Source organism: Bos grunniens, chromosome 7 (assembly GCF_055505025.1).
Source record: "Bos grunniens cultivar Pamir isolate PY7600 chromosome 7, Bosgru_T2T1.0, whole genome shotgun sequence".
NCBI lineage: Eukaryota > Metazoa > Chordata > Mammalia > Artiodactyla > Bovidae > Bos > Bos grunniens.
In genome coordinates this window covers 98,050,899-98,195,077 of record NC_141171.1, presented here as the reverse complement: position 1 = coordinate 98,195,077, position 144,179 = coordinate 98,050,899, and the positions used below count along the sequence as shown (strand labels likewise).

The following is a 144,179-nucleotide window of genomic DNA, read 5'->3' as shown; positions in this document are numbered from 1 at the left end:
CTGGAGCCGATCCACTCCCCAGGAGTCACTGTTCACCTTGGAGTGGATCCACCATCAGGAAGCCGCTGTCCACCAGAAATCCTGGAATGTCAAGTCAAGTGGGCCTTAGGAAGCATGACTACCAACAAACCTAGTGGAGGTGATAGAATTCCAGATCAGCTATTTCAAATTTTAAAAGATGATGCTGTTAAACGCTGCATTCATTGTGCTAGCAAATTTGGAAAACAGCAGTGGCCACAGGACTGGAAAAGGTCAATTTTCATTCCAATCCCAAAGAATGTTCAAATTACCATACAACTGCACTCATTTCACATGCCAGCAAGATTATGCTTAAAATCCTTCAAGCTAGGCTTCAGCAGTACATGAACTGAGAACTTCCAGATGTGTAAGCTGGATTTAGAAAAAGCAGAGGAACCAGAGATCAAATTGCCAACATACACTGGATCATAGAAAAAGCAAAGGAACTCCAGAAAAACATCTAGTTCTGCTTCATTGACTATGCTAAAGCTTTTGACTGTGTGGATCACAACAAACTGTGGAATATTCTTAAAGAGATGGGAATACCAGACTACCTTACCTGCTTTCTGAGAAACCTGTACACAGGACAAGAAGCAACAGTTAGAACCAGACATGGAACAACTGACTGGTTCAAATTGGCACAGGAGTCATCAAGGCTGTATTTTCCCACCCAGCTTACTTAACTTATATACAGAGTACATCATGCAAAATGCTGGTCTGGATGAATCACAAGCTGGAATCAAGATTGCCAGGAGAAATATCAACAACCTCATATATGCAGATGATACCACTTTAATGGCAGAAAGTGAAGAGGAACTAAATAGCCTGTTGATGAAGGTGAAAGGGGAGAGTGAAAAAGCTGGCTTAAAACTCAACATTCAGAAAACTAAAATCATGGCATCTGGTCCTATCACTTCATGGCAAATAGATGGGGAAAAAGCAGAAACAGTATCAGATTTCATTTTCCTGGGCTCCAAAATCAATGTAGACAGTGACTGCAGCCATGAAATGAAAAGATGCTTGCTCCTTAGAAGAATAGTTATGACAAACCTAGACAGTGTATTAAAAAGCAGAGACATCACTTTGCCAAAAAAGGTCTGTATAGTCAAAGCTATGGTTTTTCCAGTAGTCATGGATGGATGTGAGAGTTGGACCATAATTTAAAAATAAAATAAAATTAAAAAAAAAAAAAGAATTGACACTTTTGAACTGTGGTGTTGGAGAAGACTCTTGAGTCCCCTGGACAGCAAGGAGACCAAACCAGTCAATCCTAAAGGAAATCAACCCTGAATATTCATTGGAACGACTGATGCTGAAGCTGAAACTCCAATACGTTGGCCACCTGATGTGAAGAGCTGACTGATTGGAAAAGACCATGATGCTGGGAAAGATTGAAGGCAGGAAGAGAAGGGGATGACAGAGCATGAGGTGGTTGGATGGCATCACTGACTCAATGGACCTGACTTTGAGCAAACTCAGAGAGATAGTGACAGACAGAGAAGCCTGGTGTGCTGCAGTTCATGGGGTTGCAAAGAATCGGACACGACTTAGCAACTGAACAACAACAAAGATAAAGAAAAGCTGATATTCCTACTGATTAGAAATAGACTATGATAACCATATATATAAAATATTCATTTCATTGTAAGAAATCTATCATAACAAACAACCATTCAGTCCTTGTTCGGTTATTCAACACTTTCGCAGCACTGTATATATATTTAAAGTTATTAGCCATTAGTCACTTAAACAAAGATATCTTCAAACTTATTCTTTTTACATTTAGAATGTCAAATATTCTAATCTTTAAATTGCCTATATTAAAATAACAATTAAAGGGAATTCTCTGGCAGTCCAGTGGTTAGGACTCTGTGCTTCCAAGGTCAAGGGCCCAGGTTCAATCCTTGGTCAGGGAACTAAAATCCCGAAAGATACATGGCATATCCCCAAAAAAAGTAATTTAAAGAAATAATTTTTTAAATGAATTCAATTAAAAATTCTAAACTTCATTAGGTTCTTTCTAAAAAAAAATCTAAATAATCAAAATACGTGTTTAAGAAATCAAATAGTTTTGAAAGGCTAAAAATAGAAAATAATACCCTGGGCCTCATCTCCCTTCTCTCCATCTCTCATCACTGTTTCCAAGAAGCAAACACTTCAACTATGTAAAGCTATTTCTTCCATTAGCAATCTCCATTTTTCTAAATAATACATATTAATGTGTATATATATTATTTACATATTTTAAATATCTCTTGATTTGTTGTTAAGAGAGAGTTCGATTTCATCAGTTAGGATGCCTCAACTTCTAGTAATGCCAATCCCACTTGGTTTAAGAATTAAGAAGTACACAGATTCCCACAGTTAGAAGCCCAGAGTTTGTAGTCAACCTGAGTCAGCTTTCATTCAGTGGCTCCAGCTCCAGTGCTATGTGATTCCCTTGGTTCCATTCTCCTCTGGGTGGTGTCTCCATCCTTAGGATGTCTCCATCCTTAGACTGCTTCTCTGGTGGTGGCAAAAACCCTGTTAACAGTTTCTGGTTTCACACTGACACACCCAAATCCAGAGAAAGAAAGAGGTTCATTCTCTGATCTTTCACATTGGAACAAAGAAATCTTTTTTCTGAATTCCTAGATAGTTCTGGGCTTCCTTTGGTGGCTCAGACGGTAAAGAATCCACCCACAATGTGGGAGATCTGGGTTCAATCCCTGGGTTGGGAAGATCCCCTGAAGAAGGGCATGGCAACCTATTCCAGTATTCTTGTCTGGAGAACCCCATGGACAGAGGAGCATGGCAGACTACAGTCCATGGAGTTGCAAAGAGTGGGACATGACTGAGCGACTAAGCACAGATAAGACAGTTTTACACTAGTACTACAAACTGGGTCACAGCTCATCCCCTGAACCATCCCGTATGGCCTAGGGAATGTCATGAATGTATTGGCTAACACCTGCCTATCTATAAATTTATTAGAGTGGCAAGGGGAATTAGGTTACATGAGTCAATTAGGATTAACCAGATCCACTTTTAAAGTTGAATTACATGACCATTAGGCAATAGGGGAAAGGTGGAATGGATGTTGAAGGACAACGCTGACTTTTGCTGTAGGCATTTAGTATTCACGTGTCACTTCTACCCTAAACACACTGAATTACAGCATCATATTTATTTAAAATAGTAACAGTGTTAACTTTATGATGATTCTGGAAAAGATGGCGATGAGTCCTAGGATTTTACTTCCTTTCTGTAGAACTTTTAGACTTTAACTTTTTAGTTGCTTTAAAAAATTGTACAAAACTTACTGTTCACATAGCCTTTACTTTTCCAAATGTTTCACTGTTGCAGAGTATTAGGGAACTTTACCTTTTAGTAGGGGAGAAAGGAAAAGGCAAGTAAGACAAGCAAAATGAAGAAATTGTAAATCATGATCATTGCTATGAAGAAAACAAGGTAACTAGAAAAGTCACTGAGGAAGTCTCCTTTAGAGTATGTTGTTTAGAAAACCGCTCTTAAGGATTTGAGAGACCTGAAGGATAACGCATAGCCTGCGTGAGAATAGCTGAAAGAAGGAGAACAGGCCTAGAAACAACCAGAGCAAAAGCCTGTGAGTGGAAAAGAATTTGGCAGGCGTTGAGGACAGAAAGGAGGCCAAGTGACTGGAACGTAATGAGTACAGGGGAGAAAAATGGGGGGTCTGGAGGCTCTGGAGAGCTAGACTGAAGTGAGATCATGCAAGCTCTTGGAAGACCACGGAAAGGAGGCTGGCCTTTTCTGAAAGGGTGTTAAACAGAAGAGTGATATGGTTTATGTCCTTAAAGAACCCTCTGGTTGCTATACTGAGAGTGGCTGGAAGGATGGTGGCAGGGTAAGGCAGCAGTGAAACTAGGGAAAACAGGGAAAGCAGGATACTGTGGCCACTCTCTTTCTAATAGTGATTCTACTGGAGTGTACTTTGTGTTCTATAAAGACAGTTTTTTGTGTTTTTTTTTTAATTTTATTTTTAATCTTTACATAATTGTATTAGTTTTGCCAAATATCAAAATGAATCCACCACAGGTATACCTGTGTTCCCCATCCTGAACCCTCCTCCCTCCTCTCTCCCCATACCCTCCCTCTGGGTCGTCCCAGTGCACCAGCCCCAAGCATCCAGTATCCTGCATCGAACCTGGACTGGTGACTCATTTCATACATGATATTATACATGTTTCAATGCTATTCTCCCAAATCTCCCCACCCTCTCCCTCTCCCACAGAGTCCATAAGACTGATCTATACATCGGTGTCTCTTTTGCTGTCTCGTACACAGGGTTATTGTTACCATCTTTCTAAATTCCATATATATGCGTTAGTATACTGTATTGGTGTTTTTCTTTCTGGCTTACTTCACTCTGTATACTAGGTTCCAGTTTCATCCATCTCATTAGAACTGATTCAAATGTATTCTTTTTAATGGCTGAGTAATACTCCATTGTGTATATGTACCACAGCTTTCTTATCCATTCACCTGCTGATGGGCATCTAGGTTGCTTCCATGTCCTGGCTATTATAAACAGTGCTGCGATGAACATTGGGGTACACGTGTCTCTTTCCCTTCTGGTTTCCTCAGTGTGTATGCCCAGCAGTGGGATTGCTGGATCATAAGGCAGTTCTATTTCCAGTTTTTTAAGGAATCTCCACACTGTTCTCCATAGTGGCTGTACTAGTTTGCATTCCCACCAACACTGTAAGAGAGTTCCCTTTTCTCCACACCCTCTGCAGCATTTATTGCTTGTAGACTTATGGATTGCAGCCATTCTGATTGGCGTGAAATATGTGACTACTTAAAGTTTGATGTCCTACAGGTCTTCATAGTTCAATAAACATTTAATTTTAGATGACAGTACATTAATACTTAAAGCTGAATAGAAATTTTCAAAACTGTTCAAAATTCTTACAGTTTTGAAAATTTCTATTCAGCTTTAAGTATTAATGTACTGTCATCTAAAATTAAATGTTTATTGAACTATGAAGACCTGTAGGACATCAAACTTTAAGTATTCACACTTATTTTTCCTTCCATTCAAATATATCTATTAATCTTTGCTAATTATTTCAGACAAATCATGTATGCTCACTTTTTCTGAAAGTTTTGCTAGTGATACATATGAATTGATAGTTTCACGCAATTTTTACCTACATTTGTCTAATTAAAGGGATATTAACTGCTCAGAGGAAAAAAATAGGTGAACCACAGTAACAAGTAATACCAGAAACCACAGAAGCAAATTGATTTCTAATTTTTTTTGAAAAAAAAAAAAAACCTTTATTAAACTGTTACACCAAGTCTCCAAACACTTCAAATTTCAGGTTGAAAAATTAAAATCTATGGAGAATTTAAAATATGAAAAGAGAGAAGCTTCTAGCTAAATAAAACACTTTCTCAAATTTATAACTTATTACAAAAATTAGTATAAATGAAAATAAACACTTTTTAAAAGTTAGTGAGTGCTCACTCATACTCCTGAAATCACATCAGATTCCTTGCTGCTCAACAAACAGAATAAGTATACTCTAGCCTTATGATTTTTTTCCTCACTCTTCTACATGATGGAATACCTCTGCCCCTGAAACCTATCTGCAAGTCTCTCTTCTTTACTTCAGATGGTGGCTCACGTCTATTACTGTATCAGAGAAGCGCTCTGTGACTCTGTTTAAAGTACCATCTCCATCACCCTCTATCCGCCTGCCCCCATATATATTATATATTTTCTTCATAGCATGTACCACTATTAGGTATACCATATGTTTATTTTCTGGCTCCCCTCACAGGAATATAAGCTCCAAACAATGTGGGGGCTATTTTGGTTGTTGTTGATTGCCATATCTCAAAACACTTAAAACAGAAAGCAAAAAACACAGATGTTCAACACATAGTTGTTGAATAATAGTGTGTCCTTTTCAAACTAAGCCCTGCATTCTTAACATTAATTGAATCTAGGTTGTCTTAAACTCATAATGATTCAGCTGTATAATTTTTAAAGTGAAGACTTTCTTTGCTCCTGTATGATGAATTTCAGGGTTGGGACACCAGGTCCCAACCCTGTCCTCCTTGTCTCCAAAATATATGCTCCTTTGAAGCCAATGTTATCAGCTCTACCACAGGTCAGTCCTCTCTAGCTCTTCATTTCAGTTGCTCTCTTATGGTCAACTTTAGTTCCTGTTTACTATCATGTTTTCCCTTTTCAAGACAATATACGGTCATTTTCATTGACTTAAAAAAAATACATGTAGATGATCCATCCAAAAGCATACTCAATTTTGTGTCAGTGGGTTTTTTTGTTTGTTTGTTTTTGGTTTATCTCTAGCACTTCTTTTTGGTTCTTTCTTAGGATTTCCACTCTCTGCTTCCATTACCCATGTGTTCTTCCATGATGTCTACTTTACTAGTCAGAGACCTTAGTATACTAAACATAGTTGTTTTAAATTCCCATTCCGATAATTCCAACATCTTTGCCATGTCTGGGTTTGATGTTCTTTCTCTTCAAATTTTGTTTTTTGCCTCTTGACATAACTGGTAATTTTTTATTGATAGCTGGATATGTTGTATTAGGTAAAAGAAACTGCAGTAAATAGATCTTTAGCAATGTGGCAGCGATGTGGGGGAGGGGAGGTCCTATGGTTAGGTATCAGTCTTTCAGTGAGTCTATGCCTCCAGACTGTGTACTTCATAGTGTTTCTCAGGTTTTTCTTTTTCTGCCTTCTTAGGTGGGACAGGATGGCTAGAGTGCGCTGGAATTGGGTATTTTCCTCACCCTAGGTCAGTTAGGCTCTGATAATATCCTAGGCGACTGGGCTCTGGTTAACTAGTTTCCCCAAGGGCAGGCATTCTTTAGACCAGAGTGCTCTGAGATATTCCAGAATGGGTCCTTTTCCTCCTGCTGGAAGCTCAGGAAGATTTTTTGTCAGATATTTACTACAGGAACTCCTGGAGGTAAATTTTACCATTTTGCCCTCCCTACCCTCCATGACTGAGTTCCCTGAAGTTTTTTAACTCTTTAAGAGTTGTCTGCACTGAGCTTCCAGCAATTCACAATTATAGTTCAGATTTTCTTCTCCTGGATGGTTCCCACAGTGGTTTATGCTCATCTCTACTTAGGTAAACTGTAACTACCAAAATTCTCCTGTCTTTCCAATCTGGGGACAGAGATCTGTCCTGAGTCCTCCCCACACTTATGGATCCAAGAAAAGTTGTTGATTTTTTACTCCATTAAGACAAAGTGAAAACTTGTAAGCTCTTTACACACAGAACCAGAAAAAAACGAAATTCTTTAACTTCCTCACCTCCAAAGACTATTACATAGCTTCAATTCATATCTTAGACTAACCCTAGACCATGTAATGGAGAAGGCAATGGCAACCCACTCCAGTACTCTTTCTTGCCTGGAAAATCCCATGGACAGAGGAGCCTGGTAGGCTGCAGTCCATAAGGTCACTAAGAGTTGGACATGACTGAGCGACTTCACTTTCACTTTTCACCTTCATGCATTGGAGAAGGAAATGGCAACCCACTCGTGTTCTTGCCTGGAGAATCCCAGGGACCAGGGAGCCTAGTGGGCTGCTGTCTATGGGGTCACACAGAGTCGGACATGACTGAAGCGACTTAGCAGCAGCAGCAGACCATGTAAGCCCTGATAACTGCACTACCCATGAAATGTCAGTTTGGGGCATCTTATTGTCCACTGCCTCACTTTATACTGGCAATAAGCCTTTGGCCTCTGAGAGACATCCAGTCCACTGATGCCCCACCTCCCACCCCACTACTTTTTAATTATCTGTGTTTACTCCCATGTTTACCCAGGTTGGATTTCACGGTTCATCACTATATTCATTCTTTTTCAAGCACAGTAACTGCCTTGGCTCCCGTGTCTCTGTCTGTTGAATTCACTTAACAAAACCCTAAACCTGCTTGAACTCAATTTGGTTCTTTGTGCAGAAAACCAAGCAACTTAAAGAAACAATACAATGAGCTGAATGACTTCTCTTTAAATTCATAAGCACAGACTGCAAATTAGCACTCAAGACAACCTGGCAATCCAATTGTGCTTTCCTAGGGAATTCATGCTCACATTTTCTAAGGTAAAAATGTCATTTTCCCCCCTGTTATGTCAAACTCCTTTACTCTGCCTATTTGCAGTTGATGATCCTACTTCATAATTCATTATGAATACAGAAACCGTGAGAGGATTTACTTCATATTCACTCCAACAAATACTCACACCTCTGTATCTGTACTCAGCTTCTTAGCATTTTTTTCCGTTCAAAATTGAAAGAGTGTCATTTTTCCTATTATGGGCAATTCTACCTCTTAATACCTATAGTTTCTTTTCTTCTCAATATTTTGCTTCTTCAGTTATTCCATTTCACTACTGCTACTGCTGCTGCTGCTAAGTCGCTTCAGTTGTGTCCGACTCTGTGCGACCCCATGGATGGCAGCCCACCAGGCTCCTCCATCCATGGGATTCTCCAGGTAAGAGTACTGGAGTGGCTTGCCATTGCCTTCTCCAAAAGAACTGAGGAGCTTTTACTTAAAACCAACACACTGTATGGTACATTTTTGAAAAAAAATGTTCAATGATGAAAAGATCCATTAAATCAAATTTTCCTTCTCTGCTTATTATTCATGCCAGTCTGCCAATGTACATTAGTATGTCCTACTTTAAAAAAAAATCCTTCTGATTTCCTCCATCGATAACACCTCTCTGACCTTTTCACAACAAAGGTTACACATACACTGCTACTGCTGCTAAGTCGTTTCAGTCGTGTCCAACTCTGTGCAACCCCATAGACGGCAGCCCACCAGGCTCCTCCATCCCTGGGATTCTCCAGGCAAGAACACTGGAGTGGGTTGCCGTTTCCTTCTTCAATGCATGAAAGTGAAAAGTGAAAGTGAAGTCGCTCAGTCGTGTCTGACTCTTAGCAACCCTATGGACTGCAGCCTACCAGGCTCCTCCGTCCATGGGATTTTCCAGGCAAGAGTACTGGGGTGGGGTGCCATTGCCTTCTCTGACACATACACACATTTACACAATTTTTATAACAAAGAATAGCATTCCTCTCTCCCACTTCTCTATGCCCAACTATATTCAATATTTCTAGCAGTTTTATATGTCTCATTTCCAAATAACATGCTTGTATTGCTATTTATCAATGAATGGTAAATGAGGATCTCAAATGTTTTAACACTCCCAGTTTATCTTGTTTCCATCATGTCTACATCTCCAAAGCTAGTCCTCTGATTTTAACAGCCATTATACTTAGAGTAGGCTTCTAAGTGGACAGCTAGAGTGTGGAGAGTCACTCCTGCTACTACTACTGTCCATTTTCTACACAGCAACTAGAACAATCTTGTTGAAAGCAAATCAGATTATGCTATTCTCTGGCGTGAAAAACTTTCAATGGCATTCTGTCATGTTTGGGATTAAAACTCAAGTGCTTTCCATGCCTACAAAGCTCTAGATCAATGGAGGTTCCTTGACTGTCTCTTCAATCTCAGGGTCAACCCAGCTTCAACTATGTTTTAGTTATATTTACCTCCTTCAGTCCTTCACATGGTAACAAACTCTTCCTTACCTTAGGGTCTTCGCACTTGTTCTCCTTCCTACTCTTCTCATAGTTCTTGCCACAGTACACTCCATCTTACTCTTTCAATTATAGCTTGAAGAGCCTTCTCTGACCACCCATTGCTCTTTCCATCTAAGCACGTCATTCTTTACTCTGATACTACACTATTTCTCCTTTATAAAATCCATCCCAATTTGTGAGCTTATTTCCTCACTCATCTCTCTCTCTTCTCCCCCTTTCCCAAACTGGAATGTCAATTCCAAGTAAGAAACCCTTGTTCACCTTGACACTATTTTCCATATAACTAACCCTAGGATAGGTATATAAAGATCATACAAGAAATACTTCAATTAATTCTGGAGTCTGTAGAATAAATTTAACTAGCTTGCTAAAGCATATACTGTACCCAGTAGGAGTGAGACAGAAAACTGTTGTTTAGTCACTAAGCTGTGTTTGCCTCTTTGTGACCCCATGGACTGTAGTCCTCCAGGTTCCCCTGCCCATGGGGTTTCACAAGCAAGGATACTGGAGTGGGTTGCCATTTCCTTCTCCAGAGGATCTTCCTGACCCAGGGATCTAATCCACGTCTCCTGCGTTAACAGATGGGTTCTTTTCTGCTGAGTCATGTAAAGATGTGAGAGTTGGAACATACAAAGAAGGCTGAGTGCTGAAGAACTGATGCTTTTGAACTGCGGAGCTGCAGAAGACTTTGAGGGGTCCCTTGGACAGCAAGAATATCAAACCAGTCAACCCTAAAGGAAATCAACCCTGCATGCTCATTGGAAGGACTAATGCTAAAGCTGAAGCTCCTTACTCTGGCCCCCTGATGTGAAGAGCTGACTCATAGGAAAAGATCCTGATGCTAGGCAAGATTGAAGGCAGGAGGAAAAGGGGATGACTGAGGAGATGGTTGGATGGCATCACTCACTCAATGGGCCTGAGTTTGAGCAAAGTCCAGGAGATGGTGAAGGACAGGGAAGACTAGTGTGCTGCAGTCCATGGGGTTGCAAAGAGCTGAACACAATTCAGTGGCTGAACACCATCACCAGAGAAGTCCTTGTAAACAAGAGGCCCTTGAAATCTTATAAGGCATGAGCTAATTGACCCACTGCCAAGTCAGTTATTTGAAAATCTGTCTTTACCCAATTTGAATTCTCTTGTACTGAGTCCTCCAGGGCCACTCTTGAGAAGGGACACTATGATTCTTCATCTGGTGTAAGGATACCCATTTCTAGCTGGTGCAGAATCTTTTGTACTGGAAAACAGGTGTTTGAGGGATTGAGGTAGTCTTGTGGTCCCCTGGTGGCTCACATAGTAAAGAATACGCCTGCAATGTGGGAGACCTGGGTTCAATTCCTGAATTGGGAAGATCTTCTGGAGGAGGGCATGGCAACCCACTCCAGTATTCTTGCCTGGAGAATCTCCATGGACAGAGGAGCCTCGTGGGCTTCAGTCCCTGGGGTTGCAAAGAGTGGGACACAACTGAGCGACTAAGCACTACAGTCTGTGGTCTGAGTCTCCTTTGGGATTTTATGGCATGCAACTGCTCTGCTGTGGAGGAGTGCCTAATTTTCTTTTATGAAGATTCCTTTCGTGTAGCTAGTGTGGAAGACTTTAGCGGGTCTGGTTTCTCCTTGTCAGTTCTTCTGGACTTGTTTCTTAGCAACAGTTGAGACTGTCCACCCCACTGTTCTCTGCTTTAGCCTCAAAGCAAACAAGAGAAGAAAATAGGCAAGGCAGTTTGCAGTCTGCCATTTAGTAATATACCCAGACACATACTGCAATCCAATCCTAGCAGCTAATGATAGGCAATGCAAAGGGTCACCACACTTTTGTGAGGCCTAACAGGGGATGGGAACTGGAAAATGTTTTGGAGGAAGCTGAGGAACTGGAGTCCTTAATATCACTTATTCTTCCATGAGAGTCCTATTCCTAAAGTTTCATTTTCTGGTATTCTAGCGTTAGAAACAGGTGGGAAAAAATTATGTTGTAATTCAATGAGCCCCTTCAGTCATTTCTTGATCTGGTTGTATATTCTCAGACCAAAGGCAAATTGACTTCTAATAATTTGCTAAATTTGGCACACGTCAACTCCAATCTACTTTCATCTAGGAACTTTTTTTGGAATTCTTTTCAAATATACTTTTCAAAACTCTACACATAGAAAGCAATGCACCAGTGTGTTTTATATTTGGCTACCAAGATCTCCATGCCATACAACAGTGACTGTATTAGTCAGAGTTCTAAGACAATACCGGAGAAAGCCTGGCTAAAAGATTCACTGCTGTGTAACAGAAGCTAACAGTTTACAATCTTAAGGCAGGAAAGTCTCTATTGCCTGCAGCCCTACCTTGATTCACTCAGTTTTGGTTTCTCTGAACTTTGTTATTTGCATTCCCATTCAAAGTCAAATTAGAGCAGGATTCTTTCAGTTACAACTGGCTGATCCACTTGGGCAAACATGAAATTTTATTATAAGAATAAATTATGACAAATAATTCAAAGATAAGGAGCAGATTCCGCTTCACAAGGGACTACGATCAGGAACTGGAAAATTATCAGGAATCAAAGCAGCTATTAGGTCTGACATGTCAGCACTGCTTCGTGAAAACACAGACTGGAATCAAACTGCCTGGGTTTTATTTTAGCTTCAAAAAAAAAAAAAAAGAGAGAGAGAGAAAAGGAAATAAAAATATTTCATTTACTTCTCAGTTTCCTTACCTGTAGAGAACATAACTCTGATTCTCCACGTGCTGCTCCCAAAGTAGCCTTGGCCTAATTTTATGTTTCTCAGGAAAAGACCAGCTGTCTAATACTTTCTCGATCCCAATTTTAAATTCTCAGAACAACCTGATTGGTTCAGATAGGGTTCAGCTGTTCACCCTAGCTAAAGCTAGGATAGTGTTACTATGAAACATTTTGAAACCTAAATGATATAAAGGTAAGAAGCAATTACCTTAGGACACAACTTGCTAAGGGATGTACAAAATTAGTGGAGATAAAGCACGGATGCTCAGAGACACAGTTCGAAGTATGATGACTTGATGCCGAGAGGCTGAGTGTCTTCTCAAGGAAGGAGTTTAGAAGTGCCACTCTCGCTGCTCAGGGTACATGCCACCTGCTGTAATAGCTCACTACAAAACAAATGCTGAATGCTATTTTCACTTTTTGTGTTATTTTGTAAAAACAAAAATCCTCCTTGGATTTCTTTTGCTTAATGAAAACAAGCACCAAGGTACATTTTTCATAAAAGTGAAATGGCGTCAAGTGAGCTTTCGGAAAGCAGGGGATTCCTGTACATGTATATATAGCTGCCGAGGCCCACCCTGAACGTTTGTGGCTATTTCTCAGTAGTGGGGGATCATGAACCAAGCCTAAACTTTTTAAGAATTTTTTTTTTATATTTCTCCCAACTCATCCTCTGTTCTTCCAGTCACAAAAATTTCCAATGTAAGGGACTTGCCTTACGTCATATAGTAATAATGAAGCTGTGCTGCAAAATTAGGTCTGATTTCAAATCCAAAACTTATTTTCACTAACAGTGCACTAGAGTTGTTTTTACCTATTGAGAACTTGTTAGGGAGCCGACCCTGTGTTTAACCAAGTGTTTTAAGATATAACACTTCAAGTAGTTCAAAATTAGGTTTCCTTATTTTTTTCCATAATTAACTAATTTTTTAAAATTGGGGTACATCACATGTAAAGTTCACAAAATTTAAATATTCAGCTTGATGAACTTCATATGTATGCTATCATTTAACAACCAGTAAGATCAATATCCAGAACATTTCCATCATTTTACAAGGCTCTCTTGTGCCCCTTCTAAGTCAATACCCATGCCTAGAGAAGTAACTACTATCTTGACTTCTATCATCATGAATTAGTTTTGTTTGTCCTTGAGTTTCATATAAATGGAATTATATAATATGAATGGTTTTTGTCTATTTCATTTAGCAAAATACCTATGAGATCCATTCATGTTATGGTGTGTAGCAGTTTATTCTTTTTTATTGCTGAGTAGTATTCCATTGTACAAATACACTTCACTTTGTTCCTGTTTGAGGCCATAATGAATCAAACTACTATGAACATCCCTATATAAGTAGAAATCTGCACTCATTTTCTGAGAAATTGATAAATTAATGGCACCCTACTCCAAGTACTCTTGCCTGGAAAATCCCATGGACGGAGGAGCCTGGTAAGCTGCAGTCCATGGAGTCGCTAAGAGTCGGACACGACTGAGCGACTTCACCTTGACTTTTCACTTTCAGGCATTGGAGGAGGAAATGGCAACCCACTCCAGTGTTCTTGCCTGGAGAATCCCAGGGATGGAGGAGCCTGGTGGGCTGCCGTCTATGGGGTCGCACAGAGTCGGACACGACTGAAGCGACTTAGCAGCAGCAGTCCTAAATTCAACTGTAACGAATACTGTTACAGTATTCGTAAAATATATCAATTTTCCAAAGTGACTACAACCAATTTATACACCCAACAGCAGTAAGAGTTTCAGCTGGACTTTTTTTTTTAAAACAAAATAATGCTATCAGTCTATTGTGCTAGTCACACTGCTTAGTTCTACAAATGTATTTTATTTGAGGCTTTTTTGTTGCTGTGTGTAAGCAAGGCTAAGCTGTTAGGTACAGCTAAGTTGTCAGGTAGATCCTTCTTCATTACCATTCTTACTAAACCACAGGCCACACCTGTTAAGATTTTACAGTAAGTCTTCTATATAGGAACAAGTTTTGAGAGTGTATATTTTAAGTCCAATCTGTTTGTTAAATTCAACAAAGTTAGCCTAGGTACCCAACTAACACTACTGGCTATAGAGTACTGTACTCATAGGTTTATAATAGTTTTCACACACACACACATTAAAAAAACAAGCAAAAAATAAAACATTCTGAACCTTACAGCACAGTACCTTGAAAAGTAGTACAGAACACCAGCTGGCATGCAGGGACAGGTGTCAAGTGAACAGGCAAGAAGAGTCACTGCAGGAGGGAGAAAGGAGGTGGGAGACAGTAAAGCTGAAGGATCGTCAGCACCAACAGACGGAGGGCGAGCTGCGACTTCACCCACGCCCGATGTTGATGGAGCACACGTTCGCATCTTTGAAGGTTCACAACTTGGAAGGTTCATATGTAGGGGACTTAATGGCACTAAAAAAATAACTACGTGGTTTGCTATCCTATTTTATAGCAGGGTTTCTCAACAATAACCTATAGTCCTTTTGGGCCAGTTAATTTTTGATGTGGGGGGTTGTCCAGTGCATTGCAGTATCTTCAGCAGTATTGCTGGCCTCTACCCACTGTATAGCAGCACCACCAAATCCCTTCCCGATTCTGTGACTACCAAAAATGTTTCCATATTTTGCCAGATGCCCCCAGAGATGCAAAATCTCTCTCCCTATTAATGATCACTGTTTTGAAAATAAGCAACAGGCCTCTCTGCACTTCATCTAAAATAAATGTTGAGTCAATGCAATATCAACAAGATGATGTGTTTTTAAATGCCAGTGATGCACTAGATTAACATTTTTTTTAATTTTATTTTTTTTAAACTTTACATAATTGTATTAGTTTTGCTAAATATCAAAATGAATCCGCCACAGGCATACATGTGTTCCCCATCCTGAACCCTCCTCCCTCCTCCCTCCCCACACCATCCCTCTGGGTCGTCCCAGTGCACCAGCCCCAAGCATCCAGTATCGCGCATCGAACCTGGACTGGCAACTCGTTTCTTACATGATATTCTACATGTTTCAATGTCACTCTCCCAAATCTTCCCACCCTCTCCCTCTCCCACAGAGTCCATAAGACTGTTCTATACATCAGTGTCTCTTTTGCTGTCTCGTACACCAGGTTATTGTTACCATCTTTCTAAATTCCATATATATCCGTTAGTATACTGTATTTATGTTTTTCCTTCTGGCTTACTTCACTCTGTATAATAGGCTCCAGTTTCATCCATCTCATTAGAACTGATTCAAATGTATTCTTTTTAATGGCTGAGTAATACTCCATTGTGTATATGTACCACAGCTTTCTTATCCATTCAGAATGCATATGCCTAGCCCCCTCCTCAGAACAATGGAATGGAATCCCTTGAAGTAGGACTTGAGTAATTTTGTCATGAATCTCCTAAGGTGATTGTAAATTTTAGCACAGTTGAGAACCACTTTCTTAAAGGATTACTTTCCCCATGAATATATGCTTTAAAATAGATTTCCATCAACTTTTCAAACACTAGTAGAGCATAAGGCATGTATTTGAGGAGTAGAAGGCTCACAGAAACTCTTAAATCCTAGCAATTAGGGACCACCGATAGCCCATAACCATAAACAGTGCTATCTAATGTTGTTTCTGATTGAAAAAAATTTCCTTTTCCTGAATCACTTTTAAAATAATGTAATTTATTTCTGAGTGATTATGTGGTAATCCCTCCAGCTAATTCTTGTAGCTAACTCATATATTCAATCTTTCTCTCATGAGGACATTTTCCGTTGTGTCTGAAACACTCTAAATCCCTCACCTAAAAAAAAAAAAAAAAAAATCATATTCCCTTGCAAGCCAAAGTCAAATAATCTGAAAGAGAAATTGAGGCTCACTTTTGCATTTATCACATTCTACTCCAATCTGGCTTATTATTCCAATAAAATGTTAATAGTTCTTGCTAAGGTAACTGATGACTGCCATGGTAATAAATCCAGTGGATATTGTTCTGGCCTTATTTCACATCATGTCTCAACAGCACTGGACACTATTCACCACTCCTTCCTGAAGCACTTAGGCCTTTGTCCTCCACTGCACACCCTTCTGACATCTGCAACCCCTCATCCAGCTAATATTCCTCTACCTAGCGAAAAATTAACTGAAGTTCTTCATTATACACTCCAAGGCTGTCTTCCAAGCCGAGTTCACGTACACTAAAGATTTATCTACCCCCTACACACTTAACAGTTTCTATTTTCAGTCCAGATCTCCTCAGGTCCAGACTTCTATTGAAAAGCTTCTCGGATGACTTAAAAAGACAGGAGAAACTCAATTATAAACTAAATCATCTCCACACATACACATTTCTAAACATACTGCTATTCAACTTCATTCCACTGTATGTACAGCTTCTCTCCTTCCCCAACACAGAATCCTAAATGCATCAACAAATCCTATGGACACTTTCTCCCAAATCTACTCTACTTCCACAATATTACTCTGGTTCATTAAAGTTATTTCTAACCTTTTAGACTCCTAATTCAAGAATATTGTGACTGCTTTGATCTGCCTTTAAAATTTTTTTTTAATTTACAGTTAAAATTTTCAATTTCCAAATCCTATCATTACCACCCAGTTTACAATCCTTCAAATGTTTATTCCAGGGAAATAATTGACTTCTTTCCCCAGCCTTTGAGCACTTAAATGCCCTGGCCCCCATGAGCTTCATCTTCCTCAGTTATTGCTCCAGCCATACCATATTTCTTGTAGACCCCTAGAGCAACAATGTTTCATCCAAATCAGGATACTTCTGAAAGTAAGAAAAGGTCTATCCTTGGCAAGAAGGCATCAGAACAAGACCCAGTTTCCCCCTCAAATCAGTCTCTCCCATCAAGAAGCTTCCATAAGCCTCTTATCCTTATCCATCAGAGGACAGACAGAATGAAAACCACAATCACAGAAAACTAATCAAACTGATCACATGGACCACAGCCTTGTCTAACTCAACGAAACTATGTGCAATGCCATGTGTGGCCACCCAAGACGGATGGGTCATGGTGGAGAGTTCTGACAAAACGTGGTTAACTGGAAAAGGGAATGGCAAACCACTTCAGTATTCTTGCCTTGAGAACTCTATGAACAGTATGAAAAGGCAAAAAGATAGGACACTGAAAGATGAACCTACCAGCTTGGTAGGTGCCTAATATACTGGAGATCAGTGGAGAAATAGCTCTAGAAAGAATGTAGTGACAGAGCCAAAGCAAAAACACCCAGTTGTGGATGTGACTGGAGATGGAAGTAAAGCCCAATGCTGTAAACAGCAACGTTGCATAGGAAACTGGAATGTTAGGTCCATGAATCAAGGTAAATTGGAAGTGGTCGAACAGGAGAGGGCAAGAGTGAACATTGACATTTTAGGAAGCAATGAACTAAAATGGACTGGAATGTGTGAATTTAACTCAGATGGCTACTACTGTGGGCAAGAATCCCTTAAAAGAAATGGAGTAGCCATCATAGTCAACAAGAGAGTCCAAAACGCAGTAGTTGGATGCAATCTCAAAAATGACAGAGAGGTCTCTGTTTGTTTCCAAGGCAAACCATTCAACAACACAGTAATCCATCTATGCCCCAACTAGAAATGCTGAAGAAGCTAAAAGTTGAACGGGGGGACAGTCCTAAGATGGCTGAGGAATAGGACGGGGAGACCACTTTCTCCCCCACAAATTCATCAAAAGAACGTTTAAACGCTGAGTAAATTCCACAAAACAACTTCTGAATGCTGGCAGAGGACATCAGGCACCCAGAAAAGCAGCCCATTGTCTTCGAAGAGGTAGGAAAAAATATAAAAGACAAAAAAAGAGACAAAAAAGGTAGGGATGGAGCTCCATCCCAGGAAGGGAGTCTTAAAAAGAGAGAAGTTTCCAAACACCAGGAAACACTCTCACTGCTGAGTCTATGGCGAGCCTTGGAAGCAGAGGGCAACATAACAGGGAGGAAAAATAAATAATTAAAACCCACAGATTACGAGCCCAACAGTAACTCCCCCAGTGGAGAAGCAGCGCAGACACCTGCATCCGCCACTAGCAGGCAGGGGCTGGGCAGGGAGGTGAGGGCTGCATTGCTTAGAGTAAGGATCGGTACTGAATGCCCCGAGGGTAATCAGAGCGAACTAACTTGGGCTAGCAAACCAGACTGTGGGATAGATACCACATGAAAAGCTCTAACCTAAGACACCGCCAGGACCGCGCACAGAACAAAGGACTGAACAAAATTAGCCGGCTGCAGACCATCCCCCTCCGGTGACAGGCAGCCAGAGCCGGAAGGGGGCAATCGCAGCCCGAGACATTATCTACCAAACTGCAAGCAGGCTTCTTTGCTAACTAAGACTTCTTGGGGTTCTGGACAGTCATCATCCGCCTGAGAAGGTGCGCTGGTTGTACACCGAGAAAACCGAGCAGCAGGGACGGGAGAGGTGATGTCGCAGCGACCGCGCTTGCCAAACACCTCATCACCTGAGCTGTTCGGACCTGGGAAAGGCACAAAATGCAGGCCCAACCGAGTCTGCGCCTCTGAGGACTACCCGAGTGCCTGAACCTGAGCAGCTTAGACCTGGGAGGCGCATGCAGCCCAGGGCTGGCCTCAGAAGGTTCCCAGTGGAGCAACCTAGAACCTGAGCTGTGTGAGCAGGGAGGGCACATGCACCATGAGCGTGAGCAGGCCCAGTGTGGCTGAAACACTGCAAGCACACACCAGTGTTATTTGTTTGCAGCATCCCTCCCTCCCCACAGTGTGACTGAACAAGTGAGCCTTAAAAAAGTGTCTACCACCGCCCCCTTTGTGTCAGGGCGGAAATCAGACACTGAAGAGACCAGCAAACAGAAGAAGCTAAAACAGAGGGAACTGCCTTGGAAGTGACAGGTGCTGTAGATTAAAACCCTGTAGTTAGCACCGACTACATAGGAAGGGGCCTATAGATCTTGAGAAATATAGGCCAGACCAAGGAACTATCTGAAAATGAACTGACCCCACACTGCTCACAACACCACCAGAAAAAGTCCTAGATATATTTTTACTATTTTTATGATCACTTTTAACTTCAAAAAATTTTAAGTCCTCTATTACTCCTTTAATTTTCATTTTTATAACCTACTATTACTTTTCAAAAAAAAAGACCCTATTTTTTAAAGCAAACTTCGTATATGTATATATATTTTAATAATTTTTGTGACTTTTTTTTTTCTTCTTTTAATATTGTATTTTTAAAAATCCAACCTCTACTCTAGATTTTTAATCTTTGCTTTTTGGTATTTGTTATCAATTTTGTACCTTTAAGAACCCAATCTTCAGTACTCATTTTTACTTGGGAGAGAGATTACTGGCTTGACTTCTCTTCCTTTGGACTCTCCTTTTTCTCCACCAGGTCGCTTCTGTCTCCTCCCTCCCTCTTCTCTTCTCTACCCAACTCTGTTAATCTGTGTTCCTGACGGTGGAGAACACTTAGGGAACTGATTACTGACTAGATCTGTCTCTCTCCTTTTCATTCCCCTCTTTTATCCTCCTGGCCACCTCTGTCTGCTTCCTCCCTCTTCTCTTCTCTATATAACTCCGTGAACATCTCTGAGCAGTCCAGACTGTGGAGCGCACATAAGGAAGTGATTACTGGCTAGCTTGCTCTCTCCTCTTTTGATTCCACCTCATCTCATTCAGATCACCTCTAACTTCCTCCTCCCTCTTCTCCATGTAACTCTGTGAAGCTCTCTGGGTGTCCCTCGCTGTGGAGAAACTTTTCATCTTTAACCTAGTTGTTTTATCAATGGTGCTGTATAGAAGGAGAAGTCTGGAGACTATTGTAAAAATAAGACTGAAAACCAGAAACAGGAGGCTTAAGTCCAATTCCTGAGAACATCAGAGAACTCCTGACTCCAGAGAATATTAATTGATAGGACCTCATCAAATGCCTCTATACCTACACTGAAAACAAGCATCACCCAAGGGCCAACAAGTTCCAGAGCAAGACTTACCACACAAATTCTCCAGCAACACAGGAACACAGCACTGAGCTTCAATATACAGGCTGCCCAAAGTTACTCCAAACCCACTGACATCTCATAACTCATTACTGGACCCTTTATTGCACTCCAGAGAGAAGAAATCCAGCTCTACCCACCAGAACACCGACACAAGCTTCCCTAACCAAGAAACCTTGACAAGCCATCGATACAACCCCACCCACAGTGAGGAAACTCCACAATAAAGAGAACTCTACAAACTGTCAGAATATAGAAAGGCCACCTCAAACGCAGTAATATAAACAAGATGAAAAGACAGAGGAATACCCAGCAGGTAAAGGAACAGGATAAATGCCCACCAAACCAAACAAAAGAGGAAGAGATATGGAATCTACCTGATAAAGAATTCCAAATAATGATAGTGAAAATGGCCCAAAATCTTGAAATAAAAATGGAATCGCAGATAAATAGCCTGGAGACAAGGATTGAGAAGATGCAAGAAAGGTTTAACAAGGACCTAGAAGAAATAAAAAAGAGTCAATATAAAATTAATAATGCAATAAATGAGATAAAAAACACTCTGGAGAAAACAAATAGTAGAATAAGGGAGGCAGAAGATAGGATTAGTGAAGTAAAAGATAGAATGGTAGAAATAAATGAATCAGAGAGGAAAAAGGAAAAACAAATTAAAAGAAATGAGGACAATCTCAGAGACCTCCAGGACAATGTTAAATGCTCCAACATTCGAATCATAGGAGTCCCAGAAGAAGAAGACAAAAAGAAAGACCCTGAGAAAATACTTGAGGAGATAATAGTTGAAAACTTCCCTAAAATGGGGAAGGAAATAATCACCCAAGTCCAAGAAACCCAGAGAGTCCCAAACAGGATAAACCCAAGGCAAAATACCCCAAGACACATATTAATCAAATTAACAAAGATCAAACACAAAGAACAAATATTAAAACCAGCAAGGGAAAAACAACAAATAACACACAAGGGGATTCCCATAAGGATAACAGCTGATCTTTCAATAGAAACTCTTCAAGCCAGGAGGGAATGGCAAGACATACTTAAAGTGATGAAAGAAAATAACCTACAGCCCAGATTACTGTACCCAGCAAGGATCTCATTCAAATATGAAGGAGAAATCAAAAGCTTTACAGACAAGCAAAAGCTGAGAGAATTCTGCACCACCAAACCAGCTCTCCAACAAATACTAAAGGATATTCTCTAGACAGGAAACACAAAAACGGTGTATAAATTCAAATCCAAAACAAAAAAGTAAATGGCAATGGGATCATATTTATCAGTAATTACCTTAAACATAAATAGGTTGAATGCCCCAACCAAAAGACAAAGACTGGCTGAATGGATACAAAAACAAGACCCCTACATATGCTGTCTAGAAGAGACCCACCTCAAAACAGGGGACACATACAGACTGAAAGTGAAGGGCTGGAAAAAGATTTTCCATGCAAATAGGGACCAAAAGAAAGCAGGAGTACCAATACTCATATCAGATAAAATAGACTTTAAAACAAAGGCTGTGGAAAGAGACAAAGAAGGTCACTACATAATGATCAAAGGATCAATCCAAGAAGAAGATATAACAATTATAAATATATATGCACCCAACACGGGAGCACCGCAATATGTAAGACAAATGCTAACAAGTATGAAAGGAGAAATTAACAATAACACAATAATAGTGGGAGACGTTAATACCCCACTCACACCTATGGATAGATCCACTAAACAGAAAATTAACAAAGAAACACAAACTTTAAATGATACAATAGACCCGTTTGACCTAATTGATATCTATAGGACATTTTACCCCAAAACAATGAATTTCACCTTTTTCTCAAGCACACAGGAAAGCTTCTCCAGGATAGATCACATCCTGGGCCATAAATCTAGCCTTGGTAAATTCAAAAAAATTGAAATCATTGCAAGCATCTTTTCTGACCACAATGCAGTAAGATTAGATCTCAATTACAGGAGAAAACCTATTAAAAATTCCAAGATATGGAGGCTGAACAACACGCTGCTGAATAACCAACAAATCACAGAAGAAATAAAGAAATCAAAATATGCATAGAAACGAATGAAAAAGAAAACACAACAACCCAAAACCTGTGGGACACGGTAAAAGCAGTGCTAAGGGGAAAGTTCATAGCAATACAGGCACAGCTCAAGAAACAAGAAAGAAGTCAAATAAATAACCTAACTCTACACCTAAAGCAACTAGAAAAGGAAGAAATGAAGAACGCCAGGGTTAGTAGAAGGAAAGAAATCTTAAAAATTAGGGCAGAAATAAATTCAAAAGAAACAAAAGAGACCATAGCAAAAATCAACAAAGCCAAAAGCTGGTTCTTTGAGAGGATAAAAAAAATTGACAAACCATTAGCCAGACTCATCAAGAAACAAAGGGAGAAAAATCAAATCAATAAAATTAGAAATGAAAATGGAGAGACCACAACAGACAACACAGAAATACAAAGGATCATAAGAGACCACTATCAGCAATTATATGCCAATAAAATGGACAACGTGGAAGAAATGGCCAAATTCTTAGAAAAGTACAACCTTCCAAAACTGAACCAGGAAGAAATAGAAAGTCTTAACAGACCCATCACAAGCAAGGAAATTGAAACTGTAATCAGAAATCTTTCAGCAAACAAAAGCTCAGGTCCAGACGTCTTCACAGCTGAATTCTACCAAAAATTTAGAGAAGAGCTAACATCCATCCGACTCAAACTCTTCCAGAAAATTGCAGAGGAAGGTAAACTTCCAAACTCAATCTATGAGGCCACCATCACCCTAATACCAAAACCTGACAAAGATGCCACAAAAAAAGAAAACTACAGGCCAATATCACTGATGAACATAGATGCAAAAATCCTTAACAAAATTCTAGCAATCAGAATCCAACAACACATTAAAAAGCTCAAACACCATGACCAAGTGGGCTTTATCCCAAGGATGCAAGGATTCTTCAATATCCGCAAATCAATGTAATTCACCACATTAACAAATTGAAAAATAAAAGCCATGATTATCTCAATAGATGCAGAGAAAGCCTTTGACAAAATTCAACATCCATTTATGATAAAAATTCTCCAGAAAGCAGGAATAGAAGGAACATACCTCAACATAATAAAAGCTATATATGACAAACCCACAGCAAACATTATCCTCAATGGTGAAAAGTTGAAAGCATTTCGCCTAAAGTCAGGAGCAAGACAAGGGTGCCCACTTTCACCATTACTATTCAACATAGTTTTGGAAGTTCTGGCCACAGCAATCAGAGCAGAAAAAGAAATAAAAGGAATCCAAATTGGAAAAGAAGAAAACTCTATTTACAGATGACATGATCCTCTACATAGAAAACCCTAAAGACTCCACCAGAAAATCACTAGAGCTTATCAATGAATATAGTAAAGTTGCAGGATATAAAATCAACACACAGAAATCCCTTGCATACCTATACACTAATAATGAGAAAATAGAAAGAGAAATTAAGGAAACAATTCCATTCACCATTCCAACGAAAAAAATAAATTACTTGGGAATATATCTACCTAAACAAACTAAAGACCTATATATAGAAAACTATGAAACACTGGTGAAAGAAATCAAAGAGGACACTAATAGATGGAGAAATATACGATGTTCATGGATCGGAAGAATCAATATAGTGAAAATGAGTATAGTACCCAAAGCAATCTGTGGATTCAATGCAATCCTTATCAAGCTACCAACGGTATTCACAGAGCTAGAACAAATAATTTCACAATTTGTATGGAAATACAAAAAACCTCGAATAGCCAAAGCAATCTTGAGAAAGAAGAATGGAACTGGAGGAATCAACCTGCCTGACTTCAGGCTCTACTACAAAGCCAGTCATCAAGAAAGTATGGTACTGGCACAAAGACAGAAATATAGATCAATGCAACAAAATAGAAAGCCCAGCGATAAACCCACACACCTATGGACACCTTATCTTTGGCAAAGGAGGCAAGAATATACAATGGAGAAAAGATCATCTCTTTAACAAGTGGTGCTGGGAAAACTGGTCAACCACTTGCAAAAGAATGAAACTAGAACACTTTCTAACACAATACACAAAAATAAACTCAAAATGGATTAAAGATCTAAATGTAAGACCAGAAACTATAAAACTCCTAGAGAACACAGGCAGAACACTCTTCTGACATAAATCACAGCAGGATCCTCTATGATCCACCTCCCAGCATATGGGAAATAAAAGCAAAAATAAACAAATGGGACCTAATTAAAATTAAAAACTTCTGCACAACAAAAGAAACTATAAACAAGGTGAAAAGACAGCCTTCAGAATGGGAGAAAATAATAGCAAATGAAGCAACTGACAAACAACTAATCTCAAAAATATACAAGCAACTCCTACAGCTCAATTCCAGAAAAATAAACGACTCAATCAAAAAATGGGCCAAAGAACTAAATAGACATTTCTCCAAAGAAGACATACAGATGGCTAACAAACACATGAAAAGATGCTCAACATCACTCATTATCAGAGAAATGCAAATCAAAACCACTATGAGGTACCATTTCACGCCAGTCAGAATGGCTGTGATCCAAAAGTCTACAAGAAATAAATGCTGGAGAGGGTGTGGAGAAAAGGGAACCCTCTTACAGTGTTGGTGGGAATGCAAACTAGTACAGCCATTATGGAGAACAGTGTGGAGATTCCTTAAAACAATGGAAATAGAACTGCCTTATGACCCAGCAATCCCACTGCTGGGCATACACACTGAGGAAACCAGAATTGAAAGAGACACGTGTACCCCAATGTTCATCACAGCACTGTTTATAATAGCCAGGACATGGAAGCAACCTAGATGCCCATCAGCAGATGCATGGATAAGAAAGCTGTGGTATATATACACAATGGAGTATTACTCAGCCATTAAAAAGAATACATTTGAATCAGTTCTAATGAGGTGGATGAAACTGGAGCCAATTATACAGAGTGAAATAAGCCAGAAAGAAAAACACCAATACAGTATACTAATGCACATATATGGAATTTAGAAAGATGGTAACAATAACCCTGTATGCGAGACAGCAAGAGACACAGATGTATAGAACAGTCTTTTGGACTCTGTGGGAGAGGGAGAGGGTGGGATGATTTGGGAGAATGGCATTGAAACATGTATAACATCATATAAGAAACGAATCGCCAGTCCAGGTTCGATGCAGGATACAGGATGCTTGGGGCTGGTGCACTGGGATGACCCAGAGGGATGGTATGGGGAGGGAGGTGGGAGGGGGGTTCAGGATTGGGAACACGTGTACACCCGTGGCGGATTCATGTTGATGTATGGCAAAACCAATACAATATTGTAAAGTAATTAGCCTCTAATTAAAATAAATAAATTTAAATTAAAAAAAAAAAAAAAGGACGCACTGGTCATAGTAAGCACCCTCTTCCGACAACACAAGAGAAGACTCTACACATGGACATCACCAGATGGTCAGTACCAAAATCAGAGTGATTGTATCCTTTGCAGCCAAAGATGGAGCTCTGTACAGTCAGCAAAACAAGACTGTGAGTTGACTGTGGCTCAGATCATGAACTCCTTATTGCCCAATTCAGACTTAAATTGAAGAAAGTAGGGAAAACCACTAGACCATTCAGGTATGACCTAAATCAAATCCCTTACAATTATACAGTGGAAATGACAAACAGATTTAAAGGATTAGATCTGATAAGAGTACCTGAAGAACTACAGACGGAGGTTTATGACATTGTACAGGAGGCAGTGATCAAGATCATCCCCAAAGAAACGCAAAAAGGCAAAATGGTTATGTGAGTAGGCCTTACAAATAGCTGAGAAAAGAGAGCAAAAGGCAAAGGAGAAATGGAAAGATATATCCATCTGAATGCAGAGTTCCAAAGAATAGCAGGAGAGATAAGAAAGCCTTCCTCGGTAATCAGTGCAAAGAAATAGAGGAAAACAATAGAACAGGAAAGACTAGAGATTGCTTCAAAAAAATTAGAGATACCAAGGGAACATTTCATGTAAAGATGGGCACAATAAAGGACAGAAATGGTGTGGACCTAACAGAAGCAAAAGATACTAAGAGGTGGCAAGAATACACAGAAGAATTGCACGAAAAAGATCTTCATGACCCAGATAACCATGATGGTGTGAGCACTCTCACATACAGCTGGAAATCCTGGAATGAAAAGTCAAATGGGCCTTAGGAAGCATCATTACGAACAAAGCTAGTGGAACTGATGGAATTCCAGTTGAGCTATTTCAAATCCTAAAAGATGATGCTGTGAAAGTGCTGCATTCTCCAGGAAATTTGGAAAACTCAGCAGTGGCCACAGGACTGGAAAAGGTCAGTTTTCACTGACACAATTGCACTCATCTCACATGCAGGTAATGCTCAAAATTCTCCAATCTAGGCTTCAACAGTATGTGAACAGTGAAGGAAGTTCAAGCTGGATTTAGAAAAGGAAGAGGAACCAGAGATCAAATTGCCAACATCCGTTGGATCATTGAAAAAGCAAGAGTTCCAGAAAAACACCTATTTCTGCTTTATTGACTATGCCAAAGCCTTTGACTGTGTGGAGCACAACAAACTGTGGAAAATTCTGAAAGAGATAGGAATACCAGACCACCTTACCTGCCTCCTGAGAAATCTGTATGCAGGTCAAGAAGCAACAGAACTGGATATGGAACAACAGATTGGTTCCACATTGGTAAAGGAGTACGTCAACGCTGTATATTGTCACTCTCCTTATTTAACCTAAATGCAGAGTACATCACATGAAATGCCGACCTGGATGAAGCACAAGCTGGAATCAGGATTGCCAGGAGAAATATCAATAACCTCAGACATGCAGATGACACCACCCTTATGGTAGAAAGTGAAGAACTAAAGTCTCTTGAAGAAAGAGTGAAAAAGTTGTCTTAAAACTCAACATTCAGAAAACTAAGACCATGGCATCTGGTCCCATCACTTCATGGCAAATAGATGGGCAAACAACGGAAACTGAGAGATTTGGGCGGGGGTGGGGGCGGGGGCTCCAAAATCACTGCAGATGGTGGCTGCAGCCATGAAATTAGATACTTGCTCCTTGGAAGAAAATCTATGACCAACCTAGACAGCATACTAAAAAGCAGAGACATTACTTTGCCAACAAAGGCCTGTCTCATCAAAGCTATGTTTTTTTCCAGGAGTCATGGATGTGAGTGTTGGACTATAAGGAAAGCTGAGTGCCAAAGAATTGATGCTTTTGAACTGTGCTCCTTGGACTGCACGGATATCCAGCTAGTCGATCCTAGGGGAAATTAGTCCTAAATATTCATTGGAAGGATTGATGCTGAAGCTCAAACTCCAGTACTTTCACTACCTGATGCAAAGAACTAATTGGAAAAGACCCTGATGCTGGCAAAGGTTGAAGGCAGAAGGGGACGACAGAGGATGTGCTGGTTGGATGGTATCACCAACTCGATGGACATGAGTTTTGAGTAAGCTTCAGGAGTTGGTTATGGACAGGGAAGCCTGGTGTGCTGCAGTCCATGGGGTCACAAAAAGTTGGACCTGACTGAGTGGCTGAACTGATCCTTGGCAGACTGGGATATTAAGTAGAAACCATCCCTCTGGCCCCAGAATTTTTTGCCATATTACCTTTACCTGTTATGAAGCTCTTCACTTCCCTTTTATCTAATTCACATTAAATACTTAAGTTCTCAAACCATGTCACTTCCTTTTCAGACTAGGGTTCTGCATTACGAATTCTCACGGCCCTAAATGTTTCTTCATACCATTTTTCTGAGTTATGATCTCCAAGCCTGATTGTTTCTTGCACTAGACTTTAACTCTTGTCTGTTTTTGTTCTATTATAACCCTCCTTCCCTGTTCCTGCAGAATGCCTGGTATGCAACACAGTGAATGAATGTCAATATAATGCGATGGGGACAGGAGCTCACACTGTAGTATGGAAGTAACTGTTTATTTCAATATAATGATACGGTGTACCTACAGAATACAAAATTTTAATGTCCTAAAAGGGAGGTGAGAGAGCTGCATTACATTTCTCATAGGGTATGAGAAATGTAATGCAGGGTACTGGCACAATTGTGACAGGGTACTCAACAGCTGTTTTATTTATACCTAAAATAAACTGATTCATAAGATAGAGGGACTACATCCACTTATGAGACTAATACCTTCCCAATAACCTGAAGAAATGTGTGGCTAGAATATTGTCTCCCAGGTATAATGGGATGCAATGCTGGAATCAGACTGTGAAGGAAGTAATTAAAATATTATGTATGGAAATACATGTGGTATTAAGTAGTGGGGATTAAGCAGAAAAGCTGAACAACAACATATATGAGGTAAAATGGACAATATACAAAGGATTTGGCAGAAAGGAATGATACCTTATCAAGGCACTAATCTGATATTCTGAAGCTAGCTACTTAAACAACTCCTTCCCACCACCACCTCTGCACACTTAAATTTTTAAGTAGAATCATTGAATCCACTTCAATACCTGTTTTATACACAGTTGCTTCTTAGTGTCATCTCCAAGAATTTCACATCTGAAATTTAACTATGATTTTAAAAATTAGTAAAATCTCCAAATACTGTGGCCATCAACAAGGTGGGTGAGCTGTTGGTGGTTATCAGAACAATCTAGTTTTTCCAAATACTACTTAGAACCTCGAAATTGTGCATTTCAGAAAGGGACAGTTTGGCACGTGTAATTAAGAAAAACTTCCCAAGGTGACTGACTCCTGTCCCTGCCCAACACTGGGAACCACGGCTCCTCTCCTCTGATTTTTATGATCAAGCAAACAGAAAATGTCCAGTAAATTTTCATTATGAGGTGGTTTGGGATTTCATGGGTTCTGTTTATGAAGGACTTTGTAAATTTAAGTATCATATTTGGAGGGCTCTTTCTGTTTGGCAAGAACATGGGGAACAATGTCATAGATTGAGATTCTAGGGTATTTTAATACTGTCCTGATTGTTTTAGCAGCTTCTTGTACACAAATCTTCTAAGCAACGAGAACAAATCTGGCATGCAAAACATCAACTGAAAAGCAAGAGTGCTCATTGTCTTTATGCTGTGCATCTCATAATTCTGGTAAGTGGCTTTCAATCTATTCCCATCTAAGGATACCCACTGGTAACTAGTCCTAGCAGAGCATAACAGAATTAAGAACCTACAAAGTGCTTTCCTAGATTGTGTAATATTCTTTACAAAGAATATGCAATTTCCCAAATGGAAGATCAGACAATAACAATGACCTTTTGTTAGTGTTAGTTCCTCAATCGTGTTGGACTCCTTGCAACCCCATGGACTGTACCCACCAGGCTCCTCTGTCTATGGAATTCTCCAAGCAAGAATACTGGGTTGGCATTCTCTTCTCCAGGGAATCTTCTCAACCCAGGGATTGAACCTGGCTCTCCTGCCTTGCAGGCAAATTCTTTATTGTCTGAGCCACCAGGGAAGCCAAAGACCTTCTGGTTGATACTGATTTTCAGGGATTTTTGCTAGTCAAGTGCTCAGATTATTTACTGTTGTCTATTGTTTTTAGTACCAAGAGGTAAACACACAGTTTGCTTAAACAAAGTGAAAATGAGAACTTACTGTACAGAAAAAATGTACTTTTGCCTTTATTTACCAACCGGCTTAAAAAAAAACTGTTTCAGTTTTCCACTTACCTTGTATTTCTCCACAGTCTCAACAATCACTGTAAAATTCTGTGGAATCATAAAGTATATTATGATTTTACCACAAATATAAATCTCCAAGGTTCAAGTATTTTATTACAAATTTGGCAAGGTTTTTTTTCCTGCAAAAAAAGGTGCCTCGAAATTATATGAAGCATATCATACTCAAATGGCAACTCAGTAGTTTAAAAAGGCTTGACATGAACTTTCAACAAACATATAAAACTCCATACATTAATCACTTTGTAAGACAATAAAATGCAGTATGGTTAAACTTGAAAACTTTATTATCCGAACCACACTCATTTCAAAAATCTGCGATGTTTTCTCAGGCTTTTTTTTTTTTACTTACCACTCTAGTAATCCAATAAAGAAATTAGTCTGACCCCTTTATCAAATTTTTAAAGCATGGTATTAAAAATTAGCACTTAGTTCCTATTTCCAGGGAATTCGGAGGTGGAGATTTGCACGATCTTATTATTCCTCATAACATTACAGCAATTTAACAACTAGCAAGCAAAAAAAAAAACCAGATCATTTTGTAGTCTATAGTGGTGTTTCATTTTGTCACACTATTCATTGACCACACATTTTTTCCCCCCGAATAGACTATGTACCTGTTTGCCTTACAATACTCTCCAAGGGTAAATATACCTTTCCACATAATAAATATGCATTTGGTGTTATGTTTGGATATCTTCTTGAAGGCTGTGAACCAAACTGTTCAAATAGCAGACGAAAACTGCAGTACTTCCCATGTATGAAAACAATTATTTTGGGAAGCAGATACCGCCAGTTCACTCATCTGACTTGGAGGGCAGGCCTTTATCAAATAAAGTAACTGAAGAACGGGATATTAGAAAGTTTCAAAAATTATCATTAACCTGGAATGACTCAAGACTGATCTGTGGGCGAGAAAAAGAATGGAGCGTAAAAGAAGTCCAACTTTAAAAGAGGTGAAGCGGAACACTACTACCGGGATTGAAAAAGTGTTTCTTTGGGCAGATCTATTATAAAGGGGGGTGGGGGGCAGGGTAACGGAGGCCCGCAGTTACAGTTACGAAAGAAACCGTCAACTAAATTGCAGTTACGTTAACCTGAGACAGTTGCCAACGTCTCTCGTTGCATTTTTTTTTTTTTTTTTTTTTAATGTAGCGATTCGGCGGCGCACCCTCCAGTACCCCGCCCTCCAGAGACCTGGAAGTTTTTGTCCTGAGTAAGGCATATAGGCTATACTACGAATGATTCCGGAAGGGTCACAGTGGGTGGACAACTCGGTCTGTTTCCCTCAGCCTTCTCAGGTGCCTGGTTTCCCCTCCACCCCTGCCCCCGAGGCAGCCTTTGTCTCAGGGCAACTAAGCCTAGGGAGCGGCGGGAGACCACAGTTGCCCAACAGTTGGGTTCCCAGGCTGCCTCGTGTGACGCAGCGCCCCCACCTCCGCCCCTTAGGGCGGGCGCTCAGAACCGGCGGCCGGCTGAGGCCCGGGCGACCAGACCCCACGCCTGCCCCCGCCCCCGCGACTCCGCCAAGCCCGCTCCGTCTTCAGCATCTGCCCACCTTCCCCCCTCACCCCCACCACGTTTCCCTAGTTCTTTCTCGGCCTCTTGTTTCCAGACGTCCTCACGCAACTGCCCGGAGTGACAGGAGCGTCCATACCCGCGAGTAGCGGGACTGCAGCTCCCACTTCCCGGAATTCAACTCCGGGACCGCTGAGATAGGCAGCCCTAAACCCAGGATCAGCGGCCCACCGCGGTCGCTAGAGTCCGGCAGCCTCTGCGCGGCCGGCGTGCGCGCTCCCAGCATCACGCGCGCGCCCTCCGCCCCAGTTACAGAACCAATCGGCTTCTTCCTAAGCCTCCCCCTCTCCCCCCACCCCGTTCCACCCCCACCCCCGGCTCCAGGACGTAGCCCCGCCTACCTCCGCGCGCGCGCACGCGCCAGCCAGCCGGTAGAGTTTGGCGTGCGCGTGCCCGCCCGCCCGCCCGCCTCGCGCCCGGTGGGGAAGGGGAGTGAGCAGAGTCTCTTACGTCGCGGGGAGGCGGAGGCGACGGCGACCTCGGTGGCGGAGGCGGCGGCGGCTACGACGGAGACGGTTGCGCTCGCTCTCTCGGCGTCATGGCGGCGGCCGGGAGCCGATAAGCGGCAGGAGTGGGCGCGCGCGCGTGGCCGCGGGGAAGACGGTCGCTGCTTACTTGTCGCTTTCGCTGGCCCTCGCAGTTGTTCGGTGCTTCGATAATGAATTGATTGTTGGAGCCGCTCTGCAGGGGGATCGCGGCGCGTCGGAGCCGGCCGCCGGGGCTTTCCCTTCCCCTCCGCGTCCTTCCCCTTCCCCCTCTCCCCTCCTCGCGGACTGCTGCTTTACCGCCGCACCCCTCCACAACCCACACACGCCCCGGAGCCCCGAGGACGCCGACCGCGGGGCCCGGGCGCCGGGGAGGCCGCCTCTCCAGTCGGCTTCTTCCGCCCCGCCAAGCCTGCACGCCCTGCCGGTAAGAAAGGGGGCGGCGGGCGGGTCGGGATGTGGCAGGGAGGGAGGGACGGGAGCTGGCCCGGCCGAGGGCCGGGGCGAGGAGGGGGCGGGGGTGCCCGGGCGGCGGCGGCCCAGCGGGCCGGGACACCGTGGGCACAGGCCCGGGGGGCGCCTGCGAGGGCCGGCGGAGCGGGCCGGGCGCGCAGGGGGCGTGTGAGCGGCGAGCGCAGGCCGGCGCCACCGAGCGCGCATCCTCCGGGCCGGCCGGCCGGGCGGACGTGCAGCTGGCGGTCGAGCCCCGGCCTCCGTCGGCGTGGGGCCGGCCGGGCCGCGAGGCATGAGCGGCGCGGCTGGCCGGGGCGTGGGTCCGGCCGCCACCCCCGGGGCTCCTTCCCGGCACGTGGGGAGCGGGCCCGGCGGGGGGAGGGGACCCGGCCCGAGCGCGCCCGGGAGGACGCGGGCCGGGAGTGTGGGAAGTTTGAGGCGGGAAGGGGGAGACCCCGGGACTGGCATGAGGAGTGGGGGGGGGTTTGGGGTTGCGCCCCGGGGTCGGGGGGTGGGCGGCGCAGGCTGAAGGGAGCCGAGCGGCGGCGGAAAGCGCAGGGAGGGAGGTTTCCATGCTCCGCTCGAGTCCGGCTTGGAAAACTTAGCCGGAGGAAAGCGGCCGTGGAGAGGCCGGGGCGGAGGACGGGCGCCGCGGCGAGGGCGACGGGATGAGGGGAAGCGGCGGCGTCGCGCCGTGTGGAGGGCCGGCGGGGGCCGCGGGCGCCCGGGAGCCTCACGGAGCGTGGAGGGTCTCGGCTTGAGGACTCGACCGCGCAAAAAGGAAGACGGGGAGGAAAAAGGAAGTTAGAAAGTACCAGAGAAAAGCCATTTTGAGGGGGGCAAACGTGAAAGGTGAAAAGGAAAGAAGGAAAAGTGAACTTTTGTTTTTCCTCAGCGAAGAGAGACTTTCGGGAAAGAGAGGCAGTTTGCTAGAGTGCCCAGATTTTTTTTTTTTTTTTTAAGACCTGATCGTTTTAATAGGGAAGCTCTCTGGCCCGGTGGCCTTCATCTTTAACGTGAGGAACGAGTATTGCGTGAAATAATTTTTTTAAGGGGGGAGGGGGTTTAACAGTTTGCTGCCAAGTCGACGGGACTCTAGTCCCTGGGGAATGAAAAACCGCGATCTCAATGCAGAGTTTGCGGTAATCGAGTTGGCAGCAGCCTGTTTCCCCCTCTTTTTTTTTTTTTTTTTTTTCTTGCGGAATGGAAATAATCGTAGGAGTCAGTTTTGTGTGCTCATGTCGGAGGGGCAGCTCTGCTCTCAGTCGCCCGTCTCGGTCGGTACTTTCTGGCTGGGGAAGGATCTGACGTCTCCTTCCCCCCGCTTCTTCCTCTCCCTCCCCTGCCAGAGATCTCCTTTGTTTATTCGTCGTTGGCTTGTAGGTGACTCTCCAGTGTTGTGCTGGTATTTTGAAAGGTGGAAATGTTGGCTCTTTAGTCTGCGATTTCTGCCCCGTACCCTTTTACTTAAAAAAAAAAAAAAAAAAAAAGTGTTTATCCTATACCTTTTTTTCCCCCTCCAGTAGAATCTCTGCACGTCCGAACTGGATACATATTGTATTATTGAAACAAAACTCTACTATTTAGTTTACCGGTAAATGTGAAAGAACACGTTTATTTTGATATGTACTTTTTTTTTTTTTTGGCACAGATTATGTGATACACTTTTTACTATCCTGTTCTTATGTGAGCGTTTTCAAAACTTCCTCACTCTAGTGTATGAAGCCCTTGGTGATAGGAATTAGTGCTGGATTAACAGTAACCTTCCTCCCCCCTCCCCCGGGCCCTCATTTATTTGTTTGACCAAGTATCTATTAAGACTCCGTTTTTCTATATTTGGAACTTAGGTAGATGTTAGGTACTACCACTCTGCTTTAGTTATTTGGCCATAATGTGTGGTGTATACTGTACATACACAGTTGCAGTTGGTCTGAAAGTTCTGTCACTCCACAAGCGTTTTCATTTCTTCTGTCAAAAATAAGCAGTGGTGTGCTCAATTCTAATAAGTAGTCAACAATGTAGTTAATAGAAGCCTAGGTATTTTGAGAAAAAGATCCCTACCCATTCCTTGCCACATCTAATCTAATTGGTTTAGGTAGATTAGTATAAATTCTAAATAGACTTCTTCAGTGTTTTTCTCTACAGGCAATTTTCTTCTCACTGAATTTTTTTTTTTTTTTTTTAGGTGAGTCAAAAAGAGTCCCAGGAAACCTGTGAATGTTGAAGAAAATTCATCTGTGAATTTTTAATATTCAAAGAGGAGTCAGTATTTATACTCATCTTTTAAACTGGGAAGATTTATATTTTATTTTAAAACTTCTTGATATTTACAATGAATGGACACAGTGATGAAGAAAGTGTTAGAAACAGTAGTGGAGAATCAAGGTAAGCATGTTATTACCAAGTATTTATTATGACAACAATTTAAAACTTATGTGACTGTAATTTTTAGCTTTTCTAATAGGTGGCAGAGTTTTCAGATCAGATTCACTCTTAACTTTCCACACAGTAAAAAAAGTTTCTAATAAATGATGCTTTGTTGAAAATACAGATTTTAACTATTTTTTCCATTGAGATACACAAAGGAAAATTTAGGTGTAGAAAAATTGGGATACTTAAATCTCTTTGAAGGTTTATATTATTTGGTTTAATAATTGAAACTAGAGCAAGTAAAAGAAGACATTTAAATTGATTTGGCTGTTATCTGCATTTTCCAAATAAAAGGAATAAGAATTTCTTTACTTATTTTTTTCTGGCATTTTGTCTTCTATATGTGTGCTGTCCAGTGTAATAGTCAGTACCCATATGTGGCTATTTAAAAATTACAAAATGTTTCAAAATTCAGTACTCAGTCGCATTAAACACATTTCAAGTGCTGAAGAGTCACACATGGCTAGTGGCTACTGAGATGGAGAGACCAGAATAGAAGACATTCCTATCACTGCAAAGGTTGTTTTGAACATTTCTGTCCTGTATATTTGTTAAAGTGTTGCTGCAGCCCCCCCCACCATTGGTTTTTCAAATTTGAGTTTTAATTATATATGAATGAGTTAAGAATTCTTATTTGGGCCATGTCTTTGCAAAGAAGATAGGATTTATCAGAGTAAGCAACCTTAAGGTATTTTAATGTGTAAGAAATGCAAAAACCTTTAAAATTCTTCTGTAGCGCCCAAATTTTAAGTTACTGGCTATATTTATAATACAATCCATGTAGTTATATAGACTTATCATATAGGGAGATCAAGAATATGGATATTGGGGTCAGACTGCCTGATTATTTACCCAGTTGTACTTATTAGCTTTGTGAATTATGGCAGATTTTTTAACCCTCTCTGAAGCTTTGGGTTTTGTACTTAATAGGCATTATAGTATTATTTATCTTATTTGAAGTTGACGAATAAGTGAGATGCTGTATTTAAAGGTCTTAAAATATTTCCTGATACAAAGAGCACTCCAAATTAGCATCACATTTTTTATAACATAGAATAGTACATAACTGAAACATTAATTACCGTAATGGAGAAATGTGAAGGACAAGGAACAGGAAACCCTTGGCAGTTAAGAGGGCTTCAGAAAAATGTTGGGTAGAAAATAAAGCAGTGGTATATGTATTTGACCTGAGGCTTGAGGTTTTCTGGTTTTGCTGGGTGTACTTTATCAGTTTGAAAGGCAGATTGTTTGAATAACAGGAACATCATAGAAAAAATGGAGCAGTTATGGAAAGCAGAATTATTTAGTAGGACAAGTATTGGTCTTAGGAGTTAACACACCCTGAGTTGACACTGTCTCTGTGCTAACTTAAGTTCTCTGAATGATTTCTGAACTGTAAAATAAGAGTCGAATGGAATAATGTTGAAGTATCATTCTGCTACTTAATATACAAAGTATTTAACAATGTAGTGTAACTGGAAGGACCAGAGTTGAGGGGTTAAAGTAGAAAACCTTTGAATTTCAGCTTTGATTCAAATCTCTACAGGTGAACTGACTGTAGTAAGTGAATAGGAGAGTCACATTGTCCACATTCTCTTATTCATTAGTGAACAATGAAATGATTAATAGGTAGAAGTATCTAGAGGAAACACAGGAGCCTAACTACCCGTGAAATAGGAAATAAGACTCTTGAGAGTAAATTTTCTAGTTGAGTATGTAGAGAGATCACATACTTAACACATACTGAACCCTTGCCTCTTCCAATAATTCTGTGTATTTTGCCGTTGTATGTAAAGTAAAGGGGGAGTAGTGAATAAAATTTGATATTGTAGAGATGACAAAAGTTAAACCCTGTAAAGTCAGATTTACCTAAAGGAATTTTTGCAATGCATACTCATTTTAAATAATCGCAAAGTATATTCTCTAATTTATTCTGAGTCATTATTTCTACCATATATGTTTTATGTACTTCTGAGAATTATGGCTGTCAAGTTATCTAGTTGTTGCAACAAACTACCGTGGTGTTTATCAGTAGAAGGGAGACCTGCCTATGTTTTCCTTTCATTTTCTTCCTTACTGCTGTTATGCTGTTATGTCACTTTGCTTTGCTTTACTGTTGTTACTAAGCCTCAGGGCCCCCACACCAAAAGTTTTCATAACGAGGCAGTACAGAGGAGGGAGATTGTGCCTAGTTAAGAGTGATGAAGTGAACTATATAGATGCAGGGAGTTTCTTGCAAAAAACAGAAGTTACCATAACTATGAATATTAATATAAAATGATGAAGGGAGAAATACTTTTGCTTTTAAAATCAATATATGTTATACAATTTGATTGTTATTGGCTAGAAGTTTTTACATGTATTTTTGCTTCAGAGTTCCTCTTTTCCTTTGTTGAAATTTATGAAATGAAGTAGAATTAAGCAAGAAGTTGTTTGGCATTTTTAGTTGGTATAATTAACTTTCTACTCAGAAGTGTTTGCTTCTTTTCATGTGAAAACCTTTCTGTAACCATTGACAGAAAGGAAGAAGAATACACAGGAGAATGTCTGTTTGGCTATGTTATAACTGACAGTTTTGAAACTTATTTACGAAGAAATGTGGGTCAGGATGCACCTGTACCTCAGTTTCAAGTTAGGGCAAAGTTTGTTGTATAACTGAAGTTAAGCTTTCTGAAGATAACTATTGAAAGATTTCAAAGCATCAGTTCTCAGCTATGTGGATTTGTTATTTGGAATGAAATTTAGACACTTTTTATCTTAAGGTTACCTATAATGATGATTTGCTCCACAGATAGATTTGTGGGTAAAGACCAGAAATACATAGTTACATTTTGCTGATTTTTGGATGATTGATAAATGTTTAATACTCAGAAGAATTTCTCTGCTTGCCTACAGATTAGATTTTCAATAATGTAAAGTTGTTCATGTAAATTTGAGGATTTATTTTAATCACTTTATATAGTATGCTCATGAAAAATTATTAGATTGAAGGAAATTTTAGTGATGTGTTATGATGGTCTTAACTACTTAGAATTGATCCAGAGCTGATAACTATAACTACGTTATAGCTATGTAATGTTGAGCTGGTTCTAAAAGAATTCTTTTCTTTTTTAATTGTATTTATTTGTTATCTTTGGCTGCACTGGGTCTTTGGTGCTGTGTGCAGGCTTTCTCTAGTTGTGAGTGGAGGCTGCTCTTTCATACTGTGTGCAGGCTTCCCGTTGTGTTGGCTTCTCTTGTTGTGGAGTATGGGCTCTAGGACGTGCAGGCTTCAGTGGCTGTGGTGTGTGGGCTCGGTAGCTGGTGCACAGGTTTAGTTGCCCCTCAGCATGTGGAATCTTCCGTGACCAGGGATGGAACCCGCGTCCCCTGCATTTGCAGGTGGATTCTTAACCATTGGACCACCAGGGAAGTCCAAGAATTCTTTACCTTGATATAGTGTACCTTTTTATACCATTCACAGTGTTTGACTTAATAAACTTATAAATACGTTTTACATGTATATGTGTGTACACTTTACATTAGAGGAACTCTGTTACAATTAAATTTCCTTGGCTTATTCAAAATATTGTCATTGTTTTATGCTTCAAGAATCTTTGGATCTCAACTTTTAAAAGTGTTTCCTCAGTAGGAAATATGATCAATGGAAATATTTTAAGTGAAAATCTCAGTTTTAGAAATTCAGAATCTCTCAAAGACTTTTTAGAGGCTTTGAGAAAAAAGCCAGGTTAGTCTAAATGACCTGTTCAATTTAAAGAACACCAAGTCAAAGTTAATTTGAACACAAGGCCACATATCTCACCAACTATCTGTTAGTGTCTTATTAAAGACTTCTATGGGATGCCATTTTTGTAAGCATTGCTTTTATGTATACACATACCAGAAAGATTTGTTGCCATCAAAATAAGTTTTTATAAATGAATTTGAATAATTTTTAAAGGCAATAAAATCGTGTTTCCTAAGCTTACTTTGAAGTTATCTCAGTGTTTTTTAAAAAAGGATGTTTATTCTTAAATTTCGAAAGTTTGTGCCAAAGAAGCATTTTAAGGAAGACAGGAAAATGTGCAATCACAAAGCCAGAATGGTTTGCAATCCTTGCGTTAAACCGATTTTTGAAATTAACTATGACGTCATTAATTGGGCTTCTCTAGTGGCTCGGTGGTAAAGAATCCACCTGCCAATGCAGGAGACACTGGTTCGATTCTTGGGTCAGGAAGATCCCCTAGAGGAGGAAATGGCAACCCACTCCAGAATTCTTGCCTGGGAAATCGCATGGACAGAGGAGTCTGGCCGGGCTGCAGTCCACGGGGTCACAAAAGAATCGGACATGACTTAACAACTAAACAACAACAACATTAATTGTAGGAAAGTATGACTCTTTGACGTCTCTCTCTCTTTTTTTTGCTAATCCCTATTGCTTGATTCAGTATGTACTTTTTTTTTTCCATCTTTTCCTACTAGTTTTTTTCCCCTCATGTGTCTGGTATGAGGGATATCTAGGGTACCATGTTGCATTAGTTGTTAACACACGCTGCTGAATCTCAGATCACCTCAGGTCATTTCGTAGGCTTTGAAAATTCAAACTGTTAGGAGCTTTGGTAATGTGTTTCTCTCTCTTCACCGAATTGACAGAACTTCTAAGGTTGTGCTTAATCTATATCACTTTAATGTATTTAGACTAATTTTTAATTGGCAAAGATAAGAGAATTGTGTGTGATTTGATTTTTAGTGATGTTACTTTTATTCTCATTGGTGTGAGATAATGTAGGAGCAAATACTGATGTGTAGTTGCCCCTTTTTTATGCTGCTTATGTCATTGCTTATTTAAGATATTAGTGACCTGTGGGTTATAGTTGGTACAGTTCTCTGTTGAAAAATATGAGTATTTGTGGTGACGATATAAAAAATTGTTGGAGAAAACTTTTTTTACATTTTTTATGAAAAAGTTTAAAACATTACAGAAGTAAAAATGTTGTAGTTCCAGTTGTGGTTCTTGGTCTAGCAGCATTAACATCACCTGGGAGCTTGTTTTTGTTTTTTTTTTTTAAAGTGTTATTTTATTTCCTTATAAGTTATATGCTTTTTCATTAATGTGCATCATTTTGAAATAAGTATGCTATGTTCCTAGTCTATGGGTCAAGAACCATGGCATCAACAAGGACTTCTACTATAGACAAATACACCAAAAAGAGGTTCTCAAACGGGCAGCAGTAATTGTCTCAAACCTGTTTAGCCTAACTGATTAATGATGCAGTATAATGTTCAACCTTGGGTCCCATCCCAGACCTACTGAATCAGAATTTCCTTTTAATAAGATTCCCTGGTGATTTGTATTTATATTAAGTTTGTATGTATTATATATGAAGCTGTTTGCATGGGGTCATTTACCACCTTTGTTACTTGTTATTGTTGATGTTATTACACATGCGTCCTATTTTCTCAGAACCCCCAGATAGCTGTGTCATAAGCCATGCAAGCAAGAAGCAGGGTACATTTCATTTCTCTAGAAGCAATAATAATGGCAGCTGATAATTATTGAGCTCTTACTCTGACTGAGCCATGGTGTATGTACATAGTGCATTACATGAGTTTATCCTAACTCATCCTTCCAAAACTCCTGTGATGTATACAGAACTGTGATTCCCACTCTCCAGAAGGGGAAACCAGATTTATAGCCACTTTAAAGTCTTAAAAACAAAACAAAACCCAGCAACTATTAACTGAATTCTGGACTTTAGTTGGATTTTATTGGTTTTTCAATTAATGCCGCCTTCTTATTCCAGATTAAATCCAGGATACCATGTTGCATTTAGTTGTTAACTTTCCCCAATGTTCTCTCATCTGTGAAAGTTTCTAAGTCCTTCCTTAATTTTTTCTATCAGTCTTGAGAACTACTGGCCAGGTCTCCTGTAGAATGTTCCCCAATTTGAATTTCCCTGATTTTTTTATTAGGTTTAAAGGTTAAAATAGGGTTATCAGTTTTTAGAGAGAGTGTCAGTGGAGATGAAATGCTCTGCTCATCACATTATATCGGGAGCATAATATCCACTTGTTTTTACTGATGATGTTAATTAACCTTTATCACTTGGCCAAGATAGTGTTTGCCAGGTTTCTTCACTATAAATTTACTGTTTTTCCCTTTCCATTCTATATTCTTTGGAAGTAAGTCACTATGTGTAGCCCACTCTCAAGGGATGTGGTAATTGGTCGGGTGGGTGAGAATTAAGTTCTGCCTCCTCCTGGAAGGGAGTATCTGCTGTGCTTAGTCGCATCTAACTCTGTGCGACCCAATAGGAGTAGCTCACCAGGCTCCTGTGTTCCTGGGATTCTCCAGGCAAGAATACTGCAGTGGGTTGCCATGCCCTTATCAGGGGATCTTCCCAACAACCCAGGGATCGAACCCAGGTCTCCCACATTGCAGGCAGATTCTTTACCGTCTAAGCTACCAAGGAGGGAGTATCTACTATCTACCTAATATTAAATGGAATTCTTCTATAAAGAAGTAATTTCTCCCTCATTAATTCCATTATCCACTTAAATAACCATGGACATGTATATTTTATACTTTGAATTATAATCCAGTAAGTATTTTACTGCTCAAATTGTTTTAGCCTTGCCCTTTGGGAATGCTTTCAAGTTGTCTTCTGTATTCATTTTATACCCTCCCATTCTTTTGTCCTAGAATCAGCCATTTCCCCAAAGAGCCCTGGTTCCTTATTATTGGAGAAGAGGATGTTAGAAACCACGATTTGGGTGCTGAGTTGCTTCTCAGGTGTCACTGCTTCTAGGCCCTCTCAGTAGACAGAGCAGACAGAGCTAGGTTATACCAATCCATGTATGTTTATATATGTTAAACCATGTGTGTTTATAGTTGCTTCTATATCTGTCCATATGTGTGCATAGTAAGATAAACATGAATTAGGACTGTTGTCTCCAACTCTGATCCTAGACACAGGATTCATCCTAACCCTCCTTTCTTGTACCTTTGTAACTTCCATCTGTAGTAAAAACCTTGCTCCCACTGTCTACCATCCACCATGCATACATTCTAACCTTAGTATACAAATGAAGTACTGAATAGTATTTTTAGGCCATACCCCCAGAAGAAGCAAATTTACCAGGCAAAATACAATAGCTTGTGTATGGTTTCTATTGTATATAGCCTTACGGTTTCAAGTCAGAGCACTGTTTTCCAAACTTTTTATTCAAGTTAGCTTTGCTCTTGTTTATCCCCTTCAGTGGGCTTTCCGTGTGGCTCAGCTGGTAAAGAATTCAACTGCAATGTGGGAGACCTGGATTCGATCCCTGGGTTGGAAAGATCCCCTGGAGAAGGGAAAGGCTACCCCCTCCAGGATTCTGGCCTGGAGAATTCTGTAGACTGTATAGTCCATGGGATTGCAGAGTCTGACACAACTGAGCAACCTTCACTTTCATCCCCTTCAGTGTGGTTATGTCATAAATTTGTAATAAAGTTAGAGTTATCAGTTTACATTTCATCCTCAGTTACATGGGTTTCTGTTTTAAACTTGTATATGTTACATTTACTCTGTGATGTATAGTTTTATGGGTTTTGACAAATGCACAGAATCATTTATCCTCCACCCCAGTACTGTACAGAATGATACCTTCACCCTAAAACTTGGCCTGTGTGTCTGAGGTCTACTGAATCAGAAATTTCAATTAAACTAAATTCCCAAGGAGATGTATGAGCATATCAAATTTATACACAAAGATATGAAACTGTTAACCTGGAGTCATTTAGTTTCATTTAGTTTTGAAATTATAAATTAAGTTGAAGAAAGATTATTTTGATCTATAAGTAAGAATGGAATGAAGTGAAGTGAAGTGAAAGTCACTCAGTCATGGCCAACTCTTAGTGACCCCATGGACTGTGCAGTCCATGGAATTCTCCGGGCCAGAATACTTGAATGGGCAGCCTTTCCTTTCTCCAGGGGATTTCCTCAACCCAGGGATTGAACCCAGGTCTCCTGCATTGCAGGCAGATTCTTTACCAGCTGAGCCACCAGGGAAGCCCAGTAACCAAGTTTAAATACACAATCAAGATGCAGACTCATGATGTTGTATAGACATGCAAGTGAGGTAAAAGAAAAAGAAATTGGGCAAATTACTGGAGTGAGGAGATGGGCTGTGTGGGAAGTTTTTATGGAGTTTTGAAACTTCTGTAATCTTAACAGTGACCAGAAATGCTGTGATTTGAAAAGGAAAGAATAACAAATGGTGTATTTTAAGTAAGGTGGAGAGGAAGGTTTTCACAAGGATCAGGGTCCCCCCAATAAAGAAGTGCAAGTTCCCTAGAACAGAGAATGTGTTGGACATCTTAGCTTTCAGTTCTTTACCCTGAGGTTTGTTTATTGTCACACGGAATTTTTTGTATAGTTTAGTCCTGAGTGGAAGGAGGATAAAAGAAAGCCTAGCTGAATAAACACTACATGTATTAAGAGACATCCATGAGGAGGGACTGTATTTTCCATGTGAATGAACTGGTTAGACCTACTGGTTTCAGAGAGACTCTAGATATCTCTTGTAGCAGAATTAAGTTCTTACGTTTTAATGACTGAGAAAATAGCTGTTTATAATTACAAATACATTATCTATCATTGTGATATGAGGGGACTGCTCGGAAGCCTACTTTAAATAAATGTTTAACTGAATTTGAAAGTTTCTTCGCTGTGGATAGGTTGAGATCTCAGTGATTGAGGTTAAAGTGCAGAGACACATAGTTGTGGCCAAGCAGTACTGGCTTATGGGATCCACTGTTGACAGTGCCGGAGCTGTAGCATAAGCGCAAATGTGGTGGAGAGCTTTTTCCTTAATGAAACCATTCCCATTAGCTGTTTCACATCTCTCCTGTCACTGCATTTAGAAATACAGTTCTCTACTCAGATGGTTATTTAGTTTGGATTATTGAGCAACTACTATGTGATGTTAAAATTTGAGATTTTTTTCTAAAGCTTAAAGTTGAGAAAGAGAACGTTTGAGTTGGGTATGGTAAATACAAGGAGAGTTTGCAACTCTTCAAAGGTAGAAGACAGGGAAGTTTGATCATAAAACAAATGGTTAATCTGTATATCATCAAGCCCAGTATCAAAATGAAGTTTTGTGGGTTTTGTTTATTTTTGAATTCTCATTGAAAACCCTGGTAGATTTAAATTTTATGCATGTTAAATGTCTTTGTAATGTGACTTTTATGGTGGTAAAGATGTTTTGACAGACTTTGGCAGAGTCCCATGGACTACAAGGACATCCAACCAGTCCATTTTAAAGGAGATCACTCCTGGGTGTTCTTTGGAAGGAATGATGCTAAAGCTGAAACTCCAGTACTTTGGCCACCTCATGCGAAGAGTTGACTCATTGGAAAAGAGTCTGATGCTGGGAGGGATTAGGGGCAGGAGGAGAAGGGGACGACAGAGGATGAGATGGCTGGATGGCATCACCGACTCGATGGACGTGGGTTTGGGTGAACTCCGGGAGCTGGTGATGGACAGGGAGGCCTGGCATCCTGGAGTCCATGGGGTCTCAAAGAGTCAGACAAGACTGACTGAGCGACTGAACTGAACTGAAAGAGTAATTTTTTATACCCAGGAAATACAGTGTTACAAGACAGTACATTATGCTGAACTTTTATGTAAAGGAGTGGGGCTGATGGAAAACAGTTAGATTAGTCTAAATTCCCTCAGAGAAGATGGTTCATCTTTCTGTGCTCTGTGTGTGCTCGGTCATTGTTTGACTTTTTGTGACCTCCATGGACTGTAGCCCACCAGGCTCCTCTGTTCCTGGGATTTCCCAAGAAAGAATACTGGAATGTGTTGCCATTTCCTTCTCCAGTAAATATCATTAAGTTTTGCCTACTGGTTATAATTATAAATAATAGGAGGGTTTTATCATATCAATAATATTATAACACATTTCATATGTGTTTTGTGAAATTATTGTAACTTTGACATCTATGTATACATAGTCTTGATTTCTAATCTGATTTCTGGATGCTTACTAGAGAAACTTTTGAGTTTACTGTCTTTATCTCAGATTTAGCATAACTAAACTTGATCATCTTTGAAATTAGTCTTGCTAAATGTTATCTTTCTTAGCATCTATTTCTGGCAGTTTTATTCTCATTTATTCAGTTAGAAACTTTAAGAATAATACTGTACTTTGAGTGTACTTTCTGATAGAATTTTTTTGGGGTTGGTAATGTAGAATGCTAAAAGGAGCTGTTGTGTTTGTCCTTTAGTCCCTAACAAAGGCGTTAACTGGTTTTCAGACCCATGGGGATGAATGCTTCACAGATTTTCTCAAATTTTGATAATTATTTTATGGCCTGTCGTAAAGGATTTGGAGGATAACATTTTAATACAATGTAATTTTATAGAACTTAAAGGTGGTCTGATCTTAGTTAGCATCTAGGTGAACCCTTCTCATTTTTAAGTGACTTATTCTAGGCTAATATATTGTAAATAGTGAGTTGAAACACACATTAGAGTATCATAATTGGATTTTTAAATGAAAGAATAATGTAAGCTAGTAGTGTTCTTTTGTAGAATATTATTTCATCAAACTTTTGTTATGTTGCATGTGTGCACTGCATCAGTATATAAAATGTATTACGTAAGTCATGCCCCCAAAAGTTTGAAAGCCTTTGACTTCTAATTTTAAAAAAAAAAGAATTTTTTAAGTACTCAATATCTGCTAATTTCCATATTGTTTCTCTAGGCCTGTTGAAGTGGATAATGGTCTATAAAAATAACTACAGGCCCCAACTTAATGAATTCCAGGATGTAGTTAGAAGAGAGATACATGTATAAGCATAATTGTGATATTGTGAAGGAATTATTAGTAACATATGAGCAAAATATTGTGAACACATGGGCTGGAGCAATGACCTATCCCTGGAGATATTGGAGAGGGTTACATGAAGGATAGGATATTTTTGAGTAATCTTAAAGAGTGAGAAATTTTATCGGTTGCTTCAGAGAGGAAGTGTTTTCTAAAGGGCAAGTGTGAGAATACACCAGTAGCCAGCTCTGAAGTTGCTCCCTCTCTGAAGCCTTACCCCTAGTCTCATTTGCCCTACCTCCAGTTCCTCCATCAGGAACCAGTACATCCTTATATCTTGCCCTCCCTGCCTCCCCAACTTTGTCCTTATATCTCTGATTTCTCAAGTTTTACTTTTCCCATGGCATTTTGTCCTTACTAGAAACTCTTGCTCAATACATGTTAGTTGAAGAGATGAACAAATGAATTCAAATTATCTGTGTACAGGTCTTATTTCAAAAAAGTTTTTTGCAAAAACATCATTGTAGCAAATCAGAGAACCAATTAAAGTGATATATACTAGAGTCTTCAGAGCCCAGGGTCTCAAAAATGTTACTTTTCTTTTTCAATAATTAAACTATTATCAAGTGACTAAGCTCTACCCCTTGACATTACTCAGGTGCTCTGGCTGGTGGGACAGCTTTGTTAATATGTAACATACAGCTTATCTTGCCCCAGTGATTGCCAGCAAGAAGATGGATGGGAGTGGGGCGGGTATAAGGCAAACCAGTTAATGCTTAAGGCTAAGGTGTAAAAATTTCACATCACTTCTAGCTGTAATCCCTTGGCCAAAACCTGTTCACATGGCCACACCTAGCTGAAAGACATACTGGGAAATCTTTAGCTGGGTGGACGTGTGCCGTTTTACACTGGAGTGCCAGTTATGTAATACCAAAGGGCAAGCCAGTGGATGCTAGGTAAGTGAGGGGGGCAAGCAGACAGCATACATATGGCACACAAAGGATTTTTATTTTAAAACAGTTTGTATCATCCTAAGAATTTAGTGGCTTTCATTTTTCTGAATTTTCTTTCAATTCTTCATAATATTAGTATTTGTTTCTTCACTTAGCCTTCTTTGAACCTCAGCTTTGTTATTTGAAAAGGAAAGGATGAGACAAGAATCCAGTGTTTGGTACATAGTACCAGTTAGTAATGACCATGTCTCCCCCCACCCCCCCACCCTTTTTTGTATTTTAAAAATCAATTTGTTTGAAAATGTTAGTATTTCTACAGGCTTCATTCATAGATAGTTTATGAATTTATACTTATAATTATGACAGTCCAGATAACACCTGAAACAAATTTTGAAGTAATGATTCTGATCTTGAACTCCAAAAAAAAATATCATTTTTTAAATTCTAAAATAGATATTAATATTGAGCTCCTGGAGAAGGCAATGGCAGCGCACTCCAGTACTCTCGCCTGAAAAATCCCATGGATGGAGAAGCCTAGTAGGCTGCAGTCCATGGGATCACTAAGAATCAGACATGACTGGGTGACTTCCCTTTCACTTTTCACTTTCATGCATTGGAGAAGGAAATGGCAACCCACTCCAGTGTTCTTGCCTGGAGAATCCCAGGGATGGGGGAGCCTGGTGGGCTGCCGTCTATGGGGTAACACAGAGTTGGACACGACTGAAGTGACTTAGCAGCAGCAGCAGCATTGAGCTCCTAGTATAGGTCAGATATTATGCTTTACATTTTTTAAAGATCTTCACAGTAATCCTTAAGTATGTTTATTATTTCTGTGTGGTAGAAACCTAAGGCTTATCTAATGGGTGTTGTTGTTCAGTTGCTAAGTCGTGTCCGATTCTTTGCTACCCCATGAACTGCGGCACGCCAGGCCTCCCTGTCCTTCGCTATCTCCCTGAGTTTGCTCAAACTCATGTCCATTGAGTCAGTGATGCCATCCAACCATCTCACCCTCTATCGTCCCCTTCTCCTCTTGCCCTCAGTTTTTCCCAGCAGAAAAATACGGGTGTACATATATAAATATAATGAGACAAAAAGGCTAGGAGGCTAGAAGAAGAAAAGTCGAATTTCAGAATACTGTCAAGTTTCGAATTTCCTCACAAATGTCTGTCAAAAAATTCTTTCAAAAACTCTCTGAAAGATGTCCTTTTGAATGTTTTTGATGTTAAAGCAGTAGTTAAGGTGGGTGGCAGAAAGGCATAAAGTGAGAATTTAGTGCAGGATGCTTGTTCTTTAGAGTAGTAAATACAGTTTTTTAATTGTAAATACAGTTCTATTTATTGTAATTTAATATGTAAAGTATTACTGTAAATGTCAGGCACACAATCCTCTATTATAATAATCTGTCTAAAATCCATTACCTTCTGTTGATGTATCCTGTAACTTTTCTTCCCCTCCTCCCCAGAGTCTAATTTATCTAAATTCTACCAGTTTAAGAAAAGGGGGGGAATGGGGTATGTATTAGAAAGCAAATGTTTATTAGGAAAGAAAGACGTACATAAATGGATGCGTTCTTAAACTGAAATCGTTGATCCTAAGACTTTGATACAGGTAGTCTAACTTACATAGGATGTTTAAATAGTCTTTTTTCTTCTTCATTAGTGCTACTGTTTTTGTTTGTTATGAACATTTATTTGTTTGATCTTTCCTTGTGGTACAGGGCCTCTTACTGTGGTGCGTGGGCTCCGGAGCATGCAGGCCCAGTGATAGTGAGGTGTGGGCTTAGTCGTTCTACAGCACGTGAGGTCTTCGTTCCCTGACCAGGGGTTGATCCCGTGCCCCCTGCATTGACGGCATTGAGTCTTAACCACTGGACCAACCAGGGAAATTCCAGCTTTACTTTTGATTTTTCTATCTTTTCCAGGATTTAGCCGGGCTATTTCTTCTGTTGGTGATAGGAAAGCAGCTGTCTACTGTTACCCCTTTCTTAGAAGGTCATTATTTTATTCATTCTTCCTTTATGTTCCATTACAGACTAGTTTCCAATATCTGTGATAAAAAAGCTTATTTTTCTTTGTAACACAAAAGACTCTTTGTTTATTCACTTGAGAATACATCATTCTTAAGTACCCAGTATAGGTGTTAGTGTTTTCTTTAGTTCCCAGGATTGATTAGAGTATAAAGTTGAATATAAAGAAAAGGAGGTATTGGTATTCTGCACAGGTGGGGCTGAGCTAACATGGACTTGCACTCCAAAGCACTTCTACCCACAGACACATGAAAATGCTAAATAATACAGGGCAAAGGGGGGAAGAGTATATGTGCTGCTGAACTTTAGAGAAAGCTTTGATGTGCCAGGCACAGAAGGGGACTCAGAGCAGTAAATTCTGAGCAAATGTCACAACACAGGACATTTGGAAGGATACAGACTCTCCAGACAGGATGCTGGGGTTGGGATCAGAACTTAGTATTTGACTACAGAATTAAGTCTACTTATTGCTGGGTCCTTAGAAGGGTTGTCTCCTCTAAAAATGGTCTATAAAAACTGTGCCTTCAAGGACATTTTGTTCTTGTTGTGAGGATAAAATGGATTTCAGTACCAAAATATTTTGAAAGCTATAAAAAGGTATTAAAAATTTTGTCTTAATTGGAGCATAAATGAGAAACAGCCAAAGGGCCAACAGATAACATAAATGTATGAAGCTCTCCAGGTATAAGACATTTGTTTAGGGGAGGCAACTGGCTGAATTGGAGGTCAAATCCTTCATCAAAAGGAACCAGTGCTACTTAGATATAAACAATTGTGACCATGTGGGAAGTGGACCTAGTGTTTTCAGATCATCTGATTCTTAAAGCTGCTTCTTAAAATTATTTTCCCCCAAACACTTCTAATTAGATGACTTGGAGGAAGAAAAAACCCAAAAGAGAAAAGTAAAGACAGAGAAATCAGAAGTAAGAACAAGAAAGTTTCTATGGAAGACTTATGCTATTTTTGAAGAAGTAATGAGAAGGTGGTATTAACCATTTATTAATTCACAAATATATTTTCAGAGTACATGTCAGGTAGAGTGCCAGAAGATAGGGATACAGTTGTTAGTATAAACTGCAGTGCACATACTAGCTTATGTTCAGCGTGCACTCTGCCAGATACCATGCTGGGTGTCTAATGCAGTCCTGGGAGAGAGGTCTTGAACTAGGGACGAAGGTGGGACGGGGATTAACAAGTTTCCCAGGCCTATGAGGTGAGAAGGAAATGGCAACCCACTCCAGTGTTCTTACCTGGAGAATCCCAGGGACGGGGGAGCCTGGTGGGCTGCCGTCTATGGGGTCGCACAGGGTTGGACACGACTGAAGCGACTTAGCAGCAGCAGCAGCAGCATGAGGTGAGAAGGTGTGGCAGATTCAAAGACTGAAGGAAATTAGCGAGCCTGGGTGCAGAATGAAGTGAAATGAAGTGAAGTCGCTCAGTCATGTCCGACTCTTTGCGACCCCATGGACTGTAGCCTACCAGGCTCCTCCCTTCACGGGATTCTCCAGGCAAGAATACTGGAGTGGGTTGCCATTTCCTTCTCCAGGGGATCTTCCTGACCCAGGGATTGAACCCAGGTCTCCCGCATTCCAGGCAGACGCTTTAACCTCTGAGCCACCAGAGAGATGTTTAAGATAAATTGGAAAGGTAGGCAGAGGTCAGATTTTAATCATTTTATCCCAAGAACAAAGGTGAGCCATTAAAACCCCTTAAGGTGTGACCAAAGCCTCTGAGATGGGACCAAAGCATGCATAATTGTAAAGTCAGAGAGGGATATTCATTTTGATGTTTGTTTGTTTGAAAAGCATTTCTCAAAGCTAATCCATAGATACAGAATCATAACATTTTAGTTATGTGGAACTCATGAGGAAGTACACTGTAGATGATAGTGCGCTAAAGCTCCTAAAAATTTAACTTGAAAAAACAATTTAAAAATGGATTTAATGTCTTACTGAACAGAGTACTAATTTTTTGTGGTCACTCAAGTCATTAAAAACACTGATGTACCATAACCTTGGGAACATTGGGAAAAAATGTTGGCTTTTATACTAAAAGAATCTGTGCAGATGTGAATTTTGAGCACTTTCCCTCCTGTCAGACAGCTGGAAATGTTGGAGGCAAACAAGGGCCAAGGAAAGGGAGCATCTCCTAGCTGAGTCAGCCTGCTTGAGTAGCCTTCTGGGAAGTACAGCCCAACATTTCTGCTTATACCTCATTTGTTGAAACTTTTAGCTAATAGCCATACTTTGCTGCAAGGAGCTTGTGCTATACACTTTTTATACTGGGTGGACCTTAACCTTGAGATTTCTGTTACTAAGGAAAAGAAGACATGCTGAGTTAGGCGATCAGCAGTTTCTGAGGCAGCTGTTGGAGGCAGTTGGTTTTTAATCTCCCCTTCTTGGTATTTTTACCTTTTCATATCTCTTAAGGAAAAGCTTTAGGTAGTTTTTATATTTCTACCTGTACCTTAGCCATTTTATTGACTGAATTTTTGATAGTTTTATTTTCCATGCTACTGAATGTTTACTTACTTGCCTATTTCATATGCATTTGGCTTCTGCAGCTTTAAAACTTCCTCACCTTTGTAGCTTTTATTATTTAAATATGAGATTTCACAATATTGAATATTAGTGACCAAAACTTGTGGTGTTGGAGAAATTTTTTTTTATTAACATTTTAATTTTGAATTAATTTCAAATTATGGAAATGATGAAAGAATAGGTACAAGAACTTCATGTGTGTACTCTCTGCATGCACTGATTGTTAGCTTTTCCACTGTTCCCTTTTATCCTCACCCTTCATACATGTTTATATATATGTAATACATATTTTTCCTGAAGAGTTTAAGAGAAGGTTGCAAACATTATATCCATTTATGCATTAATACTTCAGTATATGTGTGTGTGTGTGTGTGTGTGTGTGTGTGTGTATATAAAAGCCCAGGAATTCCCTTATATAAACCCTGTATAGTAGTTAAATCCAGGAAAATTTATGGTAATATACTCTAATGTTTAATCTGTATTCCAGTTTTGTCATCCCAGTCATCTTTCAGTACAGGGTTCTGTCTAAAATTGGATTTGGTTGTTACGTCTCTTTAATCTCCTTTAATCTGAAGCAGTTCTTCTCTGTCTTTCTTGACATAAGCATTTTGAAGGCTACATATAGGCTAGTTATTTTATAGAATATATTTCACAATTTAGATTTTACTTGTTTACTTATGATTTGATCCAAGTTATACATTCCCTACACTTGGGTCCCCTACCCTGGGCCTCTCCTACACTTGCATTCCCTGGCTGAAGGACTGTGTGAGTGACAATACATCTTTCACAAGGTATCAAATCTGGAGGCTCATGATGTATGTCTGTCCCTATTGATAAAACTAGTTTTGATCACCAGGACAGGGTAGTATCTTTTTTTTCCCCCCACTGTAGTTTCTAATTTATCCATTAATATAGCTAATAAGCAATTTGTAAGAAGATACTTTGAGACTGTAAATATCTCATCAAAGCCTCCTCCCCGCCTCCCCCCACATTTAGCATCTTTGGTGGTTTTTGCCCAAATCACTGTTTTCTATGATGATTGCAACATGGTAGCTTTCCAGCAGTACCACACTGTCCACATTACCAGCTGGCATTCAGAATTCTATCAGCCCTCCCCTGCCATCTGTCTTTCTCCCTGTCTACCTGTCGTCAGCACGGACTTGAGGATTCCTGTTTTATTTACTAGGTAATTATCTTTTACTATTTGTTTTGATGCCCAAATCAGATTTAGCCAGTGGAAGCCCTTCAGATTGGCTCCTATATTGTGTTTTTTTGTTCTGTTTGTATTTAGTATTTTGCTTTTTGGCACAGCAAGCTTATTTAGTTTCATCTGGTACCTTCCCTGTCCCAGCCTTAGAATCTGCCATTTCCTAAAGGACACCTAGTTTACTAAAGTGTGGATTTGTATTTTGGAATCAAGATCTGGGTGCTAGCTGATGATAAGTTTAAAACTTCAAAGGTGGTATATTTACATTGGTTGATAAATAGCAAATACGGTACACTGTCATAAATGCAAAATGATACATAGGGTTTTTTTTATATCATTGTGGTATCAAAGATTGGTTCATCTTTGAGGGACAGGTTGAAACTATGTTGTTTCTACAAAATGGAGAATATGCAGTTGCATAAAGGAGAAGGGAGTATATCTACTGTACACTGTTGTGCAGTGATCTCCAGGATACAATGTATATACAATGTGGCATCGATTATTTAAGATTATAAATAAGTTAATAATCATTTATGAAAGGGGAATATAAAAATACTCATTTATAATTTGCTTTTATCGATAAAGGAAAAATAAATGAAACTTAAAAAATAATTACTGTAGTGGGAGGAAGGTCATGATGTAGAGAAGATAAAAGATAAAAGCTAGATTTTGGATTTTAACTTTTGTACCTTTCAAATTGAATGTAAGTAAATAAATAAAGCAATGTTAAATCAAAGTGAATAAAAGCAGTTCCTAAAAATGAAGTAAAAGCAAATGACCCTAATTAAACAAAATTAGTGACCATACGGAAATAAACAATTTTAGTTGGCTTCAAAGCAATAGTTTAATAGTAAGGGTGAGTATTCCTGAAGGCCAAGCAGAATTGTGAAGAAATATTAACTTTTAGTAATCATATAATAATGATATTACTGTTTTGCAACTGTTATGTGTATTCTAAGATAAAGCAAATAAATGATTTTACTAGTGTCATTTGGAACGAAGAAACTGAACCCAAGTGATGGTATAAATAGAAAAATCAAAGAAGTAAAAGACCTACAAATTTAAATTGAAAATATTGGTATTAATCCTTAATACATTGTATCTAAAAATACACATATCCTAACTCATCTTATTAAAAAAAAAACTTAAAAGCTATAACCAACCCATTCAGGTTGCAGTTTAATTTCTAACATAAACAGAAGCAAGGCATTTTGATGAAATGCCTGAGTTACAATTTGACGCAAGAAATACACAAGATGAGCCTGGTTCATCTTGTCAGACCAGAAAGTGAGGAAGCTGTCAGAGACAACTTGAGGTCTTGTGAAAAAGATTCAGGAAGTAATAAAGGGTTTCCTCTTTGCTAAAGAGGGGACAGTTTGGGTATTAATGATGATAATGGATTGTTAAAACTCATCAAATAATTTCAATCCATGAGTTCATAGTGAGATTTAGAACATTACTGGTCTTCTTACCTTGAAAGGATGCTAGCAATTTAGCTCATTTTGAAAGCTGGAAAAGAAGGAAAATAAATGAAAATGCCTTTCCTGTATGAACTGTACCTCAAAGTTAACAAATATAATGAGGGAAAATTTCTCATTATATTAATAAGTATTCCACCTATTAGTGGAGAAATGATATAATGGGTAAGTAAAGAATGACAATATCACCATTTTACTGCCTTTAAATAAATAGTGAATGAGCTTGTGTAGGGCTTATGAAGAACTATGTAATGGAGGGATAAGGCTGAAAATAACATGAGCGCACACATCAAACAACCTCACACAAAAAGAGACAACCAAACATTGTTTTTTTCTACTAGAGGTCCACAGCAACTTTTCAAACATGTTCTTGCCAAGGAAAACTGAATTAAGTCTGAGCCTCTAGGTCTGACAATTTATAAGAAACACAAGGGACAGAAAAATACGTCACATAATACCACAGAAGTGCAGTTAGTAAAATCTGGAAGGCAGGAAGCGTCTGTAGGAAAAACTGCCTAATTTATTCCACAAAATAAATTGCAGGGGAAAAAAATAATTTCATATTTAACATTACAAAAATGTGATTTTTTAAAAAATATGGTACTAGTTTTGTGGATGTTTAAAAATAGTGGAGTTTTTATTGTTTGTTTTTACATATAAGTACTAAACTATTTATGGATGAAATTTCAATATGTTTGAGATTATGTGTTTGTGGAAAGCTGGATTATTTGAAACAAAATTGTTATGAGTTGATAATTGTGAAGCTGGTTGATAGATAAATGGTTATTTGATTGCTCTTGTTTATATTTGAAATTGAGCATAAAAACAATCTTGAAAAGAAACTTTAATTTGAATTGCTGTTTTCTCTTTTAAATGTATTTTTTTTTACTTAATTTACCCTAAGAAAACTCTTTTATCTAAGTACCCATATGATGAGTTTTCTTTTGTAAATTGAAAACGATAAGGGAAAGAATTAAGTATTTTTAATAATCTTCTGCCTTATACTATTGGGCTATTGAGATTTAATATAATTCATAAGGATAACTTGTAAGTGGTATACAGATACTATATTAAAAAATCAGTGGTATTGGTTACTACCTAAATAAATAAAATGTTAATTAGACCTGAGAAATATTTTTATAGTCCAAATCTATTTGTGAATTTTATATAAGATATTATATCCGTAAGCATCTTTGATTTGTTTGCTTATGTGTGTATCCATCCACTCACCAAACATATGTTGAGCCCTTCATTTAGTGTTCAGCATACAAAGAACAAGTAAAAATTCCAGCACTCTAGGAACATATGGTAGAATACCAAAAAATAAAACAGAAACTACAGTGAATATTACATTATGTGCCTATAGCTAAGATAGTAATAGGTACAGGATATTGTGGGAATACTGAGGTAAGATTTCCTGCTTTCATGTTGTGTGTGTGTGTGTGTGTGTGTGTGCGTGCGCGCACGCGCGTGCGTGGTGGTTGCTCAGTCATGTCCGACTTCGTGACCCCATGGACTGTAGCCCACCAGGCTCTTCTGTCCATGGGATTCTCCAGGCCAAGAATACTGGAGGGGGTTGCCATTTCCTTCTCCAAGGCATCTTCCTGACCCAGGGATCGAACCCTGGTCTCTAGCATTGCAGGCAGACGCTTTACCATCTGAGCTACTAGGGAAGCCTTCTATGGAAGCTTTAATGTTGGGTTGATTTGACTTTGGAGTCAGGAGAGATTTGTCAGAGAAGTATCCATGAAGTGAGGCTCAGGTAGAAATTATATAGTGAAAAAATCTTTAAAAAGGAAGTAATTGTGCAAAAGCAGAAAGTGGAAAGAGAAACTCACTTTCTGAGAATTACAAGTAGTATGCCATCACTAAAACTAAGGGTTTAGACGGGAAACTGGCTGGAGATAGGTTGGCAGAGACAGATTCCTGCACCTCATAGATGTTTTACTTTTGTTACAGAGCCACTGAAGACTTACCCATTTAGGGCAGGTTTGATTTTTATTTTGGAAAGAGCATATGCAACAGTGGGTTGAAATAGAACTGCTTCATTACGGAGAGGCTTTTTACCTGTTTTTCCTCAGAATTTTATGTCCCACTGTTCTCCAATCCCCCAAACCTATATATATATTTATCTCTCAAGTGTTAGAATTTCCTTTTAAAATAAATTGTGTAAAACATTTGCATGGTTCAGAAATTGACAACTCATTTCAATCCTTGTTCCTTCTGCTTTCTTCTTTCCCCTCTCTTTGTAGGTAACCATTTTTAACTTAATTGTTTTATACACCATTATTGCTTTTGAAAAAAGCATAAGCAAATACGTGTAAACATTTCCCCCTTCATACACAAAGGAAGCATACTATAAATGCAGTTTTGTAGCTTGCCTTTTTTTTTTCACATAACTCTATCTCATTCTATGGCAGTATATAAGGTATTCCTTACTTATTCTATGTATATTCTTAGTCCTGCTATGAACAATTTAAGTGAAATAAATACTTCATGCTTTTAATATCTAAGGTGAAGACATTCTGATAATAAGCCTATTTGCCTTTAGAGTGGTGTAGGCTCAGGCTGTTTGCTTTTTTCATCAGGCAGAACTACTTTCACCTAAAGATTATGAAAGGAAGATTTCCTGCATTCACTTAAGAATATTGATACATTAACAAGGAATCTTGATACATTAAGAAGGAATTTTGACTAGCTATTTTCTCAAGATACAGTTAAGAATATAGGCCCATGATAGCGCCCAGATTCAATTATCCATCCATTTACTTTTCAGGTATTTACTGAGCGTCCACCAGTGTAAGATACTCTGGGGAAAAAAAACAGTACCTTCAAGAAGCTTATAAGCAATTAAAATGATACCCCTTCTACTTAATTCTTCTTTCTAAAGGATTAGTTCATCTTCACTTTCTTCTAAATGTTCTCCAGTTACTGTGCCTGACTTGTTTGTGTTCTTCATACCTCCTGGTTGAATTATTTTAAATATAGCCCAGAGAGGTATTTATTGGTTGACATGACTGTCTTTCCATACTAGGTTAGATGTTCTTATAATGGTAAGGACTTTTTGTCTCATCTCAGTCTTCCCAGTGCCTAACAAATGATAGTTTTTGCTAAAGTAATAAATGAAAAGTGTTGCTTGCCTAGTGGGTTAAGGGAAAAATGAAATTGTGTGTTAGGAAAAATATCTTCTCTGATATTCTTACTGAAATTTCAAGGGCCGAAATAGAATGCAGAATGGTCACTTTTGTTTTTTAATTAAAAGGCACTATGCTATTGAACCATGTGTCTGGAGGGTAGAAACTGGCAGAAATGGTTTTGATATAGCCTTTAAGATGGAACTTTTTGTTTACTCTTTCTATGAAGAAAAACTTATTCCACTAGATTCCCAAATTTTAAAAGTAGGTGTATGTTTGTTCACATTGTAAGCAAAACTTTTAGAATCAGATGTCTTCTTGAAAACATATATCTGTGTTTCCAGGTAGAAACTATTAATGCCTTGCTCTCAAAAATTACTTTTAGGAAGGGTTACTGTTCGATCTTGTAGTTTTTGTAGAGTAATACCTCCATCTAGTGATGTTTTTGAGAACTACAGCAAGAGAATAAGAAGCTTGAGTTTTGCTCCGTGTGTGTGACATTACCTTGTTGTTTCTCATAAAGTCGGTTAAAATTACATCAAAAGCTGAGTCTGCCACATATTTAAAAAATTTAATGCCCTGGTTTTCAGCAATCCAAATGTAAACACCAGTTAACAAATGGCCTTTCGGATAATATTGATTGACACAATCAATTAGGTATAGACCATTTCTAGACTACTTTGGACAGGAAATAAGTGCTGGAAAGTGTATGTGTATGTGTACAGAGGCTAGGAAAGATTGTGAGAATTTACTATTTCAGACGTATTACTATGGAACCATAAAAAATTGAATAATTTTCTCAGAAAAGAAATTAGTAATCTTATTTTTTAGTAAATTGTACTTTATCATAGCTTAGTTGTAATAAGTTACATTCCTCTGAGATGATAGAACATAGATGTGGACTTGCAAACAAGTTGAAACTCAATTTAATTCGTTTTCTACCTTTTACTAAATGAGAATTTTTATCACATTTTTTCTTCACACAATTTCTTCTTTATGTTCACTATATCAAATGACCTTTTAAGAATAGGGACTGTGTCTTAAACATTTTGTTATTCTAAGTTTCTAGCCCAGGATTCTCTGCCTGGTAGGTTTTGTTCATTACCCTTGGAGGAAGATTGTGATATAATTATCTTTTAGCCCAGGCTACTAAATTTATCAAGTCAGTTATTGCTGTAGATTAACATTAATTCCTTTTTCTATTTGTTTGGCTATACATGGTTGACATACTAAACAAACAAGGCTTAATGATGTGGAGCTTTTTGCTGAGTTAAGAAAAGCTAAAATTTGAATTAATTTTGTTTGAAATCTATTTATTTTTAAATTGTAGCCAGTCGGATGATGATTCTGGGTCAGCTTCCGGCTCTGGATCTGGTTCGAGTTCTGGAAGCAGTAGTGATGGAAGCAGTAGCCAGTCAGGTAGCAGCGACTCAGACTCTGGATCCGAATCGGGCAGTCAGTCAGAGTCTGAGTCAGACAATTCCCGAGACAATAAAGTTCAAGCAAAACCACCGAAAGTTGATGGAGCTGAGGTAATGAATAACGTATCCAATGACAGGTAGATTTCCTGTATTACTTTGGGAAAATGTATAGCATTGGTTTAGAGCATTCTTGATCTAGCTTTTAGAAAAAGTTGATTTTAAGTATTAAAATGCACTTTAAATTGTTCTCGAACTTGGTGTCATCTGTGGACTAATTGGCTTGAAAGAGAAGCAGTCTATAATTATTGATGTATAAGACAAGTATAAAATGAACATACATGAAACTTTCTCTTTTTGAAGCACAAATTGTTAAATAAATACTCAGTGTCTCATGGATAAAAATGTAAGGCTTTTGAGGTCTTTTTGTTAATTTTACAGTGTTATCTCTACTTTCAAGATCTTCAGAGGATATAATGTATTGCCAATAGGAGTATTTAATAGAATTCTGCTTCCTTGAAGATACATGGTAGAATATGCCAAGGGCCATTCTGTTTTAAAAAAGCAATTGTAAGATTTAGTAAAACTTGTCTATACATCAGAATGGTATACAGAGTGTTACTTAGAGTACCAGTCATGATAAGATGCTTGGGCCAGAATATACAAATAGTTTCCTTCATGTAGGAAGTTTTGCTACCAGAAACAAAAAAGTCAGTCGAACTAAAACTGTGCTTAGTTAATTTGCATTCTGACTCTAGCTCCTCATCTTCACCTCACACCAGTTTAAAGGATTGGTAGCCACACTTTGAATAGCACTGGTAGCATATATTATCCTGTTGTTTTTGACAATAGTCCTAACACCAAAGAATACATTGATTAAGGCTGTCTGTCTGTGAACCTCAACACACCATAAATTATTTATATACATCTAAAGCTCAGCATTTATTTTAATTATATTGCAGCAATATTGTTTTACATATATGTGAGTAAGGAAAATTGTCTTACTATTATTTATTATTTGGAGGCAGTGAAAATGTTGATATTGGTTTTCAATAGATTATCCTTTTTCCACTTTTCTCAAAACTTTGTTCTTCACTTGTGTATATCTCTATTACAGTTCTGGAAATCTAGCCCTAGTATTTTGGCCGTTCAGAGATCTGCAATGCTTAAGAAGCAGCAGCAGCAGCAGCAGCAACATCAAGCTTCATCTAATAGTGGATCAGAGGAGGTGACTATTCATTGTGAAAGCTATTATCTGAAAAGTAGTCTTGATGCCTAATTATTTAACTGGGGGCTGTTTATGAAATTATTAGAAACAGTAAGGATATTAGAAGGATAGGAAAATAACTACATTTAAATGTGCATCAGTAGCCTTGAAGTGTAGACATACTTTTATTATAAACAGTGTAGTTCCTGTGTACACATGAGCTTGCATGTGTGTGTGTTTGCACAAAAACATTCAGGAAGAACTGTAGGTTTCCCCACCTATCCGAAAATGGAATGTCCTTTTTCCTGAGCTAAGTGGTATGAAAAAGCAAGGAGGCTGCTTCCTTAGGCCACATCTTGGTAACTGTCATGGGCAAAGTGAGGAAAGCACAGATGCTCACAGGCACAGTTCAGAATCCTGGCAGCTCAGTGCTGAGGATAGTTCCCAGGGAAGGAGCTTGAAGGGGCTGCTCCACGTGCTTGCCACCTCAGTAGCAGCTTGCTGCGAAACAAATGCTGAGTGCTCAGAATTGAGTTTTGTAAAAGTGAAAATTCTCTTCATATTTGTTTCAGTTAGTGAAAACAGTTACTGGTGTAGGTTCTTTTGTAAAAGTGTAGTGGTATAAATTGAACTTTCAAAGATTGGGGGGGTATCTGTATATCAAAAACTGCCTATTGAGGAAGAAAAATACTAAATGAGAATTTGACATACCAGCAATTAGGATTCCTTTTTGAGGTCTTACTAGGCAACAGTAGTAGTATCCAGAAATGGTAGATTATAAGATTTTATACAAAATGCTGACCTTGTGATGTTTACTTAATTTCACTGGCTGTTAACATATTTGCAGTAAAAATGTAATTACTTTATATGCTAATTTATGGTATAAATGTAACATGGAAAAAAGTCTTTAGAGTTTTATTAGTAAAGTGAATGTTTAATAGTATAACAAGAAAAAATGTTACTATAGTTGAATTCTAATCATTAGCAGCCTTAACTTTGTATATTTTTCTGTACAGGATTCCTCTAGCAGTGAAGATTCCGATGACTCATCCAGTGAGGTCAAAAGGAAAAAGCATAAAGAGTATGCCATTTTGTTCAACTGGTTACTTTTATATCAAGAAAATCCTAATGATTTATATTTCTTCCTTTATGACCAATTGTTGCCAGAAGTGAACTTCTTGGTTCATGGCATTCTATTAGGTTAATTTAAACGATTAATTCTTTTATGTTTCTGTGACAACATGGGTTTTTTTTTTGTGCCACTTGTTTATCTCCTATAACACCTCTCCTGTATATTTTTTAAACTTCAAAGATCTTAGTCACAATATCAGAAGATCTTAATAACTTGAAAAACTTATATAGAAATGTTGGGACTAAAGATGTTGGATTTCAGATAGTTCGGATGTTAATAGTTATCCTTAATTTGTCTGCACATGAAATTTACTTCCTCTTTAGAACTCATTTAGCAACTCACTGTAATTTCCCAAAGATCTTGACCCAGGAAGTGTTAAAAAATACTTCAGGTCTCAGTTCTGATACTTTAGATGGTCTGAGTTGTTTTCTCTCTCATTTCTTCAAAAACATTGTTCCACCGTCTTGTCTTGTACATCCAGCTTTGGATTTGTTATTTATTTATCCCACTTAATGGAGAAGGCAATGGCACCCCACTCCAGTACTCCTGCCTGGAAAATCCTATGGACGGAGGAGCCTGGTAGGCTGCAGTCCATGGGGTCGCTACGAGTCGGATACGACTGAGCAACTTCACTTTCACTTTTCCCTTTCCTGCATTGGAGAAGGAAATGGCAACCTATCTAGTGTTCTTGCCTGGAGAATCCCAGGGACGGGGGAGCCTGGTGGGCTGCCGTCTATGGGGTCACACAGAGTCGGACACGACTGAAGCGACTTAGCAGCAGTAGCAGTATCCCACTTAATGCACTTTACTTTATGCATCTTTAATGTGAAGATTCATGAGTTTTACTAGTTTCTAAAAATTCAGTCATTGGATCTCTTGGCATTTTCTCTTTTTCATTCTATCAATTTGTGTTACTACAGTTAACAGATATTTTATCTGTCTTGGATCATACCTATTATATGTCTGTTGGATCATCCTTCTGGTCTACCATGAGTCTTACTTTACCATGTGTTTTATCCTTTTTTTGCTGTGCTATATTCTGGCTGATTTCTTTAGATCTGTCTTTTGTTTTACTGAGTGTATTTTCAGCTACTGTGTCTTATCAGCTGTTCAACTTTTCCACTGAATTAGTAATTTCTAAACTTAGTATGAGTGCAAGCAAAGAATATTTTTAAAATATGAGTAATTTAAGATGATGGATAGATTTTGTTGGATATAAAAATGATTATAGTACTTACTATAAAAGTATAAAATGGAGATTTTTTTTCATATATGCTGCCTATTGCTATGTCTCATGTGCAAACTCTGAAAAACAATCTCAAGATAAAAAATTAGCTTCTCCCATTATGGTTTTTTTTTTAATATCATAAACCAGATTTTAGCATGTGGCTTGCTTATGCAACCCTTAACATGACATAGTTGTAATTGGTATAAGCTGTGCAGAGCACTGGAGTAGAAACAGTGCCTTTAATATAGAATGTAGTGTATATGTAAGAACTTAATGTATATCTTTCATTTAAAGTTAATACTATGGTAGAATATTAACAGTGAATCCAACATTTTTTTCTTTCCATGTTATTTGAAATTAAATAGACTAAAAATAGTAATAAGGGTAAGGTAGTTACTGAATGTTGGTTAAGATGGAATGTTTTTATTTTTTCTTCAATTTTTTGATACCTTATTTTAAGTTTCTTAATGTATGATATTTTAAAATTTTTTTAAAGGGTATGTTTTTAAAAATCACAATCTCCACAAAATTAGAATGAAAGGAATTATTATAGAATCTGTTTTGAAATGGCAAGTATAATTAAACAGAATTTTCAAAATTAAGCACTGTGACTCTAAATTAGCATACTGTGTTTTCACCTAAACTCCACTTACTTACGTTACATTTTGAGGTATGATTAAATGATTAACAAAAAACTCTGTAGTTAGAGAAATCTATGAAGAATATTTTCCAGCATTTTCTTATTCTACAGATATTTGAATATTTTTATAATGAGTGAAAATGATATTTTTTATATTAGCTGGAATGTAATTTAGCTTGATTATTTTTATATTTTGTCAGACAAAATTTGCTATATATGTATAAGTAAACATATTATATATTTTATATACAGTGAAGATTGGCAGATGTCTGGATCGGGATCGCCCTCTCAGTCTGGTTCGGATTCAGAATCTGAAGAAGAAAGAGATAAAAGCAGTTGTGATGAAACAGAATCAGATTATGAGCCAAAAAATAAAGTTAAAAGTAGAAAACCTCAAAATAGGTAAGTATAGTATGTTCTTGGTTTGATTCTGAAAAATGTTGGTTACAGAAGGTATTCATTCTTTTTCTTAGAGTTTCTCAAATCTTGTTTTATGTCAGTATTTCTGTAAAATACCTCTTTCCTTCACTTTTCCCTAGATCTAAGTCAAAAAATGGAAAAAAGATTATTGGACAAAAAAAGAGACAGATTGATTCATCTGAGGAGGAGGATGATGAAGAAGAATATGATAATGATAAAAGAAGCTCTCGTCGCCAAGCAACTGTCAATGTTAGCTATAAGGAAGATGAGGAAATGAAAACAGATTCTGATGACCTCCTGGAAGTCTGTGGAGAGGATGTTCCTCAACCTGAGGAAGAGGAATTTGAAACAATAGAACGGTTTATGGATTGTCGGATTGGAAGAAAAGGAGGTATTTAAAGAAAAAGAAAAGAAACCTTCATTTTTGGTTTTGTTTTTCACTAATATTTACTAGAGTGAATTTTTTCCTGAAGACTTTGCAACTTTGAAAGCTGAGGGTGGAATTTTTACGTTTGTACTTATTTGCTGTAAAATAGACCTTGCTTCTGGAGAAGGGAATGGCAACCCATTCCAGTATCCTTGCCTGGAGAATCCCATTGGCAGAGGTCCCTAGCAGGCTATAGTTCATGGGGTTGCACAGTCAGACATGACTGAGCGACTAACACACACACACACACACACACACACACACCCCTTGCTTAGGGTTTCCCTGGTGGCTCAGTGGTAAAGAATCTATTTTGACCACTTCATCATACTTGTCCTACCTCTGATAAATTTGAATCTGATCTCTCAGTCAGTGAATTCCCCCCTCCCTCCTTCCCTTTTCCATGTATGTGTGAACATACAGTTTATCTTTCTCTTGACTTATTTTACTTAACACGATGCTACTGAGGTCCATCCATGTTGTTATAGATAGCAGATTTCCTCCTTTTTATGGCCAAATAGTATTCCGTTGTATATGTATGTACAGTGTTTTTTGTAATCCAGTCATCTGTTGGTGGACGCTTATTACGTGTTATAAGTGATATAACAGTGAACATGGGAGTGCAGCTATCTCTTCTACATAGTGATTTCAAATATGTAGTTTTTAAAGGTGATTTTTAATCTTTCTGTTCTAGAATTCAGTTTCTTTTATGAATGTATAATGTAGTTTCCTATAAACTCATACCCTGTTTGTTACTTATTTAAAAGAGCATATATTTTTCTGTTTATATTCTTGAAATTTTGAGTTGAAATACTTCAATAACAGAATCACATGGAAGTATTGTACTATTTTTTTTCAGCTACTGGTGCTACTACAACCATCTATGCAGTTGAAGCAGATGGTGACCCGAATGCAGGATTTGAAAAAAACAAGGAACCAGGAGAGATCCAGTATTTAATTAAATGGAAAGGATGGTCACATATCCACAATACTTGGGAGACAGAGGAAACCCTTAAGCAGCAAAATGTTAGAGGAATGAAAAAATTAGATAATTATAAGAAAAAAGATCAGGAAACAAAAAGATGGTATGTTTTATGTTGGAGTTAAAAATTAGTGATGCTTAAATTTGTTTCAGTTTCTTCATTATTCAAATTGATTCACATTTGAGTGACAAGATGGGAGATTTTGTGCACAGATGGGATTTAGGGGAGATTTTTAACTTTGTTCTTGGGTTAATAATCTTTCAGGTTGAAAAATGCTTCTCCAGAAGATGTGGAATATTATAATTGTCAGCAAGAACTTACAGATGATCTCCATAAGCAGTATCAAATAGTGGAGCGAATAATTGGTTAGTAATAAATGATTCTAATTAAACATTTATCTTTCCATGCTTGAAGTCATCTGAAAACTTAAAGTTTTGCCTACATATCAAATAAAGTAGCTTGCTTTTATAATAATAATAGTGTAAACCAGATGGCTTATTTTTACTTGTATAGTTTTTACCAAGAATTATTCCTTAGATAAAATTCAGTGTAAAATATATCTGGTTTATCTTACAGCTCACTCCAATCAGAAGTCAGCTGCTGGCTATCCTGATTATTATTGCAAATGGCAGGGTCTTCCATACTCAGAGTGCAGCTGGGAAGATGGAGCTCTTATTTCCAAAAAGTTTCAAGCATGCATAGATGAGTATTTCAGCAGGAATCAATCAAAAACCACTCCTTTTAAAGACTGCAAAGTGAGTATTGTTTGCCATTTTAAATTATTGAAACTGTATTTATGCATCATAAATACTACAAGCCCCACACAGAGAGTTGGATCCTGATTTCATACAGGCTACAGGAAAGAACTCTTTGGATGGTAGGTCCTACAGGAAATGATATTCCTGTAATTGCTGTGCTTTAGATATGGCACTGTCTTCTAGCCTTGGTGAGTGAAACTTGTGTCAGAAAGATAATAAATTGGTGGTGGCAGTTGTGGGGACTGGGTTAGGAAGGTCAAAAATGGAAAATTTCTTGGAAACTAGATGTATATGCTTGATTTAAAAGGTGGTGAATATTATCATTGATGATAGGAAAGGAAAAGAGGGATGTCCCCATAAGAAAGTATCAAGGACTGCCTTGCCTAATACTTAAAATTTACTACTAGTGATAGTTTGGGGTCTATGTACTACTAGAATTTGTTTTCTTATTATAAGATTTAATTAAATTCATAAGGGTAATTTAGAAATGAGAAATCAGATGGAAAGTTAAACCAGTTTTATGTTTTATTTCTAGGTCAGGGCTGGAACTGTGGTAAAATGAATGAATTTAACATAGCTTTTACTTGAGAAACGTGAGATCCAAGTATTTCAGCAAAAACTCACTTACCTCTGTCATTTTTTGTTCCGAAAAGAGACCAGAATATGTCACTATACATTGTTATAGAAAACAGACTTCTTTCAGTCCTCATGTATATTTTGTCATGGAATTTCTGAGTGTGATGATTTGAGATGAAATTTTAAAATTTATGGTAAAAGCTGAGATCTTCATCTTTTAATATGATTTCTTATGTTTAATAATTCATGTTAATATTTGTTTCTACAAAAGGTATTAAAACAAAGGCCAAGATTTGTAGCCCTAAAGAAGCAGCCATCCTATATTGGAGGACATGAAGGATTAGAATTAAGAGATTATCAACTGAATGGTTTAAATTGGCTTGCTCACTCTTGGTGCAAGTATGTATATTTTGAATTGTTTATTTAAGAGGATAAATTTTTACAAATATGGGGTTTGGAAAAGATTTCCATCAGCATAAAGGATAAGACCCTCTGGTATTTATACATAGGTCTTTGAATTTCCTATTATATAAACAGTTGTTTAGTTGCTCAGTCATGTCTAATTCTTTGTGACCCCATGGACTAGATAGCCTGCCAAGCTCCTCTGTCCATGAGATATCCCAGGCAAGAATACTGGAATGGGTTACCATTTGCTTCTCCATGGGGATTTTCTCTGCCCAGGGATCAAACCTGTCTCTGCTGTCTTGGCAAGTGGGTTCTTTAGCATTGAGCCACCAGGGAAGCCCTATATAAATAGTACTTCTTATATTAAGAAGAAAAAGAACCTTTTGATTGTTGCAATATTTTAAAATGTTTTAATTGGAATAAGAATATGTATACGTTGTTTCACAGTGTCCTGGACTGTCTCTCTTCCAGTTATTTCTAATAGCCAGTTTGGCTTCTGTTTTTCTCTTCCTCTCTCATGTGTCGCCTACTCTGTTTTTGGCAGTGTAGGTGACTAGGGTGCAGTTTTTTTGTTTTTTAATCTTTAACATAGCTGTAGTTTTATCCGGACTCTACCACTTGTAGATGGATTGTGTCCTTATCTCCATAACTGACTGTAAATAATTCTGTTAATTTTTAAGCTGCTTTTGTGTTCTAAAATCATAAACTCTCTTATACTATTATAGTTAATAAAAATGCATATTGTAAATAATACCTATCAGATTAATCTGATTTAACTTCATATAAATTTTTACATGGATTATGTATAAAGGTTACTTGTAAATTTGAATCGTTATTGCATACATGATTTTTGTTTTTCATTTTGCAGAGGTAATAGTTGCATACTTGCTGATGAAATGGGCCTTGGAAAAACAATACAGACGATCTCATTTCTGAACTATTTGTTTCATGAACACCAATTATATGGACCTTTTCTGTTAGTAGTACCACTCTCCACTCTCACTTCCTGGCAAAGGGAGATTCAGACATGGGCTTCTCAAATGAATGCTGTGGTTTATTTAGGTGACATCAACAGCAGAAACATGGTAAGTTGTTTTCACCACAAATTTAGAAATTTGGACAAACTCATCTTTGAGGACAAGTCTTTGATTGGTCTTTATAAAGTCTTAGTTTCCAGCATGAAACTTGTTACAGAGTAAGATTCATCACGTTTGATTGGCTTAATAGTTAATTTTTGTTTTAGTGTTATATATATTTTTTTCCTGCCTTATTATAAGTTTCAAATATATATGAAAGCCTACAGAAGAATGTAATAAAATCTCCATGTCCTATGTCCAACTGCACAGTTTTAACTCTTGCCCGTTTTGTTTCATCTGTCCCTCTACATGATACTTTCCTCCCAATTATTATTGTGAAGCAAACCCCAGACTTATTTCATCTACAAAAAGGAAATCACTTTTGTTTGGTCAAATGAGAAGTTCCTTCAGTGAAAAGCATATATTAAAAATGTGGCTTTTTTTTTATAGAAGATTTTGATATGCTGGAGTATTTATATTTTACTTATAAGTAAGATCACTGTAGTTTGTACTGTATAAAGAATTGTTAAAGTTTTTATTACAGAAACATATAGACAGGTTTTTTGTATTTTGAATGGATTTTAGTTCAGATACTCAAGTAAAAGTATTCTTCTAAAAAAATCTTTGTTTTAAAATTGTCTTTGAAATTTCTTGATAGATAAGAACTCATGAATGGATGCATCCCCAGACCAAACGGTTAAAATTTAATATACTGTTAACAACTTATGAAATCTTGTTGAAGGATAAGGTATGTATTAATCTGTTTTTCTGTTTGTTGTATATCAGTTTTTCCTTTACATTGTGGATAGGATGAAAAGATAAACATAAATCAGTGGTCAGCAGATGCAAAGTCTCTGGGTCAAGTCCAGCTTCTCTATTTATTTTTTTATGATCCTTGAAGTAAGGTTGATTTTTACATTTTTAAGTGTTGTAAATACAAACCAAAGGATATGAAACCAGCTTGGTATAGTGTCTTGATTTGTAAGGTCTTTAAAGAGGAGGAAGTATCACACTACCACTGGGTAAATGCTTTATAGCTATTATCTTCTTTAATTCTTTATAATTACTTTATAATACACTTCTGTCCCTGTTGTGAAAAAAAGTCAAATCTCAAAGAGGTTGATGAACTTGCCTCAAGTCATGCAACTTTTAAGTAGCAGAATCAGGCCCGTCTCCATAAGTCAAACTAAGACTTTATAAAGTTTATGTATATATTGTAAATAAATAATTCATAAAAATCATAGCAGTTAATTGTAACTATACTTGGAGTTAGATACTATTCCAAATTTATTTTCTCCAAATTAACATTAATGAGGTTTCTACTGGACTTATGCTGTAAACATTGTGAAATTTTTAAATGACACTATAGTTTTTATTTTCAGTATGTAAGCTAGTAAAAACTTTCACTGGATAATTATACTGTTTTTCTAATGGTTGAGTTAGTCATGGAAGGAACTTTGTTTTTCATTCTGAGTTACTTGATTTGAAGATTCCAATAAATTTTAGAATAGTACATAATTTGTATTTGAAATATTGGACATAGATTTAAATTTGCCTCATTTTAATGATTTGAATTACATTTTTCTCTCAAAATATTAACTACATTCTTCTGTTCATTTTAAGGCATTCCTTGGAGGTCTGAATTGGGCATTTATAGGTGTGGACGAAGCACATCGATTAAAGAATGATGACTCTCTTCTGTATAAAACTTTAATAGATTTTAAGTCCAATCACCGTCTCCTTATCACTGGAACTCCTCTGCAAAACTCCCTGAAAGAGCTCTGGTCTTTGCTACATTTCATTATGCCAGAAAAGTAAGATAAATTAAGATACAATTTTAATGTTAGTTTCATTTGCTAAGTTTAGCAGGAAAATAATTAGTGTAGATAATAAGGTCAGAAGGAGGTTTTATTGTCCCAAACATTGGATCAGAGATTATTAAGAAGAAAAGAAATGGGATGGAATAGAATTCAAAATAATATTTTTATTTTTCAGTTTTGTAAATAAATAAGCTTGAGCCATGGATAATAAATTAAAACAGTTGATTTTGCCTGTTGTTCAGAATATCCATTGCTTAAAAATGGAAATAGTATCATTCTTAAACAGTAGTAATAACAATAACAAGGTATTGTTAGAAAATTCCATTTTCTAATAATTTTAGGAAAAGCAGACTAAGATAAGTTGTCCAAGGTCATATACATATTTTCTTTCAATAGATGTATAACTTTCTTTGAGAAATATTTTAGTGATAATTACTCCCATACTTGAAAATATTTCATCTTTATTTAACTCAAGGAAAGTAAACAATTTTTCATAAAATAGCTTATATTTTACATCTGTAGATATACAATAGATTTCTTGGAAGGATAGCTATTAGAAGTAATTAATTTTAACTAATCCCCCCCCCCCCAAAATCTATGTTTTGTTTATGTCTGACTATCCTGTAAAATATCAAATGCAATTTGACTTCTTTCACTGATTCTTCCATTTGCTTAAATTTTTAAGGTTTTCTTCCTGGGAAGATTTTGAAGAAGAACATGGCAAAGGCAGAGAATATGGTTATGCAAGCCTCCACAAGGAGCTTGAGCCGTTTCTGTTGCGAAGGGTTAAGAAAGATGTGGAAAAATCTCTTCCTGCCAAGGTTGAACAGATTTTAAGAATGGAAATGAGTGCTTTACAGAAACAATATTACAAGTAAGCTGTAAACAGAGAACATGTTCTGAGGTGCCCCTTAGCCCTGATTGAGTCTTAGAGAGCAGTAACAATTCTTGAATTTTAGAATAGGTTTATTGTATGGCATAGTGAGGCAGAGAGAGATTTAATGGCATGTCTAAGATCACAGGTGATAGAAGACTAATTCACCTTATAGCACATCATTAATTGTGTTTATTTTGTACTATGTTACAGTATAGAAGGTTTCTTTTTAAGTTTTAAGATTGCCATGATACCAAGGAATTATTACATAATTCTGATGTTTATGTTATTGACAGGTGAAAGTAGAAGCCAGAGAAACAAACTTTAGAACAAAAGTAGAAGCCAGAGAACAAACTTAGAACTCTGCTTTTTGAAAAATGTTAATAAATCATATTTTGTATAATTTATGTATATTTGGATCTGTATAGTAACACTTCAAAGAATCAAAAAGAAGTATCCATCCTAGTTTCTGTTCAGACATTTAGTTGCATAAAGCTCTGCTTCATGCATTTGAACTCTCAGAAACATATTTTATGATAAGTGTATAAGTGCCATTCACTTTAAAAATACATTTACTACATAAATTTTACATTTTTGTTATGGAAAACTTCAGACCATATACAAAATAGGATAATAAATTCCATCACTCGAGCTTGGTCTTCAGCTCATAGCCAACCACCCTCACTTCCCCTGTTCTGTTGTTTTGAGACAAATCAGATAAAATTGTTTCAAGTTCCTTCCAAAACTAACCTTGTAAAAAGGAAGAAAATAAAAGATGTTAGACAAGGTAAGTCATGGTGAGAGGAAATGTTACGCATAATTTGCAGTAATAAAATAGCCACTTATAATTTATCTCTTAAGTTGCATGTGTATTGTGTAACTATTTTAGACAAGGCAGTTTGGCTAAACCAGGTATCCTCATGAGGTGTGAGGTATCTGCATTAATTGCCCAGCATAGCAAAATTTGTTGGAAAGTTAAGATAGATTATAAAGTTGACCATTTTAAAAATAAATTTTGGGGTAAAGGATTAATGCACTATGCAGTATTAATTCACTATGTTAAGCCTTTACTGTGTATAGTAATGGTTCAAATAACAATGTGTTGTCATGGTCTTATGAATGAGGTTCATTTAGTTTTGTGAACAAAGTTTAGTCCTTTGTCTTTGGAGTTGAACTTCATAATGGTGCAGTTTTACTTTGGTACTTAATTTTTTTAGTGATTTTAGAATTCATCCTGGTAATTCTGCTATATCATTTTCATAATCTTTTTTTTTTAAACAGGTGGATATTAACTAGGAATTACAAAGCCCTCAGCAAAGGTTCCAAGGGCAGTACCTCAGGCTTTTTGAATATTATGATGGAGCTAAAGAAATGTTGTAACCATTGCTACCTCATTAAACCACCAGATAATAATGAATTCTATAATAAACAGGAGGCCTTACAAGTAAGAATTTTAAAATTTTATTACTTCATGGTAAAGCAAAATGTTTATTTCAGCTTTAAGTGAAAATACCACAATGTTCTAATATATTGGTTAGATGTTCCTTTTGGTTAAAGGTGTATTTAAATGATGGTGCTGTTTATTTTTTAGTGTTTATAAAAATATTTTAAAGTTATAATTTATCCATTTAGTCATTTTGATAAATGTTTTGTAAAGCTGATCTAACCATGATCTGTCACACTTTATCCAGCAAAAACCCCTTAGTGTATTTTTTGTTGTGAAAAAAATTTCACAAATAGTGATTTTGCTGAATTTGTGACATGGCAAATGGTAGTCTTAAGGGCATCTGGACCTTAGATCTTTCTCTTCCTATCACTTCTGGAAGACAAATGAAGAGTGTAAAGAAGGCACAATACTACATCCAGCTGTAGTATTGCTTTGAAGTGCTGTCAGTGACATATAAATTAGAAGACACTTCTCACTCTTTCAAAACCTTTGATTACTTAGTTGTTTCTTCTTTCAGTGTATTGTCGCTTAGTTGTTTTCAGCTAAGACTTTTGGAGAAATGCTGTGATATCTAACAAATAGAGTGAAATGGTGCTTTTTTTTAATTTGGTCTCCAGAAAATGCAGCAAAACCTAGGTGCTAAATGGCAAGGAAAATGTAGCTTAAGTCATAGAACAAATTGGTCAAGGTTCTAAAAAATTTTGAAAACATAAATAAACTATGTCAACATTATGAAAATTAAAAATCTTAATTTAAAATGAAGAAACTGAAGTGTTGTGAGACATTTGTTTCATTAAATACAGCTCTTTTAACATGTTATAACAATTATAATTTATTGTTTCCTTATAGCACTTAATCCGTAGTAGCGGAAAACTAATTCTTCTTGACAAACTGTTAATTCGCCTAAGAGAGCGAGGCAATAGAGTTCTTATTTTTTCTCAAATGGTGCGGATGTTAGATATACTTGCAGAATATTTGAAGTATCGTCAGTTTCCCTTTCAAGTAAGCATTTCATTTTGTCTTTTTTGTTGATTTGAATTTTGTCTAATCCCTGGGCATGTTTGAAATTCTTTTGTAAATGAAGAGTAGATTTTATATAACCTATACTCTTTTTAAGAAAATAGATCTGTTTAAAAATTTTGTCATTATTCCTTTTCTTTTTCTTCTTGACTTTACATTTAACAGCAAAACAGTTTTTCTTTGTGTTTCTCTTCTATGTTCAAATTAAAGGGGCAGCCTTATGTATTAGGCTTTAGTCTGAGGAAGGATAGGAGAGAGCAGCACTTCTGGTGTTACCTGAACTGTTGCAGATTCTGAACGTTGTATGCTCATAGTTATTCTAGTGCATAGTTTGCTGAATAAAAATACATGACTTTAGAGAATATACCAAAGAGCAAAAAGGGCTTATATTCCATCTATTCAATATTTATTTTGAAATTCATTCAATATAATTACAGCTAATATGAATATTTGGGCTTCCCTGGTGGCTCAGTGGTAAAGAATCCTCCTGTCAGTGCAGGAGATGCTGATTCAGTCCCTGGGTTGGGAAGATCCCCTAGAGAAGAAAGTGGCAAGTCACTTCAGTATTCTTTGCCAGGGAAATCCCATGGACAGAGGAACCTGGCAGGCTACAGTCCATGGGGTCGCAAAGAGTTGCACATGACTCTGACTTAACAAGAGCAAATGTGATGAATATTTAAGAGTCAGTCTTAGTACTTTACATCTAGTTTATTTAATCCTTAGAGCAATTTTATGAATAATACCTGAAACATAGCAACTAGCATATTGAGCTAATAAATGGTGTGTATTTAGTGCAGACAGTAAAGTAGAAGTAGAATTACAATGATGAACCTCATCATGCATAATCCCTGCTCTGTTGGAGCTTACAGTCTCATATGGGAGACAGACATTAAGCAGGTAATGACAAATAAATGTAATGTTATGACTCTGGTAAGTGCTATGAAGAACAGATGTTGGGTGATATCAACATGATTGAGATACATCTAGTCATTTAGGGGGAAAAGTAAAAAGAGTGAAAGGTTTTACTAGTTGCAATTTTTCATGAAAAACAAACTTGGTACTTTAAAAAAGCTTTTGATTTTGGACTTTTCTTGTTTAGCTGATGTTTAGTAAACACTTAACATAGAATGGGTCAGACACTGTGCAAAGTGTTTTACTCTGTTCTCTCACTGTATGAAGGAAGTAGTACTTCCTGTGTTCATTTACTGAGGAGGGAAACTGACAAGGAAAAAAGGCAAATCACTTGCTCAAGGCACTGGTGAACAGTAAAGATGCTCAAATGTGGGCTGTTCAACTAGAGCCCATGGGGCCCTGAATCAGTGATTCTCATATTTTAAAACAGAGGGCTTTTGCTGAGTTCCTCTTATAGTTTCTGACTCAGTAAGTCTGAAATGGGTCTCAATAATTTGCATTTCTAAGTTCTCACTGATGTGTGGGTCCATAACCACACTGGACTCAATCAGTGCTTTTTTTAAAAACTATGGGCTCTAACCCATTAATGGATCTGAGGATCAGTTTAATGGGTTGTTCAAATGTTGTACTAAAATTTTTTTTTTTTAATGAAATAGATAATAAAATAATGAGGGTATTTCACAGTACACTGTGTCATGAAACTTGCTTTGAGTGTATACTGTGTACCCATTCACATGTAAAACATATTCTTATAGTGGGTCTCAGGTAAAGTGACGGTCAGTGCTATTATTTACTATTAGCAAAAGTAGTTCCGGTGGTTAAGAACACAGACTTTGGAGACAGAATGCTTAGGCATTGCTTTCCTACCTGTAAGTACCTTCTGGTCTTATCAAAAGTAGTGCTGCTTTTTCATACTTGGTTTTAATTGCTTTTTAAAGTTTTGATTCTGTTACAATGTAGTATTTTAATGTTTTATTCTAGAGATTAGATGGATCAATCAAAGGGGAGCTGAGGAAACAAGCTCTAGATCATTTTAATGCTGAAGGATCAGAGGTATGAATGCTTTTAAAATTGTAAATAATTGTTTCAGTCATTATTTTAGTTATAGTTTTTTAAGAAAAGTGTTATTGGTGATGGCCAGTTTTGATTTACAAGTGAGGTTTTAAATTCCATATTATCTGTTAAATATGAGGAATTTTACCCTTTTGTATAAATACTGTTTCAATATAGGACAGTTAATTTGCTTCTAAATAAACTAGCCTGTTTTGATTTAGAATTCTTTATGAATTGTTGTTTATTATTCCCATATATATTTGTATTTGGGAGTCTTGTTTATTGGTTTTGCTAGATACATTTTATTAGCAATTTTAAAACTATGTTTCACTTTTGTTGGTAAAATACCTTTTAAAGAACTGTGTTAATTCAGGGCAGTGTTGGGCCTTCCTTGCTCCACATGGGCTTTCTTCAGTTGCAGGAAGCACATGCTGCTCTCTCGTTGCAGCTCACGGGCTTCTCCTTACAGTGGTTTCTCTTGTTGTGGAACTGGGGCTCTAGGTGTGCAGGGTTCAGTAGCTGCAGCACAAGGGCTCAGGAGTTGTGGCTCACCGGCTCAGTGCTTGCGGCGCACAGGATTAGTGGTCCCACAGCATGAGAGATCTTCCCTCTCCAGGGATCGAACCCATGTCTCCTGCATTGGCAAGTGGATTTTTTTTTACTTCTGAGTCAACAGGGGAGCCTGGTAAAATATTTTTAAATTCAGGAATTCAGTTATAAAATTCTCACATTGATTATTCACAGTCACAGTTAAGAATTTAAAATTGTGCCTTTTATATTTCCTTATAGGATTTCTGCTTTTTGCTTTCCACAAGAGCTGGAGGTTTAGGAATTAACTTAGCCTCAGCTGACACTGTTGTTATATTTGATTCTGATTGGAATCCACAAAATGATCTTCAGGCACAGGCTAGAGCTCATCGAATTGGGCAAAAGAAACAGGTATTTTTTATCCTCCTTATTTTACTATTTCAGAGTCTTTTTTATCATCAGTGTTTAGAATTTATTTCAGTTTATCCTTCTTGTTGAAACATGCATATTGTTATTGAACAGATAGAGTGCAGAGGAGCTTGAATTTATCAGAATCACCTGGAAATTGACAGAACTGAGAAAACTATGCCTGAATAGGATCATGTACTCTTTTTTTGATCATAATTCTGTACACAGCTGTAGAATATAATGTGTTTCATTCAGTATATAAATATATATATTTTAAAATATCTTCATATACTTAACTACTGAAAGGGATTTTGCTTCATACATTGTTCTTTTTTGTTAGCCGTGTACCCATAGGCTTCTCCTTGCAAAATAGCCATTCTCATAATTTTTGTATAACTCTCTGGAACAGTTGTAATAGCCCTTGAGAAAAACCATCTGTCATCTTTTTGATATCTTGGTCCTTGTATTTTAATTACATTTACCTTCATCTGGGATAGTGCCTGAAACTTCTTCAAAGCAGGAGGTGATGAACAAGTAGCACAAAAAGGCTTAGAACATTTTATTTACTTTGTAAATATTCATATTTTCAACTGAGAAATAAATCCATAATATAAAATGAAAAAAATGTTTTACCCGAATAATTCTCATAAAAGAGATGGAAATTTGAAACAGGGATAACAATAAGCCAAGACAAATTACAGACTGTTGAAAAACGAGAAAATGAGGAGATAGGATATTCCTTCAGGTGAGCTGGGCCTAATGTATTTGTGAAGAGACAACATATTTCTGTGTTATGAATGAAATGGGGGAAAGTGATTAATTGCACTGATAGGCAGCTCCTACGTTGAAATCCTCAACACATGGCTAAACAAAACATTCCACTTATGCTACTTAAAGACTTTGACCACCACATCCTCTAATACAGGGTAGAAGAAAGAGGAAATATTAGGAAAAGAACCAGAACCAGTAAGACAAAATACTATAGAAAGCTGTGTGGTAGACCTCTGGGATGAATACCTGAATATAATCACAAAATAATGCAGTCAACTTTCTTTTCATTGTGTTAAAATTCTTTTTTTAAGGTAAGTATATGTATGAAGTATATTTTCATTACTAATGAGGTAGATTCTTGATTATTTCATTATTGATTACGTGTAAGATTCCTATGGTTCATGTACTTGCTATTTTAGTAGTCAGTCAGTTCAGTCACTCAGTCGTGTCCGACTCTGCGACCCCATGAATTGCAGCATGCCAGGCCTCCCTGTCCATCACCAACTCCCACAGTTCACTCAAACTCGCGTCCATCGAGTTGGTGATGCCATCCAGCCATCTCATCCTCTGTTGTCCCCTTTTCCTCCTGCCCCCAATCCCTCCCAGCATCAGAGTCTTTTCCAATGAGTCAACTCTTCACATGAGGTGGCCAAAGTACTGGAGTTTCAGTACTTTCAGCTTTAGCATCATTCCTTCCAAAGAACACCCAGGGCCGATCTCCTTTAGAATGGACTGGTTGGATCTCCTTGCAGTCTAAGGGTCAAGAGTCTTCTCCAACACCACAGTTCAAAAGCATCAATTCTTTGGCACTCAGCTTTCTTCACGGTGCAACTCTCACATCCATACGTGACCACTGGAAAAACCATAGCCTTGACTAGACGGACCTTTGTTGGCAAAGAAATGTCTCTGCTTTTGAATATGCTATCTAGGTTGGTCATAACTTTCCTTCCAAGGAGTAAGCGTCTTTAAATTTCATGGCTGCAATCACCATCTGCAGTGATTTTGGAGCCCCCAAAAAATAAAGTCTGATACTCTTTGCACTGTTTCTCCATCTATTTCTCATGAAGTGATGGGGCCAGATGCCATGATCCTCGTTTTCTGAATGTTGAGCTTTAAGCCAACTTTTTCACTCTCCTCTTTCACTTTCATCAAGGGGCTCTTTAGTTCCTCTTCACTTTCTGCCATAAGGGTGGTGTCATCTGCATATCTGAGATTACTGATACTTCTCCCGGCAATCTTGATTCCAGCTTGTGTTTCTTCCAGCCCAGCGTTTCTCATGATGTACTCTGCATACAAGTTAAATAAGCAGGGTGACAATATACAGCCTTGACGTACTCCTTTCCGTATTTGGAACTATTTAGACTCAAGATAATTTAAAACAGTTTTAAAAAATAATTTGGAAGGCTTAAAGGACACAGGATTATTTGTCATTGTGCCAAAATGTCCAGTTTAATGAAGAATGCCTGATATTCCAGGTCCCAGTGCTCTAAATGCTGGTGAGCCCAATCATTGAGAAAACTAACAGTGGTCCCTGAATGGGAGTATTGTGTGATATAGAACCACTGACTTTGAGAAGCGGGACAAAATCACTACTCATTGAGTTTTGTCTTTTGCAAAGCTTTTTGTTGTTGTTAATGGCAGAGCTTCATCATTAACTTAAACAGTAATTTGTGGAATTTTAGACTGTATAGAACGATGAAACAATCAAAATTAAGGAAACTGGTATAAGTTTGTCATAAGTTTACCACCACCCCCTTTCCCCGCTGAAATATAATTTTAAAAATTACTGTCATTCCTTTAAAAAAAGAAAAAGCAAACTGACCAAAGTATAAGGAAGGACATAGTCTCAAATAATCTTTAAATTGAGGAAGCTTTTTTGCTTTTCACCAGTCAAAATTTCATGTTGGATGAATTCCCGACTCTAACCAGTATTTGGGCATTTATCATTAGCAGAATGAATCATTACAGTGCTTTAAATTCCATTGTGTGTATCTTTACAGGTGAATATTTATCGTCTGGTTACAAAGGGATCAGTTGAAGAGGATATTCTTGAAAGGGCCAAAAAGAAGATGGTTTTAGATCATCTTGTGATTCAAAGAATGGACACAACTGGGAAGACAGTACTACACACAGGTTCTGCCCCTTCAAGGTAGTTACTTTTCTCTAAAATAAAAAAAAGTTGTTACATTATCATACTATGCTTATTTTTCCAAAATGTTACATAGTGTAAGCAGATCACTGAAGTACTGTGTTTAGTGGTGTTCTTCTGTGTTTCAAAGCACTGAGGTAATTCCCGGTCAGTGGCATACATTCAGTGAGTGCATGGTTTCACCATTCTAATTTTGTAATCTTGGGGGAAAGCCCTAGGCTTCAGGTTCTTTAGTTTTAAAATAAGTATGCTAGTAATCTTTTCACTTTTCTAACTATGTCATATTAACTGTTATAAAGGTGACTATGCCAATAATTCATGAAAGTGCTATGTAAATGTTAAATTTGTGACTGTTAGTATTAAGTAATTTTTGTTTTTTCTAATTTTAGTTCTACTCCTTTCAATAAAGAAGAATTATCAGCCATTTTAAAGTTTGGTGCTGAGGAACTTTTTAAGGAGCCTGAAGGAGAAGAACAAGAGCCCCAGGTAAAGAAAAAAAAAGCTTGTCTCAAAATGTGTCATTTTTAAAACTATAAATGTAAAATGTATATATCTTAAAACATGATAAAGCATATTTAAAGTAAAGATTTCTTTTTCTAGGAAATGGATATAGATGAAATCTTGAAGAGGGCTGAAACTCATGAAAATGAAGCAGGACCTTTAACTGTAGGAGATGAATTACTTTCTCAGTTCAAGGTAGATTTTCTTTTTGAATTTTTCTTCATAATTATATAAATGGAGAAGGTGGGATTTTTCTTTTGTCATTTAGTGTTTTATTCATCTTTTTTTAGGCAGGATCAGCAGGGTAATCTTAAAAAATGTTAAAAACATCTTTGTCTTAAAATTTGCAATGATGTATAAAAATTTTTCTTTCTTCTTCTGACAGACTAGCAGTGAGTGACATGATTTGAAATCATTTTCATAACTGAAGACTTTTAGCTGATTTTTATTGCAGCAGTTTTTGACATTAGATTAATTTAAGCATTATCCCAACTAAGAAAACACAAGTAAATCAGACAGAGTAAGCAGTCATACTGATAGATACCCCTGGGTTAGGTGGTTTAGTTGCTAACTCGTATCTGACTGTTGCAACCTCATGGACTATACTGACAAGAAGACTAGAGTGGGTATTCATTCCATTCCCTTCTTCAGGGGATCTTCCCGACTCCAGGATTGAACGTGGGTCTCCTGCATTGCAGGCAGCTTCTTTACCAACTGAGTCACCAGTGAACCCCACCCCAGGTTAGATGCGAGCTAAAAAGATTGCAGGGAGTCCTAAAGCAACATAAGTCAACCAGCCCCAGAGTAAAGTGTGTGCCAGTTGTTTAGCGTAAAAAAGCAGATTTCTCTGCATCCTAGCCATTTTCCACAAGGAAATGGCTTTTTAAGGATCAATTAATGTCATTCCTTCATTCAACAAATACTTACTGAGTACCTGCAATGTGCCACACACACAGAGCATAGTTTTCTTTTTTTCCAATTACCTGTAAGCTTTAATGTCCCAATATTGGCAGTTAACCTTAAAGAGTGCTTTCTGTATACCAAACTCTGCACACTTCTTTAAATGTATTGTTATTTAATCCTCACAAAAGTTAATATGCTGTTACTAGCTTTCCTTTTTTAGAAATGAAGAAACTAGCACTTAGGGAACCTAAATAAATTTATCTATGGTCTCTGAGCTCCTTGTGTCTTGTCATCAACTCTTCAGGTATTTTTTTTATGATCATAAAAACAAGAATATTGGGTTGTTTTATAACACTTTGTGTTTAATGGACCGGTGTGGTAATTACTACAGAAGGTGATTTAGTGTGATATTCTATAAATTTGTTGTTACTCTGTTAACTTCCTCTAGTTCTATTATAGTAATAATTTTGTTGATCACCAGGGCAAAAGAGAATCATTTCTGGAAGATAATTCTTAGAAGTCATTTGGTTTGATGTACTTTGACCTCATAAAGAAATAAACTCAGCTTAGCAATCATATTTGGTTTAACCTATAGTCATATTCATTATCCTAGGGCTATTTGTTATCTTATTCCTTCCTGCTTCCTTCCTGCTAAGAAAGAAAAAAATGTAAGGATGAATAGTTCTTTAATTTTATTCTGCTAAAATTCTGGAATTTATCAGGTGGCCAACTTTTCAAATATGGATGAGGATGATATTGAGTTGGAGCCTGAAAGAAATTCAAAGAACTGGGAAGAAATCATTCCTGAAGATCAAAGACGGCGATTAGAAGAAGAGGAAAGACAAAAGGAACTTGAAGAAATTTATATGCTCCCCAGAATGAGAAACTGTGCAAAACAGGTGACTTTTTAATTTAAAAGCTGTTTCTGTACTATAAAGAGTATTTATTTACTCTTGGACTACCTCTTTTATGAGAAATACTGGTGCTTCTTTTCTTGTAATGACTTCCTCGGATTTAATAATGCTTGTCTCATAAAATTAGTTGGAAAGTGTTCCTTCTTAACTATAACCTAAATTTTATAAATATACAACTATCAATATATTTTTCAAATGAGTGTGGTTGGTTGTTTCAAGAACTTTGTTCATTTTATCCAAGTTGTTGAGTTTATGGGGCATAAAGTTATTCATAATAATACCCGCATACTATCCTTTTAGTGTTTATAGGATATTTAGTGATTTCCCTTTTTTTCATTCTGTTAACGAAATTAAAAGACACTTACTCCTTGGAAGAAAAATTATGACCAACCTAGACAGCATATTAAAAAGCAGAGACATTACTTTGCCAACAAAGGTCTGTCTAGTCAAGGCTATGGTTTTTCCAGTAATCATGTATGGATATGAGAGTTGGGGTGTGAATAAATCTGAGTGCTGAAGAATTGATGCTTTTGAACTATGGAGAAGACTCTTGAGAGTCCCTTGGACTGCAAGGAGATCCAACCAGTCCATCCTAAAGGAGATCACTTCCGAGTGTTCATTGGAAGGACTGATGTTGCAGCTGAAACTCCAATACTTTGGCCACCTGATGCGAAGAAACGACTCATTTGAAAAGACCCCAATGCTGGGAAAGATTGAAGGCGGGAGGAGAAGGGGATGACAGAGGATGAGATGGTTGGATGGCATCACTGATTCAATGGACATGAGACTGAGTAAACTCCGGGAGTTGGTGATGGACAGGGAGGCCTGGCATGCTGCGGTCCATGGGATCACAAAGAGTTGGTCACAACTGAGCAAATGAACTGAACTGATTGGCATTTTTTTTTCTTGATCGTTCTAGCTAGAGGTTAATTTTATTCATCTTTTCAAAGAGCCACCTTTTGGTTTTATTTTTTTATTTTTCTGTTTTAAGTTTCATTGATTTCTGTATTTTTTTTTTTCTTTCTTCCTTCTTTTGCTCTCCTTATAAGTGTCTAAAGATAAAAGCTTAGATCATTAAGACTTTCCTTTTCCAGTAGCTTTTTTTTTAAGGTCCTGCTTTTTCTGTGCCCCTTGAGTTTATGTATGTATGTATGCTGTGCTGGGTCTTTGTTGCTCTCAGGCTCTTCCCCCTTTGTCGCAGTGCACGGGCTTCTCGTGGTGGTGGCTTCTCTTGTTGTGGACCACAGGCTCTAGGGTGCTTGGGCTTCAGGAGTTGTGCCACTTGGCCCATTGCGTGTGGAATCTTCTTGAACCAGGAATCGAACCTGTGCCCCCTGCACTGGTAGACACAAACTCTGGACCACCAAAAGTCCCAACATTTGCATTTGATGCTGCAAACTTCCATTAACCACTGCCTTTTCTGAATTTCCTAAATTTTGAATTTGTTGTGATCTCGTTTTCATTTATTTCAAAATACTTTGTAATGTCTTTTGTGACTTCCTCTGTAACCCATAGGTTTTTAAAGAAGTGTGTTGTTTAGTTTTCAGACATTTGGGGGATTTTTCCAGGGGTCTTCATTGTTGATTTCTGTTTTAATTCTCTTATGGTCAGAGAACATACCCTGTATGATACGAATTTTTAGAAATTTGTTGGTGTTTGTTTTATGGCTCAAATGAACAGAGTGTTAGATTTTTAAATAATGGTAGCATATTAAATGGTAGTGCCATGCCAAGCTATATTGGGTCCTGTGGCAAGAGGAAAAACTTTGCATTAGCTTCTGATTTTTTAGAATACTGTTGTATTTCAAGATTATGTCTTGATTGTTGAATTTTTTGTTATCTCCTTAAATTTTGAGTCTGAGGCAAATGAACACACCCCAGACTCTGTCCTGCCAGGTTTGGTTTTTCTTTTCCTACAAGCATATTAGGTCTTCTGTGTTCTCAGTTCTGTAGGTGAGAAAGATCTGGCCAGGCTTCCTGACTGTCCCCTCAAAGGTGACTCTCTTTCTCCAGGCCTTCACCATGAGGGAAAGTTTTCTCTAATTTCCAGCCCCATTTCCAGTCTTTCTCATGAGCCCCTGGTGTGAGTTGGTGGAGGTTTGTGAAGTGCCTGCGAGTGGGTGGGTGCAGGTTCTCCCTGTGTCTTTTGTCCCTAGGAATCCTCTCTTCTCATGGCAGCTCAGTCTTTAGCAAATGTTAGCTGACTTTTCTCTTATCTTCTTGTGTGGTACTTGACGTCTACCATTCATCCTCTTCACAAGTAAGCCAGTGTTCAACTTCCACCTCTTACAATCTGTATTTCCTTACTTTTATCCTATTAGATTGCCTTGCGATTTGATGTGTGTAATAGAAGTTAATGTTTTGTAGATTAGATTTTTTTACTTTTATGATAAAAATGGCTTTATTGGCTAGTGTTCCTTTTTATTTCTGCTATCACGAAAAATAGGAATGATATTGCTGGGTTAGCAGAATGATCATTTTTAAGACGTTTGATGCAATATCAAATTGCCTGTTGTATAAATACCCATCAGAGGTGTTTGACTCTGTTTTTCATTACCAGTACCAGTATTGGCTAGTATTAGTTAGTATTGGTCAAGTTGATGGAGTAACTTTAATTACACTGCATTGTTACTTTAATTCATGTTTTTAAAAATATACCAGGAAGTTGTATAATTCTGTTTGTTATTTAATTAATCACTGTTAATAACCTTTCACATATTTTTACAAAAGGACTATGGATATTTTCCTGCTGGTTTACGAGAATGTTCTAAGCATTAAGACTATTAATATAACTCTTTGATGTTAATCTGCTGTATTTTTTGGAGTTTTTTTTTGCTTTTTAATTCTGTTTATAGAATATTTTTTATATGTACATGTTAATTTTGTCAATCATAATACTTTTGTTGCTCTTAAAACAGAAGCCTGTTTTACCTAAACATGGGCAAAATTTTGTTTTCAAATTCCAGATTAGTTTCAATGGAAGTGAAGGGAGGCGCAGTAGAAGTAGGAGATACTCTGGATCTGATAGTGATTCAATATCAGAAAGAAAAAGGCCAAAGAAACGTGGAAGACCACGAACTATCCCTCGGGAAAATATTAAAGGATTTAGTGATGCAGAAATTCGGCGGTAAGATGACATAAGACCATTTTTACTTCAGCTTGGTTTTAATAGGGGGTAAAATTAAAACAGAAACTCCACAAAACATAAAGTTTTAGAAGAGGCAAATATAATTGTGTGGGGATTGGGTGGTTCTGATTTTGGTTGGTATGAGTAAAAGATGAGTTTGGCATCTATGCTGTGTTATTTATTGTTACTCTATTTGGACTGCTAAATTATTTTGGTTTTATTAATGTGGTTCAGAATAGTGGTCCTTTTGAATGATGAACGTATACTTCAATACAATATTTATTAAAAATTCTCACTGTATATGACTCCCAACATTACTCTTTATGTGGGAGTAATTTAGTTCCATATTTTTCTAGTTTTTTTACAATGGGGTGATTGGTTTTTGAAAATAACCATGTTAAAAGTGTTTGATATGTCCAAATAGGAACTGAGGTAAGATTGGCCTTACAGATAAATTGTAGTTTTCTTTCAAAATATATTTATTTATATATATATACACAGCTTTATTTATGGAAGATGGGATAACAGCTTATTTTGTTTACTGTGTAATATTTTTGTGTATGAAATTTGTGAAAGGTTGTTCATTGTTGTATTTTCAGAGTTTGTTGTTTCTTTCAAACTATTGTAACTCATTTCTTTTAAATCATAGACCTGTCTGATAAAGTTCTTCCTTATTTTTTTCTACCAGAAAACTAAATATATGTTAGATTTTATTTAGGGTACTTTTATGGCCACCTGATTTGCTGGACTTTCTGTCTTTAGTTGAAGAGACAATGCAACTTCTACTTTTCCTGGATATTTTCCCTCATCCATCAACCACTTGGGTAGCTTTGTTCCTAAGTAATACTTATTTTTCCACTGTTGGTATAATGCCATATATCTGATTTAAAACTATATTCAGTAAATTTTTATCAACACTTGAAATGTGAGGTGGTGTAATATGATTGAGAATTCTGGAGACACTTCCTCTGATAGCCTTGAACCTTTTTTGTCCTGTGAAAATAATAAAGTAATTTCTAAAATAAAATTTAGCTTCTATTGTTTTATTTATATTGGTTTCTAAATATCATCCTGGGTGTTAAAATATGTCTTATCTTTATTGATATCTAACCTCTTAACATTTTGATTCTAGCATAGCTTATTCATTTTTGTTAGTAATAGTGCCTTGAATTATTGATAATATTTACACTAACAAGTATTATTTCTGTATATCTATTTTGTAACAAATAGTGAAGCCCACATTTAAACCCGTTATTTTCTGTTAGGTTTATCAAGAGTTACAAGAAATTTGGTGGCCCTCTGGAAAGGTAAATACATTTGTCATTCTCAATAGAATTATAGAATGTGTCACATGCTATCAGTTTTATTTATACTATTCTTAAATTTTCTGCAACAAGTTTTTACAAAATTAGCCTGTAAAAAGCAAATTTCAAATAGATTTTTTAAAGTATTTTAGTACTATCCTTTATTCTTTCTGGTCTCTAAAATTTTATCTACAAATGTTTTCTATAAAATACATGGATTATAAAACATTTGCAGTTTTATAATTATACTTTTCAAATGCTTTTTCTTACCTTTTCCTTACAATCTTATAAAAATAGCAGATTCATCCATAGAGAGGCTAAGTTGCTAACCTAGCCTCTGACTTCAGAGACCAGACTTATCAGTTATTCTCAATAACTGCTGTAACTACTATCTCAGGTATAGAGTGGCAGAGACTCAAATTGGATTAATTCTATTTTTCTCCCCCAAACTCCACCTTAAAATGGGATATTTTCTATTTTATTTTGAGAGGACCTGTATGAGGTTACAATGGAATACTTACATAATTATTTTAGATGAAGAAAAAAATGTTTTGAACATTTATCATTATTTATATTATCTGCTTAGTGTCTAGTAATAAAAAATTATAGAACTTTACTCTTATGTATGTTAAATGGCCTCATTTTTTCCTGCATTTACCTGAAAATTGTATTATTTTATTACAGATTAGATGCAATTGCTCGAGATGCTGAATTAGTTGATAAGTCAGAGACAGACCTCAGACGACTAGGAGAATTGGTGCATAATGGTTGCATTAAAGCTTTAAAGGACAGCTCTTCAGGAACAGAACGAACAGGTGATATTAAAATGAAAGTGATTTAAAGAAAGAGAAATGGAATTGTTGAAATCTGCTTTTATTGAATTTGGTTGATAGTATGTCTTAAGTTACCTATATATTAGTCTTAAAAGATGCTTTATAAAACAAAGTAAGGCCATTTCCGGGTAATAGAAAATGGGGAACAGAACTGTATTATTGAAGGCAATAGGAACTATCTGCCTGGTATATGTTCTTGCTGGGAGGTAACATCAGAAATTGTTAGTTCTACTGTATTTTTAGTATATATGCAAAGTCACTTCAGTTGTGTCTGACTCCTTGCAACCCTGTGGACTGTAGCCTGCCAGGCTTCTCTGTCCATGGGATTCTCCAGGCAATACTGGAGTGGGTTGCCATGCCCTCCTCAGGGGATCTTCCTGACCCAGAAGTCAAACTCATGTCTCTTATGTCTCCTGCATTGGCAGGTGGGTTCTTTACTGTATTTTTACTATAGTATAGATGAGATATTATAAGTATACACATGTGATATTGGTTTTAACATAGTTACTTCATTATAGTTTGTAATTCATCTTAGATAAGATTCAATAATGAGATGTACTGAAAAAAAATCATACTGGAACTCTTATTTAGAATGACTGACATGTTCATCCCAGGTCGTGCAGTGGTAAAGAACCCGCCTGCCAATGCAGGAGACTGAGGAGGTGTGCAGGTTAGATTCCTGGGTCAGAAAGATCCCCTGGAGGAGGAAACGGCAACCCACTCCAGTATTCTTGCCTGAAAAATCTCATGCACAAAGGAGCCTGGCGGGCTACAGTCCCTGGGGGCTACAGTCTAAGAGTTGGGCATGACTGATAACTGAGCACAGCACAGTACATGTGTTTGCTGTAGTATGTGAAATGCTTTTTGTGAATCCTCTTGCGCTGTATTATAATCACTAGTATGTAGTGAAAAGACTTGGAGTGAAATTTAAGGTTTGCCAGCAAGCCTCTCCCGTTAATGCAAATAAGTAATACTTAAAAAAAATAGGTAAATAAATACTACTACTTTTTTATGTAAGTAATAACATACATTGCTTTGTATTTTGTGGAATTATATATTTTATACTTTTTGATATTCTTTTCCAAATATAGGTGGTAGACTTGGAAAAGTAAAGGGCCCAACATTCCGAATATCAGGTGTACAGGTGAATGCCAAGCTGGTCATCTCCCATGAAGAAGAATTAATACCGCTGCACAAATCCATTCCTTCAGATCCAGAAGAAAGAAAGCAGTGAGTTATTTTTTTCTGCTGTAAAATACTTGTTACTCAATAATTTGGACATGAGTGTATGTTAGAAGTGGTTTTTATTCCATGGCCAATTTGAATGAAATGTTTTTAAAAATAAAATAAAGCGCAGTATTTTGAAGTTCTAATGATCAAACGTGGTTTTCAAAATTTTTAATGAGGCAATTATAAACCTGACAGTGGTTGTTAACTTTAATGATAGGTATATCATCCCATGCCACACGAAGGCAGCTCATTTTGATATAGACTGGGGCAAAGAAGATGATTCCAATTTGTTAATTGGTATCTACGAATATGGATATGGAAGCTGGGAGATGATTAAAATGGATCCTGACCTCAGTCTGACACACAAGGTACTGCAATACTTGATTCTGTTGACCATTCTTGTTAAATTGAATTTTTGCTTTTAAATTATATTAGAAATAAAGTCAGCTCGGGGTCAGGAAAGTTAGCTTTGTGATCTTGGCTTCTTTGGAATTCGGTTTTCATGAAGGGATTGAATTTAAATGATGTCTATCTGCTTTACCTCTGAAATTTTGTTTCTGTTATTTTCACAGTATCAGGTTAAAAAGTAAGCCTCTCATTTAATCATTAACCATCTATATTAATCAAGAGCAGAAAAGGATTTTTTTGTGAGTGTGTGTGCGTATATATTTGAATACCAGTGTTTAGGATTTTTGGTGATTTGATGCTACCACACTTGTTATGGGCTTCCCTGGTAGCTCAGCTAGTAAAGAATCCACCTGCAATTGAGGAGACTCCAGTTCAATTCCTCGGTCGGGAAGTTCCCCTAGAAGAGATAGGCTACAAACTCCAGGATTCTTGGGCTTCCTTGGTGGCTCAGATGGTAAAGAATCTGCCTGCAATACAGGAGACCCAGGTTCAATCCCTGTGTTGGGAAGATCCCCTGGAGGAGGACATGGCAACCCACTCCAGTATTCTTGCCTGGAGAATCCCCATGGACAGAGGAGCCTGGCGGGCTACAGTCCGTGGGATCACAAAGAGCTGGACACCACTGACACAACACAGCACACAGTCGTTATAATCATTTCTTTGCCTGGAATGGGAAACACTGAAAGCTTGCCCAATTCTTATAATTCATCTTTTTATATTGTACTTCATGGACAAGTGGGAACCTTCAGCTATTTGTCATTTGCTACTATGAAGCAAAATTAGTTTATATTTTCATTGCAAAAGGTTTCTCACAGTGCCATCTTCTAGATGGATGATACTTTATATTCTAGGTATTTTTGTATACTTCATAGTTAAATACACTGTTTAGAAGGAAGGAAATCTAAGAATACTATGATTTTAATGACACTGACTGCTAATACACCATTATGTATTTGAAAGAAATTTCTAACCTCATACTATGTAATCTCTTTATGAATAGAGGGATAATTTTCTTGTGTATTTAGAATTCATTTCTAGAGAAAGAAATCTTTGTGGCATAGGTATAAAAAATGTATTTTGCATTCAATGTTGTTTATTCTTTTAAGATTTGTAACTTGCCAGCACATTATATGTGTTTTTTTTTTGAGAAGGCATTTTTATTTTATTTTATTTTTTTTTGAGAAGGCATTTTTAAATGATTATTATTTCTCATGTTATTTATTAAAGACAAGATGAAAAAATTAATTGCTTTTCAGATTCTTCCAGATGATCCTGATAAAAAACCACAAGCAAAACAATTACAGACACGTGCAGACTACCTCATCAAATTACTTAGTAGAGATCTTGCAAAAAAAGAAGCTCAGAGGCTTTCTGGTGCAGTAAGTTAAAATATGATGCTTAAGAGCACTTTACTTTTGGATAAGATAAACCTAGTTTACCCCATCACCCTAGATTCCTGTGGTTAACATGGGCTCATCATTGTGTTTATCTGTAATTTAGTAGCTTTGTTTGAATACGGTAGTATTTTGCCTTAACAGCATTCATGTTGAAACTCCAGTGAGTCATGTCTTTCAGAAGAAGAATCTCTTTTTTCCTAGTATTTAGTATGGGAGCAACTTTTGGAGTGAAATGGGGTGTTTTTTGAGAGGTCAAGCCTCCATTACTGGAGACAGGGCAGTAATTGGATTTGGAGACATTGGGCAGCTTAAGGAATAGAAGTATTGAAGATCACCAAGCTTATTTATTGATTGTGTTCCACAAAAGAAGGAAAAAGGCAGTAAAAGAGAGGTGATTGGAAACTAAAGCAAAACCTTTGAAAGTTTACCTGTGACCACAGTGTCAATAACTACCTCTGTACTATTTAAAATAATTTCTAATGCTATCTCTGGTGGCATTGTTTAGCTGAAGACAATAATTTAGGATTGTGAAAAGCCTTCCTACTTCTCTCTACTCTTTTTTTTTTTTTTTTAAGGAATAATTACAGTTGGTTAGCATTTATTCAGATTAATTTGCATTTGATTAAGCTATATCACTTTTGTTGATAATTTCTAAGATTGGTGTACCAACAGACTAAGCATTGGGTAGGAATGTGTGTTCTTTTAGCATCATAGATTTAGTATTTAAGATTTTTTAATGGAATCTGTGGGGTTGGTGAGAATAAAAATAATTATTTTTAGGGAGGTTCAAAAAGGCGAAAAGCAAGAGCTAAGAAGAATAAAGCAATGAAGTCTATAAAAGTGAAAGAGGAAATAAAGAGTGATTCTTCTCCCTTGCCCTCAGACAAGTCTGATGAAGATGATGATAAGGTAAGAATGTGTTTTAGAAAAGCAACCTGTTATCTATAGAAAAGGGCACATGGCATGTTTTCAGTATGCTTTACATTTGAAATTTGAACTTAGGCTTAAAATTTTACTGCTAGATACTGAAGTCCTTTTTTATAGTTTGTTGTGTAGTTTCATTTATAGAATAGAATTCTGCCATCCAGTAGAATATCATCTGTCACTAAAGGGAGAGAGCGAAGGTCCTTCCTTTTCAAACATTTGCCATTTGAAGACATTGTCTCATTTTGTTATGAATTTTGAATGGGATTGGCTTATCTTAGTTTTTATTGCATGTATCATTACTAATGGGATTCTGGATTATTTCTCTCAGAATCCACATACATGCAATCAGTAGTCATGCAAAGAAAAGAAATTAGTCTTTGTCAAGATTTGGTTAGTAATACATTGGCCATACTTGCACTTTTCAGGATGAAATCACTTCTGTGAAACATCCAAACAAAAAAATTAAAACAGAAAGAGACAGTGAAGAAAAAACTGAGCCAGATGTTTGTATAAAGAAGGAACCAGAAGAAAAGAGGGAAGCAAAAGAAAAGGAAAATAAAAGAGAACTTAAAAGGGAGATAAAAGAAAAAGAGGATAAGAAAGATATAAAGGAAAAAGATTTTAAAGAGAAAAGAGAAAACAAAGTAAAAGAAGCTATACAGAAAGAAAAAGACATAAAAGAAGAAAAGGTATGCAAATCATAATATAAAATTTAGAAAGTGACACAATCAGCATATTTACATTTTAGGAGAATAAACTGCCTGTCAGCCCAGTTAATCTCAATAACTGAGTTCTTTAAAAATACATATGCATATCTAGTAGAGTAGAAAACAGGTTTAAATCCTTTTTTAGATGCCTTACCTAATAAGTAACATCATAGGATAGCTTTATTTTTGGTTTTCCCAAGTGGGGAAAAGATAGAATACATAAGACTGTTAAATGTGAATAAACTTTATAGACTACAGTGAGAGTAAATTGTCTTCTGGAGGTGTTAATCACTTTTGCCTTTGTTGTTGTGTATTTGTTTTCTCCTTTCACCAGCTGAGTGAATCCAAGTCTGAAAGCAAGGAAAGATCTAAGAAATCTTCAGTGTTGGATGCTCCAGTTCACATCACCGCAAGTGGTGAACCAGTGCCCATAGCGGAAGAATCTGAAGAGCTGGATCAGAAGACATTCAGCATTGTAAGTAGTAAAGTTTCTGGTTATTTGAAAAATACCTGTAACATTTGAGTTTATATTCATCTTTTAAAACTTTAAATTTAGAGATGTATTTGAATTTGATAGTACTGCATTTCATAGTACTGGAGTTCTTTCTGTTCCTTGAACATGTCAGACAAGTTATAGGATGTTTTTACTTGCTCTTCCCTTTGCTTGAAATGGCTTACTCCTTCGTTTTCTTTAGATATCTGCTCAAACATTACCCTTGTCTGAAATCTTATATAAGGTAGAAAGCTCCCTGCCGTGTCTTACTTTTTTTTTTAAATCATAGTTGTCACCATTTTAAACACTGTGTCTTGTTTATTTGTTGGCTCTATTCTCCTACTGGAGTACAAGCTCCATAAAAGCAGGGTCTTCATTTTATTTACTGCTCTATTTTCTGGGTCTAGAACAATGTGTAGAATATAGTATGTGTTCAACCTACAAGGGGCTTCCCAGGTTTGTGCAGTGGTAAAGAATCTGCCTGCCAATGCAGGAGACACAGGAGATGCAGGTTCAGTCCCTGGGTTGGGAAGATCCCCTGCAGAAGGAAATGACAACCCACTCCAGTATTCTTAACCTGGATCCCAGGGACAGAGGAGCCTGGCTGGCTACAGTGTGCAGCATTGCAGAGTTGGATGCAACTGAGCATGCACCCAGCTGAGTCTGAGCAGCGAATATAAACTACCAAAATTGAACAAGAAATAGAAAATGTAGAGAACAAATATGAATAACGTAAAAATTAGAAAACAAATGTTTTCCCTTTTTAAAAAAGTCAGGCTTGGCTGAGTTCTAATTTTAACTATAGAATACACAATTCCCAGTGTTTCCAGTGTTATTTAAATTATGTCTGACAAAAGATGGAAAGTTTCCCAACTGATATGAAGAAATAGATCAATAAAACAATAAAGTACTCAGAAACAGATTTTCACATATAAGGTAGACACCTGATTATAAGAAAGGCCTTCACAGCAGGGATGTGAGGATTTCTGTTTTTCAAATAAATGGTGGCATTAGGTCAACTAAATATACCGTCTGTAGTTGACCCATCCTTGCATACCCAGAAGTAACCCTACTTGCTACTCATGGATATAGTTACTATAAAATTTAAAGTTGTTTTTGCATTTATATACAATAAAATTTATATGTAGTTTGATTTTCTAGCAATATTTTTAGTCTGGTTTTGGTACAAGGTTGATAGTTTTTATTACATAAATTGGACTTTATTGAATGGTACAGTTGTCCAATATTGAATGGTATGTTGTCCTTTTACTAGCATTCTAGTGATATGTAGGCCAAGGAAAAGATTAGTTTCTATCAAACACCCTGACATCCCTGACTACCTGCAATAGGATAGCAGCAAAATTCATCATTAGCTACTTTGTTTTGTCCTAAGGAATTAGAAGAATAGACAGTTTATACTTGTAGCTATATTGAAGTTATAGCTTTGCCAGTGTATTATATAAAGTTTCTTTTACATTTTATTCTGTATTAGAGCCAATATAGAATATTTAAGTTATACTCTGAAATATTTTATCTTTTAACATTAAAACTGTTTAGAATGGTGTGCTACAGTGTAGAAAGTAACTGCTTTTGTAAAAAGTTTAAGTAAAATCCAAGGCTTTTACTTACACAAAGATTGATTTTTAAATGATAATGGAAAACCTTGCTTTCTGAATAAAGTCTGAGGGGAAAACTCTTGACATTTAAGAGCTGTGAGGTGAGGTTTAACACTCATTTCATGCTACATTTACTCATGTAAGTATCACTGGAAGAAGTAGCTCTGTGTTGAATTCATGCCTTTAATACGTAGTTCTGCTCTTCTGTTCCTATTTAAGTGTAAAGAGAGGATGAGGCCTGTCAAAGCAGCATTGAAGCAGCTTGATAGGCCTGAGAGAGGCCTTTCGGAAAGAGAACAACTGGAACATACTAGACAGTGCTTGATAAAAATCGGAGACCATATCACAGAATGTCTGAAAGAGTATACAAATCCTGAACAAATCAAGCAGTGGAGAAAGTAAGTGACGTATTTTTCAGGACGTGTTAAATTTGTAATTGTGTAACCGTCTATTTGTCTCTTACTTGTGTTTAGGGCTTCCCTGACAGCTCAGCTGGTAAGGAATCCGCCTGCAATGCAGGAGACCCTGGTTCGATTCCTGGGTCAGGAAGATCTGCTAGAGAAGGGATAGGCTACCCACTTCAGTATTCTTGGGCTTCCCTTGTGACTCAGCTGTTTAAGAATCCTCCTGTAATGTGGGAGGCCTGGGTTCGATCCCTGGGTCGGGAAGACACCCTGGAGAAGGGCAAGGCTACCCACTCCAGTATTTTGGACTGGAGAATTCCAAGGAGTTGGACATGACTGAGCAGCTTCACTTCACTGTTTGTCTCTTGCATTTCAGTTTCTTTTTCACCTCCTGAAGTTTAGGTCACAGAATGTTTACAGAGGGAGGCTGGATGTTTTCATTTTTTTCCTTTAAAACGTTTTATAAATAAGTGATTCCTTAATTATGCATAATGAAAAACCACAGGTGGCATCTCTGCCTTTAAATAAATAGTGAAAAGTGTTTTGTTAAAATTCAGATTGCATTTTATTCTTAAAAATTTCCCCAATTTACCAAATTATTCTCAGTAATATCCTCAAATGTTGGTATGCCAATTTGTTACATAAATTTAGCAGTTCATCTTCTCAGTATGACTGTAAAGCCTTGTAAAAATAAATGTCCTCAAGCAGTGTAAAATGCAGACTCTATTTTCCCCTTCATTTTAGAAGTAGCAGCAACACATTTGATCTTAAAATCATAAATCTGAACTATGATATGATGTGATAAGTGATACTATAATGTGATAAGTGGTATTAATCACTTAATGATTACCAAATCCAGGTCACTGTTAAGCCAGACTACTAGACAGGCTAGGAAAACAATAAAATGAGCACAAACTAGTTATTGACAACTGTTTATTAACCTACTGATTTCTTTGCTACATGCAGTGCAGCTGCATATCAAAACAAAACATTTTCATGACACATTTCTGCAGGAGGCATTATGATTTCACTAAATTAAAAAGAAAACTATCCTTATCCCCTTCTTAAACTCAACCAGGACTCATTTTAGAAAGAGGAGATAGGAAGTTGATAATGATCACAAGGCTTTTGTAAACAAGTGAAGCTGAGCTTATGTCTAAAGAAACTGAAGCCTTGCGTGGACGTAGTAGAGTCTAAAGCCATGTGCCTGTAATGACGTGGAGTGGTCACTGTGGTTGGATCACAAGACATGCATAGTTAGTTGCAACTTGCCTAATTTTTGACTTTATGACCTTGAACAGTTACCACTATGTATGAGCCCCCAGTATTATCGCCTGTAAAATGCTAAGACTGCATATTTTTCAGTTACTGAAGAATAATTAAAGATTTTTATGAAGAGTGTGTCTGTATTAGTCACTCAGTCATGTTTGACTGTTTGCGACCCCATGGACTGAGTCCTTCCAGGCTCCTCTGCCCATGGAATTCTTCAGTCAAGAATACTGCAGTGGGTAGCCTATCCCTTCCCACGGGTCTTCCCGACCCAGGTATCGAACCCAGGTCTTCTGCATTTCAGGCAGATTCTTTACCACATGAGCTACCAGGGAAGCCCTTTTATGAGGAATGAGAGGCAGTCATTCTCAAGTACTGTATTCATAGTGTCTAGTTTAATATTTTATTTATGATTGGAGTATATATACTAGAGCTTACTGCTTTCCTAAATACCATAAAAGAGATTATTCCATTTTTCTCAAACTCTTAGCTACTCATACAGTGACCTCTAAAGTACAGAACTACAGGATAGGAATACAGTAGGAGTTCGACTATATATACCAGGATTAAGTGAGAATATAGTCACATTCTCTGTCTTTTCATATTTAAGAGCCAAAGTTAAAGTTTCTGTGTCATTGACTCCTGAACATATTGATATCTTGATTGTTGTTTGAGATAAAATTAGAAAATAAAAGAAATGCAGTGAGTTATCTTTAAAACTGAATTTAATTAAAGGATTATATTAAAATTATTTCCTGCCTTTAGTGTAACAGGAGCTTAGTTTCTCTCTGAAAATAACTTGTGTACTATATACCAGTTTTTAAACCTTCATGTAATTAGAGTTTAGATTTTTAAGTTTATGAAGAAGGCAGAGTATCGATTTTACTGGCTTTTTAGATTAGAAATGAACAGCATCTTGTTGAAATTACATGTTGACTAATACAAGTAGTTACTTCCGGTTTAGTTACTAGGAAAGGGGGAGGAAAAAACCTCTAAAAGAAGAGAGACCAAATAGCCAAGAGACTTTTGTGTTCGGCCTTAACTTCCAAGGCTTTATTCCTCTTTCTACACAGCTGGGCAACTTAAGTTTTGTTTTCCCTCCCACTCTCATCTACCTTGATTTCATATTCCTTGGTACTTATTCATGCTGCCACTGCCTCTGATTATTACCAGATTCCCTTAAATGGTAAAGGAGAACAGAAAGACCCTAACTGAGAAATATTTCAAAAGCAAATTAGTTTTTACTCTGCTGTCTTGGAGAAAAATTGGGGGAAAATGTAGAAGCAAGGAAAAGAGTCCCTTGTATTAAAGGTTGAACTTCTGATCACCTGACCCTGCCCCCACTCCACCCCACAGAACACAGCTACAGTTACTGATTCTACAAAAGGAAGAACTATCAAGACCTTACCTGCAATTGTAAAGATAGAGACTTGATCCATGATTACACTTTAAGCAAATTTTCATAGTAACCATAATTTTATAACCTGCTTTATTTCTTACGGATGTTTATATACAAATATTTTGGCTTGTATATAAACATGAATAGTTGATGAGGAAATACAACACTAGTTTTTTATTTAAAAATCACTTGTAATCTAGTGATAAGCATAATAATGCATATTTGTGTTTCACTTGTACTTTCCTATGCTTCATTCTAAGATCCCTTTAAAAATGCTCTGTTCAGGAAGTCTTGACAGTTATTAGTTCCACTTTACAGAAGAAAAAAAAATGGACTCAGGTAAACCACCTTGAAGGGCTAGGACCTGGGGTATGGCAGAGGAGGCGTGTAGCGCGAGCTTTAACAAGGCACTCACTCTTGCACTAGCTCCAGATCTGGAGTTTTGCCCAAGATCACACAGTTTAGCAGGTGATTATAATTAGGACCAGAATCTAATTTCAACTAGATTTTTTTCTACAGAAAAGATATTTTTAAAGAGAAATTACTAACAAAAACACAGTTTACTAATTCCCTATCTCTTTACTGTTTTCACTCTAGAATGGCAATAGTTGATAAATTCATTTAAGGGCTAGTTGAATTTTCTCAGCTGCTATGGATTTCATTTCAAGGTTGTCCCTGTGGTGGACAGGGAAGCCTGGTGTGCTGCAGTCTATGGGGTTGAAAAGACTCAGACACTACTGAGCGACCAAACTGAACTGAACTGAAGTTTGCTTATAAATTTTATTTCAAGGTTAATGTCATACCTATAGTGAACATTTCAATATCTTCTGATGACCATTTCCCTAACACAGTATTCTTAAAAACTTAAAGACATGCTGATACTCGTGGGGAGGGGGAACATAAAGACATGCTGATTCTTTTTAGCCTTTTGTTGTAATAAACAACAAAATGAAAACTAGAATGTGCTCATTATCTTTAATGAATAACTCAAGTACTTTATACATTAATAGAACCCAATAACATTAGTCACAATTTTAATTTCATTTATTTTTAAACAAGACAAAACTTGCATTTTACTTTATTAAAGTATAGTTGACTTAGTTTCAGGTATACAACATCATGATTCGATAGTTTTATAGATTAGGTACCATACAGTTTTATACTATTGACTCTATTCCTTGTGCTGTATGTTACATCCCAGTGATGTATTCATTTTGTAACTGGTAGTTTGTACTCTTAATGCCCTTCACCTGTCTCACTCATGCACTTGTGCACGTGCCCTCTGGCAGCCACAGTTTGTTCTCTGTGAGTCTGTTTCTGTTGTATGTTCTACCCAACTGGAGTCCGTCCATGTTGTCCTAAATGGCAAGGTTGTATTCCTTTTATGTCTGCGTAATACTTCTGTGTGTGTATGTGTGCGTGCGTGCGTGCGTGCGCACGTGCAAGAGAGAGAATTCTACTTCTTTATTCATCCATCTATGGATGGACACTTAGGTTGCTTCTTTGTCTTGGCTTTTGTAAAATAATGCCACAGTGAACTTTGGGGTGCATATATCTTTCTGAATTAGTGTTTTCATTTCCTTCAAAGAAGTACAGAGGAGTGGAATTGTTGGATCATATGGTAGTTCTATTTTTAATTTTTTGAGGAACCTACATGCTGTTTTCCATAGTGACCATACCAATTTATATTCCCAGCAACAGTGCATGAGGGCCCCATTTCCTCCACATCCTGGCCAACACTTGTTTTTCCTTTTTTACAATAGCTGTTAGGTATGAAGTAATACATCTCGTTTTGGCTCTGATTTGCATTTCCCTGATGATTAGTGATATTGAGCATCTTTTCATGTACTGTCAGCCATCTGTATGTCTTCTTTAGAAAAATACTCAGGTTCTCCACCCATTTTTTTATCAGTTGCTTTTTTATATATTTTAATTTCAAAATAAGCTGTTTTAGTTTAATGTCAAACAATGGATAAAAATAGGATTTGGCTAACTAGTATATAAATTACAAAGATTTTAATATATTTAGTATTGAAGTTGTTGAATGGTTTGATTTTCCCAACCGCTATCTGATATCTTTCATGACTTGATATTAGCTATTTTTTCTTTCTTTCATTTCATTGATAATTGATTACAGAGAATAGTACTGTCTAAAGAATGTTCAAATAAAAAAGCTGAGTAATATTGACTCTACTTAATGAAGTGTTTAGGGGGAGATACACTGATACCTATACTTTTTCTTTGAAATGCAAACAAAAATTAGAGCAATTGAGAGGGATGGCTATATGGAATGATATGTGATGAAGCAGGCACAGTAAAATGCTAATAAGAGAATCTAGGTGTTAAGTATATGGGTGATCATTGTAAAGTTCTTTTGTATCTTTGGATGTATGAAAATTTTCATGTTGAAAAATTAACAAAATAGTTATGCATGTGTATTATGAAAATGTTCCATTAATTTAAATTAGCCTGCTAATATTAGTCTTGATAACTTGATAAGCCTTGTTAATATGCTGCATATTTTACTTAAGTAGCCAAAATTTACAGGCTATATGAAGTATTACTAGAGAAACAAATTTTGAGAATATTACACATATATATGCACATTAAATATAAGGGTTTGAGTGACTGCTCTTTAAATTGCAATACATTTTTGTAGTTTTTGTAAAATTATAGACCCAAATATTGATGAAGAATAGGTATCATCTTATACTGCAGTTAAGCAAACAGCTGTTCCAAACTAAATTAAAAAAGAAACGAAAACACTTGAGAAAGCCACATCTGACTTAACAACACTGCTAAGAATTCTTTTAGAAATCACCAGTTATCCATCTCTGTATGCACATATGCTGGGATAATTTTGTAGTTATTGCATGACACAGATTTCTGATTTCCAGAATTTATTAACATTTAGCAATTTAGTAGTTTACAAGCAAGCAGCTCTTCACACATATCTGTGTTCAAAATCAAAAGGCTGCGAATGTTTGATCTTAGTGGAAAAAGAATTAGAAACCTTGTCCTTTGGCCTTACCGTCACTTAGTCTCATTACCCCATTTGTTTATTTTAAAAATTCTCTGCTACATCTGACTGTGCCTAACTGAAGGATGGTGCAGGTTAGGTACTTTACACAGTTAGCTCATTGAAGACTTCCTGACAGTGTATGTTTTGTAGTCCTGGGCAGTTGATGCTTGGTAGTTGAGAGAAATACGTCTTGGCTATTAAGAAATACCCAAATTAAGTGCTGTATAATTTTATTTCTCCCATAAAAAGGAATGAGAAAAGTTATTTTCTAGCTAAGGATTTTTGCTTTTTTAGACTTTCTTCTGTACTATTGCTGAGAGATGACTTTCTTTGGGGAAGTCATTATTCACACAGGGTTTTATTATTTTTTAAAAAATCACATAAATGTGGACTTGTGCCTCAGTGGTAAAGAATACACCTGCCAGTGCAGGAAACATGAGTTCAATCCCTGATCCAGGAAGATCCAACATGGCCTTGGCGCAACTAAGCCTGTGCGCCACAGCTATTGAGCCCATGCTCTAGAGCCCGAGAACCGCATCTGCGCCGAGCCCGTGTGCCACAACTGCTGAAGCCTGCACACCTAGGGCCCGTGGCTCTGTAACAAGAACCCACTGCAGTGGGAAGCGCACCTGTCACAACTAAAGACTAGCCCCCATTCACCGTAACTAGAGAATAGCCCACGTAGCAACGAAGACCCAGCACAGCCAAAAAAAAAAATCACTTAAAATCTGTTGCTTGAACTCAGTAAAGATACTGATGTTAGGTAGTCCACTAAACCTCCATCGTTGGCTCTTTAGTAATTTCTTTACTCTGTTTATGTACGCAAGATTCAAAATCTTTAACATACCTACTGGAAAGCTAGAGGGTCAAGAAAAATTGTAAATATATGAAATTATTACTTTTATAGTGATGGCAGACAGACTTCAATTCACATGTCACTGATTTGTAGTGGCTCTGAAGAAGCTCTGTTGAGACGAATCCAAAGACTGCATCTGAATTTGTGAAGGAATACCATGGTCAATTACTAATCCTAATCCCAGCATTGGGATGGGAAGAGAGGCATAAACATGGAATACTGTCCTGGGCTTACAGTGTCTGATCATGTTACTCTTATGACCATTACATCACAATTATAAAATGACAGAAGCCTTTTAATGCATTATTCAGGACTTCTCTTTCACAAGCTTAATCCATGTTTTCTGATGATATTTTACTTGAACTACTAACATAGTTTATTCCTTTTATATCTAATCTGAAACATAATATGAATCCCTTCCTAATTTGTAAGTTTACTTCTCTTTAGTTTCAAATCTTCAAATCCGAAGACTATAAAATGAAGGAATTTGGAAGAGAAGTAAAAGTTAACACTGTCTAGTTTTATTGGGAATCTTATCCACTTACGAAGGTTTTTTTGTTGGTTTCTTTTTTTTTAATGCTAGAAATAATATCCTGAGACTTTTTTCCAGAGAGGGCTAAGATGTGTGTGTTTCTGTGTATACTAAAGGGATTTCATTAAAAACTAAGTATTTTCAATCAGACTAATTTGCCTTTTATTCTTCTAGAAACCTGTGGATTTTTGTATCTAAGTTTACTGAGTTCGATGCAAGAAAATTACATAAATTATATAAGCATGCTATTAAAAAACGGCAGGAATCCCAGGTAAGTAAATGCATCATTTTTCTTTATGTAATTAAAACAGATATTCTTCCTTATACAAGAATTCAGCTAATAAATGTAGAAGGAATAAGGGAAATAGAAAATCTCTATTAAAGTATTAATACCACAGTAAAAATTGCTGCAGGTGAGAGCTTCCAAGGAAAGCTAAAAATTAGTGGGCAAGAAAACAAGACACTAGCATAGTCTGAAAGTATCTCCTCCAAGATCTTTACTGATTACAAAGAGAAAAATCATAGCTTTGTAGAGGAGAAACCTGCCTTAGCTGCCTTAAACAAGCAGTTAAGATTAATGTCACCAGTCATAAGACATAGTGACACCATGAACCCCCTGTATTGTGTACTGAAAAAGGTACATCACTTTGTGGAATTCTTGGCAAAAAGGAATCTCATGAGTCAAATCATGAGAAAATATCCCATAAACCCCAGTTGAGAAATACTCTGTAACTGTCTAGTACTCATCAAGTGTCAAGGTCTTAGAAGACAAGAAAACTGTCCCAGATTGGAGGAAACAAAGAGGACCTGAGTCCCAGATTGGGTTCTGGAGAAAAAGAACCTTAGTGGAAAAATGTGAAATCTGAATAAAGTCTGTAGTTCAGTTAAGAGTATTGTACTAAAGTATAAATTTTTTAGGTTTGATTATTATACTGTGGTTATATAAGAAACATTAAAATTAGGAGAAACTGGTAAAAAGCATATGGGAACTCTCAGTACTATTTCTGCAGCTTTTCTCTAAGTCTAAAGTTATTTTGTTTTTTTTTTTTTTTAAAAAGTCATAGGACCCATAGTTTCTGCTTTTAAAAAATATCTGTTAATGTTACATTTATAGATTCTAATAGAGGAGACCTTCTTTTAGCATCAGGATTTTCTTTTTCATGTTTTACAATGTTGTTTGACGCCACTTAAAAGATTCTTACATATGTGTATTTATTTTAGCAGAATAATGACCAGAACAGCAGCTTGAATACGCAAGTGATTAGAAATCCAGGTAAGTCAGTCTCGTTAATTGTTTTGGAAAGTCAGTTTAAAAACTGGTCTTTTTTTTTTTGCTGGGAGGGTGAGGTGTTTTTGATGATATATGCCCATGTTAAATTTAGTATCTTAATAATCCTTTTTAGCTTATTAACTTTTCATAAATCACTATTACCAGTTTCTAAAAAATATAGAATTGTTGAACATATTTCAAAAAAATTATTTGGAGTATTAACAGATTAGTTAATATTAATAGATTAATTATATTAATCTAATTAATTGAGTGATTAATTGCTCTGTGCAAGAGTCATAAAAGTATAGTCTGAGAAGGAAATGGACCTTAAATTTTTTGTTGTGATTCTTCACATTTCAGATTAAAGTAAACCTATTCATAAGCCTTAGTATGACTTTTTATAAACTATTTTCTAAATGCTTTAACTGCTTGTATTTGGGAACTGGACAGTCAAGAATCCGCCTGCATTACAGGAGACTCAGGTTCAGTCCCTGTGTTGGGACGATCCCCCTGGAGAAGGGAATGGCTACCCACTCCAGTATTCTGGCCTGGAGAATCCAATGGACAGAGGAGCCTGGTTGGCTGCAGTCCATGGGGTCTCAAAGAGTCGGACAGGAGTGAGTGACTAACACTTTGACTTTCTCACTTTCGTTGGTTGGAGCTGAAACAGGAGTTCTTATAATCTAGCAATTAAATTATTTTGTTTACCATGTATTTTTTTAAGTCATTAACAGAGGTTGGACACTTTTATCTTAACAGATGTAGAAAGATTAAAAGAGAATACAAATCATGATGACAGCAGCAGGGACAGTTATTCGTCTGATAGACACTTATCTCAATATCATGATCATCATAAAGACCGACATCAGGGAGATTCGTACAAGAAAAGTGACTCTAGGAAGAGACCTTATTCTTCTTTTAGTAATGGTAAAGATCATCGTGATTGGGATCACTACAAGCAAGACAGCAGGTAAACTTGACAATTTTAAAATTTTGCATATTGATGTCTTTATTTGTTGTGTTTGACTTTATTGACCAATTCAGTTTTCAGGTAATCAAAACACGTCCATGTAAAACAAAGGTTAAATAAGAAAAAATAAATCTCTCTATAAAAATGGGTTTTTAATTATAAATTTAAGGTCAGAGTATACAATAAGAAAATATTTAGTGTAGGGAGTTCTATAATTAGTCATGGGATTCATTGTTGGTTTGGCGAATATGGGCTAAAATACCTTTCAAAATATAGTGAGATAAAATAAAAGATTGATGGACTGTGGCTGAAGTGCGATGGTGAATTCTACATTCCATTGCATTAAAAAAACCTAATTTTTGTTTGAATAATTAATTTATGTAAAAACAACTCATTGAGGTTAAATTTAATCAAAGCAATCTGAAGATGGTCCTGAAATCACGAAGTTTTCTCCACATATTGTTTTTTTAAAGTCTAAATAGTAAACAACTGGAATATAATAACAGAATACATTTTACTCCTGTTGATAAGGGGATATTTTCATTTAATAAACCAAATAAAAATACCGAAAAGAGTAAAAGATCAGAAATTAAGAAATTAATAGGTTTGTTTGTATTTTAGTTGTGCTCACTAAAATTTCTTCTGAGACGCACAGCCACATTATAAACTTAGAAAAGCACACAGTGAGAAAGAAAAGCCATATTTGTAGTGGTATATGTTTATAATTTCACAGACTTGCATAACAGTTTATATTGCTTATAATAAGGACCTTTTGTGAACAAAAAAACATTAAATTATATTTGATGTATTTTATTTGAAAAGGCTAACATCTTAGAAATTACTTTTCATTAAACTCCCATAAATTTTTAGCAGACTGCCACATGCTTATGTGTGGAGTAAATTTCACAATGATTTGTATATCAGGTCTTCCTATATAAATAATCAGATTAAGGAAGCTTTCAATAGGCATCACCAACCAATAAAAGTTCTCTTTTATAGATATATTTCATAGACTGTTTTAGAGGTTTTTATTTATTTTTCCTGCTGCAGACTCAAAAGGCTTTGATTTCAAGGGTATTTTAGATGGATATAGTTGTCTTAATTCTAATTAATTAGTTCCAATAAAGATGCATTAAATACAAATGATGCACAGAAGAAAAAGTAGCAACCAATCTTAAATGGCCATGTGAAGTTAGATGCCATCTGAAGTGCTTTGTATGGTTTCACTTTAGTTTTTTGAATGGAATAGTTTTTCCAAAGACATGCAGAGATAATTTTTCAGTGATTTTTAATGAACTCACGAAATTTTATGATGAAACACTGAATTTGTATAGAATTAGAAATATGCATTATTTTTGTTTTATTTTTAATAAGATTTATTTGGAAACATTAATTAGCATTGCTAATTTAAAATTCCTGATTTCTCTTTTATTAGATATTACAGTGATAGAGAGAAACACAGAAAACTGGATGATCACAGGAGTAGAGACCACAGATCAAATCTGGAAGGAAGTTTAAAAGACAGAACTCATTCTGATCATCGTTCTCATTCAGATCATCGGTTACATTCAGACCATCGATCAAGTTCTGAATATACACACCATAAATCTTCCAGGGATTATAGATATCACTCAGATTGGCAGATGGACCATAGAGCTTCCAGTAGTGGTCCCAGATCTCCACTAGACCAGAGGTCTCCTTATGGCTCCAGATCTCCATTTGAACACTCAATTGAACACAAAAGTACACCTGAGCATACCTGGAGTAGTCGGAAAACATAACGAAAACTGATACTGTCTTTCTGGACTTTTCTTTTAGCCATATATCATAAACCAACACAGTAATTGCCTTACATGACTTGAAAGATATAAACAGATCTTCTGTCAGTAGCAGTATTGTTACTTCTTTCCAGGATGCAAGGTCTATTATCCCAACAGAAGAGAAAATATTTTTATATTTAAGGATTATGCTGCACTGTACTACAAATATTGTAGTACTATTTTTTTTCTTTTTTAAAGAAATGGAAAATGTTTACTATTACAGGGACCTCAACACTGCCCTTCCATGTAGGCTGGATAAAACTGTTTTTAAGTCAGTGATTTTAGACTGACGTCCATTTAAATTATGTTTGTATATGAACTTTACTCTTACCTGTGATCATGTTTCAGGAAGGAATGAAAGAGAGTTCTTTTCTTAATAAAGAAAACACGCTCAAGGACTTTATTCACTTTCCAAAGCTACTTGTTTACATTGTACACTGCGACCACCTTGCCGCTTTTCATCACAAGCTTGAATATTTAAATTCTGTACTTATATCTGTAAAATAGCCAGGAATTTCCTGTTTGTGATCTATTATTATGCCTTTTTACACACACACAAACAATGGCTGTAAATTATTGTAAATGAATTAAATGAGCTTTCCTTACTTCCTTCCCCTTCTCAGGCTTTTTTTGACTGTTCCTTTCCCTACCAACTCAGGCCTTCTTATTGTTTAAATATATATATATATATATATATCAGTGTAATAACACTTTTTAATGATTTATCTCGATGGAATCATTGTTTAGAATGTAAAAAAATGGGGAAAGGGGCCACTTAATTCCATTATAGTCCTTTTTATATTGACTATTTTATTAGATACATGTTATTTCTTTCCTTTTCCCTTTTTTAGTCAATATTGTGTAACAGAATGGTGAGATGATCTGTAAAATCTAAACTGCATGCTCTGGAAACATTTTTTTCAGATGCATTTGGTTTAAAAGGGTAGGTCTCTGAACACTTCCAGAATCCAAAAGGCCAAAAGTTATTGTAAATCCATTTGTTTTCCTTTCATGTGGGCAATAATGTCAAATGTGCTATGCAGCCAGGTAACATTTTAGATAAACTTGATTGACTTTTAATAAAAACTGTTACAATGCACACTGATTGTATATAAAAACCTTATATATGACAAATTAAATTTAAGAAAAAGGATATGTGGGCTCCTGTAATTTTCTGCTGCATTCTTATTCCCTCAAGCACCTAACTTCTTTTTTTTTAATACTAACATTTAGTTTCCAGAAAAGAGTATTTTGGTAAGCAGTTGAACATTGTTAATTTGTGGCACTACAATTAAATCTATTTTGAAGAATATATGAATATATGAAGTAAAATTTAGATAATAGAAATCTTTGCTGGACTCTTGATTTTCTGCAGATATTATTTTAGAATGCCTTATATTTATTTACAGATTTTTTTTTATTTTGTTATATTCAGTGGGAATTTTTAAATCTTGTGGCATACACTCTTGGATGTATGCTGTGCTATAACACATTTGAACCTTAACTCTGACAAATATATTGATATATTCCTATAATATTCTTAAATGTGTCTGTAGATTAGCTGTGGGAGTGATGTACAGATATTTGTCTATAGATATATTTTTAATATTTTCCTTTTATCCAGTTAGGTCTAAAATTTACACTATGTGTACTAAACAGAGCTTCTATATCCCCCCAACCCTTTTTTAACAGCAGTGATTCCTGTTTAGATAGTTATCTTGAATGTCATTTCCTGGTATGTCAGATAACTTGTGGAATAACTCAATTTTTATAAAAGTGATAAAACAATTTAATGCTGGTATACGTTTTTGTAAGTTATTTTTTCCACTATTAGTATAAATGATTACTTTATTCCACAATATAACATTTAATAAAAAATTTGTAATGCTTATTAAAGTCATATTAATACAGCTAACAGATCAGGGTTGACATTTTCCATTCATCACTCTGTAGCTGGGACATTCGCATTATATCCTATTGTGAAAATTTCATAACTCAATACTACATTTTTGAGACAAATGAAATGGACTCTTAGCTTTCTTAACAGTGCTATGTGGAGTATTTCAGGCAACTAATCAGCTGAGTTGAATGAAAAATCTACAACTGTATGTAACATTTATTAGTTGATGGCAAATATGTTCATTATTTGTAAGAATCAACAATTACGTAGAAAAGGAACAAGCCATACATTTTAAAAGACAAAATGGAGAAAAACATCAGTACATACGTATGACAGGAAACATTCTCTATAAAAATATGCCTAATTTTTGTCTTTTTACATGCTCATTCTGATTTGCCATTTTTATTCATTTGTGTTTAATTTTTTAAGAATGAGGTTATGCATAGTACTGTACTAATTAACCCTCCACCTTAAAAATATACAATAAATGATTCTTATTAAAAGCAATGGTCTGCGTATAAAGAAAATATTCTTTGTTTAGGGTATCTTAGAAAATAATTTTCAGACTGGAAAGCTGTGAAAAACGAGTGTGAATGATTCGTTTGTTAATTTCAGAGTGAGTGGGTTAATAAAATGAGAACCTTTGAAGTTGCATAAAATGTAGACTACACATGTAATTTCTCTTGAGCTCTGTCTTTGAGGTTAACTAATGGAAGGTTTGTGTAGATTATATGTTGGTTTACCCAGATTTCATTTCCTTGAGCTTTATCCAGAATATACACAAAAGGTAGATGGCATAATACTATCTGCACCACATACTGCTGCTGACTAGAAAATGATCACTGGACTATCAATAACTTTGAGTGTTTTTAAGGTGGGATTTGAAAAAACAAGTTTTTAAAATTTATTTATTTTAATTGGAGGTTAATTACTTTACAATATTGTATTGGTTTTGCCATACATAAACATGAATCCGCCACTGGTGTACACATGTTCCCCATCCTGAACCCACCTCCCTCCCCGTACCATCCCTCTGGGTCAAACAACTAATCTTATATACGATTTTTTTCCCTAGACTTTCCCAGCTTCATCTGAAACAGTATGAATTGGTAAATGTGACTGTACTGTTAAAAGTTTCTGCACTGATATATTTAAGCATGTTAACATAGATACTTCTATTAAACATTATTTATATTCAAGGCTCGATTTAAAAATGCAAACTGTTACATATTATTGTGGCACTTTATGCAAGGCTGATGGATGGAACACATTTAAAAGGAAGCAACTAGGTAATAGTGCACCAACAAAATATCTTGAGAAAATGGTAAAACTTCTGTGTTAAAATTCTTAAGGCGTTTACTTTTAGACATTTAAAATAAAGTTCAATTAAAATTCTATTTTATCCTGGAAAAGACTACGTTGATAGTGATTTTGCAGAATGCTTTATGCTAATTTTTTACTTATTTTAGCACCTACCTAATAGGTTGATTTTATTACAGATAATCTTTGGATTCCTTATAAAGAAAGACCTAGATTTAAGAAATAGTACTTATGTTAAATAATGAAAGATGAGATTACTTGGTAAAGTAGAATTTAAAAAATAGTTTCAGATTGTTTTCAAGTCCCTATACAAGGTCTCCACGGGGGCTTCATGTGCCAGATTTTCTATTGTAAAAGGCCATTAGCCACCCTGTCCTTCAGTTAAAAAAAAATTTACCCAACCTTTACTTGAAATGGAATTGGTAAGTCAAACTCCCAAATGAATGAAATGTTTAATTTTAGTTTCATGTTCTCTACATTTGAGTTTTGATCTAAATATTAAATTGAAGTATAAACAGTCTCAAGGAATTCCCTAGCTTATAATGATCCTATTAAATGATCATTGCCTGCATTGATGACATACATATTAACACTTCACATGCAGAAATGTGCATTGCCTTGTAGTTTCATACTGTAGGCTGCTGTTAGATTTCCAGTTTGTAGAATGAACTGTGGAGTCGAACTGGCACTTGTTGCTTGTGTTATCCTCTTTTTAATTTTAAAATCTTAGCTTTGCCTCTGGTGGTATAGTTTGATTGTGCTAAGTCTAGGTGTGGTGTTTGTTTTTTGTTTTTTGGGTTTTTTTGTTCAGGTCTTGCCTCTGCCCAGTTGGTTTTACTTTCTGGAATTCCTATGGTATTCTAGCCTGTGATTTTTGAACTTCAGTTCCCTGTCTCAACAACTTTACTGTTTTTCCTTCTCTTTCCATTTCTGTGCTAAGTATCTTCAACTTAACCACTCCCCATAAAGTCATCTCCACTTAGATATCTAATGTGTGTGTGTGCTCAGTCATGTCCAACTTTTTGCAACCTTATGGACTGTAACCTACCAGGCACCCCTGTCTGGAGTTTTCCAGGCAAGAATACTAGAGTGGGTTGCCATTTCCTCTTCCAGGGGATGTTCCCAATTCCAGGATAGAACCTGTTTGTCTCCTGCATTGGCAGGCGAATTCCAAAGATTTCTAATAGATACCTAATTTTAAAATAGTAAAACTTGATTCAACACTTCACCAATGACGTTTAAAAAAAAAAAGCTTCCAAATGTTCCATAATTTTTGATGAATATACTCCGCATTCACAGCTCTCTATTCTATGACACTTTCCCTGTAGCTACTTCTGTTTGTTTTGCCTCACTCATGTTACTCCCATTGTTTTTAGAATGCACCCAAGAATAGTCTTGGGTCTTTGGATTAGAGCGTTTTCATCCCTGATTTGCAAGAAACATGTTCCCTCGCCTAATTGAAGTCTCAGCTTAAGTATCATCTCAGGTCTCTATATAAGTACCCTGCCCTTATTTTTACATTCCTTATCTTGCTTTCTCTTCTAGTGCCGAACAATTATTTGACTTTTTTTTTGTTTGTTTGTTGTTGGCTGTCCCTTCACTAAAATGTAGTTTTACTTTATTTTGTTCATTGCTGTATCCACAGCACCTGAAAGAGTGCCTCACATATCAGTTCTATTTTTTCTTCATTATTTTGATGTCTCCCAGAAATGCTGTGCTCCATAAATGCCAGCTTTATCAAACTTTTCTTTCTTGCCACTGTTACCCGATAGGTTAGTATCAACAGAAACTTGTGTGTGTGTTACTAGTCTGTTTACTATCTTTCAGTTTTTAAACCTAATAAAAGCATCTGAGACATTTGAGAAATATAGAAACAACTAAGTCTCATTTTCTATGAATTAAAGTTGGTAGAGAAGGGCCCAAGTAATATTTATAGGGATTTTAATATTTATTGATGTGAATAACAGGTTAATTCCACTGTTACAAATAAGCATGCATATGCTTACAAATAAATGAAAATTTGGTTTCTGGAACTCATGGCTCCTTAGGAAATCTAATGATACTTTGTGAAGAAATGTTTAGAGATGTGGTATGTAATAGGAAAATATAAGACATTTTAATGTATATTTCTGAAAGGAAATGTTTTTACGTGGCATGCCACTATCTTTTCCTACTGACAAGTAAAGAACAACTTGTAAAGACACTATAATGCTCTTGAAATCTTCAGCCTCTCAAGTCTGTTAGTTCCTCCCTTTATACAAGAAAGGTCGACACAGCCAGTATCTATTTTGGGGATAAAGAGTAAGTTGATGGGAGAGACATTCTTATGGGGAAGTCTGCCCCGAGGTGAAGCTTGAAGACTTGGCACTCTTTCCTCCTACCAGACATTTGGCATTTCTTAACCCGGTGGGGGTATCAAAGACCCCAGGGACACTGTGGCCATCCTTGGGGGACTGGGCCTGCTGGGCTTCTTTCAGTTCCCTAGAGCCAGACATCCTGGAATGCAAACTCAAGTGGGCCTTAGGAAGCATCAGTACGAACAAAACCAGTGGAGGTGATGGAATTCCAGTTGAGCTTTTTCAAATCCTGAAAGACGATGCTGTGAAAGTGCTTTGCAGTGTGGCTGTCTTGAACTTTTCCAAGTTCAACTGGTGCTGAAGCTCTTCTGTTTTCCCCAGGGAGGGACAGAGGACTCGACTCTTGGCCAGAGCTGCTGCAGACGGTCTCTCTGCTGGATCAGGGTGGATCATGCTCTCGAGTAGTTGGTGGAATTCCTTGGAGAGCTCCTGAGGAATGTCTGGAAGGTTCCCCTCACGAATATGATGCCACTCGGTGCTGTTGGTGGGCAACAGCTCTGCTCCTGCAGCCACCGCGATGGTCAACCCCAAGGCAAATATGTCTGCTTTGGGGAGGTGCTGATAATTCTCTTGCAAAATTTCATTAGCCAAGAAGCGACTGTCCCCCTCTTCCACTTTGGGATTGCTTATTGATGTCACATGACCCCCAATCTATTTGCTTTGACTCTCTTGTAACTGTTATAATGGATTTTTATTTTTCTGAGTGTTACTAATTTCTCCTGGATTTTATGAAAAGTTGGCTTTGATTCCTGTGATTTTATCCTATTTTATCCAAATCCTTTACTCTGTATATATATTCAAAGGAAATAGAACATTTGTAAATAAAGTTTTTTTTTTTTTTAATCTTGTCCAAAGCCAAATAGGAATAAAGCACTTTTCTTTGTAAATATGTAACTAACAAAGAATGAGAAATGCATGTTGGAAACCACAGTAGGTAGGAGAGAGAATTTAGTAGGCTAGGGCTAACAGCCCTTGGCTTTAAGGTTCAGTTTCACAGCCTTCACAGCTAATAATGGCCAGGCTATGACACAAAATCATGTTGGTCACAAAAGCATTTGAGAACAACTAGTTGTGTCTTTTAATGATGTTACTCCTGTTGTGGCTTATAGGCTTTTTGGCTACCTTATTTTCTTCTTTCCCTTAATTTTTAAAAGCAAATTTTTAAAAATTGAATAAACCAGTGAACAAATCATCACATCAAAAAAAAAAAAAAAAAGACACTATAATGCAAGAGAAATAGGTTGCGTTTGCAGTATTTTTTAAGTGAAATACAAAAATCCCCTTTTTATTACTGTGTAACATTTCTTGTATTGGATGTACTACAGTTTGTATCCATTCACCAACTGGGTTTTCAATCTTTGGGTTATGAATTAAGGTGCTATAAACATTTCATACAAGTGTTTCTGGTAGACATATTCTTATCTTTCTTTGGTAAATACCTTGGAGTGGGATTGCTCGGTGGTATGGTAAAACATATGTTTAACTTTACAAAAAACTGCCAAATCATTTTTCAAAGTGGATATACCATTGTATATTCCCACCAGATGTGAGTTATTACTCTATTCATGTTAGTATTTTGTAGTATAGGTTTGGTTTTTTTTTGTTTGTTTTTAGCCATTCTGATAAGTGTGCAGTGATAATTTGCATTTCCCTAATGATAAGTGGTAACAGCTTTTAGTGTCTTTATTTGCCATCCTTATCTCTTTCGTAAAGTATCTGTTCATGTTTTTGTTCCAATTTTATGAAACTTGATACAAGTCATCTATTAGATAAGTTTCAAAGGTTTTCTCCAGGTGTATGACTTGTGTTTTCATTTTCTTAATGATCTCTTTTGAAATGCAGACTTTAAAAAAATTCTCATAAATTCCAGTTTATCCACTTTTTTTCTTTCATGGTTCACTAATTGTGTATAGAAATCTTTGCCTAACTCGAGGTCACAGAGATTTTTCTATGTTTTCTTCTAGGAGGATTATACTTTTAAGTCTATGATTCATTTCAAGTTGATTTTTATATGTATTATAGTATGAGTATGGATCAAAATTGTGTGGGGGGTAAGTTTTCTCGTTCTTTGTTTTTGGAATATGTGTATCCCATTTTTCTAGTACCACTTGTTAAAAAGACTGCCCTCTACGTGTGGGTCTGTTTCTGGGTTCCCTGTACTGGTCTATTAGTTCATATTTCTAGGCTAACACCACACTACCTTGGTGACTTTATAGTAAATCATGAAATCAAGTAGTAGGAACTTTAAGTTTTGTTCTTTTTCAAAATCGTTTTGACATTCTAAATTCCTTTGCTTTTTTTTTTTATGTATATTTTAGGATTAACTTTAATTTCTACCAGGAAGCCTGCTCGGGTCTTCATTGAGATTATATTGAATCTATAAACTATTTGGAGAATACTGACCATTTAACAATAATTGAGACTTCTAACTTATTTACACTTGATGTATCTCCTTTGTTAGGTTTTAATTTCATCAGGTACTGTGATTTTTCAGTGGATAAATATTATATAGTTAAATTTACCCCTTAGTAACTCATATTTTTCTGCAATTATGTTTTATTTTAATTTCAGTTTTTAAGTGTTCATTGTTTTGGGGATTTAACCTTTACTCTGTGACCTTGCTCTCCTTCATGGATCACAGCCTAGTCATGGGGAAGGGGCTTCCATAACTCACTGAAGCAATGTAGCCATGCCTTGCAGGGCCACCCAAGACAGACAGGTCAAAGTGAAGAGTTCTGACAAAATGTAGTCCACTGGAGAAGGGAACAGCAAAGCAGTCCAGTATTCTTGCCACAACAACCCCATGAACAGCAAGAAAAGGCAGAAAAATATGACACTGGAAGATGAGCCCCAGAGGTTGGAAGATGGTCCAGTATGCTACTGAGGGGGCTTCCCTGGTAGCTCAGATGGTACGGGTCTGCCTGCAATGCAGGAGACCTGAGTTCAATCCCTGGGTCAGGAAGATCCCCTGGAGAAGGAAATGGCAACCTACTCTAGTATTCTTGCCTGGAAAATCCCATGGACAGAGGAGCCTGGTGGGCTACAGTCCCAGGAGGGTCACAAAGAGTTGGACCCAACTAGATAGCATATTCAAAAGCAGAGACATTACTTTGCCAACAAAGGTTCATCTAGTCAAGGCTATGGTTTTTCCTGTGGTCATGTATGGATGTGAGAGTTGGACTGTGAAGAAGGCTGAGCGCTGAAGAATGATGCTTTTGGACTGTGGTGTTGGAGAAGACTCTTGAGAGTCCCTTGGACTGCAAGGAGATCCAACCAGTGCATTCTGAAGGAGATCAGCCCTGGGATTTCTTTGGAAGGAATGATGCTAAAGCTGAAACTCCAGTACTTTGGCCACCTCATGCAAAGAGTTGACTCATTGGAAAAGACTCTGATGATGGGAGGGATTGGGGGCAGGAGGAGAAGGGGACGACAGAGGATGAGATGGCTGGATGACATCACCGACTCAATGGTCGTGAGTTTGAGTGAACTCCAGGAGTTGGTGATGGACAGGGAGGCCTGGCATGATGCGATTCATGGGGTCAGCAAAGAGTCGGACACGACTGAGCGACTGAACTGAACTGAACGACTTCACTTTCACTTTCACATGCTACTGAGAAAGAGCAGGGGGCAATTACTAATAGCTCCAGAAAAAATGAAGTGGCTGAGCCAAAGCAGAAACAATGCTCAGTTGTAATGTGTCTGGTGGTGAAAGTAAAGTCCTATGCTGTAAAGAACAATATTGCATAGGAACCTGGAATGTTAGGTCCATGAATTAAGGTAAATTGGAAGTGGTCAAGCAAGAGATGGCAAGATTGAACATTGACATTTGAGAAATCAGTGAACTAAAATGGACAGGAATAGGAGAATTTAATTCAGATGACCATTGTATCTACTACTATAGGCAATAATCCCTTAAAAGAAATGGAATAGCCTTCATAGTCAACAAGAGAGTCTGAAATGCAGTACTTGGGTGCAACCTCAAAAACAACAGAATGATCTTGGTTCATTTCCAGGGCAAATTATTCAACATCATAGTAATCCAAGTCTACGCTTCAGCCACTGACACTGAAGAAGCTGAAGCTGACTAGTTCTAGGAAGACCTATAACATCTAGAACCAACACCAAAAAAGAGAAGTCCTTTTCATCATAGAGGATTGGAATGCGGAAGTAGGAAGTCAAGAGATACCTGGAATAATAGGAAAGCTTGGCCTAGGAATACAAATAGAACAGGGCAAAGGCTAAGAGTTCAGTCAAGTGAACACGCTAATCAGAGCAAACCCCTTTTCCAACAACCCATGAGACGATGCCGTACATGGACATCACCTGATGGCCAATACCAAATCAGATTGATTATGTTCTTTGCAGTCTAAGATGGATAAGTTCTATACAGTCAGCAAAATGATGACCAGGAGCTGACTGTGGCTCACATCATAAGCTCCATATTACAAAATTCAGACTTAAATTGAAGAAAGTAGGAAAAGCCATGAAGCCATTCAGGTATGACCTAATCAACCCCCTTATGATTATACAGTGGAGGTTACAAACAGATTCAAGGGATTAGATAGAGTGCCTGAAGAATTATGAGCAGAGGTGTGTAACACTGTACAGGAGGAAGGATCAAAACCATCACAAAGAAAAAGAAATGCAAGAAGGCAAAGTGGTTATCTGAGGTGGCTTTACAAATAGCTAAAGAAAGAAGAGAAGTGAAAGGCAAGGGAGAAAGGAAAAGATATATCCAACTGAGGGCTTCCCAAGTGGTGCTAGTGGTAAAGAACCTGCCTGCCAATTCAGGAGACCTAAGAGATGCTGAGTTTGATCCCTGAGTTGGGAAGATCCCCTGGAGGAGGAAATGGCAACCCACTCCAATATTCATGAGGACCCCATGCACAGAGGGGCCTGATGGACTACAGCCCATAGAGTTGCAGAATCAGATACAACTAAAAGAACTTAGCACACATGCATGCATACCCAACTGAGTGCAGAATTCCAGAGAATAGCAAGGAGAGCTAAAAAGGCCTTCTTAAATGGACAATACAAATAAATAGAGGAAAACAATAGAATGGGAAAGACTAGAGATCACTTCAAGAAAACTGGAGATATCAAGGGAATATTTCATGCAATGATGGGCATGATAAAGGACAGAAATGATAAGGCTCTAACAGAAGCAGATTAAGAAGAGGTGGCAAGAATACACAGAACTATACAAAAAAGATCTTAATGACCCAGAAAGCTAGGATGGTATAGTCACTCACCTACAGCAAGACATCCTGGAATGTGAAGTCAAGTGGACCTTAGGAAGTATTACTATGAACAAAGCTAGTGGAGCTGATGGAATTCCAGCTGAGCTATTTCAAATCCTAAAAGATGATGCTTGCACTCAATATGTCAACAAATTTGGAAAACTCAGCATTAGCCAAAGGACTGGAAAAGGTCAGTTTTCATTCCAATCCCAAAGAAGGACAATGCCAAAGAATACTCAAACTACTATACAATTGTGCTCATTTCACATGCTAGGAAGGTTATGCTGAAAATCCTTTAAGTGAGGCTTCAAAAGTATGTGAACTGAGAACTCCAGATGTGCAAGATGGGTTTAGAAAAGGCAGAGGAACCAGAGATCAAATTTCCAACATTATCTGGATCATGGAGAAAGCAAGGGAATGCCTTAAAAACATCTGCTTCTGCATCTTTGACTGTGGGGATCACAGCAAACTGTGGAAAATTCTTAAAGAGATGGGACTACCAGACCACCTTACCTGACCTCTGAGAAACCTGTATGTTGGTCAAGAAGCAATAGCCAGATCCTGACATGGAACAACTGACTGGTTCAAAATTGGGAAAGGAAAATGACAAGGCTGTATATTGCCATACTGCTTGTTTAACTAATATGCAGAGCACATCATATGAAATGCCGGGCTGGGTTAATCACAAGCTGGAATCAAGATTTCCAGGAGAAATATCAACAACCTTAGATATGTATATGATGCCACTCTAATGGCAGAAAGTGAAGAGGAACTAAAGAGCCTCTTGATGGGGGTGAAAGAGGAGACTGAAAAAGCTAGCTTGAAACTCAACATTCAAAAAACTAAGATTAAAAAAAAAAAAAAAAGCTAAGATTATGGTATCTGCTCCCATCACTTCACTGAAAATAGACTGGAAAAAGTGGGAATGGTGATAGATTTTATTTTCTTGAGCTCCAAAATCATTGTGGAGGGTGACTGCAGCCGTGAAATTAACAGTTGCTTGTTCCTTGGAAGGAAAGCTATGACAAAACTAGACAGCATATCAAAAAGCAGAGACATCACTTTGCTGACAAAGGTCTGTATAGTCAAAGCTATGGTGTTTCCAATAGTCATGTACAGATGTGAGACTTGGACCATAAAGAAGACCGAGCACCAAAGAATTGATCCTTTCAAACTGTGATGCTGGAGAAGACTCTTGAGAGTCCCTTGGACAGCAAGGAGATCCAACCAGTCAATCCTAAAGGAAATAGACGCTGGATATTCATTGGAAGGACTGATGCTGAAGCTCCAATACTTTGGCTAGCTGATGTGAAAAGCTAACTCAATGGAATAGATGCTGATGCTGCGAAAGATTGAAGGCAGAAGGAGAAGTGGGTGACAGAGGATGAGATGGCTGGAAGGCATCACTGATGGACGTGAATTTGAGCAAACTCAGAGAAGGAGTTTGGAGGAGAGAGAAGCCTATCATGCTGAAGTCCATGGGGTTACAAAGAGTTGGACACAAGTTAGAGACTAAGAAACAGCTAGAGTTTAATACTTAAAATTAATAAAATCACCCAGTGGTGATTATATTTTTATTTATTTACCCACTCTTTTTTGTCTGACTTTTGTCTCTTTTGTCTGTTCCACACAGTGTTTTTAAGATTAACTCATGTTGTATGTATCCATGCTTCTTTCTTACTGCTTTGTAAAATTCTGCTGTATGGCTGTATTGATCAGCTCACAAATGAGTTTCCAGTGTTTGGCTAATACATGGAACACAGACTGGTTCCAAATAGGAAAAGGAGTACATCAAGGCTGTATGTTGTCACCCTGCTTATTTAACTTATATGCAGAGAACATCATGAGAAACGCTGGGCTGAAGGAAGCACAACCTGGGATCTAGATTGCTGGGAGAAACATCAATAACCTCAGATATGCAGATGGCACCACCCTTATGGCAGAAAGTGAAGAACTAAAGAGCGTCTTGATGAAAGTGAAAGACGAGAGAGAAAAAGTTGGCTTGAAGCTCAACATTCAGAAAATTAAGATCATGGCATCCAGTCCCATCACTTCATGGCAAATAGATGGGGAAACAGTAGAAACAGTGGCTGACTTTATTTTTCTAGGCTCCAAAATCACTGCAGATGGTGATTGCAGCCATGAAATTAAAAGACACTTACTCCTTGGAAGGAAAGTTATGACCAACCTAGATAGCATATTATGACCAACCTGGATATTAAAAAGCAGAGGTATTACTTTGTCAACAAAGGTCCATCTGGTCAAGGCTATGGTTTTTCCAGTAGTTATGTATGGATGTGAGAGTTGAACTATAAAGAAAGCTGAGCGCTGAAGAATTGATGCTTTTGAACTGTGGTATTGGAGAAGACTCTTGAGAGTCCCTTGGACTGCAAGGAGATCCAACCAGTCCATCCTAAAGGATATCAGTTCTGAAGGACTCATGTTGAAGCTGAAACTCCAATACTTTGGCCCGTGGTGCGAAGAGATGATGCAATGGAAAAGATGCTGATGCTGCGAAAGATTGAGGGCAGGAGGAGAAGTGGGTGACAGAGAATGAGATGGCTGGATGGCATCACTGATGCAATGGACATGAATTTGAATAAACTCTGGGAGTTAGTGAAGGACAGGGAGGCCTGGAGTGCTGCAGTCCATGGGGTCGCAAAGAGTCAGACATGACTGAGAGACTGAACTGAACTGAACAGTTGTCTTCTAGCACCCTGGACTCTGTTTAATTTAGCAACCTGAGTTCCTTCCTCGCACCATTTCTCCACACCTCAGCTCCTGCGTAACTTATTTTCTGGTCGGTAGAACTCTAGTTAAGAAAAGTTTTACTCTAATTATAAATGATGTGAAAATAAGACAAACAAAAACAAAACACCACCTCACCTATATTTCTTCTGTCATTTTAGCTTCTGTATAAGTATTTTACATTTAGTATGGAATTCAAGATAGTCTTTTCCCATTCCAGAAGGAAGAGGGAAAGGAAATGCTTTACTAGTGACCAGTTGCTGTCAGAAAGTTAGGTCGGATTCCTTCCTATTCCTTTCCTTGGGCTTCTCACCTCTTTGCTCCATTACAATGATCTTTTCTTATACATGGAATATCTTTTGAAACTGTCCCCTCTTCCCTGCTCCAAGAATGTGGAGGGTTCCGAAGTATTTTCCCCATTTTATTTCTAGCTATAACATGTCATGGGTTCACAAAGAGTTGGACACTACTGAGCGACTGAACTGAACTGAAAACATGTCAACACTGATAGGCAAATTCTTTAGAGATTGAAATTAAATTATATAACTAATACTTGAATTTATTTGAGTTGATGACACAATAAATAGTAAAGAACACATGCTAATATTTAACATTGCTGCTGTTGCTGCTTAGTCGCTCAGTCATGTCCGACTCCTTGACCCCATGGACTGTAGCCCACCAGGCCCCTCTGTCCATGGAATTCTCCAGGCAAGAATACTGGAGTGGGTCGCCACACCCTCCTCCAGGGATCTTCCCAACCCAGGGATCGAACCCAGGTCTCCCACACTGCAGGTGGATTCTATACCATCTGAGCCACCATGGCAGCCCAAGAATATTGGAGTGGGTAGCTTATTCCTTCTCCAGAGGATCTTCCTGACCCAGGAATTGAACCCGGGTCTCCTGCATTGCAGGTGGATTCTTTATCAGCTGAGGTACCAAGGAAGCCCCATTGTAACATTATTGTTGGTCAGTTTCTACTTGAGCAAACATAACTGGTTATAAAATCTGAGATTATATGGTAATCCTAAATATTGTACAGCTGGGCCACTCTGCCTTTATCTTGTGTTCTAAACCTGCTCTCCAACCATAGCAGAGACTCCTATGGTCAAGTTTGTACTTTGTGATTGTTAGTCAGGGTTCTCCAGAGGAAAAAAATACATTTTCTCTGTCTCTCTCCCTCTCTCTCAGAGATTGGTTTATTTTAAGGCATTGGCTTACATGATTGTGGGGCTGGCAAGTCTAAAATTCCTATGGCAGGCCCACAGCCCGGAAATGAGTTTGGGTTTCTCTGTTGCAGTCTGGAGGTGAAATTCTTTATTTTTGAAACCTCAGTCTTTGCTCTTAAGACCTACAACAGACTGAAAGAGGCCCACCCACATTATGGGGTTGGTGGAGGGCGGGTCATCAGCTTTACTCAAAGTCTATTGATTCAAATGCTAATCACATCTAAAAGTATGGCTTCCCTGATGGCTCAGTTGGTAAAGAAGCCGTCTGTAATGCAGGAGATGTAGGTTTAATCCCTGGGTCAGGAAGATCCCCTGGAGAAGGAAATGGTAACCCCACTCCAGTGTTCTTGCCTGGAAAATCCCATGGACAGAGGAGCCTGGCAGGCTACAGCCCATGGGGTTGCAAGAGTCATACATGACTTGGCTACTAAACTGCCATCACCACCACATCTAAAAAATACCTTCACAGCAACATCTAGACTGGTGTTTGACCAAACAACTGAGTATGGCAGCCTAGCACAGCTGACACATAAAATTAACCATCACCGTGATCCTGCCACTCCTTGGCCATAGCTAACTGAGAAAAGATGCAGGACATTTTAAGCAGGACTGATCAAGTTTCTCTCATGGGAATTCATTATGAGAGATTTAGAGAGACTCTTGTGGGTCTTTGTTGATCCCTTGACCTAGAAAGGTATATACACTGGTTGCCTCAAAGAAGCAGAAGAATGAAACAGACATGCAGAGAGCAGCAAAGACGGGACACCAGAGTAGCCTAGTGTGTTATCTTATGGGGCGTCAGCTGTATTTATTGCTCTTATTTTGTAAGACAATGTTAGGTCTTTTTCCAAACAAATCTATTTTTTATTAAGTTTGACTGAGTTTACTTTTTTACCACAAAGTCATCCCTAAGATATCATTTTTACATACCATGTTTTTTTCTCATTTCTGTGGTCAACTGTCAATAGCTGTTAAATTTAGAGAAGTTTTTGATTTGGTAATAGAGAATTAAATTCCTGACGTTGACAAATCTCAGCCAAGTGGAAGGATATTAATGCAAATGGAGAAGGATATTAATGCAAATGAAGAAAGCATGTGAGATGTGGAAATAGAAACTGTGATGCACAGATATTTTCAAGAAATTCAATGGTAAAGGGGAACAGAGAAATAGGCCACTATTTACAGGGTTGGTTATATGAAATGTGAGGAAAATTTTTTTCCTAGGAACAGAGGTTGCTTGAAAGGGTGGCAGATACTTGAGGGTATTTTTCATTTATGGAAATGACCCAGTAGAAAGAAAAAATATGACGCAGAGGAGAGGGGATAACTGCAAGGATCATGCCTTTATAGAGGTGGGAGTTTATGAAGAGAGAGCTTCAGAACACAGGGGAAGGAGGTGGTCCCTAAGAGTTACTTTCCACAGTAAAAGAAGAGTGAGCCGTGTGTGGCTGGGGTTGCTCACAGGCCGGTAATTCTGGGGACTGCGTTTATTTTCTCACTGCTACAAACCAAGTTCAGTCACCTAAGAAATGGAGAAGAGAGACGTTTAATAATGATGAAAAATGGAGAAATGTTTCTCTTAAAGGGAAAGAAAACACATAAGGAAGATACATGTAATGGCACTGCTGTAACTAAAAATGACCAAGACACCCCAACAAGTGACTCTCTGTGACTATATTTTTTATCCTCGAAATGGACAGGCCTGCTTATCTTTCAAATGTATAAAACAGGAATGAGAACAGTTGATTGCTCTTATTGAGCACTTTACATGTATGCTTTCAGGTTTTCATGGCACCTATGAGGCCTGTAGTTTAACCATTTTCCTGTTGTAGAAACTGACCAAGAGAAGTTACTTCTCTCAAGATCACGGCTAGGGATGGCGGGGGATAAAATCCAGATACAGTTCTTTCAAGTTTCACCATGTCCTGCTCTTTCCACAATGCCACACTTTCTCGGTAACGTGCATATCATTTACTGACAGCCTCAGGGTATGGAGTCTCCCGGGGCACAGTCTGGCAAGCAGAGAGGAGGCTACAGGGAGACTTAAAGGTAAAACTCCCCATTTGCATTGAGTTAGTTAAACGATATATCTTTTTTTTAACCCTGAGCTTATGGGCTGATTTTACATTCAGCTGATGGAATGTCTGTATCACATCTAGGGACCCTTGAATATCCTCTGGGTATCTCTGGAAAGCAAAATATCTTGGTTGGTGGGTAAGCTGATTTTTGATTCACTGAGTTGTCACATCCTAATTTTCAGATCCTGTCACGAGAGCCACATTTCATTAAAAAAAATTGTGAGAATATGTGAGATGTAGTCATCTCTGCAACAAATGGCTATTCGTTCAGCAAAAAAGTAAATGGAATTCTAACATGCCACATGTCCAAATATGTACTTCATGTGTTCCAACCATTGGCCACCAGAGGGCAGTACGAATCCGCCCAATAAACGGAACCACAGAAAAGACTCGACAGGCGTTCTGCAAAATTTTGCTTGGAGATTCTTTAAATTTTTTTTTTTAAGAGTCACTTCAAAAAGTTTAAGTAATATTTAATAAATTTCAAAATAAGGACATAATTTTTGTATGTTATAATAAAGGATATAATTTCACATATATTTGAAATGCATATATCCAAAGGCAATAAAATACCATGGCAATTTGATACACATTATCATCCATTTAAAAACAGTGAGTGGAGGGAAGGGAGGACCCCAGGTGGTTCCCCTCTACCTCTGCCCAGCCTGGTCTTATCCTTGTATTTAATTAATTAAACAATCTCTCTTTTTTTAACCCCTAAAAATTTTACATGGAAAATGCTTTCTTAAGCAATTAGAAAATATATATTTTTCTATTTTCTAAATGAATTTAAATGTAGATATTAATGAGAAGGATGAGGATATATCCATTTTAGAATAAAATAAATTCAGCATCAGTTTTATTTTTATTATGCTGACAAACTCAATCACATCATTAAGTAGTAGATGGAAAAGGAAGGATTTTTGTTTTGGCAATGTCACAAAGTTATTTGAATCCCCCCAGGTAATGTGAGGAAAGTCACATAGTTACTGATCATTGAAATGTTTTAATGATCTAATAGTTGATGACTGATTTAGGTCTTCCTAATTCGTGGTAAGAAAGAACTGAAAACTATTTGATTTGCTTTTTGCAAATGGTGCAACTAACAAGGGATTAATCTCCAAAATGTACAAACAGCTGGTGCAGCTCTATGTCAAAAAAGCAAACAACTCAACCACCAGATGGACAGAAGCTCTAAAGAGACAGTTCTCCACGGAAGACATACAGATGGCCAAAAAGTACATGAAAAGATTCTTAGCCTAATTATTCAGTTCAGTTCAGTCGCTCAGTCGTGTCCGACTCTTTGTGACCCCATGAATCGCAGCACGCCAGGCCTCCCTGTCCATCACCAGCTCCCGGAGTTCACTCAAACTCATGTCAATCGAGTCGGTGATGCCATCCAGCCATCTCATCCTCTGTCGTCCCCTTCTCCTCCTGCCCCCAATCCCTTCCAGCATCAGAGTCTTTTCCAATGAACTCTTTTCCACCTCAACCCTTCTCATGAGGTGGCCAAAGTATTGGAGTTTCAGCTTTAGCATCAGTCCTTCCAAAGAACACCCAGGACTTATCTCCTTCAGAATGGACTGGTTGGACCTCCTTGTAGTCTAAGGGACTCTCAAGAGTCTTCTCCAACACTACAGTTCAAATGCAAATCAAAACTACAATAAGGTATTACCTCACACCAGTCAGAATGGTTACAAAAAGTCTACACATAATAAACATTAGAGAAGGTGTGGAGAAAAGAGAACATTCCTACACTGTTGGTGGAGATGTAAATTGGAACAGCCACTGCTAAGAACAATATGGCAGTTCCTTAAAAACCTTAAAATAGAACTACCAGATGGTCTAGTGATCCCACTCCTGGGGTATACCTAGAGAAAACCATAATCTAAAAGGATACCTGCACCCTGATGGTGGATGCAGCACTATTTACAATAGCCAAGACAGGGAAGCGATCCATCTACAGAGGAATAGATCAGGAAGATGAGGTACATATATATCAGATCAGATCAGTCGCTCAGTCATGTCCAACTCTTTGCGACCCCATGAATTGCAGCACGCCAGGCCTCCATGTCCATCACCAACTCCCAGAGTTCACTGAGACTCACGTCCATCGAGTCAGTGATGCCATCCAGCCATCTCATCCTCCGTCGTCCCCTTCTCCTCCTGCCCCCAATCCCTCCCATCATCAGAGTCTTTTCCAATGAGTCAACTCTTTGCATGATGTGGCCAAAGTACTGGAGTTTCAGCTTTAGCATCATTCCTTCCAAAGAAATCCCAGGGCTGATCTCCTTCAGAATGGACTCGTTGGATCTCCTTACAGTCCAAGGGACTCTCAAGGGTCTTCTCCAACACCACAGTTCAAAAGCATCAGTTCTTCGGCGCTCAGCTTTCTTCACAGTCCAACTCTCACATCCATACATGACCACTGGAAAAACCATAGCCTTCACTAGAGGAACCTTTGATGGCAAAGTAATGTCTCTGTTTTTGAATATGCTATCTAGGTTGGTCATAACTTTCCTTCCAAGGAGTAAGCGTCTTTTAATTTCATGGCTGCAGTCACCATCTGCAGTGATTTTGGAGCCCAGAAAAATAAAGTCTGACACTGTTTCCACTGTTTCCCCATCTATTTCCCATGAAGTGGTGGGACCAGATGCCATGATCTTCGTTTTCTGAATGTTGAGCTTTAAGCCAACTTTTTCACTCTCCACTTTCACTTTCATCAAGAGGCTTTTGAGTTCCTCTTCACTTTCTGCCATAAGGGTGGTGTCATCTGCATATCTGAGGTTATTGATATTTCTCCCGGCAATCTTGATTCCAGCTTGTGTTTCTTCCAGTCCAGCGTTTCTTATGATGTACTCTGCATATAAGTTAAATAAGCAGGGTGACAATATACAGCCTTGACGAACTCCTTTTCCTATTTGGAACCAGTCTGTTGTTTCATGTCCAGTTCTAACTGTTGCTTCCTGACCTGCATACAGGTTTCTCAACAGGCAGGTCAGGTGGTCTGGTATTCCCAGCTCTTTCAGAATTTTCCACAGTTGATTGTGATCCACACAGTCAAAGGCTTTGGCATAGTCAATAAAGCAGAAATAGATGTTTTTCTGGAACTCTCTTGCTTTTTCCATGATCCAGCGGATGTTGGCAATTTGATCTCTGGTTCCTCTGCGTTTTCTAAAACCAGCTTGAACCTCAGGAAGTTCACGGTTCACATATTGCTGAAGCCTGGCTTGGAGAATTTTGAGCATTACTTTAGTAGCGTGTGAGATGAGTGCAATTGTGTGGTAATTTGAGCATTCTTTGGCATTGCCTTTCTTTGGGATTGGAATGAAAACTGACCTTTTCCAGTCCTGTGGCTCACTGCTGAGTTTTCCAAATTTGCTGGCATATTGAGTGCAGCACTTTCACAGCATCATCTTTCAGGATTTGGAATAGCTCAACTGGAATTCTATCACCTGCACTAGCTTTGTTCGTAGTGATGCTTTCTAAGGCCCACTTGACTTCACATTCCAGGATATCTGGCTCTAGGTCAGTGATCACACCATCATGATTATCTGGGTCGTGAAGATCTTTTTTGTACAGTTCTTCTGTGTATTCTTGCCATCTCTTCTTAATATCTTCTGCTTCTGTTAGGTCCATACCATTTCTTCCTTTATGGAGCCCATCTTTGCATGAAATGTTCCTTTGGTATCTCTGATTTTCTTGAAGAGATCCCTAGTCTTTCCCATTCTGTCATTTTCCTCTACTTCTTTGCATTGATCGCTGAAGAAGGCTTTTTTATCTCTTCTTGCTATTCTTTGGAACTCTGCATTCAGATGTTTATATCTTTCCTTTTCTCCTTTGCTTTTCACTTCTCTTCTTTTCACAGCACAATGGACTATTACTCAGCCATAGAAAAGAATGAAATAATGCCATCTGCAGCCACATGGATGGACCCAGAGATTATTAAAGTAGGTAAAGTAAGTCAGACACATGGCATATACACTCATATGTGGACTCTAGTTTAAATGAAAAGATACAAATGAACTCATTTACAAAACAGAAGCAGACTTACAAATACGAAAAACAAAACTTATGGTTACCAAAGGGGAAAGGTGGTGAGAGGAATAAATCAGGAGCTTGGGATGAACACATATACACTACCATATGTAAGAAAGATGACCGACGAGGACCCACTGCAGAGCACACAGAAATCTATCCATGTTCTGCGATAACCTATACAAGAAAAGAGTCAAAAAAAGAATGAGGATATGTATAACTGAATCACTTTGTTGTATACCTGAAACTAATATAACATTGTAAATTCACTATACTCCAGTAAGATTAAAATATTAAACAAAGTTCCATAACAAAAATAAACTATTTGATTTGCAAAATGACTGTTACCTATTCATTAGAGTCATTCACTTGCTTAAGTAATATTTTGAACTATGCCCGGGCTTGACGCTACACAAGTTTTTCAAATCAGGGCATTGTTTCATGGTAAGACAGGATAGTAGAGGGATATGCATTTCACATGTTAATTGGGAGAAGAATGATTACGAAGAGGCAGTGGGCAAGAAGAAACAACATGATCTCCAGCTTAAGGGAGGGTTACAGCCAGAATAGTTCCAAGAAATATTACCTATGAAACAAGAGGACCTGGAAATCATGTGTATGTATATCTTAGAAAGTTTGCATTCATCAGCTGGAAGATTATTGTCCTTACTAACTTAAAGCAAAATAAATCTCACCTCTGGATATTTGCAATCAGTTGAGAGAATGTGATGAAAACTGAGAAGCACACACAAAATCTGATTTTTATCTAAGTGCCTGGTGGGCTGCCGTCTATGGGGTCATGGAGAGTTGGACGCGACTAAAGCCACTTAGTAGCAGCAGCAGCAGCAAACATACTCTTTTAAAGCCCAATGAATAAATTGTTTCTCCAAATCAAAGTGTTTTATTAGTCTATACCTTCTTCTAACTCTTGTTCCTATCATCATAGATATGACTTTGCATTCTCCATTTTATACTGCTTGAAATATACTTTTTTATTAAAATTAAAAACTCAAGCTATAAACACAGAGACACCTCCACAAAGCTTTTATGAAGAAGAACAGTTGGGTCTTACCCACTTCCCTCCAGCATCGTTTAGCTCCCTTTTTAAACTCTTGGTCCATTTTACGATTGTAACTGACATATACTGAAATATACCATGGGTATTGCTACTGCTCAATCTTACAGTTGTAGGCATTAACTATCATAATTTTCCACTATGAAAGATGAGAATTCAGTTCGATTTTGCTTCCATCTGTGCCCTGCAGAGTTCCCAATCGTTCCTGAGTAGATACAGCTTTAAAGGGAAGCATGTGAAGTTCCCACATTATGAGAATCATGTAAACAGTCTGAGTCACATAGGCAGTATCCTCTGATGACTCTGGCCTGTACAACATTTTATTTTCCTCAGAATTTTTAATAGCTTTCTACCTACTCCATTCAGTTCCAAACTCCCTGAATTATATAAATCCTCAGTTAATATGTTCGGACGTGTTAGGTTTGAAACAATTTCATCGTCTTGAAGAAATCTCTTCCGAAGCCTTCTCACCTTTCCCATTTGGGGTGGGGCTGCCTCTAGCCTGCTGCATGGCCGCGGCCTCATTTATGAATCCTGTTGGCTTCTTTTCTGCGATAGATCCCCTGGCTCCTGAAACCCCGAGTTCCTCCTGGGTCAATCCCCTTATTCGGGTGGAACATATTCTCCTGTAGCATTCTGAGAAAAAAAATAAATAAGAGTTAAGTTTTTGAGAATGTATTTCTAAAAAATTTTTTTTTTTCTTTTTCCAAATCTGCAATGTAATTGATACTGGAGAAGGCTTTAAAAATTTAGGTTTGAACTTAATTTTTCTTTTTTCAAACCAGTGGTTTAGTAGAACGTGTTGCTTTCCAATCCTTATCCATATGTGGAACATCTTCTTGTGCCAGACACTTACAATCTGACCTGGAAATTCTTTAAGGTCATATATGCTTCTACCTTTGGAATGAGAAAAAGCTCAAAAACTTCAAAAATAAATGGAATTTTCTAAGTCATCACTGAGGAAACAAAGAATTTCCCTGTGAATCACCTTTGCAGTCATTTTCCATTTCCCATATCCTAATTTCTCACTCTCAGAAACTGGTCTACTCACCACCCCCAAACTTACCTTATTTTCCATACGTTTGCATGTATATTTTCTGGGCCCTGAAATATATCTATTAGCAGTCTTACTTGTCCTTCAATTCTCACTTTATTTCCGATTTTCTTTGAGACATTTTCACCATTTACTTGTTAAAAAAAAAATACTTATTCCATTTCGAACATTTTATGCAACCTAACAGTGGCTGTGGGCCACTTTATATGCAAAGTTTAGCCACTAATTTTCAGGCAGATCAAAAGGCAAGAATTTATCACCCTTTATAAAAGGGGAACAATACTGAAGACATTAATTATCGTTGCTTCAAACCATGGGGGACAATGACAGCATGTGCAGTCTTCACAAAGCAGCACAGTGAGGCTCCATATCCGGGGTGTTTCTCCTCTTGATCTCTATTTTAATTAAATTAGAAAACCACATTCATGTATCATTAAGAATGGGAGAAACTATTTGATAATAATCAGTTTTCCATGTTTGTGTTTGCATATAAACTGAAGTTAGAGAGACTGCTCACTGAAAATGACTTTCATCACTTTGCTGGCCTGTAAATGAGTTATCACGCGGAAAACAACAACAGCAACAATGAAAACCTATAAAGCTGACGGCTTCAACATAAAAAGGTGAGCCTGTAGGTTTCACTTAGCTCTGGGACATTTCTTCAAGCTCTGTCTTGGCATTTGGGTGGAGACAGGTTTACACTATAATAGCTCATTAATTTCATTCTCTGAAGGATGAAAAAAAAGTCAAGTGCTTGCAAAGAGTCAAATTCAGCAAAGCAGTGATTTGAACAAAAATTTTGTCTTAGGAAAATTTATCTTCAACATTATTTTCATTCAAATGCCTATTTCAACCTTAAAACTTGTGCAATTTTGGTCTTGACTTATTAGATTCTGGCTATTCACTAGAGTAAAAATACAACATGAAAGTAAAATACCACCATTATTGGTATTTTCATGGTCACGATGAAGTGTCTTACTTTACCTCTTCTTTAAAAAACTCATGAGAGCAACTTTTCTTTCAAAAGCCAGTTTACTGTGATATGTAAAAGCTGAATCATCTGCTTATTATTTCGTCACATAACATGAAGAAAGCAGTTATACTCATCACCACATTTAATTACATTAACAGTTTTCACAACTTCATTTAGTGTGAATCATGACTGCATGTTGTATTTTCTACATAACTGCTCTCTATAAATAAAGCAGTTGTAAATTGGCATTAATGTATAAATTATTTGCTATTTATGTGTCTTCCCTCCTGCATATCAGTTGGAGTGTTTTGAGATACATTTATAGTCAATGTATGGCAACCTTTTCCTATAAATGTCCAGAGAGAAAATATTTTAGGTTTTGCAGGCCTAAATGTAGCATCAAAGTAACATTCACAATATAAAGACGAAAGTGCCCATGTTAAAAAAAAAAGTTCTATTTATGAACACTGAAATTTTAAGAAATTTACTCTTAAGTTTTTGTTTTAATTTCACATATCAGGAAATTTACTCTTAAGTTTTTATTTTCCCATGTAAAAATATAAAAGCTACTGTTGGCTGGAGGCTAACAGGTGAAGACGAGTCAGACTTGGCCTGATAGTATGCTAACCCCTGGCCCATATCACAGCTCAAAGAGAAACCAATTAACAAAACAAAAAGTCAGTTCTTCCGTAGCCTGGGTTTTCAGTAAAAAGCAAATAAACAGTAAATCATCAAATACTTCTACCTTATAAGTTCTGCATCGAAGTCTAAATCTATGGTCATATTTTGACCACTGGCGATTAACAATGAAGCAAATGATCAGCTAGCGCACAGAAGAAAATGACCGCTCTCCCGCATTATACGCCATTTATATTACATAACATCTAACAGCGTCGTCTGAATAAGGAATTTTACCAGTAGCCATTTGTTCACTGGCGGGCACATAACAACATTCAGTTGTTCATATTCAGGTTTCATAATACATTTATTACACACTTGTATTCTTTTGGAACAAATTGTAGCCAAAAAGATCTCAGCTCAAACATAACTGCTCTTTAAGAAAAGTGTGTATTCGTGAGAATTCAAGAGAGGGTGTGCCTTGATTTAAGTCTTGATTCACTTCTTTCGTCAGTTTTAGAAAATCTTCAGCCATTATCTCTTTGAATATATCAAACATTTCCTCTGGAACTGGGTTTTACATATGATGGCCCTCACAGTCTATCAGCCATGCCTCTCTCTTAAGCATTCTTTAATCTGTTTTTTTTTTTTTTTACTATAAACTATTTTAAGCATAAAATAGAGAAATGATAGAAAACAATATAACTTACACCAGTAAGTCAATTTTGTCAGACCACAGCATTTTGCCATACATGCTTAAGTTATATATATTGAAAGATAAACTATTATAGCTATAACTGAAAACTCCTGAATACTTTCCCAGAATCTTTCCCTTCATTCCTCTCCCAAGTTAATAATTAATCATTTTTTAATATTTTTGTACACAAAGATGTTCTAAAATTTTCTATCAAAATTAAATAGTTCAGATGTATCAATCTTTTTTCATGTAGTTTGCTTCTTGTGCTCTTAGTATATGGTTTAAGAAATTCTTAACTTAAGGTTGTGAATCAATCTATATTTTCTTCTCAAATTTAAAAAGTTTTTTCTTTTGACATTTATGTCTTTAAATCATCTGGAATTTATTTTTGTCTAGAATGATGTAGATGAAAATAAATTCCAGAATGAGGACTTTTCTGGTGGCAGTGGTAAAGAATCTGCCTGCCAACGCAGGAGACATGGGTTCAATCCCCTAGAGAAGCAAACAGCAACCTACCCCAGTATTCTTGCCTGGGAAATTCCATGGACAGAGGAGCCTGGTGGGTTACAGTCCATGGATTTGCAAAAGAGTCAGACACAATTTAGCACTAAACGACAACAAAGAATTAGGTAAGATTACAGTGTCTTCTTTTGATATGAATAAGCAGTAGTTTAAACACATTTTATCAAGTATTTCATTCCTTTCCCACTGATTTGAACGATAAAGTCCACTATATATCAACTTCCTATTTATGCTTGGGTCAATTTCTGGCCTCTATTCTGTTTTCCTAGCTTATTTTTCTCATTCTGAGGCAGTTTCACACTGTTTTGTTTAGTGTTATATAGAGATACCTAGTGATCAGGCTGTTTGAACATATTTTTCTTCAAAATTATTCTGCTTTCTTTCCAATAAAGCACACAACATTGACCTTTTTTTGGTTTTAAAGTCTTCGTAGCAATAAAGGGAAAGAGATATATAAACATGAACAAATATCAGTCTGTCACATTGGTCATTTATCTGCCCTTAGGAAAAAAAATCCAGCAGTTTATGTAATGAATAGTATTCTTTTGCATAGCTCTGTAAAACTGTGATTGATTTTACAAGCACCGTCATTGTGCCAGAAAACCTCTAGGGCTATACGTCACTATCGACAAGTGTTTTAACAGGTAATGCACTGGGACTGGCGGCAGTGAATCAATTTTCCAATAAAGTCCATTTATCTTATATTCATCATCGCACTTAATCACGCGCTCCTTAATTGGCTGCTTGTGCAAAATCATCACACGTTTAATTTCCCCTACTCTAACCCCTGCGAATTCACATCCTGTATTTACCCTGGAGTTCTGTTCCCTGTCTACATTTCCACTTTTGTTCTTACTTGCAGTGTGCACACTACATTTTCATTATTCTTTTTTAATGATCTATTTTTAAGCTATGGATATACTTTTTTTGAATTAGAGTGACAGCAATAAAAAATGCAAATTTAACAAATTTAAGTAGTGATACTTAATTGACTTGAACCGCTGTGAGCACTGAGATAATATTTTAGTTTCGCTGAATGTCAAGCAAGAGTTTTTGATCAAAGAGTCCATATAGCATACGTACAACCTCTAAAAGTTTAGAAATCATTAGAACGTAATGAGATTTTAGCAAAAATTATGATTAATATTACATTTCAAATTTATAAAATATACGCAAACAGTTGGACTGTGTTTCAGAGAAGTGGAACTTTAAGAATTTGAAGATAATGAACCCAGATACCAATAAGATCCCAGGTCTCCACTCAAAAACTGGCTCAGAGGGATAGCTTAGGATCCCCCAGGCCTTTCTCGGTACCTGGTTTCTCTATTCCTGAACCTTTCAGACGTGCTGCTGGTCTAACCAAGGAGCTTCCCACTGGTATCTGCCTTTATCTTTATCTCCACTGGGTGTCTTCACTCCGGTAGGTGACAGTCCCTCTGTTCACTGATGACTTGGGCTTCCCAGATGGCTCAGCGGTAAAGAATATGCCTGCAATGCAGAAGACACAGGAGACCTGGGTCCGCTAGGTTTAGAAAAAATAGATTTATCTTAGTATCATCAAGAACTGTGCTTCTGTTTCTTTTCTGTTCTCATTTTTGGACTGATTTTAAAGTGGATAACAGAAAGATTTTTTTTTGCCATTTTCTACCTGGGAATGAGATTAGTCTTCAGTTCAGTTCAGTCGCTCAGTCATGTCCCACTCTTTTCGACGCCATGAATCGCAGCATGCCAGGCCTCCCTGTCCATCACCAACTCCCGGAGTTCACTCAGACTCACGTCCATCGAGTCAGTGATGCCATCCAGCCATCTCATCCTCTGTCGTCCCTTCTCCTCCTGCCCTCAATCCCTCCCATCATCAGAGTCTTTTCCAGTGAATCAGCTCTTCGCATGAGGTGGCCAAAGTACTGGAGTTTCAGCTTCAGCATCATTCCCTCCAAAGAAATCCCAGGGCTGATCTCCTTCAGAATGGACTGGTTGGATCTCCTTGCAGTCCAAGGGACTCTCAAGAGTCTTCTCCAACACCACAGTTCAAAAGCATCAATTCTTCAGGCTCAGCCTTCTTCACAGTCCAACTCTCACAACCATACATGACCACAGGAAAAACCATAGCCTTGACTAGACGGACCTTTGTTGGCAAAGTAATGTCTCTGCTTTTCAATATGCTATCTAGGTTGTCATAACTTTCCTTCCAAGGAGCAAATGTCTTTTAATTTCATGGCTGCAATCACCATCTGCAGTGATTTTGGAGCCCCAAAAAATAAAGTCTGACACTGTTTCCACTGTTTCCCCATCTATTTCCCATGAAGTGATGGGACTGGATGCCATGATCTTAGTTTTCTGAATGTTGAACTTTAAGCCAACTTTTTCATCCTCCACTTTCACTTTCATCAAGAGGCTTTTGAGTTCCTCTTCACTTTCTGCCATAAGGGTGGTGTCATCTGCATATCTGAGGTTATTGGTATTTCTCCCGGCAATCTTGATTCCAGCTTGTGTTTCTTCCAGTCCAGCGTTTCTCATGACGTACTCTGCATATAAGTTAAATAACCAGGGTGACAATACACAGCCTTGAGATTAGTCTTATCTGAGATGATAAAGCCTCTTTCAGCCTCTACACTGTCCAGAGCCAAATGCAAGGGTGCGTATCAACCCAGCACTGCCCTTGGGGAGTAAAGGACTCACTCAGGTTTATTTAGCTAGTCAACCCGGATGCCCATGATTTTCAATAATTCAAGAAACAATTTACAGCACACTGCACTAAACACCTCAAAAAGAATCCCTGAAACAATCATGGAGAAGCCCTTCCTCAGTTCTCAGGACTCTTAGAGACTTGGGTTACTTATTCTCAGGCAGTGCACAGCACTATTAACCAATAAGATGTATGACTGAGGCCATTCACCAGGGCCGGCATGAACTACAGCCTGCTAAATAAAGAGGTGGGAAACATGCCCCACAGAAGGCCAGGAGGAAGGTGTGCCAGGGAGCGTCAGATCACCAGTGATTTCCCACCCAGGTTTAGCTGTCAGTGGCCTGGTTAGATCACAGTGTGTCTTAAGAACCTGAAGAATCCCATAAACACTTTCAAATCACTTTAATGTAAGTATATACATTTCTATGTCTGGTATATCTGACCCTACTGGGAAATAAAGATGAGCATTTAAGTAAATGTTCCAGTTAATTTTACGAGCTAATTGTTTATGGATTGCAATATATTTTCTTATTTTCCATAAAGACTTTCTGTAGATTAAGAGATACATATGATAGGGAATCTCTCAGTGCCAGCTTTTAATGATCTGTAAATGGATAGTGCATGCATAATTATGAGAAAGAAGTGAGTTAATATTTGTAAAGGGCTTAGAATAGCATCCAGCACACGGTGACTTCTGTACAAGCTTAAAAAAAATAAAAATAAAACAAACGATAGGCTCAGTTGGTAAGAATATGCCTGCAATGTGGGAGACCTGGTTTCAATCCCTGGGTTGGGAAGATCCCCTGGAGAAGGGAAAGGCTACCCACTCCAGTATTCTGGCCTGGAGAATTCCATGGACTGTATAGTCTATGGGGTCGCAAAGAGTCGGACATGACTGAGCAACTTTCACTTTTAGAGCAAGAAGATATACATTCAAAATGAGTGAGATGGGTGAGGCAAGTGGAAAACAAAAGGTACAGAATCAGAACACAGGGTGCAAAATAACGCCCTTCAAGTCCCTTCAGTGATGAGAAGTGGATCACAGTCTTAGCTTGTGCCTCCAGGTACCAAGGCAAAGGCAAGTTCTATGACTCACAAAGCCTAGAACTTAACAAGAGACAGCCTTATTCTTTACATTAAGAACAGAGACAATGCGTCCCCAGGTCTGAATATCTGTTGTTTCCACTGAGTGTCTCCCAGTTAATGAAGCCACAGGTTTCAGACAGATCACACGGTTCCCTGAGAGCCGTCTGGGGCTGCAGCGAACCTGCAGGAGAAAGAGCACTGAGGTGGTGACTCCCTATCTTTATGGCCTGGCTTAATCTAGGAGTAACTTTGAGAAGGTCATTAGGATTGAGCAGATTGCTTATCTTCCAGGCTGCAGTTATCTAAATTAAAAAAAAAGAAAAAGCAGGGGATGAAAGCTTTCTTGGCACATGGTAAACAGTTGATGTCTATTTCATAAAGGAATGAATGAAATCCTTTATTTTAGCTATTTTCATTGGAAAACTTTATGTGATGGGCAATACACATTCTGCCTTCTTATCTGGAATTCAAAATAATAGTTTAACCTTTTCCGGATGACTCAGTTCCACTGGGAAGTACGGCAGTGCTGCCTAAGGGGATGTTGTGAGTCTCTCACACTATGATGTACAGTGATGGCTCCTACATTCTGTTGTACATTTTTGAAGTTCTCACTTTTGCATCCAAAGCAGTTGTCAGGTTTTTTTTTTTTTCCTGGTTATTGCTAGTGTACCTGTTTTCCAGCCATCTTTCTCCGCTCTGCATATTTGCTGCTTTTCTTGTGATGCTACACAGGAAGTTGGTTGAATGACATGTCCGACTTGTATGTAAAGTGGAAGTAACTAAGCCCTGAGTTGGAGATTCTTCTCTGAGCAAAATGACCAAGATTTTGTGTACACATTCTGTTAGTTTCCCTTAGTGGCTCATTGACTTTTTATCTTCCCATTTATTCTGGCCTGTGTTCGGAATAGTTGAGTTTGCCAGATCACTGATCTTGGGACAGATGCAACATTCATCTATATAGGAAACAATATTACGCTGACTAAGGTGTCAAAGGGAGAGCTGACTTGCAAACACCTTTGTGAGAAAGAGATTGCAGAAGTGTTGCTCGGAAAGCCATCTGCTGATACGTAATAGATTAGTTAAGCAAGAGCGGCATGTGAACAGAGACCAGACAAACCAGACTGTAACAGTGAGTTAGTCAAGCACAGGAGACAGAGGCGTTGAAGGCCCAGGGCTTGAAACTTGAATGTCCCAAACACTCATCTGTGTCCATCTGCAACTTCACCTGCCTGTCCCTGGAGCGAGAGGGTGGGCTTAGTCAATGCCTCTCTTGGTCACTTTCTTACTCCCTGGGTAGAGCGAAAAGAACACTCCTTTCTTATCCGAGATTTGAGCAAGTTGCATCTAATTTTCATTTAGTGATTTTATTATCTACCCTAAACATTTGGGAGTGGTACAACAAAGTACATGGATAATGTAACACAACACAATCTTCAGTCACTCGGTCGTGTCCAACTCTTTTCGACCCCATGAACCGCAGCACGCCAGGCCTCCCTGTATATCACCAATTCCCAGAGTCCACCCAAACCCATGTCCATCGAGTCAATGATCAAGTCATTGATGCCATCCAACCATCTCATCCTCTGTCATCCCCTTCTCCTCCCACCCTCAATCTTTCCCAGCATCAGGGTCTTTTCCAATGAGCCAATGAGTCAGTTCTTCGCATTAGGTGGCCAAAGTATTGGAGTTTCAGCTTCAACATCAGTCCTTCCAGTGAATATTCAGGACTGATTTCCTTTAGGATGGACTGGTTGGATCTCCTTGCAGTCCAAGGGACTCTCAAGAGTCTTCTCCAACACCATAGTTCAAAAGCATCAATTCTTCAGCACTCAGCTTTCTTTATAGTCCAACTCTCACATATATATGTGACTACTGGAAAAACCATACAATCTTAGGAAGTCTATTTTTAGTAGCATGAACAAGGATATGGGAGGTCTATTTAGTATTTTTTTTTTTTTGACCACTCAAACTACACCCTCTCCCTCTTACTCTCCAAAAGGAAGAGAAGAACGATTATCAGTGGCTAATAGCTGCAGAAGCAACACCGAGCCGGCTTCACACTCGGGAGAGAAAGCTGCATCTCCTTCTCATGGTTTCTGGTGCTCTGCAGGTTCAGAGAAACTTCTCCAGTAACGAACTATAGAAATGATCCCTGAACATATAGTTTATTTTTACTTTTTTTTTTAGTAGATCAGTGTAATTCACAAGAGAACAAGGGGGTGTATAATCTGTGAAGAATAAGCACATCCTTGAGATTTTTTTTTTTTCTGGCAAAATGTTACCCAACATACTACTGATACCATCAGAAAAGAATGTATTGGGAGTATTTTAAATCTTATAAAATGTATTATACCTACTTGGGCATATTCTTCTTGCCATTTTAATCAGATAATCATTTACTAGCAATTGAGTTTGTTGATACCATTGCCAACTTGATTAATGAAATGGAGTGTCTGGAACATTGACCTATTTATTCCTCTAAAACACAAACCATTTATCTTTATTTCTGAAAATTTCTTCCCACACATCCACCACCACCTTGGTCCCTATCCAGATCTTCCCAAAGACTTAATGCATCTTTTTTCCTGTAAAAAAAAAATGGGCTTCATAGTTGGTGGTCACTGCATTGTCAATTGGCTTGTTCAATTCACTTTAAATTCAGGTTAAAATGACATGGTTCCAAATATAAATAAATTGCTTAAATTGAGATCAAAGGCAGCTCAGGGAAGTAAACCTTCTTCACTGAGCCGCCTGAGCCCACTCCCAGAATTCACTGACCTACCCTCACAACACGTGTCCGCAGTCGAGTCAAAGCGCTCTCTAGTGAACCAGGCTCCTGAGACTCCGTAGCCTCATCATTCAGAGAAGCTGGGGACCATCGGGACTATCCCTACTGATGAGTGGCAGCAAGGCGCACGCTAAGGTTGGGAGCTGGAAAGGACTGAATCTTTGCTCATGGAGAGTGTGATATGAAGGAAACCCGCCCCTCCACTGGACCAGAGAGTGAGACAGGAGGAAGATCTTGTCAGGAAAAACTGCGGCTTTCTAATACCTTTGTCACTGCAGATGGTGACTGCAGCCATGAAATTAAAAGACACTTACTCCTTGGAAGGAAAGTTATGACCAACCTAGACAGCATATGGAAAAGCAGAGACATTACTTTGCCAACAAAGGTCCGTCTAGTCAAGGCTATGGTTTTTCCAGTGGTCATGTGTGGATCTGAGAGTTGGACTAGGAAGAAAGCTGAGCGCCGAAGAATTGATGCTTTTGAACTGTGGTGTTGGAGAAGACTCTTGAGAGTCCTTTGGAATGCAAGGAGATCCAACCAGTCCATTCTGAAGGAGATCAGCCCTGGGATTTCTTTGGAAGGAATGATGCTGAAGCTGAAACTCCAGTACTTTGGTCACCTCATGCGAAGAACTGACTCATTGGAAAAGACCCTTATGCTGGGCAAGATTGAAGGTGGGAGGAGAAGGGGATGACAGAGGATGAGATGGTAGGATGGCATCACTGACTTGATGGACATGAGTTTGAGTGAGTTCTGGGAGTTGGTGATGGACAGGGAGGCCTGGCGTGCTGCAGTCCACGGGGGTCACGAAGAGTCGGACACGACTGAGCAACTCAGCTGAACTGAATACCTTTGTTGCTCTTCCTGGCATGCCAGAACCTGTGTATTTACCATCTGGGATTTGCTGAAACCCCACTTAGGTAAACTGTCTTTTTAAGAAGACTGAAACATGCAGAGGCACAGACATTTTTAAGCATTGGGAGAATATTTTGGAGTTTCCCAAGCCTATCTAAATGACCATATTCAAACATGAAGAGTTGCTGACAGTTTAAAAAATGAATTTATGTTCATTTTTTTGGTGGAAATTGTTCATATTTCTCTTTTACATGCAGCGCTACAGAATCATGCTGAGATTTTTACAACAGTCTCCACTGATGGGTAAGCAAGAGATGCTTGAACTCATTTCTAAAGTAATGCAGGTTAAAAGGCAGCTTATGAAAAGTGAATTCAGAATTTTGTGCAATTTATTCTGGTAGCCATTTGGGGTGGGGACGGCGGGGGGGCGGGGGGGGGGGAAGAGCCAAAAGAGAAAAACACACGATAACAAAGGACACATCAGCTGCTGCTGAGACTAATCATGAAGAAGGGACAACATTTCCCTGCCCTTTGGCGTAAGTTGTAAATTCCAGGAAGACGTGGTTTCTGGATTATAAGCTTTTACACAGCCTAAAACACTTAACAGTATCATATAGATAATTTCAATAGATTAACATCTGCTTGACTTGATGAAGAGCTGAAAGGACATGACACTCATAGATAAGCATTTCGATCTGTTATCACTGAAGACTGTCTGGATTTATCATCTTGCCCTGGATATTAAACACATGTTTCTGTGCTACATGGGGTGTGGGGGGTGTGTGGTGTGTCTGTTAGAGCCGAACTAGTACTCGACTCAGCATTAGAGCGGCATTCTTTCCCCAAATGTGGCATTTCCTTCTTTCCCTGAGGAAAGTGCAGACGGAAATAACCTTGCTTGCCAGATAGATATGATGATTTACTGCATTTGAAAGTTTTAATGCTTGGTTACAGAAATTTGAAACGAAACATTGCTCAAAACAATGGCTTTTCTCTCCGTGGCAGATGATGCTTTCCATAACTCTAATCCCACATTATCTTCTGCAATGTGGTCGTGATGTCCTTCATCCAGAGATGGTTTATTTCTCTATGTTCCTGAGTTTCGGCAGGTCCTGTGACTGCTTTGACTTGTGAAATACAGCGGAAGTTAACGCTGTGCTCGTCATTCCTGGTGCAGCCCTTAGTTGTTCTTGATTTATCGTAGCTGCTTTTGCATTATGTTCCCTCTCTCCGTGTTCCCTCTTAGAGCCGTCATCAGTTCAGTTCAGTTCAGTTCAGTCTCTCAGTCGTGTCTGACTCTTTGCGACCCCATGGACTGCAGCACGCCAGGCCTCCCTGTCCATGAGTAACTCCTGGAGTTTACCCAAACTCATTGAGTCAGTGATGCCATCCAACCATCTCATCCTCTGTTGTCCCCTTCTCCTCCTGCCCTCAATCCCTCCCAGCATCAGGGTCTTTTCCAGTGAGTCAGCTCTTCGCATGAGGTGGCCAAAGTACTGGAGTTTCAGCTTCAACATCAGTCCTTCCAGTGAACATTCAGGCTGTGCATGAAAAACCTGAGTCAAAGCCACGTGGAAGGCCCTGTGCAGGTGTTTAGTGCCTGGCCCAGCTCACCTCCCGCATCTTGGATGTCCAGCCCAGCTGAGCTTTTTGATCACTGCCCCTTTAACCTTTTTCCTAATTTGATTTATCAAAAAAACACTTTTTCTCAGGATAGTTTTTTTTTTTTTAATTGTAGCACAGTACCATGGCTTCCTTAATGACTTACTGGTAAAAAAAAAAAATCCACCTGACACAGGTTTGATCCCTGGGTTGCGAAGATTCCCCCGGAGAAGGAAATGACAACCCACTCCATTATTCTTGCCTGGGAAATCCCATGGACAGAGTGGCCTGGCAGGCTACAGCCATGGGGTCTCAAAAGAGTCAGACGAGACTCAGTGACTGACCATGCATGCGCCGCCCGAAGACCGCTCACCACCACTGCATGGGAGATCCAGGGAAGAACCACCCAGCTGAACCCAGCAAATCTGTAGAGTCATGAGAGAAAGTACTTTATTGAAACTGTTGGTTGATACTATAGAAAGAAATTGCACTTGCTGTATGAAAAACATATTAGCCCTTAAGACTTTCATTTAAAGTTGAGCACTGAGCGACATGATTGATCACAGTCCTGCCTGAAACCTTTACTGTAGCTTTGTGAGATCCTAAGCAAAGAACTAAGCTTTAATCCTAAGCTTCCCTGGTTGCTCAGAGGGTAAAGCGTCTGCCTGCAAGGTGGGAGACCTGGGTTCAATCCCTGGGTCGGGAAGATCCCCTGGAGAAGGAAATGGCAACCCACTCCTGTACTCTTGCCTGGAGAATCCCATGGACGGAGGAGCCTGGTGCATGGGGTCTACAAAGAGTAGGATATGACTGAGTGACTTCACTTTCACTTTTTTACTTTCAAGCAGAGGACACAATTAAGCCATGCCTAGACTCCTGGTCCACAGAAAACGTGAGAAAATAAATGTTGGGTTATGTAGGTTTTTTGTTAACAATCTTATTCACATGTAATACAACTCACCCATTTAAGTGTGCGATTCAACCGCTTTTATTCTCTTCAGAGCACTGTGAAACTATCACCACAATCAATTTGTAATATTTTCACCACTCCCAAAAGAAAGCCCATATTTTTTAGCAGTGACTCACCATTCTTCTATTTCCCCAGCCGTGGGCTACCATTAACCTACTTTCTGTCTCTATACATTTGTCTGTAGTAGGCATTTCATATAAACGGAATCATACAAAAAAAGTTCAGCACTGAGGGTTTCCCATAATATTCCTTTTTGCTAAACTGTAAGTTCCTCTAGGTAAGGAAATATGAATATCTGGACTTGAATCTCTAGCATTCAACAGTATTAAAAATTTTTTTTAATTGGAGGATAATTGCTTTACAACTGTTGTGCTGGTTTCTGCCATACAACAAGGTGAAGCAGCCGTAAGTATACACGTGTCCCCTCCCTCTTGAGCCTCCCTCTCACTTCCGACCCCATCCCACCCCTCTGGGTTGTTACAGAGCACAAGGCTGAGCTCCCTGTGCTTACAGAAACTTCCCACCAGCTGTTTTACAAATGGTAACGTATATGTTTCAAAGCTACTCTCTCAATTTGTCCCTCCCTCTCCTTCCCCTGCTGTGTCCAGAAGTCTGTTCTCTATGCCTGTGTCTCTATTCCTGCCCTGCAAATAGGTTCATCAGTATCATTTTTCTAGATTCCACATATATGTGTTATTGTATGATATTTATTTTTCTTTTTATGCAGTTCAGTTCGGTGGTTGAGTAGTATCTCACTCTTTGTGACTCCATGGCCTGAAGCACGCCAGGCTTCCCTGTCCAAGGGACTTAACTTCACCCTGTATAACAGGCTCTAGGTTCATCTACCACACTAGAACTGACTCAGATTGGTTCCTTTTTATGGTGAGTAATATTCCATTATACATACATGCCACCACTTCTTTATCCATTCATCTATTGATGGACACCTGCATTGCTTCCACGGCCTAGCTATTAGGTTGGTACAAAAGTAATTGTGATTTTGGACCATGAATTTTAAATCATTTTAACTAGGCTCAAACACATCTTTATTAATCAAAATAGGAACCATTACAATCAACACATTTTTGCCAACTAGAAATAAGTTCGTTTATTCCTGAAGCATAAAAACCCGTGCTTCAGGATTCGATGAACTTGTAGAAAGCATTTTCTGCCTGCTGCTGGTTGTGGAAGTGTTTTCTCTGAAAAAAGTTGTCGAGATGCTTAAAAGAAGTGGTACTCGGTTGGCAAGAGGTCAGGTAAATATGGTGGATGAGGACTACAAAGAAAGCTGAGTGCCAAAGAATTGATGCTTTTGAACTGTGGTGTTGGAGAAGACTCTTGAGAGTCCCTTGGACAGCAAGGAGATCCAACCAGTCCATCCTTAAGGAGATCAGTCCTGAGTGTTCATTGGAAAGACTGATGTTGAAGCTGAAACTCCAATACTTTGGCCATCTGATGCAAAGAGCTGACTCATTTGAAAAGACCCTGATGCTGGGGAAGATTGAAGGCAGGAGGAGAAGGGGATGACAGAGGATGAGATGGCTGGATGGCATCAGCGAGTCAGTTGATGGACATGAGTTTGAGCAAGCTCTGAGACTTGGTGAAGGACAGGGAGGCCTGGCGTGCTGCAATCTATGGGGTCACAAAGAGTTGGACACGACTGTGTGACTGAACTGAACTGAATTGAGGTAAAACTTCATAGCCTAACTTGCTCATCTTTTGAAGCGTTGGTTGTGCGATGCGTGGTCAGGCATTGTCATGGAGAAGAACTGGGCCCATTGTGTTGACCAATACCAGCTGCAGGCATTGCAGTTTTCAGTGCTTCTCACTGATTTGCTGAATATACTTCTCAGATTTAATGGGATTCAGAAAGCTGTAGTGGATCAGACTGGCAGCAGACCACCAAACAGTAACAATGACCTTCTTTTGGTGTAAGTTTGGCTTTGGGAAGTGCATTGGAGCTTCTTCTTGGCCCAACCATTGAGCTGATGTCATATATGATGACATCGCTGGTTGTCATATAAAATCCACTTTTTGTTGCAGATCACAATCCAATCAAGAAATGGTTCACTGTTGCAATAGAATAAGAGAAGACACTTCAAAATGACCGCTTTGGTTTTTTTTTTGGGGGGGGGAGGGTCAGCTCATGAGGCACCCACTTATTGAGCTTTTTCCACCTTTCCAATTTGCTTCAAATGCTGAATGACCATAAAATGGATGACATTGAGTTCTTTGGTGACTTTCTCATGTAGTTTTAAGGGGGTCAGCTTCAGTGATGGCTCTCAGTTGGTTGTTATCAACCTCTGCTGGCTTACAGCTATGCTCCTCATCTTCAAGGCTCTTGTCTCCTTCAGAAAATTTCTTGAATTGTAGCAGAGTACCATGAATCACCACTTCTTCAATCACCACTATACTACATTTGCTAGCCGTTCCTGGGCCAAATGTGTTGATGATGTTGCGAGTTGTCTCTGCAACTTTACAACCCATTTTGAGCTTGAATAAAAAAAATCACTCGAATTTGCTTTTTGTTTAACATAATTTCTATAGTTTAAAATAAATATAAACAGCAAGTAATAATTCATTAGCAAAAAACATAAAGCAAGAAATGTACATTAAAATGATGTATAAAATAACCACATTTCTTTAAGAATGTATTCCAACATCAAACGGCAAATTTCAACAATGCAAAACCACAATTATTTTTGCACCAACCTAATACTTCAACAGCATTTTGCATTTAGTAGATACTCAGTATACATTTGTTAAATGAATAGCTCTTCCTTTTCATACTGCACTCAGTCCAGTTTTCCTTCTCATTAAGATTCCTCTTCAATGACAGTGAGTTATTTTACAAATTGAATTCATAATCCTATCCTAGAACTGCCAAGGAACGTGGTTCTGATGAGATGACAAGTTTTGGCACTTTTTCATCAGGTGATTAGTAATGTTGAAACTTATATAAGGTTTTATCAATGTTATACACATGAATATGTGTTTATATAGGTATTTACACCTAAAACATACAAAGCATTCTTTAATTTTTGATCCCACTGATTCAAATAAGGATGATAAACTTCATTTTTGTAATAATTAAGTGAAATGTTTGATAAATAAGGTTATAGAGGTACTGTTTACCTTCTTATGACAATATTCTCAAATATCTTAGGTGCTTCATCATTAGCAAACAATTAAAATAGTAATTTTTAGTAGTTTGTTGTTGGTTAGTTGCTCAATTGTGCCGGACTCTGTGACCTCCTGGACTGTAGCCTGCTAGGTTCCTCTGTCCATGGGGTTTTCCAGGCAAGAATACTGGAGTGGGTAGCCATTCCCTTCTCCAGGGGATCTTCTTGACTCAGGGATCGAACCCAGGTCTCCTGCATTGCAGGCAGATTTTTTTACTGCTGAGCCACCTGGGAAGACACATAATTTGTAGTATTATTATTCATAAATGAAAGTGTTAGTTACTCAGTCATGTCTCACTCTTTGCAACTCCATGGACTATAGCCCACCAGGTTCCTCTGTCCATGGAATTCTCCAGGCAACAAACAATACTGGAGTACATTGCCATTCCCGTCTCCAGGGGGTCTTCCAGACCCAGGATGGAACCCTAGTCTCCTGCATTGCAGGTGGATTCTTTACTGTCTGAGCCACCTTCACTATTCATAAAAGAACGTTTGTTTAATAGACTATTTAACCTGATGTTGTGAGCATTTCCCTTCAAGCAGGTACTATAACTGAGTGTAAACCATACAGATTACATACAGAGGGCTTCCCAGGTGATGCTAGTGGTAAAGAACCCGCTTGCCAATGCAGGAGATGTAAGAGATGCAGGTTCTATCCCTGGGTCGGGAAGATCCCCTGGAAAATGGCATGGCAACCCACTCCAGGATTCTTGCCTGGAGAATCCCATGGACAGAGGAGCCTGGGGGTGAACAGTCCATAGGATCACAGAGTCGGACACGACTGAAGTGACTTAGCACAAACCATACAGTAACAGTTTAAGATTATTGGGCTCATCTCACTGGCAAGCA

The 144,179-nt window shown here is 37.8% G+C and overlaps 1 protein-coding gene and 1 non-coding gene across 5 annotated transcripts; one reads left to right on the top strand and one right to left on the bottom strand.

The window, feature by feature from the left end:
* The first annotated feature begins 32,128 nt into the window (after positions 1-32,128).
* CHD1 (chromodomain helicase DNA binding protein 1) lies at positions 32,129-106,722 on the top strand. 4 transcript variants are annotated; one of them, XM_086413257.1, is made up of 37 exons: positions 32,129-32,577; positions 34,789-34,988; positions 58,496-58,697; positions 59,701-59,811; positions 60,807-60,871; positions 63,043-63,192; positions 63,330-63,601; positions 64,494-64,719; positions 64,882-64,982; positions 65,194-65,372; positions 66,223-66,350; positions 67,225-67,441; positions 68,091-68,180; positions 69,056-69,246; positions 69,938-70,126; positions 71,408-71,570; positions 72,423-72,575; positions 74,487-74,558; positions 75,348-75,497; positions 78,266-78,414; positions 78,804-78,900; positions 79,015-79,110; positions 80,541-80,717; positions 83,698-83,858; positions 85,124-85,165; positions 85,847-85,977; positions 87,087-87,225; positions 87,443-87,593; positions 88,890-89,012; positions 89,811-89,939; positions 90,383-90,646; positions 90,999-91,139; positions 92,993-93,171; positions 100,430-100,526; positions 101,480-101,528; positions 102,285-102,495; positions 103,931-106,722. In XM_086413257.1, exons 2-37 carry the CDS (start codon positions 34,936-34,938, stop codon positions 104,274-104,276), a joined length of 5,394 nt encoding a protein of 1,797 aa, XP_086269383.1. In that variant the 5' UTR covers positions 32,129-32,577; positions 34,789-34,935; the 3' UTR covers positions 104,277-106,722. The 4 variants fall into 4 exon arrangements, with proteins under 4 accessions (XP_086269383.1, XP_086269382.1, XP_086269385.1 ...); XM_086413256.1 differs by having other exon boundaries at positions 101,477-101,528; XM_086413259.1 differs by lacking the exon at positions 90,383-90,646.
* Positions 106,723-135,892: 29,170 nt separating this feature from the next.
* Positions 135,893-136,106, bottom strand: LOC147370023 (small nucleolar RNA U3). Its single transcript, XR_015168674.1, has one exon. It is a non-coding gene; the product is annotated as a small nucleolar RNA U3 (small nucleolar RNA).
* Positions 136,107-144,179: the final 8,073 nt, after the last annotated feature.

Excerpts from the sequence above, each read along its gene's own strand:
- CHD1 (XM_086413256.1), top strand. The coding sequence starts at position 34,936 with ATGAATGGACACAGTGATGAAGAAAGTGTTAGAAACAGTAGTGGAGAA. Across the intron at positions 75,498-78,265 it reads GAATTGGGCAAAAGAAACAG|GTGAATATTTATCGTCTGGT; the intron begins GTATTTTTTATC and ends GTATCTTTACAG. Across the intron at positions 78,415-78,803 it reads ACAGGTTCTGCCCCTTCAAG|TTCTACTCCTTTCAATAAAG; the intron begins GTAGTTACTTTT and ends TTCTAATTTTAG.